Source organism: Aythya fuligula, chromosome 7 (genome assembly GCF_009819795.1).
Source record: "Aythya fuligula isolate bAytFul2 chromosome 7, bAytFul2.pri, whole genome shotgun sequence".
NCBI lineage: Eukaryota > Metazoa > Chordata > Aves > Anseriformes > Anatidae > Aythya > Aythya fuligula.
In genome coordinates this window covers 18,518,781-18,661,865 of record NC_045565.1, presented here as the reverse complement: position 1 = coordinate 18,661,865, position 143,085 = coordinate 18,518,781, and the positions used below count along the sequence as shown (strand labels likewise).

Sequence of the window (143,085 nt, the reverse complement as noted above, 5' to 3'; positions counted from 1 at the left end):
TGCCATGAAAGCCAAAGCTCCCCTGCAATGCTTTTCATGACAATAAATGTTATTTCTTTGTGATTCATCAACCTAGTGATGAGCAGTCTGAAATCAACCATGGAATGACACAAGACCAAGGGTGGGGAGAAGCTCACTTTGCAGAGTGTTTTCTTTATCTCCTCAAAGAAATTCTAGTATTCTTCTGAGAGAAGAAATCAGCAGTCTTCTAATGTGATATGGGGGACATCTGTTCTCTATGAAATACAGATGACACTTCTGATCTTATCTAGACAAGCAAAAGACTACACCTACAATAACTTTCCTCTTGTTATCCCAAGCAATAGATTTACTTCATTTGAAAAAGGAACCCTTCAGAAAACCTGTAACCCTCTATTCCTGCACTGCAGCTTAAAGCTTGTTGGGCACATTCTAGCATCAGTGTTCAAGATAGGGTTGTCAAGACAGCTCTCACTGGATTTTGGGTTGACATTGCTCCTTTATCAGATGTGCTACTGCAGTCTCCTCAATTACACAGTTGTATTACCACAGACCTGAGAAACCACACATCTCTTACAGGGTATGGGTGATGTTGACTGGGGTTGCTGAATATGGAAAAGCATTAGATATTAATGTGAAGTAATTGCTATATAGCATACGAATTTTGCATGTGTTCCAAATATAACTTAATGTTTCTCTAGCAGTACCAATAACTCCAGGAAGAATGCTTCCCAAACATCTGATTGCCTCTCACCTCCACCTGTGTTCCAAGGAGCTGGTTATTCCTCTGGGAAGGAGCTGAGAGATGGGCACACAGTTCAAGTTTTCCCTTAGTTCAATGCAAATTAGTTCATAGACTTTTTCTTGTTTTCAGGGAACTTTGTAGCTTTAGAAAATGGCAGCAATTGACCAAAGCTAGCTGCACAGTCAAGTCATAAGTGGTTTTGGAGTGCAGTTTGTGACCAAATGTGAAATAACAAGTTATTGTCCAACTTCATCTAGATACCTGAGATAAGGGAATTGGTCTTCATGGCAGCAAGCAGCTTTCTAAGCCATGAAACCCTCCTGCAAAAACTGCCTCTTACAGCTCAGGCTCTTTCACTGAATGCCACCCATCCTCCAAATGAAGCCCAGGCCTCAGTGAAGAGTGGAAAATAGCAGCGGTTTAATTAAGACAGTATCATAATGCTTATGGGCAAGAAAAGCGAATTAAGATTTCTCAGGAACTGTAATTCTGGCCTCTAGAGGCTTTCAGTTGTTTTAACATAATTTCATAGCTTAAAATATTTTAAACTAGGTTTTTTGCATATTGGTATTCACACAAGTGTGTTATCAGTAAATCTGCATTGCTAATCTTCACTTACTGCAATCAATATTCTCCTAGTAGGTGGCTTGCCTACTAACAGCAAATGTTCTTTCTTTGGCCACTTGTCTGTTTTTTCTATACCCATCTCTTGCATGCACCCTCCATACATCTTGCCTGTACTCTGAACTTGAAGCTGCCTAGAGTGATCAGAGGTAGATACAGTCAGTAAAATATTCATAGCTTTAATGCATGCAGCTAGTACAGCTCAATTCAGAGTAGGCCTGGAAAACATAACAATTCTTGGCTGACAGGTTGGTAAAAGCATGAGCAATCTGTTGAATTAAAATAAATATGGCTGCGCTCCATCCAAAACTCAAGCTTCCTCAAATCCTAAAAAGCCCACACTTCCAGGGTTCTGGATCTTCAGTAGCTATTGATTCACTCTTTCTACAAAGAATGTTGACTTTGAAGGATTTCTTTCACTTTGGAATGCAAAAATTAGCAATTCAGAAAAACTAAAATTCCCTTTCTTTGAGGTCTCATTCCAAATTCGCTTCTCATCAGAAACCCTGGGACCTCTGGTGTTTGAAACACTTCTATCCAAGTGATGCATACATTCAAGTTCTCAGTATAGAACTGATAGTGCTGGCAGTGTACTACTCCAAAGATTTTAGTAGAATTTGAACTCAACTTTTTTTGTAGTCTGAGCACCTGTGAATCCAACTACCATTGACTGAAAAGTTTACTGATAGGAATCCTGTCCTGAACTGACTGAAACAAACAGGCTGTCATCACAGAACATTGTCAGCTGCTCTGCCACCTATGGAAATGTTACAGGGGTATCAATACAGACTTCTCCACTCCTCTGCGTGAGGAGAAGAAATACAGATGGTGTGGATGGAAGTTGCCTATTTGAATATCAGTACTTCAGACTATATCTGTGGTCCTGGTATTGATGAACATCCTAACATGCTGTGGTTTCATCCAAATGATGGCTCTAGCTAGCATACCTCTGAACTGGAAGGCAGCAAGCAGCAATGTAGTGGTTACCCATTCTAGTCCCTTAAAGCATTGTTAGTACCAGTCTGAGCTTAAAGAGAGCAATACGTTCTTCAGATGGTTGTATTTTTTTTCCTTGAGATCTTATTGTTCAGTGAATAATGGTATAAATAGTGCTTCTCTTCACCTCTGAAATCTAATATTGCTGTTAAATATTGCTAGGGTTTTTTCCTCTTCTCATTCACTACAGTTTTAAGCTGAAGTGATTCCAACAAGCTCCCTATACTACCTGGTTTGAAATGAGTAACCAAAAAACAAACTTTGGTAATCTGCTTTCAGAAATAAGTGGTTTGACTACCATTTTTCTCATATTTATCCATGTTTTCCTTGTTCTCTTGCAGAATTCTTGGCCCAGAAGCCACTGTATTGCTTCAACCTGACATCCATGCAGGATTCGGAGATGATCCTTGCTGCCACATTTCACTTCTATGCTGACAAACGCCCTCGGCACCGGGAATTGTTTTGTAAGCGGTCCAAGAACTCATCCTGCCGACTCCTTCACCTGCCTCCCATCCTGCGTCTCAACCTCATTTTCCAAACCATCCCCCAGAATTCTGCCTATAGACTAGTGAAAGGGAACATCACCGTGTTTATTCAAAGGCGAGGTGCTTGGCATGCAAAGGACATTTCACACATCATAAAAGAATCGAAACAGGCTGCGGAGCTCATCCTCTGCGCTGAGCTTGATTCTGGGGAGAAGCATCAAGGCTTCCCCGAACAGGTCACCAGCCATTTGCCTTATATTCTGGTTTATGCCAATGACCTTGCAATCTCTGAACCCAACAGCGTGGCAGTCACCCTACAGCGTTATGACCCATTCCCCTCCAGTGATGGGGACCAAAATCTTTCGCCTAATGCTTCTACTGATACCCGAGTGAGAAGGGACACATACCTCTCTAGCTCTATTCAGAACAATGAGTTGCCAGAGGTAGAGTATAACAACAACAAATACAACAAACATGACATATGGGAGAATGCCTACAAGTCCTTGAAACCAAAAGGCTCACGCAAAGACCGAAGGAGAAAAGGGCAAGAAAACACAGAAACACTTGCAAAGTCTCAGGTGCTAAATTTTGATGAGAAAACAATGAAAAAGGCAAGGCGAAAACAATGGAATGAGCCACGGATTTGTTCAAGAAGATATATGAAAGTTGACTTTGCTGACATTGGCTGGAATGAATGGATCATATCTCCCAAATCATTTGATGCCTACTACTGTGCAGGGACATGTGAATTTCCAATGCCTAAGGTAGTACACCTTTTCACTCTTGTTAGCTTGCGAATAGTACTACTCTGCCTTTCCAACTACTTCATTAGCTAGATTTTTACCTTTAGACTTCTACCATCTCACCATACTTTGTTTAGATGGGAAAAATAAGCAGTATTGTTTTTAACAACTTTATAAGAAAAATGTCTCAGGTAAAATAACTTCTAGAAATTCTTATTTTATATCTTGAAACCACAACAGACTTGCACAGTTTATTAAAATACGGTTATGCACCCTAAAGAATCAAACTACTCCTGTGTGGCAGCAGAAGTAGTCAGTATTTAAACTAATAAAACAAGTTACTCTATCAGAGTATTTCTGAATTCTACTGGTAATACCTTAGGAAAAAAATGCAGACTAGTGACACATACTTTAAGAAACTGCCTGTTGCCTTGAGAATAGGAATGCTATTTACACTTACATTTGTCTCAAAGTTCTCTGGTGCTTCTTTAATTTGTCAAAGTCTTAAAATTGAGAAAACTCTGCTCAAACTAGAAAAAAGTTTCTTTTCCATATGTAGCTGAAAATGCCAAATAGCTGTCTGTAACACTCTGACTTTGGTGTTTTGAATTCCTCCTCAAGAAGCAGTGTGAAATTTCCTAATAAAGAGGCAAAGAGTTCTTGAATTCTAGTGGAATTCTGATTTGGCCTACTCCCAACTCACTTGCCCTTTGGCAAAAAGTAGAGATTTTGGCAATTCTATAAAACACAGAAGTTCTCTCATTTTACAGGGCTTTCAGATAAAGGGGGAAGGAGGTTCAAAGCACTGCATAATGTGCATGTTCAAAAACTAATAATTTTACGTTTCTACCTACAAATGGTCTGATTATTCATTTAACTGCCAATTTTGCACGTGGTCAATCTGCCCATGAATAATTGACAGTGGTTTACAACAAAGAATATCAAAGATCTGAGACAGGAATCTGCCCTACAGGGAGTCTGGTGTGTTTGCGTTGAAATCAGTAGTATGACTGCAGGAAGAGAGAATATGCAGGCTAGTTTAAGTCCAGGAACAGCAGAAATGTGGATTTCGGGGTGGGGTGCGGAAATCTGCCCAGACCCTATGTTCTTGTGTTGCTGGCCAATGCTGAACCAGGTACACAAACTCATACATGATCTGGTAAAAATTAAAGCTTGCAGAGGCTCACATACAATTTCACTTCTCTGTTGTAGTATAGGATATTATGCAGCACCATGACCATTTAACTTACCCAATGCAAAACCCAGCCTGGGAATATGGGTCCTCAGCCATAATCTGATGCATGGTTCATATGTATTAAATAAATAAATAAATAAAAAACACACCATACTAGAGCAAACTAGTATGACAGAAGATGAAACAGAACCAAAACACAATGGATATGTTTCTAGCTGGAACAGTGTAATAAGTTTATTTTGGTGACATTTAATATCAGAAACCAGTGTTTGTCCAAACCTTCTCCCTGATCTACAGTAATCAGAATACTCTATTTTTAATCCTTGTAAGAGAATCAATTTATGAGTTTCAGGTTTGAATTCCATTCTTGAACTGAAAACAAAGCTTTCCTGAAGCTAAGAAGTACTGCTTATTAAGATGTCACAGGGTGTTTTCTAATGGGCAAATTCATGATAAAGCAGACTTTAGAAGGGGTACAAACCAGGAAGAAGGTGAGCTGAAGTATTTCAGACTTGTTTTTCAACTACATCACCACCCTCCTGTTTTCTGAGGTTCAGAATTTCCCCCAGCTAGGACTGTCCTAGAGGTTAAGAAAGAGCAGAACCTAGCCTGCTTTATTTAACTTGTAGCCAGCATTTAAGTCATCAAGTGCTTGCCCAGTACCATCACTACCGGGCATTCATCTTGGTCTTTCAAGCTTTCCACTCTAGCACATCGGTACAAAAGCCAATGTGAAGCCTAACCCAAGATCACTAAGCACTTGGGCCAGATTTCCAGAAGGGCTGGAACATTTGGAGCTTGGCTGGATGTGGGATGGGTGTGCTGCTTGGCTCCACTGTAGATGTAGGGCTCAGGCAGCCAGATTTTCTACCAAGTAATAGTCCATAATAAGCAGCTTTCTCTTTAAGCATTGTTGCTCATAATGTGTACGCTTGCAGGCATTAGAAACCTAATTAGTGCTGTCGTCTTGGTAGCTTGATTTACTCAAGCTGAATTGTTCCTAACTGGTTTCAGGGGTGACAGCTGCTCTCACTAGACTTGGTCCGCATCTGTTTGTTCCCTGCAGATCCTAGAGACTGTATGGCTGGAGAAGGTCCTCGTAGGATCTTCTGCAGGTTCATTAAAAGGAGTTCTACAAGACAGCTACTGGCACTGAGGGCAGTGGTGGTTATTTGTTGCGTGCGGTCAACAAATTCTTTCACTAGCCCATTAAGATCTGTGACTTTCAAGTAACACTATAATAAAGGAGCTAGGGCTCCTTGAGGAGCTTTTTGTAAAGGTTAATGCAAGAGTTACATTCTAGAAGCTCCAGTTCTTTGAATTTCTAAACTCTGCAGTTGTTTATATACATGAAGGCTACTTCTGTCTCTCTTGCTGTCCAGATTGGCAGCCATGGCCAATGTGGATAGAAGCTTATTTCTACTTCGTGCCACAGCTGCAAGGCTAATTCGCTGCTGTTTGGTTTGGGACAGCTTTGAAATCTAAGAGAGCAAACTGTTGCTAATTAGGTAAACACATGCTAATTACAGAAGGGCTCTTTCCAAGACCAGTTACTTCTTGGGACTGTCTTGATATGGATACTGTCTTGAAACAACAAAGCAGAAAGGTGATTTCACAGTCCATCCTTGTAATGACTCAAATGATGTCACTTAAATTAAAGCTTTCAACTGCTCCTTAACTTAATCTAATTCTTTTCACTTAAAGTATCTGCTTCCATGTTGAGATTTGCAAAGTCCTTGTTTGTTGTCCCCCAGATGCCATGTACAACAAATCTGTTGAAAACTACCAAAACTGTAGGTAACAGTACTAGTTTGCAAGGGTTTATGATCTGAAAAGGCTCTGTGAGCTTGTTTGTTTATTCTAGAGCAACTTCCCTTTGTTGAGGCTGTTTCTGGAGCACTCTTTTAAACCAGAGTAATTAGTATAGGGAAAAAGTAACTAGTTCCAGGTTAGTGTATGTGAAGAGCAACAGTACTGGAACGTATTTACTTTGGAAATACAGGAGCCAATTTTCTCAGTCAGATAAGAGGTTAAGAACACAAGAGAACATCTTGCAACTGAAAAGTCTGCCCCACCTTAGCCCTTTTCCCTGCATGCCTGTCTCCAGCACTTAATAGGTGCAGCCATGGACATTTCTCTTTTTCTAAGCTATTGACTGTTGGCTGTGCCACCAGTGCCCTCCTCTGGTATTTATGAAGGCAGCATACGGAGTACAAACTCAGATACATCCTCTGCAGAAAAGCTGAAAATATGAGCACATGGCTATGTTGCGTGGCCCTGTGACTCAATCGCATATATTAAATTATTCAAGACAAATAACAGAATTGTATCAGGTTCCAAGCTGCTTTGGAAAAGCAGCTTCTCATCAGTGAAGCAATAACCATTTCCTTCTCTGTTCCAGGTTGTCCGACCATCAAACCATGCTACAATCCAGAGCATCGTAAAAGCAGTGGGAATCATTCCCGGCATCCCAGAGCCCTGCTGCGTTCCTGACAAAATGAGCTCCCTCAGTGTCCTGTTCTTAGATGAGAACAAAAACGTTGTTTTGAAGGTATATCCCAATATGTCGGTGGAAACCTGTGCCTGCCGATAAGTTCATACAAACACATCTCTAACAAGACCTACCTACCCGTCCTGCCTGACCACACTGGGAAAGTTGTGAATGGGAGATGAATCCACTTGTGTTGATGCCTACAATTCCTCTACGATCCCTGCAATTCCTCCACAAAAAGCATGCGGAGAGGTTAAAACGATACCCGTGCTCACCTGGAAGGATATGTCTTACGATTGTCATCTGTCTAGTATATTTACCTTCCAGGAGTTCAGTACTTTTGCAAGTATCTTCCTAACCCACCTAGCCAAGAAACATGGTATTTAGTGAGAAATTTAAATGTAAAGTTTTCCATAATCAATGGACTAAAATATGTTTTTATACACTATTCTTACTGAATATTTTATCTCTTCAGTTAACCAAGGAGATGGGAAGTGAATTTGCAAAGGCAGGCTTGTTTTAGAATATCACTTTTGTAAACAGATCGAAACTTTTTGCCTAAAACACTCATTCTCTTAATCTGCATATTTATAATGAAAAATGCTGTAATAAAGGGCTTAATATGTATATTTTCTTCAGGATGCAAGTATAGTGCACTGTATAAGCTTTCATATATACAGTATGATAATACAGCCATTTTTGGTTACCCTTCCCTAATATATAATTTGTTCTACGAAAGACATATATAGTATCCCACAATTTTGGTTTGCTGGATATAATTTCAGGTTGTTAAACATATGCTCTGAGTAACACCTTCTTTATAGTAATATGTTGAAATACTAAAAATAAAATAACCAAGATTTATATTTTTGTAAATTATACTTTATATCCTCTAGATTGTTACATGCTTTTAACAAAAGCTAATAAATTAAAGGTACAGTAGTATCTAAAAATAGTTGAATTGTCTTCCTATAAATCCACTCCGCTACATTCTGGTAATTAGATGGAAACATGTAAATGCACGTTAAGCTTGTCATAATGTGCTTCAACAGATTATAGCATGAATGGAATACCCTGATCATCTGCACTGACCTCCTGCACAGCACAGTTCAAAGAGTTTTGCTCAGTAGTTTCTGTACCATGTATTATGGATCTTCTGTTTTGAGCTTGGAAATACCTTTGAAAAAACTGCATAAATTTGGCTTTAACAATTTCAAGTAATGGACTATTTCTACTGGACTATGAGTAGTTGTTCCAAAAGCTAGTGCTCTTTGTCCAAATGCAGTGGCTTAATCCTAGTCTGAATTTATTAAGCTTTAGCTTCAGTTCACTGGATTTTACTGTAACCTATTTTTATTAGATCCCTTTTGTCTATTATCCAAAATACTTTCACTGTGTATTTTTAGTATATAGAGCAGGGTCGAATTACATTTTGGCTAAGATTTAAATACGTACTTTGATTTCTTATTATTCCAAGTCTCAAAACAATTTCTCATGGCTCTTTTCTGAAGTCTTTCCAGAACTTTCATTAAATTCTCTTTCCAACAGAGAACTTCAAAATGGGACACAATCTTTGGCAGTTGTTCCATTAAAAGTCTTAACAGAAATAACTGTGCTTCCCTCTAACTCCTGCATAATCCTCTGCTGATGCATCTGTCGTAGCCCCTATAACTGCAGCACTCCTCTAAGAGCTGCTGTTCCATTACTGAGCCAGTCAATTCTCTTCCTCTGCATCCCTGAGTGCCAGGATACACTGATGATGTGCTCCACTTTCACCCACCTGCTGTACGACCACCTGAGCGGAGCAGGAGCAGAACAACCTTCTGGGGTCTGTGAGGTAGTACAGAGAACGAGCTGTGGAGCCTTTCTCACTCAAGGGACAGTCCAGCCTTCTGTACCAGCTTATCTTATTAGAGCTGTATTGCTCACGGAAAGGACAAAACACACACTACCCTCAGATGAATGACCTGACCTGGAAGGCTCCTCTCCTGCTAAGGCACTAGGTAATTTCTACCATAAATATTCCATATTCATGGGGTGCAGATTCCCAGACAACAGGAGTTGTGTAAATGTGGCCCTTCCTGCTAACCTACACCAAACCAAGATTCTGCGTACATGGGAGTGTCGGCAAGGTTACTCTATCAACAGTTCTTCCCAGTTCCTCCCAACAGTTCTCATTAAGAAGTAGTTATCTCTAAGACCTTGTAGCAATTGCCCAAAGGTCATGGATCCTGCTAGGCATTTCTTCTCTAAAAGCATTACAGGGATTTACATGGGTACTACCAGGACAAACCTTTGCATACTATTGCTGTTAAAGACCTCCCTTAAAAATGTAGGGTCTTGTGTTTTTATAAATCAAGAGACACTCAACTCATGTTGACAGAGTAATGCTGATGCATAAAGAAAAATGAGAAACTTCTCAGAAATCCATCATTTGTTCCAACAGAACAGCCGTTAAGCGTAACGCTTTCCAAAGTACGTTAAGCCATTGCCATTTCTGTTCTTCATGAAGATTTATCCTTTTTTGTAGGTCATCTTGATCCCATTTAGCATCAACTGTGAACAGAATGACGTATTAGTGTAGTGTATTTATGATATGGTCTTTTGCATTTTGTTCTCCTCTGGGAATCTTTTCTGTATCTTGAGTTAGTCACTGAGTACAAATTTGCTTTCCAAGACGTGCCATGCAAGCAATTACAAAAGAGAGATACCATCCTACAATCTATTGTAAGGTCTATAGGATATAAGGTAAAACACTACTCCTACTACTCTTTAGGATACCTAGAAAACCTTGAAAGATCAAGTATGCATTTAAAAGTTTGTTGGCATAACTATGCAATTTACCACAGGCAAACCAAAATTACTATACAAACAAAACAATTCTCATATTAGTAAAATTTGTTTCATTTAGGGGAATAGTGTAACTTCGAGTAGAAACCCATGTTTTCACAAGGCATTTTCTAGTTTAGCTGTATTGGTCAATTCTCAAATGTGCCCAAGGCCTTAACCACTATTTGTATAGAAGTGGCTATTACTTTCTGTGTCTTTGGTATTAGACATCTAAACTTCCTTCAGAAAAGGAAGCTTTGCATTAAACACTTTAAATTATTTTTAAAATGGCACAAATGCAGTCAGCTGCTGTTGGAAAAAACCACCATCACTGCTCTCTTGGTTCTTCTCTTCCAACAGCCCTTTTGGTCTCTATGACCATCCTATAAACCATTCCACTCAGTGTTAAAATTTCTTGAGAAAGTTTTATTGACAAACACTTAAAATAGCAGGTCAAGATAATCCCACAATTAATCCTGACAGAATTGAGGATATAGTAATATTGCATGATTAAAGACAGATAAGCCAGGAAAACAGCTGATACTAGTCAGCGAAGTTTAAAGGACATTTTTTTCTAAACCAAAATTCATCTCATTCTTTGAGATCACAATTTAATTGTCAGAGGTAAAAGCAACAGATAGAATGCACTTAGGTTTTTGTGGACTGTTTCACTTCACTTTCACAAGGCAGCACAATTAGAAGAAACCACTGGACAATATAAATGTATTTGTTTATCAAATGAATTAACAACTGTCTCACTGCCAAACCTCAAAGAGCAGCTTTCAAAAGCAATTGTCACTGAATGAAACTGTTCATTGTAAAGTTTCTGCAAAGATGACACTTGGCCTGACACTATGTGACATCTTCGTATATGAACTGGAAGTCTTTATATGACAACATCCACAGCATCTGCATAGGAGTGTTTAGGAGAGGAGTATTTGTATAGACGTCTTGATTTAGCCACACTCTATATAATCAAAACTCATTTCAAGGTAGACAGATGCAGAACTTTGTACCTAGGCACAAGAAATGGAGGTTGTTCCTCCTGAGCAGAAGATTGCACCCTTGAAAATCATGACTTTTCAAACAGTTTTGGTGGTTGTCATGGTCTTATAGCATTATATGAGCATCCACAGTGATGCTACTACATAAAAAGAGCTACATGAAAGCCCTAAAAGATGCACAGTGGAGCAAACCCCAGAAGAAAATGAGATTTTATTTTTGCATGTGGTACTGGTGGACTAGAAAAACCATGTGTAGCCTCACATGGTTCACCTTTTCAAAAAGGCACTGAAATTCTGACACAGGGAAAACAAGAAGAGTCGGTGCATTTTTAAACACGTTCTGGAAAATATATTCTGGAACGGTTTATTTTATAAGACAGCAAACTGAGAAGTAACTTGATTACACTGTGCAAGTACTTTGATGGGGGGGAAATGCCTGCACTGTGGGGCTCCTTAAGCCAGCAGGAAAGAACGAGTGTCTAGAAGGTGAGGGCAGACACAATGAAACAATAAATGAAGTACCAGAAATTTTTTAAGTGTGAGTGATGGTCTTCTGGAAAAAAGTGCTACAAAAAACAAACAAACAAACAAACAAAAAACAACAACAACAACAACAAAAAACTCCAGTTTTTGATATCTTCAGATATTCTGGAGACCCTTGAAAAGTTATGCTTTAGCCAAACACAAGCCATCAGGCTCTTGCACACAGGTAGAAGATACCTGATACATAACAATCTTGCTAATTCAGGAGAACAGGATCAGTGCAAAGCAATCCTTTCTCACTTTCCAGGTTAGGAACATAGTTTACCAGACTGTCGGATCCCAGTTGTCAACTGAACAGATACAAAAGTGAGCATTTGAGAAGTCTGGGCTCACTTTAAACACTGTGTATGCCCTGCTACAAATCTAGAGAAGAAAGGACAAAATCTTGTCTGTATCTTTGTGATTTTTTTTTTAATGTAAGAGCTCCTAGTGCTATTCAGACTTTGTGGCACCTGTGCAGTGTGGATTAAGCTGTGCTTATTAAAAATGATGCATTAATAATATTGACAGAACATGATTAGATAATGAGATTCATTCAGATAAATAACAAGTGCCATTTTTGCTTATAAATACACTTTTTATTTTCCTCTGTATCATGAGAAATGATATCATCAAACTTGTATTTTTCTCTTGGCCACTTCTTTTCATGGGTAACATTATCTGCATAGATAATCTTCACAGAGACCTCTTACTTTCCACCTAGCCTTGAAGGCCTAGTTCTGTCTTTATTCTGAGGTCACCAAAATAATGACTGGTTGCTCTGGGACTGGAATGACCATCAAGAATCTAAGAAATATATTACGTAAGATACTATAAAAACAATAATTAATTCCCATCTACCAAAGGAATCAAACTGCAAATGGACAAGCCTGCAAACAGCACGAAGCAAACTTGACACAAAACAGATATTTCACTATGTACAAATAATAGCTCTTAGCTGATAAACGAATTAAGTTTTAAGGTTGTTTGCAATGGCATGAGATCATGTCTTGCAGAATCGCAGGTCTCCATCAAATTACTGGAGATTTTCTGATGGAAGGTTAAGGGACCATGACAGAGATTTGTGAGATGTTATTTACTAACAGCCAATAGAGTAATTTTGTTCTAGATCTCTGTTTTCTAGTCTTGATGAAAACTGTGTAATCCTCCACGTCCCTAAGAAAGCTTCTGTCTGTGTTGGAAAGGAAATGATAAAAAGAGTGTAATTAAGCAATGATGACCTTTAAGTGAAATGTGGATTCTTTACAATATACAATGTCCTTCCCAACAGCCATATGTGTTTGTCAGATGTTTACAGAATCTTCATTAACTAAGAGCTTTGCTAGATAACAGAAGCTGAAGCATGGCATCAATGACTCAGATAAGGGCAAGTGTACAACCAATCTGCTTGACAACTGACAAGAGGCTGGGGTTTGAAGCAGACTGCGAAAAGAACACAAGAAAGTTATTTGCAAAGGGCATTCCAGTTGTTTGCCTTCCATCTCCTTTCCTCTGTCTGTAATAGTACAACATTTTTAATCAGCTAAAATACCCCTGTCCTCTCGTCTCTCCATCAGAAAGTAAATATATAAGAAATGCATTATTTTGGAGTATTAGCTGCACTGTCTGTTTTCAATATCATTGCCTGTCTGACAAGAGGCAAGCCTTTGGAAAACTGGGACAAGTTATCAGCTATGGGAAAGTCTGACGCACCCTTTCACGATCCTGGGGAAGTGGAAGAGGAGACCCATTTTGACTTTAAATCTTTTCTGGAGAATATGAAGATGGATTTACTAAGAAGTTTGAATTTATCAAGGGTCCCCTCACAAGTGAAGACCAAGGAAGAACCACCACAATTCATGATTGATTTATACAACAGATATACTGCGGACAAGTCCTCCATCCCCGCATCCAACATTGTGAGGAGCTTCAGTACTGAAGGTAGGAGAAGTCCTGCATATGTGGACTAGAATTTTTGAAGAATTATATGGTTTATTTTGAATTTCTGAGGAAACTGAGTGTCCACAGATTATTTAGAAACTAAGCAGGTTAAAATTTTGGACTGTAGTCTTGCTCCATCATTTCATTCATCTTTAAAAAATACCATTACCTTAAGTTTTCTTCTTTGATGTTCTTATTGTACAATATTCTCTTCTCAAATGCATCAACTGAGTCAATGCCCTGAATACAGCATTTACATGAACCATGTTTCTCCGAGCTAGAGATTTGTCACTGAGCTTCTTTGTTAGAATACTTTTGATCATCTATAACTGAGATATCCATGCAATAAAGCTCTGGTAGCTTTTTACCTTTCTGGTAGGCTCCTGTCATCCTTAAAAACACAGTAGCCAGCTGAGAAATTTGCTATGGATCCAAGCAAGGAACAGCACTGCTCCCCACAGATTCTGGATTAGGCAGGCAGATTTACAGGGAAAGTGGAAGTCAAGCTTGTCTCAACAACAACAAAAGATCAAGATCTGTGTAAAAATAAATAGATTTTTGAAAGCTCTACATAAAGAAGTAGTAAAAAATAGTTATAAGTAAATGCAATTCTTGGGATAGAAATGAGACAGGGAGAATCTGTTTATATACAAAATAGACATATGCAGGTAACAGCACTATAGGGATCTCCAAATCCTCAAATCAGTGACCCTAGTCCTGAAATGGAAAGAAACCTTAATAGTATGACAGCTAGATTACAGCTAGACAGTATAACAGCTAGATTACAGTTCCCACATCTCACTCTCCTCTCAGACTTCTTTAGAGGGTGAACACTGAAAAAGTGTAAAAAGTAGCCAAGTGTCAAAAGTAGCCAATTAAAATTGCCCTAAAACTCAATGACGCTTGAGTAATTATCTTACATTGACCATTAAACAGACATCAGTCGGTGATCACTTTAAAACATTACCAGTATGATCTTCCAGCCAAATATCTGCCCCTCCCAAGGCAGACTGCTGGTACTGCACATACATTTGCAGGAAAAAAAAATAAAATATATATATATATCGCACAAGCACACAAGCTCAGTGAGTCCAGCCTGGAACAGACCCAGACATGAAAGGCTGTTTATCACCAAGTGCCAAATTAGACAGACCCTCAAGCTTCGATTCAGGTTTTTCAAATGCTTTTCTATTTCCCCTAACTCTCAGTAACCCAAGCTGCTTTCAAAGCTATCTGAAGACAGCTTCTTAGAAAGAAACAAGTACGTACTATACTTCACCATACTAGGGGAAAAGTTCATCCCACTGCATGATGATCAGTGGTAAATTCCCACTGTTTTTTTGAGAATCCTTTCTGTAAAAATCTCTTCAGGAAAATGCTAAATCTGGACGCTTTAGATGATTTATTTACTCATCTACTATTGACCAGCATCACCCACACCTTCTTCTAGGCAGACTCTTGATACTATCCCTCCACTCCTCCCCGTACTCACCTGACCAATCTTAGTGAAAATACCACCACCATCAGGGACCTCCATTTTGGCTTTTCACTCCCTGCTCCTGAAACCTGGCCAGAAGACAGGATTATTTTTTTATTACTAGGTAACCATGTTCTTATTTCACTCCCAAAATATATCCTGCATCTTTGAAAAGCAAGTTATTTGGACAGTCAGAAGCACTGTAACCACGTGTTTTAATTTCCTATTGCAGATGTTGTTTCTTTAGCTTCAGCAGAAGAAAATCCATTTCAGAAACACATCTTGCTCTTCAACATCTCTATTCCACGATATGAGGAAATCACCAGAGCTGAACTGAGAATTTTTATCTCCTGTCACAGGGAAGTTGGGTCTCTGTCTAGACTGGAAGGCAACATGGTCATTTATGATGTTCTAGATGGAGACCACTGGGAAAACCCAGAAAGCACAAAATCTTTCCTCGTTTCCCACAGTATCCAGGACTGTGGCTGGGAGATGTTTGAAGTATCCAGCGCTGTGAAAAGATGGGTCAGGGCAGACAAACTGAAGACTAAAAACAAGCTAGAGGTTGTTATTGAGAGTAAGGCTCTGGGTGGTTTCACTTGTGGGAAGCTGGATATCAGTGTTACTCCTGACAATAAAAATCTGCCCCTGTTAATAGTGTTCTCCAATGACCGCAGCAATGGGACAAAAGAGACCAGAGTGGAGCTCCGGGAAATGATTGTTCATGAACAAGAAAGTGTACTAAATAAATTAGGAAAGAACAACACTTCATCTGAAGAAGAAGAACCGCGAGAGGGAAAGGCTGTCACTGGACCCCGCCGGCATTCCTCCAGAAGCAAGAGAAGCATCGGAGCCAACCACTGCCGGAGAACTTCCCTCCATGTGAACTTCGAGGAGATTGGCTGGGATTCCTGGATCATCGCTCCCAAAGACTACGAGGCTTTTGAGTGCAAAGGAGGTTGCTTCTTCCCTCTGACAGATAACGTTACCCCAACAAAACACGCTATTGTCCAAACTCTGGTGCACCTCCAAAACCCGAAGAAAGCTTCTAAGGCCTGCTGTGTTCCAACCAAATTGGATTCCATCTCCATTCTCTATAAGGATGATGCTGGGGTGCCCACGTTGATATATAACTACGAAGGGATGAAAGTGGCGGAATGTGGCTGCAGGTAGTATACAAGGCAGGAGCGCTGAGAATAAGAATACACCTCCTTCTGCTCTCTGTAAATCTGTACATTAGTAATGCAAATGAAAATCCTTGCAAACAAGGTTTGGAGCACAGCATTGGGCTGGCTGTTTGGTGCCGCTTCTTTTGAAGGAAAGCTGGCATTTAAAAAATCGCAATTGCTGTAAATAGTCTGCATTATGTATCATGAATTAAAGTTTTGTGAGATTGAAAGAACCATGCATTATTTCTAACAGTGATGTAATCTGAATACCTTATTTGAACTTTTCTCTTAAATCAGTTCAGGTCACAAACCAAAGCATCTTCAAAGCAGCCTATGGGATTGAGGATGTCCTGTACATGTTTAATAGACAGAGAAATACAATTCTTTCATCCAACTCTGATATTTTCAACTTTTGTAAAACTCAGTGAACTGAATTTGGTCTTCATGGTAAAGTCAGGAGTCTGAATTCTGCAAGCCTTTTCTCATGTCAGTAATCTCAGCGGCTTTTACAGATCATTTTAAGACAAATTATTTACTCCTCTAAGTGAAGTTTTGCAATTTCCAAAGCAGACGAGACTCTCCATCTTGTTTCATTCCCAAGTTTCCTTCTGTGGGTAGCAGGTGCCTCGGTTTCATCTTTCTTATCCTCAATGTCCCTATTTTTACCCCTTTATGGCACATACTTGAATGATAAGAAGCACAGCCTTCCGCTTCTAAGACACTATTTCCTAGGAGGAACAGCAGCCCTTATCTCTGGACAAAGATAAAGAGCCACTTTGACCTACTGCATATTCTTAGTATTTCTTTGCAAGAACATGCAGTCAAACAATGTCCAGTCTTAGGAGCTGTATCCCAACAACAGTGGGGGTTGGCAGTGCTCAGCACTTGTGAAAAGAACTCATTTTTAGGGGTCTAAATAATTTTTTTGGAGTCTGCCACCAGGGTGTTTTTCTTTTTCTTTATTTTTTCTTGCGAGAAACTCTATTTTACATACAAAATTCTTTCATGCCTTAGAAATGGGATTAATTGAAAATTCCTGTCTATGTTTTGGGACACATGCTATTGCATGAGATAAATACACTATCATACAATGATCCTCCTGACTTCACTTGTATTTTCACTAAACAAGAATCCCATCTTTCCTGCATTTAAAGAAAACTTTCTTTGATTTTAGTGAAGGTTTTGCCCATGCAAGAAAATACAGTGTCTTGTGTTGTTTTCAGGTGCTAGTTTTAAGTGCTGTACAAAGCTCTCATGGGCCACCTCATTTCTACCACTCCACCTTCCACAAAAAAAAAAAAAAAAAATTAAAAAAATCTATCAGAGAACACTTTTGATTCAAACTCATACCAAACTATATGTCTGTACAAAATATTGAATATTGTCTGAACAGAAGCTTAATGTATGGAAGCAACATGATTTAAATGAATACATATGTTTTAAATTAAGGCAGCCTGTGGGCAAGACGAATTCATTCGGCACGAACAGCTCAGCTTGAAATCTAATATGCAGTTTATTTACTATTGTTAACTTAATACAGAGAAAATAGCAGGTGAGTGTGAGCAGGATGGTTGTAATTCCATCGAGAACTGATGGTTATATCACAGACCATGAGCACAAAGCACGATTCATCAGAATCCTGGGACTGATTTATAGCCTTTTTCATTAGAACTGAGCTGCAATTGGATCAGATCTGAGGTCTGGGTCCATGCAAACTCCATCCATCCATAGATGCATGTCATTAAACTCTTAGGTTTCCAGTGACATCCTCTCATTTTACCACTCCCCACTGGCTTCTGTCATCTTACAGTTGTTATGTCTTATTCCTTTCAGACCCCCCCCGTATTCTCTCCTTGTTTTTTTGATGTCTCCTAAGCTCATGAAAGTTTGTACAACTTGTCCTCTTAAAGTAAAACAAACCACCAAACAAGTATGTGGTGTGAACACATTAGAAAACTTATTCACCCATGTGTTAAGGTAATTGCAACTGTGTGCTGCTCTTAAGTCATCTAAACACAAGGTCCTTGTTATAATTCCAAGTTCACCGAACACAGGACTTCATCCATAATCAAATGAAAAAATGAAATAGTAGGGAAGAAGAAAGACCAGTCCCCACAGAGAGAAATTCTCTACAGTCAGTTTTTCTTTTTGTCACACTCAGAAGTCAAATATTAATCTTTGTTTTCCAAACTTACTTGAATAAAAAATAAACATAAAAATATCTAACGCCATTTTTTTTTGGCTCAAAATTTCAGATCCTAGCTATGCTATCAGAATTCCAGTGAAGCTCTATAGACTTTTTCCCAAAAACTGTAGTACAAGTCTCTTTTGTATTTCAACAACAACAACAACAAAAATTCCTCCTCCAGCCAGCTCTAATGATCACGTTCCCAAAGGCTTAACATTTTGGTTGGTATAGCAGTAAATTGAAACATGAATCTTTCCACAGGGTGATGATCAGGGTCAAGAAGGAATGAGAACCCAGTCGTGACTACAGATGCTACCTACAGCATGGCTGAAGTATGTGTCAAATTGATGTTTGGTTTTACATTGTAAATTTAGCAGCCCAATTTATGTAGTTTTGAACATTTGATTTTAAACAATTGCCCAAGTTCACTTTTCAGTTTCCTTGGGGTGCAAAGAATCAGTCAGGTGGCCAAAAAGCACTAGAAAATATACAGGTTACATGAGCAGGCAAAGCACCCAGCCACCTGCATCAAGCCAGGCCCCATCAGACACTGAGAAAAGCCCCCCTCGCCACCAAACAGTGGATACTGACCAGCAGCTTGCTGCTACTGAGGAGCAGGTTGGGGCTTGTGCAATGTCCAGCACACGAACAGTTAAAAACAAATCATACTTGCTTAACATAAACACGTGGCTGAAGTACCTCCTCTTATTCAGACCCATTAGCTGTGTAACAACGGCCATTTTAACATCAGAATCACCAGCTGACGGCCACAGACAACTTTAAGGCTGCACAGCAGCACTCCATTCTTAATAGATACAATGATGAGCTGGTGGAAGCTGTTCAGGAGATAAAACTGTTGCTATTTTTACACATCTTACCACATTTTCTGTGTACGCAGTAGGCAAAATATCCTCTGTGTCATGTCTCAACACGAAAGAACAGCAGATGCAATTTATCACTTAACAACAACACAGCACCAGTGATCACCAAAAGCCAAAAAGATCTCCATTTTCATGATTACCGATTAAGAGACAATAGCCTCATAGGAATCTGGAGGTTGTCAGCTGGCATCTGCTCAGATACCTTTATGCTGGAAATATCCTTGACCATACAGAAATGTTAACCCAGAACTGGCAACTCCTGAAATTCAGATTAACAGGTTTTAGACTCTCTCTCAAGGAGGCTTATAATTTCAGACACAATTGTGCTCTAACACATCTCCCAGACCACAGCTGAGTCTCCTCCAGCCTCCCTCTGTGCCTGGTCACAGTAATCACGCACACGTAGGTCCACATAGCGCACTCTAGGAGGTATTAACACCTCACTGTAGCTGCCCATATGCAGCACTGAATTGATGTTTGTTACTGCAGGGAAGACTGGAAAGGTACAGAAGGGCATACAGAACAATCTGGCAAAGACAACATGTAGTAAATGAGCAATCTGTGTGAGGAAGGTCCCATCCTCAAACACTAACAGAAGCTCTGCTTCCCCTCTAGCTGCCATCTTGGAGCTAACCACCTCCTTCTACCCATTTGAACTCCCCAACTTACCATTTGTCGTGTTTAGCACAGGGCAGGTCCTTCTTCAGTCTCTGGCGAGCAAGGTGGTGAAAGAGCTCTTCTTGCTTATCTGCAGGGCAGGAGAGTGGAGCTGGATGTGCTTGAGACGCAAATCTCCTCTGCGGCCCCGGCACTGATTGAGGCCTACAAAATGCCTTGAGCCATTTTTGTGCCCTCTTCAGCATTCCTCACGTTTTCTAATTTCTGTCCCATCCCCACATAGTCTCAGTGCCAGAGCTGTGAAGGGCCCATGTGCTGTCTCAGTGCCATCTCTGGGCTGTGAGGGGCTCACATGTTGTCTCAGTGCCATGTTTAGGCTGTGAGAGGTCCACACGCTGCCTCAGCACCAGCTCTGGGCTGCCACGGCCTTTCATTATTCCCCATGTCGTGGTGCATTAAAATCTAATGTCTTTGTGGAAGTCTGTCTCCCTTTGGGCTGGACACAGCCTTTTCTGCTATTTTCACATCTCTCAACTGCCCTGCTGCCATTTGTGCACTGACTGTTGCCACCAGGCTGCCTCAGCACCGTATCATCCTGCAAACCTGCCTCAGAGCCGTTGTGTGGCCTGTTGATGCCAAGCTGGCCCTGTTTCTCTTTTGTACCTGATCACAAACCTTATGCTGGATAGTCAGTCATAAGTCAGCTGAAAGCCTCGCAGGAGAAGGGCCTCAGTGTAGCCCTGGAAAATGGGACGCCATGAGTCTGTCCCCTCATCAGGACATAAGCTTTGGCCAGAGCCGTGCCGTGCTGCTGGTAGCACTCACACGTCCTGACACAGGCCCAGTGTACCAGAAGAGCTGAGCAAGCAATGACCTGGCGGTCTGGGGCTTGGGAACCAAAACTTCTGGTGGAGTTCTGGTGGAGTGGTGGAGAAAATACTTCTTTATGGCAAACACTATGGCTTAAGACAGCAATGGCTCATCTGCCTGGACATACCGAGCACATTCATTTTAGGCCAGTGAAGTAGACACCTGCAGCAGGGTGGCTTTCATCTGGCCTCAGAGCTGGAGAGGCATCAGCAGCACAGTCTCTAGGAATGAGTTTGGTGGAAGCTGTTTGCAGTACCTGGTAGTTAAATAAAGGCCTTACTGGAGTTCTCGCTTTTTCAAATATTAAGGATAGGAGGGCTCCTGATGATATATTTAATATTTACTACTTAGTATCAGTTAACTCTGTTTTGGTTCATCATACTGGACAAACAAATCCATTAGAAGTGTAGGATCTACAGGATACAGATAGTATAGTGCAAACACACAATACACCAGTTCTCCAAGGACTGCACATCTATTTCCTATTTTTGTTGACAAATTACTTCTCAAAAATGCAAAACTGTGTGCTTAAATTAGCTCAGGCTGGATAGCTGCAATACATTTATCTGAAACCCTCCTGAATTTTCTGCTTATCTAGAATACGGCAGTTCAGCAGAGTTGTCAATGTGAGCTTATTACAACTGTGCCATGACTCTCCACCTGTTCCTGATCATACAATGAATCCTGGCTGAAATTAGGGATGTTTCAAAATGGGAATATACATTCTCTACCCTTCCCCAATCTTTTAGTAAAAAATACAAGTTGTCTTCTCATTCTTTTATTCCTTTGCTTTTCTCTTTCTTGGACATTAAAGAGGGGAAGGGAAGGGAAGGGAAGGGAAGGGAAGGGAAGGGAAGGGAAGGGAAGGGAAGGGAAGGGAAGGGAAGGGAAGGGAAGGGAAGGGAAGGGAAGGGAAGGGAAGGGAAGGGAAGGGAAGGGAAGGGAAGGGAAGGGAAGGGAAGGGAAGGGAAGGGAAGGGAAGGGAAGGGAAGGGAAGGGAAGGGAATGGGTTGGCAGAAGAATAATATCCAACATAATTTGGATTTAAGGTATTATTGTTACAAATGTAATCATTATTAATTTTAAGAGTTATTTTCATAAAATGGAAAGTTTTCAACATTAAGAAAGAAAGAAAGAAAAGCCTTCCACCAGCTTCAATTTTAATCTCTACAGGTTTGTACAGCATAAAAGCTGCAAGACTTAGGAACAAAAACCTAACATTACTTTTTTTTAGCTTAGAAGTTATAAAAGAATCTTAGGGTGATATTATTTGTTATTTGTACTACCAAGCAACTTAGAAAGCCTTCTCAGGTACAAGGTTCTCTTTGTACCAGACATTGCAAGAACAGAAGAGAAAAGAAAGCCATAGACCATACCTATGCAATTCAGTTATGCCCGACACAGACAGCCATGAAGTAGTACTGACCCAGACTTGTACATCTATAAAAGACAGGGGAGGTTTGTCTAGAAAGACTTACCAAAGTCCTGGAAACATTAACATTCTCATTACCATAGTCCCATGATTGAGCTAATAAACCGTACCTCTCAGTATTTAGGAGCCCAATATCACCTTTAAATTAATTCTAATTCTTACATATAATTTAAAATATGTCTATATTAGGAGGCTCTATTAAAATGAAAAGTAGTTTGTGTCCAAATTTCACCATTACCCTATTGGCATAGCTTCTAGGTTCAAAAATTTATTTCTCCCAGAGAGAAAGCAGCTCTTGCTGCCACCTTCAGATGAGCTTCCTGCTACTGCAGCTTGTCAGTGACCAAATGATCTATAGTGGTCCTGTAAAGGAATGGTGAGCTGCAGATGACAAACAGGGAGTATCGGACAAGTACCAAAATATTTACTCTGTCCAGGCAGACTAATCTAAAAAAAAAAAAAAAAAAAAAAAAAAAAAAGACTTTTTTCTGAGCATGTGGGAAGTTCATAGCTACAGGAAGTCAGAAAATGAAATACTCATGGACAGATTTTAAAGGGTCATGAAAGTTTATGAGATATAAAAGCAAGAACTAGGCCTGAGCTGTTGAGTTCAGATCAAAACTAAGATCAAAATAGGAATTTGATTTGCTTTCGGTTATATTATAAATTAGACTTCATGATAGAATTACATGCTAGATACTGAGAATTCAATGAACAGAATAACATTGCACAACATATTTGATAAAAATTTAAGTTCTATGAAGGAAGAAAGGAATAAGTAAATTGTTCTTCTCCAAAGCCTGAAGTATCCACACCACATAAGGAAGGATTCTCACCTTCTAACACTATTTATGAAAAATTACAAAGGTAGAAATGAGTGATACATATCACATTGAATTCAGGGCACAAGAAATCAGAGATCACTGAAAAGATCCAGTGTGAAACTTTTCCACTGTCCTAGCTTTTAATTCATACATGTTGAGAAAGCATTTATTTTACATTTATAATGTGAAACGAGGTTTGTTTCAGTGTGCTAGAGATAAAGGGCAATAGCAAAAAACATGAGGACGAACATGTATCTGAACTTGAGGAATATATTGCAGTATGGAGTGTTTCCATATCTTGGATTTTACTGGGTGAAACTAATCATAATCTTATGCATATTTCTCAAAATCCTAGCTTTGTATAAACCTCAGCTACCTTTTCCAGTCTTCCTGATATGAAAATCTTTAGAACACAATAAAATGCACAATATATATGTGAAAAACAGAAAAGAGTTCCTGTTTTAATCTTATGATTCCACAAAAATCACAGGGAGGAAATGGTTATTTCAAGATTTTTAGCCTCTTAATATGCCTAAAGTAGAGAAGAATATTGTAAATCTGTGAAACTAATTCCTTAAATGCTAAGTAAAAAATCATATAATGAATTTAATGTAGGATATATAGAACCTATTTAGCTAGGGAAGATAACTATCTGGCACGTATCTTGATCAAAAATGATCAGTGTTTATTGCTATCTTCTTTCTGAGTATGGTTCTTACGGCTATTCATCTATGTCTGTTATATTCAGATTAAGATGAGGTGACTATTAACACCTCATATAAAACACTCATAACATTCTATGCTACCCTTTGCACAGAAGGTTGAAAATGAGATAATTTGAGTAAACCTTTGTCCTTTCAAGTTATGTCTATTCTAAAAGTAGAAAGTCACAGAGAAGAATACAGTGTAAAAGAAGGCCCTTCTAGAAAAAAAAAATAAATAAGGTTTTTGAAGATTTACTGTGATTTACTTAGCAGAATGAAGTTACATGAAATCCAGAAACTTTGAGTTTCTCCAGTTTTGATAGCAAATACTTTAAATTTTTGCACCATTAATTCATACTTGGTAAATATTTTCATATAATTATAGGTGGCCATTATGTACTATGTACTGAAGGATTGAAAAGGAAAGTACTATGTACACTCTCTAAACATGCAATGTCATTCTCTTTTTTTTGTGGGATAGAAAGTTGTATGCTCAGAGCTACTGCACAGACAGACAGAAATAGAGATCCATCTTGACATATTCTTAGGGACATGGATTATTGTACTTTTTTTCCCAATTCCTGTCACAATGGATCCATTTTGCAACCCTGCTCCTTGGCTTCTGGGCATGCCCTCCTCCAGCACCCAGTGGGAGTAAAGGAAGAAAGAAGAAAGAAGAAAAGGGGACCCACAAAACAACCCAACCCCCTAGCCCAGCAGGCAGAATCTCTCTTTCATGTTTACACATTTTTATGTCATTGTTTTAGATCTCACTTTTTTTTTTTTCTTCTTAATTGTTATGCTTTGTTCTCCATCAAAACAAAATTAGTTAATCTATATCTTCACTTTCAAGTTAATTGAAAGATGGTGGAATGCAGAAAAAAATGCTAATAGTGAATTACGGTTAAAGAGTTAAGCACTCCAACGTGAAGTGTCAGAATTAAGATCACATGTGATACAACTATGTACCACAGCTCCTAGTGGTTTTATTTTGAAAGTCCCCTGCTTTAGACAGTGTACAGAGTGCATGGTGCTTAAGAATTACGTTGGGGATTTATGAAGTACAATATCTTGCCTGTTGAACTAATTGTCTTAGCATACGCTGCAGTGTGCACAATTATTCCTGTGTTAACAGCCTTTAGAGGCACAGTCTGACATTGGAAGTAAGTGCAGCGTATGTGGTAGACATTAGTGTAGCAAGAGAGATCCCTTGCCCCCCAGACTTTACAAACTAAACAGACAGAAGAGTCTTGGATTAGAAAAGCAATAGAAATCAATTTGCCCAAAGTCGTTTCAGTAGGGTAGTGGCAGAGCTAGAAACAGAAGCCCATTTTTTGAAGCCCTGTCCACTGTATTGTCCACATGAGAAATTAATTCAGCTCTGGCAATAAATCCTTGAGCTCAAATGTCAATTTCTGGACAAAGTGTGGTTTTGCTGGAGCATTTTTATCCCAGCTACTTTTGCCCTGGAATACTGGATTATCCTTTGCGAGAAGAAAGCAAGAAGAGCAATTCAAGCTGGTGATAATGTCCTGGAGTCAGCTCTGTGGTGGGTATCACACATTGTCACAACACAGAGCAGCCAACACACACACGTATGCACACACCAGACTACAAAGATGCGACAAGTCTGAATCTCACTGTTTCACTACCAATCAGGCACGCAAAATGTTGTGGCAAACTTGGAGCTTAATTACTTATTTCTACATTACCAGCAAAAATTCCAGCTATATCCCAGTCCTCTCCTTTGACAAAGTAATTGGCTACATTTTTTAAACTAGGATTTAATTTTTGAAAATGAGAGCACAGCCTGGTTATCGCAGATACCTGTGATTATAGCATCATGTTTTATAGCTTTTGCCATAGAGCAGTCCTATCTTTAATGGACTCTTAGAACAATTTAATTGTTCCTTTTGTTGGATATATATATTTTTTAATCTTTAGTATAATGCCAACAAAGGCAGTGCACACAGATAAGGAAATCTTCATAACATTTAAATGTCATACTTTCTTATTCCTCATATATGAATATAGAATTTCCAGTCAGTTTTGACAAACACCACAGGCCTTGAAATTTTAAGTAGACTCAAAGAGGCACAACAGGCTAAACTGCTTAAACTGTTTCTCAGGTCTCCAACACTTTTATTCACCACTTTACAGATCATCTATGGTTAAGGTTTTAAATAAATAAATAAATAAATAAATATTTTTCATACCCAGAAAGTTTATATAGTGCTTGACATTTTCTGAAAACTCATTATATGGGTAGAAAAAGGTCACACGAATATGTTTAACTTTCCATCATTTGTACACTTACATACACACAGGCACAAATCAAGCATGGGATGAAATAGAACCTGCGTATATAGACTAGGCTATCCCTATACAAACATGTTAAAGGAAGGAGCTTCCCAAAATTCTTTCATTCCTACTACTAAATGACCCAGAAAGAGGACTGCACTAAACTTTGTTCATGTGAGTGGCTGATTTTTGTTTCAGGCAGGCATTGCTCAAGACACCAACAAAGTGTGCCCAGCTGGGGCAGGCCATCTCTAAACTGTCCCCTCCACATGTATTCATATGTAGCAGCAAGTGACATTTTGAAAGCAATGCAAAACCGTGCCCTTCCCACATGCCCTTGTCTATTCCTACAGCCACCTCCAGCAACCAGAATGGCTGGGGTAGCAGCTCTTTTGAGACTTAAAGCCAAGAATCTGTTCTTGTATGCCTTTGGCATGTAATACTGGAGCTCAGAGTGTTGACAATTCACATGGGTACAGCCTGCAGCTGCATCCCGCGTATTCTGATCCTCTTTCAAACTCTTAGTACAATAGGGTCTCAAATACATTGTGAGCAGAAGAAAACAACCCCCCACGTTCTATTTTAGTATGTTGAGCCTAAAGTCCATTGGCTGGGAGCTGTCATCAGACATGACCATATGTTACTCAATGGTATTACAAGTAAATCCTAATTGAGTGCAAATTATGAAGATTAAAGTCACCTCACATTTAGCTGCATTATGTTGAAGCAAATGTATTTCAAAGTCCTGTTTAAAATGCTGGCAATTCTCAGCACAGAAATTAACAGGCTGTCATTACCTTGGATTTTATGAGCTGTTCCAAATGTCTGGAGTTCCTTATTTGGAGACTTTAGTGAGAATGAAAAAACAGTTCTTTGCAGCACAGACTGGAAAACACCAAAGACAATGTATTGTCAACAACTTTTGAAAAATATTAAATATTGATACAACTAAGTCACTGAAAAAATCTTCTGGTATAAGCTTTTCATAAATAATTCTAAAAGACTGGATGACTGCTGTTCTAATTGTGGTTAAAATCAAAGTTTTGGATTTAAGCAATTCACTGTCAGGATAAGCCAGGTCCAGTTTATAACAGGCAATGCATTATTTTTTGAAAACAATTAACTGCCAGAAAAATGTTCCTTGATGACTGAAGTTTGTTGCTGTTTCATAAGAGGTCTGTAAAGTAGCAAGAAGCTGAACTTCATCTATTGGTGCACTTTGGATGATGCACTCCATTTTAATGAGATTAAAGGTTTAATGCAGATAAAAGATTTTTATCTGTTCAGTGCACCTGGAATCATCACAGGGAATTCAGTGTGATTCACAGAGGGTCAGCGGAGAGCTATGCTCATCCTGACAGATAAGAGCTTCTGACTTCTTTCCTAAATACAATTTTATTTTTTATTCCATACAAGTACAAAATGTTCAGAACACATTTTTTCCTATTTTATTCTCTGATTATGTGCAGCATATCAGCTGAGGAAATTTTTCAGCCAACTCTAGTGCTGGACATGGCTAAAGTTCTACTAGATAACTACTGCTATCCTGAAAACCTAGTGGGAATGCAAGAAGCCATCGAACAAGCCATCAAGAGTGGGGAGATCCTGGACATCTCAGATCCAAAACTGCTGGCCAGCGTCTTGACAGCTGGAGTGCAAGGTGCTCTGAATGACCCAAGACTGGTGATTTCCTACGAGCCATCACCACATGCCTCTCCTGAAAAAGAAACTGAGGCTTCCCCCACTCGTGAACAACTCCTGAGTCTTATTGAGCATGTGATTGTATATGACAAGCTGGAGGGCAATGTTGGCTACCTGAGGATTGATTATATCATAGGACAGGATGTTGTGCAGAAAGTTGGAGCTTTTCTCGTGGACAAGGTGTGGAAGACGCTAATAAATACATCTGCCCTGGTGATAGATCTTCGTCACAGTACTGGAGGACAGATCTCCGGACTTCCTTTCATCATCTCATACTTGCATGAAGCAGACAAGATGCTGCATGTTGAGACTGTATACAATCGGCACTCCAACACCACCACAGAGATATGGACATTGCCAAAAGTGTTGGGAGAGAGGTACAGCAAAGAAAAGGATGTCATTGTTTTGATCAGCCGCCACACCACAGGAGTGGCTGAAGATGTGGCTTACATCCTCAAGCACATGAACAGAGCTATCACTGTTGGGGAGAAGACAGCTGGGGGATCACTGGACATCCAGAAACTGCGTATTGGCCTATCTAATTTTTATCTAATGGTTCCTGTGTCACGGTCTGTGAGCCCCTTGAGTGGGGGTGGGCAGAGCTGGGAGGTTAATGGGGTGATGCCATGTGTGGCTACTGAGGCAGAGCAAGCCTTGCAGAAATCCTTGGACATCCTGGCAGTGCGCAGAGCAGTGCCTGGCACCCTAACCCGCCTCATAGACATATTAAAGGACTATTACAGCTTAGTGGAGCGGGTGCCAGTGCTTCTGCGGCACCTCACCACTTCTGACTTCTCTTCTGTGCAGTCAGCAGAGGACCTGGCCACCAAGCTCAACACTGAGATGCAGACCTTATCCGAGGACCCTCGCCTGTTGGTCCGAGTCATGATGCCAGGTGAAACTGCTGCCCCCCCTGCTGAGACACCAATTGCAGTGGCAGCCAACTTGCCTGACAATGAGCAACTGCTGCATGCTTTGGTGGATACTGTCTTCAAGGTGTCAGTGTTGCCAGGCAATGTGGGCTACATGCGCTTCGATGAGTTTGCTGATGCCTCTGTGCTTGCTAAACTGGGACCTTACATCGTAAAAAAAGTGTGGGAGCCCCTCCAAAATACAGAGAACCTGATTGTGGACCTACGCTACAACCCTGGAGGCCCTTCCTCCTCTGCTGTGCCTGTGCTACTTTCCTATTTCCAAGACCCTGCTGTAGGCCCTGTCCATCTCTTCACAACCTACGACAGGCGCACCAACCACACACAGGAGCACAACAGCCGGGCAGAACTGCTGGCCCAGCCCTACGGAGCTCGGCGTGGCGTCTACCTGCTCACCAGCCACCACACTGCTACAGCTGCTGAGGAGTTTGCTTACCTCATGCAGTCCCTGGGCCGCGCCACACTGATTGGGGAGATCACAGCAGGCAGCCTCTCACACACCTCTACGTTCCCTCTGCTGCAGCCTGAGCAGGGAATAACCCGTGGCCTAACTATCACAGTACCAGTTATCACCTTCATTGACAACCATGGAGAAAGCTGGATGGGCGGAGGAGTTGTGCCTGATGCCATAGTGCTGGCTGAGGACGCGCTGGAGAAGGCTGAAGAGGTGCTAGCTTTTCACAGGAAGATGGGGGTGCTTTTGGAAAGTACTGGGCAACTCCTAGAAGCTCATTATGCCATCCCAGAAGTGGCTGGGAAGGCCAGTGCTATGCTCAGCACCAAACGGGCCCAAGGAAGTTATCGATCAGCTGTAGACTTTGAGACATTGGCTTCCCAGCTTACCAGTGACTTGCAGGAGGCCTCAGGAGACCATCGGCTTCATGTTTTCCACAGCCATGTGGAACCAACACCAGAAGAACAGCTTCCCAACATGATTCCCAGCCCTGAGGAGCTCAGCTATATCATTGAGGCGCTATTCAAAATTGAGGTACTGCCAGGCAACCTGGGCTACCTTCGCTTTGATATGATGGCTGAGGCAGAAACAGTGAAGGCCATTGGGCCTCAGCTCGTGCAGATGGTGTGGAACAAACTGGTTGACACAGATGCCATGATTATTGACATGAGGTACAACACAGGTGGCTACTCCACTGCTGTCCCAATACTTTGTTCCTACTTCTTTGAGCCTGAGCCTCGGCAACACCTCTACACTGTCTTCGATCGTAGTACCTCCCGCAGCACTGAGGTATGGACTCTTCCTCAGGTGACTGGCAAGAGATATGGCTCCCTCAAGGATGTCTACATCCTCACAAGCCATATGAGTGGCTCAGCAGCTGAAGCCTTCACTCGCTCTATGAAGGATCTACACCGGGCCACAGTTATCGGTGAGCCCACAGTAGGAGGTTCCCTCTCAGTGGGCATTTATCGTGTTGGTAATAGCTCCCTGTATGCCTCCATCCCCAGCCAAGTGGTGCTCAGCCCAGTCACTGGCAAAGTGTGGAGTGTGTCTGGGGTGGAGCCACACATCACCATCCAAGCCAGTGAAGCCATGGCTGTAGCCCAGCACATTGCCAACTTGCGTGCCCAGGTGCCGCAGACACTTCAAACTGTAGGTAAACTTGTGGCAGAAAATTATGCTTTTGTGGACATTGGGGCCATTATAGCATCCAATCTCACCAAGAATATCAACAAAGGAAATTATAAAAGGATTAATTCAGAAGAGGAGTTGGCCAGGAAGGTGACTGCCAACCTGCAAGCTCTTTCTGATGATGAACACCTCAAAATACTCTACATCCCTGAACATGCCAAGGACAACATCCCAGGAATCATGCCAAAACAGGTACAGTTCTCCTGTAACCAGCTATACTGATGCCAGTTATAATGGGAGCACTGAGTCAGATATCTTACCTTGTTTCTAAACCGTATCATCAACCCATCAGGATTTACCTGTATCCATTAAAGAAGCCTGTGCCTCAGTGGGTTTTGGAGACAGAATTCTCTCTGACACTAAGGCAAACCAGGGTAGTAGCTTGTGTTAGTAGGTGGTAGTTCTGGATGCATACTTTCTGGGGACAATGGCCTTCAGGCTGTGGATCTCTTTCTGTGGCTACCACAAGAAAAGATGCTGATGCAAGGCTTCCCTGTTACAGTGAAAATATCTCATCTCCGTGATCATAGAAGAGTAGTACGGCTTTTCAAGCTGTAATAAATTAATGCAGAAACCCACTGGTTACAAACTGAGTTTGTAATCTGAGAAAAATGTGGTTGGTCCAGAGTAAATGCATAGACCTGCAAAACACACTGCCCCATACTTTGCAATGGATTTTTATATATAAGATTGCCATACCTGATTTCTAATTCTATTACACTAGAACAACAAGCAACTCCTTTTGTAGTGACAGTGGAAAGTTGTTCTGATTGTATCTCATGCTCAACATCAGACAGTTTCCCAGTGACCTAGAAATACTTTGGAAGAAGTATCTGGGTGGAAGTTAGGTGGCCCCAGGGAGAAATTGATTTTTAATAATCTACTTTTGCCTTTGCTGCATGGTTTGCATAACAGTCTGCGCTTTGTTCTGAGCCTGGCTATTTATACATTGGTCTGTCTTGGCAATCTTTCTTGTTCATTGTTGTGCTGGAGGGAGCTCCCAGGAGCACTTGTTAAAATTCCACATTCAAATTAAAAGGAGGGTTAGGATAACCTGATCCCTTTCTTGGATGGAGTTAGCTCCTTTCTGACTACTGCTCCAGCGTGGCTATCAGAGACTTTTCCCAAGGGACTCATAAAATTACTTTTTGAAGAGAATGCATTTGCCTTTGCAATGAACCAGAGTATACCAAGTGTCAGGTAACTATTAAATGTTTCCTGGGGGAGGAAATTTGCAGGCTTCCACCCTCTGAAGTCTTTGGCATGCATGAATTAAGGTGGGCAAGAGCTTTGTGGTATTATCTCCAACAATAATGTCAAGGACAAAGTCTAAGTATTTCCAGGGGAGGACATTTTTTCAATTCAAGTTTGATAACCAAGAGATGCTGGCTCCATTCATGCCTCTAAGCAAAAATAAATAAATAAATAAATAAATAAATTTTTCTTTTTTAAATTCCATTACTCTCCCCCTCCTATTAAATTATTAGCAGCATATTAGCACTGATATAAATTTCTCTTCATCCTACAAAGTGGACCTATCCTGCAACTTAGTCACCATATTTGCTGAAGGCTGTTAATGGATATTGCTGTGTATTTTTACTTATTCAGACCTTACTTACTTTATTCAGACCTTGAAAGTTGAGAACAGAATGTACAGGACAAGTCTTATTTTTTACATGGTATGAAATTCTGATCCTGATAGAGCTAATGAGCTAATGAGCAAATGTCATTATGCTAATTAATGCCACTTTTTATCTGAACTCTTTGTAAAGAAAAATTACTAGAAAATTATTATTATATATTATTATTATTATAAAATTATATTATTATCCACCAGAAAGAAATCACAGCAGTGTGAATGAAAATTAGGACTAAACTAAGATTTCTTTATGGAGGAATAATAAATAAACAGCGGAGGAAAAGCATGGGTCTCTTATGGAACTAGAATAGCTACCAAGTAGGTATGCATCCTTTCACATTGCTTGAGGAAACTGGGATGGAGAGAGACAAGAAAGTGGTGTTAAAATATTTTAAGGCAGAAGACGGTGAGTGAACTAAGACTTGACATAAAGGTTTTTCCCTGTGATAGAAGAAAATTCACCTATTCCACAGAGCATTGGGCAGCAAAAGTACTTTCATTTCCTCTTTTTTTTTTTTTTTTTTTTTCCCTACAGTGTCCCTGGTGTCCCTGTATCTTCTTGACTCGCCTTACAGGATAATTGTTTCTGCCTTGCTTTTGCAGAGCCAAGAGGAATGTTTTCTATGAATCAGTTCAGAAAATGCCCCATACCAATACTGCAGAAAGCACATGCCGTAAGATTACAGTGAAGCTTAGAACATGGCACTAAATGCATTTATAAATTCTTTTTTTTTATTATTTTTTTTTCTTTTTTTTTGGCAGTCTCAAACAGGACACGGTGGCTATTTAATCTGTACTATGCTTACACCTTAATGATCTAAGAGGTATTTTTTCTCTTGTGCTGCCAACCTTCCAAACCAACCTTTCCCTTGACAGTTGGATTTTAACACAATTAACTGAAAGCGAAGATGAGTAACTGCAGGAGGGATGGAATGGGACATAAGAGACAGACAAGTGAAATGCAGACCTTTGCATCTACTGTAGTAGAACAGCTGCTGAAGCATAATACTGGGTAGTGAATATGTCTCCTCTGTGACAGCAGCAAGGTCGATGCTAGCCGGAGCACTCTGCTGCATAAATGCCACTTTCTGAAGTCAGACTTCCCAGAGGCACATGTTGCATATACTGCTTGTGAAACAGAAAATTGCCTTTTGCTTGTAAGGCAGAATTCTGTAAACACGGTGATGAACACTTCTGTAATCCTCGCTTCTTATTCCTCTGTTTGTCTCTCTCTCCCATCACACCTTCCTTTCCATGTACTCATGAATATCTGAGTATTGTAGATTACCTGTAGAGGAATTGCTGCCTGATTTTGGCAAATATGTTATGTCAGCTTCAAGTGACAAGCCCCTCCCTGAGTGACTCTTGTGGCCCCTTGATGATGCCCAAATCTTTTTAATGTAGTCTTCACACCTAAGGGAATTTCTGTGCTAATGTTTTAGAAATGCAGATGAAATTGATGAAGAAAGTCTCCCCACTGCACTGTACCTCCCTAGTAAAAGATAAAAAGGAATCTTTTATAAGGAAAAGCTGTTCCTTCATTTGAAGAATCAATTTTCATGGATAAATAATACCTATAGCAGAGATTCTGCTGTGCTGATGGAGGTAATAGTTACAGGCATCCCCCCAGAAATGAGTATGCTTGCTTTTATGCCTCCATTAACAACTAAAACAAAATACTCAGCCTCAGAGTGTCAAGATGGGTAAACAAATTGCTACATCTGTCACTAACAGGTAGAAAAAATGTTGTGGGCCTTTCTGATGCTGATTTATAACATAACCACAGTAGTCAGCGGAACTAACTTTGACTTTTCACCTTTTGCTTGCCTCTTATATTTGTTGCAGAGAAGAAAATGGCATTTTGTTAATCAGTTTTGTTATTTTGCTAGCACCTTTCATCTTTTGACCCTGATAATGAAGCTCAATACACCTACATTTGCAGTTACAACAATCCCACCAAAGAGATCTGTTTATGCTCATTTTTTTGCCATTGCCATCAGTGTTACAGTAGATTTGCCCATTAGTTTTATGGAATTTCAATGCGCTTTAGATGAAAAATCAAAACTTATCCATGAGTCATGTTTTCCAATGTAATCTTCCAGGTTATTCCAGGCAAGAAAACAACAATGCTTTAAACTCTTGCTCATTGACTTGCAGTGAGTGTGTTTGGAGCCGTATGTCGTCAGAGCAGGCTGACAGGTCGCTGTGCAGCGCCATCTGCTGTGAGAGCTTCTCCCTCTGCCCTGAGCTCCTCAGTGTGGACTGAAAGCCTTAAATAACCTCATTTAATCCTTTCCAGAGCATTTCAGCTTTTGCTTATGGTAACCTCTCCATCCTGGCTGTCCGGGTGCAACAGAGGACAGAATAAGAATTCAAAGCTATGGTTTTGGAAAAACTGGATAAATTATCTGTGAAAAGTGGGATGAGGTTAAGTAAGAGCACAAGCAAGGTTTTTGCACAGATTCTAGAGTGGGAATAATTAGCTGCACAATGCTGGGAGGAAAATGGCTTGTTTAGAAGGAGTCCTGCACAGAAGTATATCAGTCCTTCAGAGTCCACAATGTGAGCACAAGTTCACAGAATCAAGTTGTCACAGTAAAAAATAATCATCATCAAAATGGGTTGGATAAGCAGGAAAATAATCAGTGAAATGCATGAAGTCTTCTGCTATATTCGGCTCTACAGAAGCCTCGGCTGGAATGCACTGTGCCCAATCTTGGGCAATGCTTTTTTGGAAAGTTGTGTCTCTGATGGGGAAGGCCCAGGGAAGAGGAAAATGAATAAAGAGAAGAGTTGAGTAAGAGTTATCTTGAAAAAGATTAAAGGATTTGAGTTGTTTATTCAGGAGAAAATAAAACTGAGGGGATATACGAAAACAGTCTTCAGGTACATAAGAAGCTGTTTCAAATATGAAAAGAATAATCTGTTTCCTTACCCATGTTGAATAGGCCAAGAAGTAATGCACTTAAACTGTAGAAAGTAGCAGACTTAGACTGTTTACACAAGATGTTAGGAACATCCTTATAATAGTGAGGCTAGTGACGTGCTAGACCGGATTGCCTGGAGAAGAACACGTAATCTCAATCACTGGTTGTTTTTAAGAGCAACTGAGAGGCAGCTGTCAGGGATATTGCTGGTCCTGCTCAGTCCTTTTGCTAGGGAACCTACTAAAATGGATGGTACCCTTTCAGCCTGTGGGGGCGAACAAAGATACCCATTGCTATTCTGAGAAAGAAAGGAGCAACAACCCCTACTTCCCCAAAATCTCATGGTTCTTAAACCAGCTTCCAGATTTGCAATGGCCCAGGTATGTTGGCTTATAGCATTTTAACCCGGAGGCTGACAGCACTAGCAACCTTAATGGAGAAGAGTTACAGTACAGTGGTCAGTATATAATTAGCTATGAAAATACAGTTTCCATCAAGATAAACAAAACAATTTAGGGGAGACGTGAAAGGGAAGAATAGAGGGAAGAGAGGTGCGGCTGGAAAAGTAGTTTGCCCATGGCTGGGGTATGTGTCTGTAGTAGAGCCAGTGATAAAACCCCATGCATGAGTCGCAGGGCAGCAATCTAAATCCTGTTCTGTGTCACACTGTCTGTTCCAGTTAGGCCACACACATGTGGAAGGCAATTGCAGAACAGAGCTGGAGACTCTATATAGTTAACCAAAAGAAATTCTTCTTGGCTTAAGTGGCGTTAGCTTGGAGGTCCTTTAGTCTAGCCACATTGCTTATAGTGTTCTTACTAAGGCACCTGAGGGTTTATATTTAACCATCAAGCCATTTGTAAACACTGCCTAACTGACCAGCAGGATCTTAGTCTCAGCTGCATCCTGTCCCAGCTTGTTCTTGACCTGCAAGCAGAGCCTTGCCTTTCAAAGGCGAGTACGCGGTTGGTCTCTGAAGCTAGACTCACCTCTGTAAGTACCAGCAGCACGTGGCCCATCAGCCAGTGTCATGAACCTGGGTTTTTCCAGGACCATTACCCTCTACTGTCAGTCTCAGCCTCCTCCCCTCTTTTACTTAAAATGGTTGTTGTTGTGGTGGTGGTGGTTGTTTGGTTGTTTTTGTTGTTTTGTGTTTTTTATTTTTTAAGAAAATTGCTTACTGAGTGATTCTTGTCTGACTTTCAATCAGAGCCTTTGGAATAGATGTATTTTCATACTTTCTCTTTTTTTTTTTTTTTTTTTTTTTTTTTTTTTTTTTTAGCTCATTGTGTATTCATTTTAGCCCAAGAGATGTGCTCTAAGGGAAACTTACCTTGAAATCTGTAATGAATTTGTGAGAGATAGCAACACAAGATGTGATACAGCGCATAAAAAAAAAAAAAAAAAAAAGTAGTAGAAAAAAATTACCAGGCATAGACTGAGAGGTTATTCCTAATCAACATGCTTCTGGGTGTGCATCTAGCAATTATTGTATGAGAAAGAGGAAAGAAATGTGCGTGTTTCATTAAAATATCATTGGTAAGTGGCTGAAAGTACCACATCAGTTTTATTTGTATGTTACCAATGAGTGATGAGTTTTTCTCCTGGGGGGACCAGTACCTCTGAACTAGAAATAAGCTCTGTCAGAACAACGCAGTGCATGCTGGATGTATTCTTCAAAACTGCGATTTGTTAATCAAAGTACAGCGAGCAGATCAAGTAGCATTGCTGTCACTGGGAAGTGGATTGGAAATGACAAACTCAGCAGCTTGGACTGATATGTTTACAGTCCAGATGCAGTGGTTATTTTCACAAGGTACAGTGAGAAAGAAAGTAAAGGAAAGGGCTCAGTCAAGTTTGCTCTCACCACTAGATCAACAACTACTGGCCAACAGAACTTTTGAAGTAATTCTTGAAATTCTGGCATACAGAAGGCACTGAATGATGAAGAAGCCCAGGGCAGCCAGAAGTGTGATATGGTAGCTAACATTCCCTCAGGTAAAGGGAATGTGTTTGAGCTATGTCAAGTACAGTTGCATCCACACAGCTTGGAAACCCTCTGCCTGCAGCGGCAGAGGTGCTTTTGGCACAGACCCCAGGCCAGGGCACTGCACGAAGGGCAGGAGGTTGCCTGACTTCCTTCAGTTGCAGAAGACACAGATGTCTCCCAAGTTCTGGGTCATACTGTGGATTGAGAGAGCACCTTTTAGCACATGACACACTGCAAATTCTTTGTTCTCTTCACTATTAAACCATGGATTGTCTGGGGCTGAGATATAGCAGAGGGGAATTGATTAAAAAGCAAGTATAAAATCAGTTTCACAGCAACCCTGAGGAGAAAAGCCCATGCTGCAGAAGGTCACCCTTCTAGGTCACCCCTATATCTGAAAACCTTATCTCCTTAAGCTGCAAGGTCTTCCATTTTCAGACATATGCATGCAAAACATAAGTTTGGCAAAGAGAGCAGATTCTGTCTCCAAAGCATATAGGGGTTATTAGGACAACTTTATTATTTGGCTACACATTGCTATGAAAAAAATGTCTGCTAACATCCAGATAAACAAAATGAAATTAATCACAGCTTAACACATGAAATTCTAGGCACATAGCCACCATTTAAGAGATTTAACACATGGCTACTTCATGAGTATCCCAGCACATACCCAACACAGGAGATTCCTCCTTGTCACAGGGACTGGTTCATTAACAGGGGCTGGGGCCAGCCTCACCTGTAGCCAGCAGCTGTTTGTCAGCTAAGCCCAATCAATGAGACTATAAAAGCCTCAAGTGCCTTCTTGAGAAAGGAAGCAAGCAATTTTTAGGTGGCAGATCTGGAATAATGATTTGTGCTACAGGCCTGGGCTTGTTCTTGTAGCCTTCTTAGTCTCCCTGGCACAAGGATTTCCCTTGTATATTTGAAAAATAAGCTAAGCCTTGACAAATGGGGGCCTGATCTGGATTCTGTGTATGCTGTTAAGGCATCCAATACTGGGCAAACAGTACTGGTTGGCAGCCCATGCTAACCTAAGCTTAATATGCAGAAGTCTTAATATTGTTACATTATTGTACTTCAGACTTGGTCATATTTCTCACATATGTCCCACCTGAACTAAACTTGACCCACGTAATTCCTTTTAAAACTTATGCCAAGCTATTGGTGCCAGCAAATGATTTGTTCTGTTTTTTTCCAAACTCTTTCAGATCCCTTCCCCAGAAGTATTTGAAGATCTGATTAAATTTTCATTCCACACAAACGTATTTGAAAACAACATCGGCCATCTGAGATTTGATATGTTTGGAGACTACGAACTTCTAACCCAGGTGTCTGACCTACTGGTAGAGCATGTTTGGAAGAAAATTGTTCATACAGATGCTTTAATCATAGACATGAGGTAAACCTTTGAATGGCAAATAACCAAACCTCTTTCAAAACAGCATTTTATTTGTAACAGTGAATTATCTTTACATGGCTTGCTATCCTGTTTACAGCCTAACATTGCTGGGATTAAATGAGAAAAGGAAAACAGCCAAGGAAAACAATAACAGTCGGGAAATATATCTCAAGAGAAATTGTACCATCACTTGACATGTTTAAAACTAAATAAGCAAATTTAGGGTTTACGCTGCAGGATGCAATCCTGGACGTCACATCTGTTTTCTTTTTCTGATTTCTTTCTAATCTGACTCTGCATGTGTCTTGTATTAATTATATATGTTTGTTTTAATTAAATCCTTCACTGCTGGCAGTGGTCAAGTGATTGAATGGTCCAAAAAACAGCCCATGCATAAGTCTGTGTTACAGCATCTAGTCTGCCATATCCTCAGTGCCAAATTATGCTGGGCAATCGGCCCTGTACAGAATGGTCCTTGTGCAGAGCACGAAGGTGGCTTAAAGGCACTATTGCCTCAAGATACTGTGGCATTCTTGCTGCAGCAAGCTACAGCACCATATGCCTGCTCTTAATACTGCCATCTTCCAATAGACTTGAGATGGCACCAGCACTTTCCTCTTTCTTGCCCCAGTTTTCTCTCAGATCAGAACTCAAACCAGGGCCGGGGTAACAAAGCAGCAAAGGTAACATCATGCCCTAGGTACCAAATGGTGTCATTATAGTCCTTTCCTTGGTGTTTTTTTCTTTTTTCTTAAAAAAAAAAAAAAAAGAAAAAAAAGAAAAAAAAAGAAAAAAAGAAAACAAACAAACAAACAAACAACTTTTTCTTATTTCTAGCCCTTTGAGAAAGCAGAGTTGAGAGCATTTAAAAGACTCAGTCTCTGAAGTCATGTAAAAAGAACCATAAGCATTTTATGTTTTCAAATTCTACCTAAACCAATCCAATGATTTTAAGGGGAGGCTGATAATTTCCATTTTGCATTTCCATAATGAATGATGTCTCTCACCTTATAAGTTCCCTTCCCTGGCCAATCACAAGCTTCTTATTTTTAAATATCACAGCTTAGAGAAGAGACTCATTGGTAAACTAAACCATTTCCCTAATGTCACACAAGAAGTCTGTAGTGAATGAAGAACTTGCCTCCAAGAGTTAAGCTAAAATTCTAACAATTGCTCCGTTGTTATTACTGAATAAAGTTTCTCCAGTTTCCCTGCCCTAGAGAGTCACAGGAAGAGCTCTCCAGCATTGCTCTATTTCTATTGTCTTGTCAAAATGTTTCTTGTCTTTGTCATCCACCCTGTCTCTTTCTCTTGACAAGAAGTTTGATAATCAGAGAAGCCTCTAAACTGATGTTCAATATTCACAGAGGAGGGAGATATTTGACATTTGCTTTTCCCTCAAAATCTTGTAGACTTCTTCAGCTCAAGTCTGTGTGAGACGCGCACTGTAGGGCAGGCAGCAGCTCTGCCATTTTGCTGCCTGGCTTCACACTGCCTGCATACTTTTGCCTCTCTGCTGCTCAGCCAGCTGTCCGAGATTGGCACTGCAGCATAACTGAGGCTAGATGGGGTCCCAGAAATGTACCTTAAAGACCTCCTTCCTTCCTTCCAAGTGCATGAGGAGATAATGTGTTCTAGGCTACATCTAGCAGACAAATAAATCCTCCTGGAGATGGGTGACTGCACCAAGAACACAACCAATTTCAGTGCTCATCCACCTTGCCCTGTCCGATGCCACCAACAGAGGTGGAAGGACTCAGCTTTTTTGGCAATAACTCAGCAGATCACTGCCTCTTAACCTTGTGCAGAGACAGCTGCTTTGTCCTCAGCCATGCAGCTAGCTAGCTGGCTGCTTGCCACTCTCTTCAGCTGGGATGGCAGCTGCAGGAACTGGGCTCTGCTGGCTCCAGCTGCCTCCTGGGCCGTGTAGCAGCAGCACCTCATGGCAGCACAGCGCTCCCCAGGACACACTAAAGAGGCTCATTGCAGCTCTGGGCAGTCACAGTGTGAGCCCAGCACACAGCTTCCAAATGCTGCAGAAAAATGAGGAATCTTCACTGTTTGGGACAGAGATCTCCTGGGTTGTCTAATCCTTTCCCAGAGATGAGAAGAACTTAGTTATGGACTGGACTGGACAAAACACCCCTTTCTAGTAGGTCTGTGCTGGAATGTCTGTGCCAGGCACTCCTAACATCAACAACAGGAGATCACTGCATGCTATCTCCCAATAGTCAACAAAGTGCAAATACTTCAGTGTCATATGTGCTCTATTATCAGAGAGAAGTGACAGCCAAAAAATAATTTGGTACTCTGCTGTGTGTATACATAGCAGGGGTTCTCCACTGACATTTAGGCACTTCTGTGACTTTAATCTTCAGACGTGGATATGAAATGAAATTAGAACCAAGTTTTCAAACATGATGGCTGTAAATTTAGCAGCTAAAAAAGTCTTTAGGCACAAAAACAAATGCCTGCTCTTATGAGGTACCAAATACCAGTAGTTTTTATTGCGTACAGCAGGAAATAAGAACCCATGTCAGCTGGATGTTGCTTAAACTGGGGTCTACCTTTAAATATCACTAATGACATGGGAAGTATGAGTACATATGTAACCCTAATATTCAAATATATAACAATATTCAAATCAGAAGAAGAAAAAGAATCTGATGTTTCTCTACAAATAAAAGCTTTTGTGTACTTTCTGTTATTTTTTTTTTTTCTCAGGTTGAATCAAGAGAAAAACATTCCGTTCAGAGTTCTGTTTGCTTTTGTAGCCAACTGTGGGCAATAACAGTCCCAGTCTATTAGATGGGATTTTGTTTCTCTGATAGATGTGCCAACGTTGATAGGGGAGAATGAATGTAAATGCATCAAAATGTAGCTTTAAGCCCTTTCAGCAGTGATGTTAAGAAAAAAAAAAAATTGGAAGGAAGATTTGTCATCTGCCACAAATTTTTACTTGTTTTAATAATATCTTAAATTTCTGAAAAGGTACAATATTGGAGGTGACACCACTTCAATACCAATCCTATGCTCATACTTCTTTGATGAAGGACAACATATTCTCCTGGACAAAGTTTATGACAGACCCAGTGACTCAGTAAAGGAAATATGGACCCAGCCCCAGCTCAAAGGTAAAACGACAATTTATTTTGAGAATAGTTTTTCATTTCAGAGGTTCCTCTTTGTGTATTTTAAAGTGAACCATTAGACACCATAACTCATTTGGTGAAAGCGCCTGCTGCAATTAGCTCAAGCTGTGCAGAGAATGTAAAAACAAAAATGTGCATCTCAGCCCTGTCCTTAATGCAATTTATAAATAACTCCTAGGAATGGGGTAGACTGGACACATAGGTTTGTAAACTGGTTCTCAGAAGCTTAGCTGAATAGAGTACACAGCAGTTATGACTGCTTATGGAAGTTGCTAAGATTAGAAATAAATCGCATGCTGCTTAAAACTCTGGTAACACCTCTTCCAAAACTCACTTATAGTTTTACATGTAGCACTTCACTTCCTACCTGTGCGATCTATCAGATGCTATTTCAATAAATGAAAACACCCTCAATAGCCCAGTTTGTCCAGAGAATGCAAAAGCAAAGAGAAGCACTAACTTCTGCACATCTGAGTAAGTGTGGAGCACTTGACAGTGTGTCGCTCCCCACCTTGCTGTCCATGGAAGTTGAAGAAACGCTGCTATATGCAGAAACAAAGCTCTTTGTTGCTCATAAAGTGCAGTAGGAGTACTAAACAGCCTTAAACAATGGTTTTAATTCTTTTCCCCTTTCAAGCTACTGAAAGAGGTGCCACCATGGTGTCTGCAGTTATTGGTTTGGAGCATGCTGAAAAGGTTAAACTCAGTAGCAGGCTGCAGTGTCCATCTTTTTTTTCCAGGCAGTTAGAGATGGGCTGTGTTAAGGGAGTATGATTACTATGGACACATTCCAGTTCCCATCAAAGAGAACAGGCAGACACATACTAACTTCAAAGGAGCTGGATCTGGTCCTGTATTATATATATCTACCGTGAAAAGGGTCTTCTAATGGGTATTACATCTACAGTGAAATGAGAAGACCAAAGATGGTGTGAAAATTAATTACCATGCTATTGGCCCCTCTCTTATGATTTAGTATGAGAATTAGATGTCATACTGCAACTTACTTAAAGAATGGCATTTTTGAAGCAGTTTAGATTATCTTTCAAGTTATCAGGTCCCAGTTATGACACACTGGCTTCATTTTCAAGGGAACTAAGCCCTTGAAAAGTATCCAGTGTGTTCAGATATACTGAAAATAGGGTGCAAGAAAACTCCTCCTGTCAGCTGGCTTATGTAAGAGAATGAGATAACTTGGATGTCATCCCAAAAATATGAGGGTATTTGTTGAAGGGCTTGGGACAAAGGCCATGCAACATCTTCCATTTATAGACTACAAAAAGCCTGTGGGAAACCACTATAATTATAATTTCATAATATGCCGCCTGCGTAGTCTGCAGGCCAAGCACTATGACAGCCATGTTCCTAGAGCAGGGATGAGAATGAAACTGAAGATGCTGCTGGCTGAGCTTTGAGTAACCCTGCAGGAGCAAAGGAAAAGATTGCTTTCCTTGCCTGACTATCCTACAGCTCCAGGAGCTGCTGTAGAAGTAAAAGCCACAGAGATCCAGCAGTAGTAACCATCGGCTGTTGGAACTCATATCCAGAAACTGATGGCTCAGGAGTACCGCATAGGGTGACAGTCTTTTTTACAGTACAAAGGCTGGGCTACAGAGAAAAAAGAAAAAAGGAAAAAGAAAAAAAAAAAAGTGCTCTAATAACATCATAGTTGAAAAGTATATTTTAAAATTTCTTTGGTTGTTAATAGCAAGTAAGGAAAGAAGTGTATCTTGGCTTAGTTATGGTAACGAATCTCTGAAAATGGACACATTTTGTGATGCTTTTTGTCCTTTCCGGCAGGGGAGAGGTACGGGTCTCAGAAAGGTCTGGTAATCCTCACCAGTGCTGTGACATCTGGAGCTGCTGAGGAGTTTGTATCCATAATGAAGAGGCTGGGCAGAGCTCTCATCATTGGGGAACAGACAAGTGGTGGCTCCCATTCCCCACAGACATACCAAGTAGATGATACCAATTTCTACATCATTATCCCCACCTCCAGATCAGTCATCTCTGCAGAGAGCACTTCTTGGGAAGGGAAAGGGGTGCCTCCTCACATGGAAACACCGGCTGCAACAGCACTTATCAAAGCAAAGGAGATGCTCAGTGCTCACCTGCACAGCTCTAGATAGCCCAGCAGGGGCACGTGCTCCTAGAAAAAAAGGTAGGCTGTAATTTTCAAAGAAGCCTGAGGGGACTTACAGTCTCAGGAGCTGAACCAATAACGGTTTGGGGAGCCCAGAACAGTATTTAGCCATAATTTAGGTAACTGATGCAAAAATGATACCCCCAAAATCTCACTCTGTGTGTGTGTGTGCATTTGCATGTAAGGGAATGTGCAGGGCACAGGTGTTTTTCTATGCATTATCTGTCTGGCTTGATGGGTTGTTTACTGCACAAGAGCTCAGTTCCCACAGGAGAAATTATTTTAAGGCCTTTCTGCTATACAGAATAATTCACAAGCCTCAGGAATGGTACTCTTCTGGATAGCAGAAGTGGATTTCAGTTCTTAGAATGGAGGCTTCACACCAAAGTCTCATTTTTTTGTGTTAATTTTCTAGTAACCTAGTGTCTTGGAGAAGAAAGCCACCTCCACAGACAAAAAGGAGTAGGAACTTGGGTTCAATCTCTATAGTCATCATTTCCCTGTACATAGCTCTAAGTGACTCCCTTTTCAACATGTGGCATTTTCACCCTGTTCTGAGGAATCCAACTCTTTCTCAGCATGGTTGAGATACTTGGATAATTCAGCGGGGTTTCTGGATTTCTCTCCTGGCTTGAAATGTAAATGTTAGTTGTTACACTGTCTGTCTTAGATTTAGCTCCAGATCACAGAGATTTCCTCTGGTTCCTTAGAAAATCCCAGCTCAGTATTGAAGGCATGTGGGCCACCTCAAAGCATTCATGCAAAGATAGAAAATGCACATCTGCTCCTTTGGAAAATGTGCACATTCCCATTCACACATCTTAAAGCAGAATTAACAGTAGTTGTGAGTGTCTGTTTTCCAAACTGCAAGAGCTAAGTGTCTTCTCCGTTTCATCGTTAGTTGTACCAAAAATAATCTTTCCCAGTTTGTCAGGGTTGCCCAGATTCCTGGTGCATGTCTGCTTCTCCCCTAGTATCCGGCAGAGGGATGGGAAATGAGGAGGGAAAAGGCAGTACATTGACTAACCCAGTGCTCAGATCAACACTGAGGAAAAAGAATCATGCTTTTACTAAAGCCTAAAAACAGATGGTTGTGTGCCCTACTCCAAAGACCAGAGGAAAGCAAAGAAATATCCTTTGCACCATGATAACAAGCTAGTTATTAACTGATAGTGTATTTCAGGGCAAATAACAGGGTTGATAATGTGAACTAACAGCTCATATTATTCACATGAACCTAATCAATGCCCTACATTCCTTGTCATCATTACAATTCTTTCTAACTGTATGTCTCTGTAATGATTTAAAAATACATATAATTCTAATCTAGATCTCAACATTCTTTGTCTTAGAAAAATACCACCTGTAAGGCATTAAGCTTAGGAAAATGGTCCCCCCAAATTCTGTCAGTTAGAGACAGTAGTAGTCACACGTTGCTGTTTGCTTGCTCATTTGTAAGTAACTGCCATTTTTTATGAATCATGTTTAAACATCTAGCTGCAGAGAATCTCTTTCAGTATTTACAGGAAATAATGTTAACAACAAAGTAGACTTTCCATCTTTTTTACTACTTGTTTATCTTCCCAGTTACATTTGGTGTGATCACTAACCTGGGCTCTTTTGAGTCATTTTCGTATTCTGATTTTTATGCAGTAGCCAGTTGTTGAATTTCTCAGTTTTGCAGAACCATTTAAATGGATTAAAACTCATACAGTATATTGTGTAAAGTGATATATGTATGAAGAATATTAAAGATACTTAATATGGAAAAGACTGGATTAGTCATGAATGAGTAAACAACACTGATGTATTTCTTCTAATGTCTCTTAAGTCTCTTTAATATCTAAATGATCCAAATATACTGCTTCCTTTTTCCTAAACACAATCTGTTGTGCTGTCATGTACAAACAATAGTGGTTGTCAAACCCAACATTTAAAAACTTCAGCCATCCATTCAAGGACCAAAAATTATACCAAATGGGCACAAATAATAAATAATTTCTTTGCCTGAGTAATATGATAAGTACTTATGAATAATAAATGTTTAACAGTTGGGATACAGTCAAAAAAAAAAAAAAAGAAAAAGAAAAAGAAAATGCATTTGCTGGTGAATCCATTTGATATCAATAATGCTGTAATGCTCTCTCAATAGAGAGTAATTGTTTAGAAAATTACACTGCAGTGAAAGACTAGAACATCACCAAATTACAAATGAAAATCAGTTATGGAAAATCCACGATTTGTGGTTTAAATGAGAAAGTTAGACAGATGTTGTCTTGGGGATGGACTTGGTAAATACTGAAGTGTCTTTCCAGCTCTTTATACAACAGGAAACACATTGAAACCATCACACTTATCCCTTCTGGTTCCAGAGCTGACAAGGACATTCAACAGTCTGTAGCACAATTTCCTTACCATCCAACCCAGAACAACTTTCTAATGGTTAATTCTAATAATGTTCCTTTTGAAGAAACGAAGACAGAAGTTGGTGTACCAGGCCTCCTAGCAGTATGATCCTTCTCCTTTTAGAGTTCACAGGACTCCAACCAAGAAACGGCAGCCAGCTTACTTGTGTTTTTGTTTGTTTGTTTGTTTGTTTGTTTGTTTTTGGTTTGTTTGTTTGTTTGTTTGTTTTGCTACAGAATGCTGCATTCTTGCTCTCTGGAGAGTGCTTCTAATGCAGTCTTCCTTGATCACACCACAAAAACTGCCCTAGACCAGTGATTTTCAAACTGTGGTCTGTAGGAAGCCCACAGATTCACTAAGGAATTAGTGAAAACTTACTCCTAAAAACAAGCACATGCGTACTCTTCAAAAATCTGAGTGTGGTTGTGATAAAGAAACACATTTCCATTTTTTTCCTCCAAGTATCTCTAGTCATACAAAAGACACAGATCCCTCCTGTAAAATCACAGTATTGCACTGGGACTGGATGCAGTCCTTCATGAATTCCTTAAGTCCCTTCATTTCTTCAAGAACATCTAGTGGAGTGCCTTTCTTCCAGCAGGATTTCCTTTCATGCGCACCAATTTAAATGTTCAGATTTCCAGACATTAGGAAAAAAAGCTTCCAGCATGACTCAGTTACAGGAAGTTTGTTTTTCTTTGTCTCGTTAGGCTTCCTTCTGCCTGTGCTGCCTTGGTTCACTCAGCTTTAATATGAATATTTTCATATAAAGAAATAAAATCTCCCAGAATTTTGGCTAAGTGCAAGGGTTTATGTAACCCAACTTAGATGAGACACTCAGTTAAACATGAGACACATAAAAGACATTCCCCCCGATTGCATGAGGGGCTTTGCACAAGAGCTTATTTCACACATAGGAATCAAGGTCTGATTCTGTTGGCGCTGATGCTATTTTGCTTTGCTGTCAGCACAGGTGTAGCTGGCAACAGCATGTGATACTTGACAGTAGTGTGTGCAAACAGGTCTTAGTTCACAAAACACTATAGTTGTCAGTGTAAAAAGCAACTTGTTCATTCAATCATTGTGCCATTGGCCATTTGAAAAGGGGTAAGGACAGTACACACTTCCCTGTAGTGGGATTTCTGTTTTGCAAGAGGAAACCCCCCAATCTTTACATGCTAGCATAATCCATGCTGTTCCTGCAACTGGAGGAGATAAGGACAATGTCAGAGGGAAAGCTGGTTAAAAACCTCTCCTCTTCATTTCTGTATTTTGAATCAGCTCTGACACTCTTCATAACTGTTTCTCTTGCCTTTCTATGCACAGAAGGCATTTATACAGGGTTTGCCATCACAGTATCTAAGTTGATGTGGCTGAGATATGCCCACAAAGAAACTGGGTTATAGGTCTTTTTTTGTGTGTTGTTTTGTTTGTTTTTTTCTTTCACCAAAGAAAACATCTTCATGATATAAAGGAAAGCTATCTTTCCCCATAGTCTTGCTGCTTACTTAAGCCTCACATGACGGGCAGAATGAAGTTTAATTACTAATGAGATCTCTGAGGATGTAGATCTAACACACTATTGGAAGAAATCTGGAGATTTAGCAGCTTTTTGTCAGTGGCTGGTTTTCCACACTTTCCCAGTATCACTTACACCAACACAAAATCAGTGAAACCATGTAGCCAGTTAGATACTGCTTCATTCTGATCTAAATGATAACCAAGTGTGGTGCACTGGAAAAATGGGCCCTTGGAGTGTTGAAGCGATGAACCAACATAATACAGGGAAGCATTGCGTAGCTGCTCCTGTCTTTTTCCAGAAGAAATCTGAAGCTAAGTTTCTAACATACAGCTGTTAAGACAACAGCATTTTATAGAAAGCACAGAGGAGAATATTTGGCAGTAATGGTATGAAAAATAAATAAATAAATCTTTAGTCTTATTCATACAGGGCCATACTGATCTGAATATTATTGATGTAAATCAGGAGTAGCAATGTGGAATTATTCTGGATTTGCACTGGAATAAGTGAGATCACAATCTGGCCTAAACTACTAATGGGAACTATAACCCTAACCACATATGAATGCAGTTACACCATGGAGTCCTTTATTACACTTTATGGACACTGACTTTACAGTAAACTGGCTGGCACCCAGATAAAACCAGATGGAGTGAAATTTGGCCTGTAAAACCTTGCCATAAATATATTCCTTACACAGTAAATGTTATTGGACACAAAATAGAGATGGAAAGATTAGGAGGAAACCACATCATCCCCTACTCAATGCAAGGTTGTTCCCTGTGCTGCATGTTTCAAAGCTTTTGTTCACTTTGGTTTTTAATGACTCCAATGAAAGAAGTTCCACCACTGACCTGGGAAAGCTGTGTTACAGTCCAACCAGACCTCCAGTCTCAATTTATGTCCTCTAAACTCAAAGGCATAATGTAAAGGTTTAATCACTTTATGTTGGGAAAATAAAACTGGAGTGCACAGCCAGTGACTGGCCTACAATAATAATGTTTATGCTAACAGGAAACAGCCATGTATTAATAATAAACAGCAATATACTGGTAAGAATATGGTCTCTGACTTAGAGAAATTTCCCAAGAGATGGCAATGAGGGTAATATGTTGGTCCCAATTGACAGCCTAAGACTCTAGGGCTGTCTCTTGTCACTTGTCCGATACTTGCATTATCAACCTAAGTATCATCATGGGAACTCAATAAAAAATTCTGTCCAGTGTGCTGCAGACAAACACTGGACTGTATCATCAGCATGAAGTTAAATAATAAGGAGTATATTGTAATGTCCTATACAAATCTTAGGGGTACTCTTATTTGAGAAATAGGCAGTTTTTAACAATTCTCTATCTGAAAGGGAATAACTGCAGATGAAGCTCAGAGACAGGCCACAAAAACAGGAGACAGCCTTAAAAAAATCCCATTCAAGAGAGACATAAATGCTCACTTGAATAACATGTTGTCATAAGCTATCAAGAAAAAGTCCCTAAATGGATTTAGAAAGTAATGAAGGGCTAATTAGATGAGCTGCAGTAACAACAGGCAGGGTTCTTGCTTTCCCTCCCCTCCCCTCCCCTCCCCTTCAAGCAATATAAACTGATTGAGACTGAGCAGAGCACAAACCAAAGAAGGCAATGGAAAATTGTCTCATATAGACTGGCTACAGCGAGACTTTGGCATCTTCTTTAAAATGGATGGATTGGCCAATGTAGAAAGCAAATGATAGAGATGGTCTCATCCAATGCAATTAATGCTTCTGTCATTTTCTGAAGGATGTTCCTCTTCTAGCTGTCAGCAGAACAGAGCCTCTCATCCAGACTTAAAGGGTGCAGATTCTGTCTATCAGTAGATAGCAGTAACTCAGACATCCCAGGTACTTTCTTTAGTATATCCAGAAACTGAAAACCACAAGCCAAACTCTGCCCTATCCGATCTATATGCCTACCAAAGTCACACACATTTTGCAAGCACACCTCAGGGAAGAATTTGCACTCCCTGTCTACATGATTGTGTTGACAACAGGTCACATTTTGATGCAGATCCATCTTGATTTGGTTTTGTGTAAGATATTTCAAAAGCGGCAGAGCACAGAACAGCACTCAGATGTACTGATTTACAACTCACATTCTCTTTGGCTGTGTGTTGGTCACTTTTTGACAACCACTATTTTCAGGTAGTCTTAACTTTAAGTAGTCCCTTCCAAAGCCAAGGAGACAGTGAGATGAATCTGATAAGAGAGCAAATCCAGCTAACACAAAGGAGTGAGTCCACCAAAGCTGCTAGGAAAACTAGGAAAAGTAACTTATTTTCTTTAAGCATATAAACACTTCTTTTTTTTTTTTTTTGTTTTGTTTTGTTTTTAGTGTTTAAGATTCCACATTCAGTAAAGAGTGTGTTACTTCTGTATTTACATTGTACTGCACATACACCAGCAAATCAGATACAAGCAAAGCGAACTCTATCTGCAAAATGATACCTTTGTTCCCAACTCTTTACAAATTAATACTGCATGTGCATTCATTTCACTACTTTATTTCCTCAAAAATAGATTGACAAGGGCTAGGCTGAGTTTTCAGATCTAACAACCCACTCAGACTTTTGTAAACATTTTATATTTTTTGCAAAGCATCTATTATAAATTACTGTAAACAGTGATCTCCTGTAAGAAATTAATGTAACTGCAAAAAGAAATTGATACAATTGAATAATGTTTCCCTTCTTTACCCAACCTGCCCAGTCCCTTGGTCTGCACAGCTCTAATTGTGAGAGGTCATGTGCCGGGATAAATGATGGCGTTCTCGGAAGTACTCATGACAAATTGGACATGTTAGCTTCTCCTCTCGTCTCCTCTTGCTCTGGGATTCAGTTGAGGAGTATTCTTTTTTGTGATGTGACCGCATGTGGAAGACTAAATCAGATGTCATGCGAAAGGACAGATTGCATTTGGCACACCAGTTCTGGGCAGCCACTCCAAATGAGGTGAAGGTAGGAGGAAGAAGAGTCAAGGAAGAGGAGGAGGAGGAGGAAGAAGTGGTGCTTGTGTTTTGTAACTGTCCTCCTGCTTGTTTGGGCCACAGGTCTGAGGTATATGGGAAAACATTGCTCCGAGTGATGCTAGTCTGCAGCATCTGAGCATTACACAAATCACTGACGAAGAACTTGGAATTGAGAAGAGTGCTGCAGCACATGATGTCTGTGGTGGCAATGAAGCCGGACAGCTCCCCCAGGCTCTTTGGTGACTCAGTCATGGGATGAGAAGAATTTATTGCAGCTCTTTCTGCTAGACATTTACTAGGCTTGCTGAAAGCACTCTTCTGCTCTCCTCGGGCTCTGGTGGGCCACACGAAGGAGAATGCACTGCCAGAGGAGTTCAGCAACACTTCCTTTGATACCTGCTCCTTACCAGCTGGGACCGTGTTATCCTCCTCTTCTGATTCCTTGGGTCTCTCATTCCTCATCTTCTCTTTCACCCTCCTGACCTCAGTGAAAGCACTTTGCTTCTGCTCGAAAGCATCCTTCCTAGCTGATTGCCTCCCTGAACTAGGCTTCCAGAAAGAACCTGCCAGTGAGCGCTCTCCCCCAACCTCTTCCTTGCCCCCACAGTTACGTCCCTCACTCAGGTTATTTGTTTTCTCCAACAACACTGTTTTTCTGCTCCTGTTGTTCTCAGCCTCTTCTAGTTTTGCTCTCTTTTCTCCAGTGAGACCATGGGCATCATCTTTATGAGCTGTCATTTTCACCTCCAGATCCCTTGCCAGACTGTGGAAATTTGTGGTCTGGTCCTCTAAGTTGCCTTTTTCAGTCTTGCCATCCTGGAAGTTTCTCCATAGCAGGGCACTCTTCTCTGGTCCGCATAGGAAGCGGACATGGGAGAGATACGAATGCTCACATTTAAAGACTTGGTTGCATTCTTGGCATCTCAGCTCTGCAGAAACAGACAACATATGATGAGTTTTGCAAAGTTAGAATCATGGATGGATGCAGATCCTGACCCTGCTGTTGACACAAACAAACAAAACACAAACCCAGAAACATCTCATGTCATACAAGACTATACATGGTAAAGGTAATGCCAGTGCAGAGTCAGGTCCCCTGCTGTTATGGAAAATGGTTCACTTGTATTTATCTCCATGTGCTCCTTGCAGAAATGCTCTCATTTAGACTCTCCAGCCATGTTTGTATTAGATAAAATTGCTATTTTAAAGGCATATTTTTATTTTAAAGGCATATTTCCAACGGATATTTTAAGCTTTTAGGAGTCCAAGGTAGTCAGGTGCATAGATCTCCATTGCACAGTTTAAAAACTTCAGCACTGCTCCCTAGTGCACTGTCCTCTGCTGGAAAGTAACAACTAAAGTGGTATAGAGAACTACAAATTTCTTCTCACTGGATGCCTCCAGCTCAATCCCCAAAACAGAATGTTTTCTTAGCTGTCTGCTCTTTTTTTTTTTTCTCTTTTCTTACCTGACTGTTAAAGATTTAGACTGGTTTTATTTCCTGCATTACAGGATCACCCATGCTAATGTTGCAGACTCACTTCAGTCCTCAGTGACCCCCGCAGAACCATTAGTCTGGTACTTACCATTTTGGGGACTTTGAGCTTTTATCTCATTGAAACCCAAGAGGCTGGAAAGCTCCTCATCATACCAGACAAGCAGCTCCTCATTTTTGTTGATTTTCCTGGTAGAGCGATAATATAATTGACTGTTTTCTAAGTAAGCTTCTAAGTTTTGCTCCTTGCTATTGGCAGCTGCTTGTACAAGTCTCATCCAAGGCAGCCCTGTAGGACTGTGCACAGACGTAACATCCACCTGTGAAACAGGACACAAAAAATGCAAGTTTGAAGTCCTGTGACCCCAAATAGATTTCCATGAAATTCAAGAAAAAGCCTATTTTCTGCCTCACACAGAGCCCATGCCAAAGCTGCAAGCCCAAATCACACACGGCTTCAATCAAACTCAAAGTCATGGGAGGGAGAAGGCTTCCCTCATGTGAGTGCTTAGAGCTCTGGGAGCACTGAGTGGGACCAGAAGGGGACACCGTTCTTCACATGAACCTGCTCTGGGCCAGCAGTGCCAGGGCTGCTCCCTTGGCCCATCTCCGGCCCCCTCATGGCAAGGTGCTCTCCTCTGCTGATGCTGGTTGTCTCCTGAGGCTGCGTTGGGTGTGGATCTTAGAGGTACAGATGGCGTGCTCCTCTGTAAGAAGGGGTCCCAATCCCATGGGAAAATGGGATGTGTCAGGAGAGGGGTAAATTAGGAATAATTTTGATTATTTGAGTCAACATCCCAAGGAGACAACTTCCACATTTACTGCTGGCTAAATTATGTAAATATTAGATTTTAACAAATACAGCTAGGAAGTACTTATATTATCACTTTCCTTTTTCAGAAATAAAATGACATATTCCCCTTTCTTCCTTTGATAAATAGCTTAAATTCATTTCAGGGTATACGAACAGACAAAAACCCATTTGATTAATACTTTTCATTACATTATTTCTGAGTGTAGTGAGGGGTTGATTTACTTTCAGTATGTGTGTATTCAGGAATACCAAACAGCTTAATTTGAAAATTTCACTTAGGTTGGAAGGTCAGGCACTCAAAAGTTAAAAACATAATATTAAGCCTACTGCTCAAATTAAATCTCCCTTCTGTGTACATGTTACAACATAGTCCTCAGTTGCATAAATGCCTTTCTCCACAGGACTCCTGAGTCATTTAGTCACAGGTTGACCATGCTCTGGAAATAATATAACTGTAAAACATTTGGTTTTGTCTTCCTCATTCAGTGTGTGGCTCCCATCTTATTTAATTGATTGCATTTGCTTTGAATAGGGAATGATTTATTTATTTATAGGTTTTTTCCTTGGTTTTTACCACAGCAGATCTATGTCCTCAGCAGTATTTGAAGGATGGGGAAGATTTTCATAGCTCAGAGGCTGAAACACAGGGCGATCAAGGGCAACACTTATACACATAAAAAGCCTCGACTAATTTTTGAAGCACTAAGTCATTGTTTTGAAAGGAAGAAATTTGGAAATGAAAAATGTCTAATGACAAGTATGATCCAAATTTCACCCCAAGCAATGTATAGCTCTTTGTTTTCCACTAATTGCAGGGCAGCCATTCATTGGTGTTTTGTATCAGAAACAGTATTTTGGTTTTCTTTCTCTGTGTTTAGCTCAGTTTGACGATTACCTACCATGAAAAGTATGACCACGGTAGGAGCTTGAATAAAAGAATAAAACATTAAGGGGGCATTAGTATAAGAGTTAATTATTATAAGGGAGAAAATAAATTAGCATGCCCTGTAACTGGTTCTCTCTAAACGCCGTGGTAATTAACAATGATTGAGAAATCCAAAAGTCTGACAGCAACACAAGCACACCCACCCACACACACAGTGGTTGCAACTAATAGCTTTGACAGAGGCTGTCATTTATTAGTTTCAGTGTTTCAGAAATACCAAGTACCCACCCGGAGCTCTAAGCAAAGTCAAAGGGAACACAGCTCCTCCAGGAACCAGGCCTGCAGGGAAGGAGCTGAGAGAGTTTGAAGGAGGTGGGGAGGAATACAGGGCAGAACAGAAGACCTGGGTACACTTAACTGCAAGCATGAGCCTGCTTCAGTTTTTCCACGCATGCAGAGACACTACAAGAGATGCAAGTCCACCCTCTTCCTGGGACGGAAATCCCTCATATGAATCTTTTACATTCATAAATGAGGGAGGGGCTTTACTGCACAACAGGTTCAGTCAGAGCTGTGCAATGGACATGGTCTGGCTTCCTTGACAGAGGCTGGAGAAGAAGGGTGAAGATAAGGCTGTTCCTTGGATCCAGGAGGCTAACCCCACGAGAGGCTGTAAGGCTCAGAGGAACTCAAAGGGGAAGGACAGCTTTATAAGGGGCGGGTTTGCTTTGCTGGGGTAAATGGCTGGCTGGGAAGAACCACCTGTGCCAATGGTGGCCATTGTCTTTGCCCAAGCATACAGATTGGACCAAGGAGTTCAAATTAGAGTCTCCAAGAGGATGAGAGAAAAAAAAAAAAAAAAACAGGGCTCCTTTTTGGACTAAACTTAAAAGCCAAGTCATCAATAGTCAGCACAGCAGTGGAACTTTGTATTCTTCCTGCAAAGGAGCCAGTTTTCACTAAGGTCCCTCCAGTATACAGCTCATAATTAGAAACACACTGGCTACTTCTCCCTTTTGGAGGAGCTGTTAGTTGTGCTGAACAGAACAAAAATCTACCCCCTGACATAGTCACCTCCTGCAAGATGGTGTGATCCTGTCTGACATGACTTACATTTAAATGCTGCGTTCTCCTACCTTGAATACGTAATGGATGTTCCGTCTTTCAGAACACTTGAGGGCAATAAAAGCTACAGTGTCCACTAGGGTGTTCTGGAGCATACATGGTCCAAAAACAGCTTCTTCGGGAATGTCTTGTGTGGTGTGAACAGTGGCCAATACATCCGGAAAATGGTGATGCAGAAGTTTGTTGTCATTTGTCCACAGAAATTTAGGCAAAGATGTGAGTTCCATTATAAACCTGTAAAATGAGCAAGAAATCACACTTGTAATACAGATGAAAATGGAAGGGGGCACCACTACTTACAATATAAAGGTTTCTAGGAACTAACTGGAGGTGAATTGTAAGACCATGTCAGAACATTGTTGGTTACACAGAGCTTTATTAACATCCAGTTCTGAAAGAGAAAAAAGGCTTTGCAATAAACCAAAATATTAGGTTTGTAAACAACTTAGTTACTCTTTTCTGGACTAGTGAGACCATCCAAGAGCTCAACTGTTTCTGCATTGTGTTCTCTACAGCCAGCAGTAAAAAGCCTTGGTAACCGTAAGCAAAATCTTCAGTCTGTGGAACTCAGAATATTCTTGTTCAACATATTCTCAGATAAATTTCTTGTTTAGTAGTCCTTATAAGCGCGAAGAAAAATGCAGAAAGAGAACAACAAAAAAGCAGATGCTTTACCAAATAGGTTTTGAAAAAGCTGTGCTTTTTAATTTGTAAGTGTAACATCAGTCCATGTTCTGGTTAAGCAGATACAAAACCAGGAACAGCCTGAGTCCCAAATCTATTCAGCCTGAATGCACAAAATCTTTGTACATTGACACAGGGATTATTTTCATCCTATCTCAAAATGTATGTGAGATTTTAGCTGTTAGCTGTTGTTAGGAAAATTGAATGAGGTTATGACTCTTTGCACAATGTTAGTAGAGGTTGGTATACTTAGGGACTGAATTTTCTTGCACTGAATGTAGAATATTACATTTTTCAGAGCAGAGGCAATTTCTGCATTATGAGCCTCAGTCTGAGAACCGTATACACAGCAAGGAGGCAGTTTTGAGTTATTTGTCATTCTAAGCTTCTCTAGGTTTTTAATAAAGTTATTGCCATCTCCAGCTCCCATCTGGAGGTCATGGAAAACCCTCATTTACGCCATCAAGAGATGGATCAGGTCCATTAGGCAGAGAAAATTAAAGAGAACAGCAACAAGCCCTGAAGAGTCCTTAGCCTAATAAATATTGAGATAAAAGGGCTGAAGATCCAGTCTAATCTTTCTCACTCTCTGCCAACAGAATTGATTTGTTATTCACTGACTCATGACTTAAACTGAAGTGATATAAAGCGCTCAGGAGAGTTGCACTGATTTAACCAAATCAGTTTCTAAATCAGTATAGTTAATTCAGAATAATTTCCTCTTGGTAGGCAAGTCTAAATCCCTACCCTGAAAATATTGAAATGCATGGTTTTGTATACAAAGCATTGTAAGCCTCTGAAGGAAGATGGCCTTAAAAAAAAAAGAGCAGGGGGTAAAAGGAAAAAAAAAAAAAAAAAAAAAAAAAAAAACACAAAAAAACCAAAGTTCAAGTGGCTTGCCAGATATTAATCATTAAGAGGAGGATAGAATGGGTCTCTGCTTTCTGTTACTGATGAGTTTCACTGCCTGGTTTCCCAATAATCCGGTGAAGTTACTATTGCTATGAGAACAAAATGATGTCTTGTATGTGTATATTTGTGCAATATATAGAATCTACCTAAATAAACACATAAGCACATTCATATGCACGTGTTTCCATTTAAATTATATTAATTTTTAATAAATGAAAAGTCAAGTCACGTTAAAAAAAATAATAATACATAAAAATACAAGTTTCTAACCATCAGAAGAAAGAAAAATAAATAAATCTAAAACTCCTAATCCTTTCTAACATTATTTATCCACTTATGACCTTAGAAGGCAAATCCTCTCACTAAGATTCCCCTTTCTGTGAAATTCATCTGAATGTCTCCATGTAAACCAGGAGAGCATTGTGCCTTGGCTACACTGTTGTCCCTCCAGAGGAAACAGAATCTCCTGATTCCTTTGAGGGCCCTCAAAGTTGAATTTGTGATGGGAAAGGAGTCAAAGATGCTGGATTTGAGCACATACACTTTAAGGAAGAGTATGGGTTGCTGCCTGTGTGCAGTAAATCTCTTCCCTTCGTCCAGAAATTCCAGCCAAAGCACCAATACCAAGATCTAAGAAATCCACACCCCCTTCCAGCCAGCTACTGCTGCCTGCTACCTTCCCCTATTTCAGCAGCTTTCAAAACCTCCCTCCACACACCCAAAGCTTACCAGAACCATTTCTTCAAAAACTGAAAATGTGCTATACTAAGTGCAAGTTTTATGAGTAACAGCACCACCTAGTGATTTCTGCCATAATATAACAAATCTTTTCCAAAGAAAGGGAAAAGGCAGAGGGGCCAGACAGGCTTTAGCACGGTGTCCCCACTTTAGCTTTGCTACTTGCAAGATGGATGTGAAACCACCAGCTCCCAGAGCACAAGCGCAGCACACACCTCCAACCTGGGCAGCTTTTCTGAGCTCCTTGGTGAAAGTGTCAGCAGCTCCCAGCAAGGTGTTTGCTGCTTGATGTGCTGCCCATGCTCTTGCTCCAAATCATGAGGATAGAAGGGCTTCCACACATCCAAGAAGAAGGGCAGGAATTAATTCCCTGGATGTGGGAACCTCTGCCTGTCCTTACTGTCCCACACAGCTGCTTTCAGGCTAATCCTCCCTTCTGGGAGCAAATAAATCAATATATGCACATCTTCAGTTCCATTTAATTCTCCTAGATTGATGAGATGGGGGAAATGGAACCTAATAAGGAGTATAAGATATTTTCTAACCAACACAGCTTTCCTCTTTCCAAAGTTAAGAGTCCCTTGAACTCAATATGCCATGAATGTGACTTATGAATTAGTCAAAGACTTGTGATGGACAAAAAAAAAAAATCCCCCAAGTGACAGCAATGGTCACATTCCTCTCTTGCACAGCATGGTCAACTTTGTAGAGAGTTGTGAAGAGGATGTACCGCTTATAGAGAGCAAAAAGGCTTGCTGTGTTAAGCCCTGCATCATGAGCTTTCAGCAAGGGAAGATCAATCTCTTCAAATAATTTGTCAAACACACCATCTAGTGAAACATCTCAGTATAACATGGTGTCCCCAAAAGTGACAGCAGGACAGGAGCTCTTGTATAATTCTGAATCCAGTCCTAGAGCAAATTTCACATCTTTGCCAACAGTCCTCAGAGTCTAAAGAAGGTTATAATCATTAGATACCTACAACTCGAGTCCTAATTTGAAATGAAAAAGGTACACTAGAATGACTGGCATTTTTCTTTGACAGACTGAAGTGAATTGCTCACATTCTTCAAAGGGAGCAAAGGACGGAGAAAACGATCATAACAGTGAATTCTCCAAAACTTCACCTAACTGATTTTTTATTTTTTCCTGGAATGTCATGAACTTCTGAGGCTGGTATCAGGCCTTCATTTCCTTAACTTCCTATCATTCCTACCTACACCTCTTATGTATGGTGTATTCTGCTATCCCCCCCTCTGACTGTTGTATTTGAACCTCAAAGCACTTGGATCTCTGTAGTTCCCACTGATGGATTAATTGCTTATTTTCCCAAGCTGAGCATAATTTCTGTCTTTTATCTTCATACATTCCTCAGACACCATCACCTCTGTCTCTCAATGAGCTAGGTGTCCTTCTCTTATCTCATTCCAGTACTTAAGCAGCTACAGTTGTAATCAGCTTCTTTTCAGTGACCTAGAAATGCCCATCAGTGTTTTCACATGCCATCAGGACAAGCATTACAAGTTTTCCCTGTGGTTTTATTCCTTTTATAGATTTCTTAGCTTCGTGGCTGATATCAAAACAATGATTTTTTCCAGTGGAAATGCAGGAGACAGTTGCTTATGTTACCTATTTTCATTAATCAAAAAAAAAACTGTAATGGGGAAAGGTGGTTTTGTATTCCTGTGTAGAGGGGTATTTTGCTCAGAGTGACATCTCCAGCACCTTCCTTTGATTTCAGTGTCAGAACAGTGACAGTTAGTGTCCTCCTTAAAAAGCATGTTAAATGAGTCTGATTTCCACCTGCTTTGGAGGGGATTAACCTACCTGGCAGTGCTGTGTGAAGAGAACCCCATCCTAAGACATTACGCAAAGGAGTGGGATGGTGTCAGCAAGGCAACCACCCCTCTTTTTGCTTTACTGTGCTCAACAAGAGAACTTGATGCAAATTCATTTAACGTATAGGTGAAGACATACTACACCAAAATCACACTTGTCTTATGTTACTGACTTCCACGTTTTGGCTAACATGGCTTTGAGAAGCAGTAATTATTCTGCGCTTTCATTTCACACAGCTTTGTGAGCTGTCTTGTACATTTGACTAATTCACCCCTCTTCTATTATTTGGCAAGTTTACAGAACCCTTGTCATAAGCCTCTTTGTGAAGGTCATGTCTTCAGCTCTGTATTGTGCAATGACATGCTTGCCTCAAACAGCCAATGCTATGAGTGCCATTGCCTCCTAGAGACACGTTCTCCCTCATGCAATATAACCCTGCTGTTCTCACTCATGTTCTGCATAAGCAGTTCCTATTCCTCTGGGCTCACCCACACACATGTCTCTGAAAGGGTGAAATAAACTGAATATTTATAGTGCATTAGTAGCACATTAGACTCAGATCACCTGCTAGACGATGGGTACTCTCCATATTCTATTTGTCACAGATGTGAATTCTTCATATGGATGAGTTTAGGGTCTTGATGTTTAATGGACTCTTCATCCCCTAGAGAGTATCTGATACACATATACCATGTCCCTGAGTCATGGATTTTGCATCTTTATTTCTGAGGAGTGTGACAGATCTGTCAAGTAACCAGTACCTATAGGCAGGCAACTCCCTATGGATTATGCAGTTGTGGATGTTCCATCAAAAAAAACCACAAAGTAGATGGTGCTCACAGCAATTGATCCCAGCCTCCTTGCTTCCAGAAGCAGCTCACAAATTGCTACTGAAAAGGGCTCGACCTGATGTTTTTGGGGTAATCTATATCAAATCTGTGGCCCTGCAAAGTCAACTATGAAGCTTTAGGCTGGTTTTCCTTATCTTAATCTGAAACATTTACACCCTTTTTTCCTGCCAAGTTTCACTGTGATTTAGCAGGTATTTCTAGTAATTTGAAGATACAGCTCCAATGTGTTGGCTTGCTCCTTTTATGTCTTCAGAAGACCTCTGTGAACCTGTTCTCTATTAATCCAGTTAATAGAGCCGCCTGGTTAAAGCACCATCTCCTTTCAGCTCTCCCTTACTAAGACCCATTCTAGGCATTTTCTGTGCTTCTTCAAGAAGACTCCTCACACACACACACACCCTCCCCGGAATTAGCATGCTTTGTAACAGTGTAAAACACAATTCAGCTTGTCTGTAAGTTTGGGCTTAGCAGGGAAGGGTGCAGAGGAGTTGTTAGACAGTTGTGACAACCAAGGTTGGATGAGTGCTTCACCACCTGAGTGGCATTCTTAAGTTTCTGCTCCCCACCCTCAGCTGTCTGCCTCCAACCACTGAGCTGGTGGGTAGGAGCTGTGACTGCCTGGCTGCTGGGTGGGAAGCATGAGAGTGTGTTTTTTTCAAAAACATTCACCAAAAAAACACAAAAACATTCCCAATGCTGGGGCTGTTGTCTGTATATCTATCCTAGTTGATTGTATAACAGTCTCCCATGCATATTAAGAAATAGCTCCATTGCTGAAATGTTTAGTAGCCATTTTCCATTTTCCTGAATGCTCTTCCAAGCTGGAACCTTGCAGATATCCTTTCTCTCTCCCCATTTCCTAGCACTTGCACGTCATCCCACTCGTACTAATCAGATTACAACTCATGCCTTCCTGAAAAATATTTGGGTAGCTCCCTCACCTTGTGACAAAAATACATTTCTAGGGAGGAGAAGTGAAAGAAGGTCATAGGAACAATCATGAGCTGATTTTCTACCATATGGCCTTCAGATGTCACTACAAGCTCTTCTAAGAAATGCATGGAAACATCCAAGTGCAGAAACACCAATTTAAACACAGACTCCCCTCTCCCCTATTTTCATAGGACTCATCCTGGTTCTCCTTGCCATAGTGTCAGTGTTGAACTGTGGCATCACCCTTTGCTTCTTGGTGGTCATAAAAGCACTGGTAGCCTTGCTTAATATTATCATCGACTTTGTGAGTGTAATGGAAACAACTGAACCACTTTTGCAAGTGAGGAAACTTCTCAACCAGAATTTGTTTTAGCTAGTTCTTTGCAAACATAAATGGAAGTGGATAATAAAAACTGGTTCTCTTAATTTGATAAAAATAACTCTAAATAGCTTCTTCAATTTCACCCTCACACATTCCGTTTCAACTGTGATGGAATTTGCATATAGTGATATCTCTTTCAAAACAAAACAACAACAACAACAACAAACAAAACAAACAAACAAAAAAAAACAACACAGAAGTTACTCACAAATACTACTGTAAGTATTTGACTTGGGGAAGCATCATCCCAGTCTTCCCAGACATTTTTACATCTACTCTGGCCTTTCTCCAGAGTAGGGATTAACTTGAACAGCATTTGCCATGTCAACAAGACTGAAACATAAATAAATAGAATAGAAATTAAATACTGGAACCATCATTTCCTTCACCTTTGAACTTACTCCTCTCAGCTCAAAAGTGTGACAATGTTCTCCCTGAGGCACATAACCTGGGACTCCATGCCATGGCATTCCCGTGGCTACTGCCAAAACTGCCTTTGATTTCAATTAGGGGTCTGTCGGTCTGAGGAATCCATGATCAGACATGCAGTGTCATGCACAATAAACAGATATTAAGGGAATTGAGCTGATGCAGACAGAGTGCTTCTGTCTGCAGTATTTATTATTCTCTGTTGTTATAAGGAACTAAGGGTTCTTAACACATGAAGGGAATTCCAAGGGAATTAGAGATGGAAAAGTGAGAAAATCTTCTTGGGTTTTATACATTTGCTTTCCTTCTGTGCAAAGTTTTCTTTTTCTCTTCATGCAGTGAACTGCAAAGGAGAAGAATCAAAATTGGAACTGGAGGAAACTGGCAGGAAATCAGAGAAAAGAAAGAATTCTTGTTCTGAAAGATAAAATAAGTAATTCCAAACACCCCAAGGCAAATGCTGGAACAAACTGCAACCTGCTTCTTAAATCATTTAAATTAAAAGCTGAAAAGGTCCTCTCAAAGCACAGAAGGTCTAAGGAGGCCATTTCCTTTAGCTCACTGATGCTGCAAGATAGAGTATCTGTGCTTCAGCCTGGGCCCAGGTCTGGGAACCTTTCCTTTGGGCCTGAAGTGGTTCCTTCATACCTTTGCAGCTGAAAAGCACATGTACATGGCAGAAGAAAACTGCACAAGGAGATGTGGAGAGGACAGGTGGATACAGCCATGTGCTGTGTTTCCCAGCCCAGGTGGGCTGCACAAAGTGCTGAGCTCAAGCTCAGCATCCTGTCCATCTTCTAGAAATAGCCCATGGACAGTATTCCTTGAATTCCTGAGCTCTAAGTATCCTATTTCATCCTCCCAGTTTCGCACATGGCAAATTTAGATTCCAGCAATGATTCTGCATAGAGATATAGGATCAGCTGGTTCAAAGAAGGGCCTTTACTGCCACTGTACCACTTCCAATTCATGTGTTAAGAGCAGTTCAATTAGCACTGATAAACAAAATGCTAATGATGAAACCCGTGGAGACCAGAATGTTTTTCTTACTCAGGGCTATCCTGGGCCATACTGTGAGCACCTCTTCTTGGCTCCTCTGCTCTGAGCACATACCCTGCGCTCCTGGGACAGTTCAGTCCCTGCAGCATGCCTGAGCCAGGCATCAGGGGAGAAGCAGAAGGAAATACAATTATGTGCCAGGGAGGAATTTTCTGGCTGCAGAGATAAACTGAATCAGATCAGAGCAGAATAAAATTGGGGCTGAATTAGCCCGGTGCATGAAAATGGTCTCCCCTTGGCATTTCAGCTGGCCTCAGCATCCCTTCATCATGCCTTTCTGCACAGCAGCTACAGAACTCCAGCTTGACAAGCCCTGAAAAATAAGGGGTAGAAATAGGGAAACTTCACATGCCATGAAAAGATCATAAAGCAGCTCTGAGTGAAGAGCCTGATATCTATGTTGAGCTTCCAGGTTGGCCCTTTCTTGAGTGCTGGTTCAATATGAAAGTTTTTATTGAGTCAGACACCTCCAAGTTTATGGGGTGCTCACAATTTTGCTGTTTTATTGTCATGGTATCTTCAGGGAACAGTTCTCCAAATCCTAGTATTTTAAGGCTCTGTGGTCTTCAGACTGTCTTCCATCACCTGAAATCCACAGTACATGCAATATAAACTGACAGCTCTTGATGAGCCATCATTATATCTTGGCTGGATACCCAGCCTAGTGAATCATGAAGCTGCCAAATCTTTTTATTATGAACAATCTCTCAAACTTCAGGGACAATAATGAAGAAGACAGAGCAAAAATCCCCATTTAGAAATGAGTAAATACCTAAATCTCCACATCTGCCTAAAGCAAGTATTGTGAAGTACAGGAGCCAACTGGAAGTACAGATTAAAAGATAAGATTCCATTTTTTATTCATATTATTTATTTATTTATTTATTTTCTCTGAGGACAGGGAAAGCTGAAGTGGGATCTCTCCTGAGGCATGGGAGTTGCCCCTCTGCAGAAGGGGCAGAACTTTTCTCACATGACCATGGGGATGCAATTTCCACTCTACTTGAAGCCCAGGAATTAAATGTCTGCAATTCAGTGTCAGAGCTAGTTTGGTGAGGAAATAACTGAGATTTGGACAAGTTCCAGGAGAGGCATGTATCCTAACCTAAGGGATTTTCAAATGGGAGCTCCACAGCAAACTTCCCTGTGCTCTTTAGTACTTTTCACACTGAACACCTATCTCTACTGCCACTATCCTCCAGAGCAGGAAAAGGGCAGGCAGGAGTGGAATGGACCATCCCACACAGCAGGAAAGCCTCACTAATATTGATTTGCTGGGACGTGTGATGGAATGGTATCAGCACAGCTCCAGTGGAGCCTTCCTTGATCTAGCAGACCTTGTGAATGGGAGGTGTTAAATCTGGTAGAACACGAGTGACCCCACACAGAGTCACTGAGGTCTCTGCTTCACACCTCCCAGATGCAAGAAATGAAAATAAATAAATAAATAAATAAATCTTACAAACCAACCCACAAACAAACCACAAAAACTAGCAGGGTTCTTGATATTTCAGGCTGGACAACAAGCAGTAGTAAATACCACAATGTCCTAATTAGAAAGCATGAAATATGTTGATCTTCTGCTACCCCAGGTTCAGACAAACTGCATCTAGGAGTTTAGCTCCATGATGCATAAAATGTCAATACTCCTTTCTAGTTGGGTTGGCCCCAGAGGCAGAATTATTCATTCTGTCTGGCACTGCATCTGATTTAATGGACCCTGGTGGATGGTACTGCCTTGTACAAGCCATTCACAAGTCAGAAAACCCACCTGCAGACAAAGAAGAGCTGACTGTAGCTCTGTAGTCTGCTGGCTTTTAAAGACTTAACTTCTGTGCACAGGGATCTGTACTGAAGGGCTGACTCTTCGCTAGCATACAGATCATCCATGTGGTGGGAGCATTATCCTAATCCACCACTTTTGTTCTTGAAATTTCAAGGTCTAGGACCTAAAAAATAGGGTTCCTGTGCGATACTGGGAGCACATTGTAACCCTCAAGACATGTTTGAGGATTACTGTATGATGCATGTAATGAATTAGCATGATTTCAGCCGCACAGTATATGCAGCATGCTGTATGGATATATTTCAGTTCAGAGCACACAGCATTTTGTATTCCAGATCTGAATTGTGCCAGTGGTCATCTCAGAGGCTTGGTCTTGATTCTGCCCCAGCTGCTCTGGCATTGTTCAGTGTTCAGCAATAGACATACCACCCCAAAATGTCACAGGAAATTTCAATTTTACAGGGAACAACAGGGAAGGGAGAGCAAACATGCAAAAAAGGCCTCTCATTCTTCCCCACACAAAAGGAGCATACAACAAACAAATATCTTAAAGCAGCAAAGTCATTTCATGGGAATTCCTGTTTCATGGGAAGAGAAGGCAACTGAACAAACCTTCCTCTGTCAACACACTATAAGTTACTTGCCACACATATGCATGTACCCACTTTCAGGAAAATCCTTGTCTGATTCATGTAGATAGGAAAGACCCAACCACGGAAATGTGTGCTACCACACTTGTTCTCACACAGACAGGTGCATCTCTTCCTTCACACAGGCATCCTTGCAGGCAAAACCTCCATTCCTTATCTGCAGCCAGAGGAAACTGAGAAACAAGCGGCCAAGCAGCCAACCACAACCCAGACACAATCAGACCAAATCACATGCAATCAGACTGAAACAAAATGTGTAACTTGTGAAAACAGTCGGTTTCTCTTCTCTCTTCATATATTTCAGATTCATGTTTTCTTTTTGCAAATTCAGAGAAATGACTTTATCTGATTGATGTTCAAGAAGCTTGCTTTCATTTAACACTCACGCTATTTATTTTTGATAGCTCTTGATTTTTAAAAAATGTCATATTTGTTCAAACACAATTTGTTCAAACACCTCTTTTTGACAAGAAACTAATATATTTGTGTGCACGTATATGTCTACACATAAATACACATGCATTCACAACCATATATATATTCACATACAGCTATATAATCTTTTGAAATTTAGCATATTTATCATTTATCATTTGCATATGAAGAAAAATATTTTAAAACTACTACGAGTCACTTTCACATGGTTAATACTGGAGATTACTTCAACTGTACTAAGTAACAGTCACTTACTTTAATGTTATTTGCATTAATTCTAAACTTACTACATAATGTCTACTCCACTAACAGCCAGTAACCGATCTGAATAACACTATGTAATGTGAAATTGTGGGAAATAACACAAACAACTTATTTTATACTACGGTGAAGCAAAGAAACCTTGTAATCGAAAGTGAATTTTGTAAATTAAAGCAGTTCTGATCCAAAATAATTTGTTTCCCAATTAAATACTTTGTTCTTTAGCTGGTGTTTATTAATAGCATTTTCAAGTAACATGTGCTGTAGGAAAATCATACTGATTCACTGAATTATGGACATAGAAAAAAAAAAACAACACACATATAACATGCTAGGATTTAGGCAATTAATTCTGCCAAATCTTCCGTATAATACATAATTTCTTACAAATAATTTATTGTTTTTTTGTGTGTTTTTTTTTGTTTGTTTTGTTTTTGTTTTTTTCTTATCTGGTTATCTTACATTTAAGTAATAGAAGCTAAAGTAATATTTTGACTTTACATCAATATTTCTATGGCTATAGAGCTTTTTTTATCCTATAAGATGGTATTTCTGTAGAGTTCTATATGGCAGCTCTATTTTGCTTCAAAATACTGGAGGATGCTTAAATACCGAATAAATGTGCTCTCTCAAAAAAACTACTTGTGATTTCATCTACTTTTACACATTTTAAAAAATACTAAATGTAATACCTCTGTCTTCCTATTGCCTAAATAAATTCCTCTCTCTGTAGTACCAATTGTATTTAACAAATGGTAGCAAGAGCTGTCGAGCACTAAATTCGGCATTTTCAAAAGCCACGAACAAAGAATAGCTCCTGAACAATCCTTTTTAAATTCACGAATTCAATGCATGTGTGCGACCACTTTTCATTTAAGAGCAACTCTACTGAAAATGCAAAGTTGCATAAAAATTATGTCCTCCATCAAGTTTTCATTGACATTTCCTACGACTAGTTCCTGTCTGATCACAGAATGAAGGCATGAAGAGGCTTCACACACTGGTACCGGACTTCAATCCTAAAGAAACCTTTTCATGGCAGGATTTGCAAACGTAAAGCCCAATATGACATTTCCAGGTGACAACAGCAGTTCCTAACTTACTGACCCACTCAGAAATTTCTGCAGAGGAGCGCAGATCTCGCTATACCCAATACAAATTCAGAATAACGGTGCGAGGTATTGCAAAGAAACTTCACCAATTTCTCCAAAGAGTCCAGACCCCGAACACCGATCTGCCGCGATGGGAGCCGGGCGAACGAGGGGAGCAGCAAAAAGGGCAAGGGATGCTCGAGGGGATGCTCGGCGGGAGGAACTCCTGGGGATATCTGAGGAGGGGCTGCAGCACGGCGGCTCCATCACCCTCGGTCCCATCTCCCCATCCCCATCCCCCCCGGCCCCATCTCCCCATCTCCATCACCCACAACCCCATCGCCCCCAGCCCCATCGCCCCTGGCCCACACACAGTGGATCTCTCCGGGCTCCCCCCCCACGCCCTCTCTGCTCCCCGGGGAACCCCTCTGGGGGTCTCGGACCCCCGGGGCCGCCCTCCCCGCCCCGTCCCCGCACTCCACCGCCCTTACCCGCTGCGGGAGGGCTCTGCCCGGCCGGGAGGGACGGCTCGGAGCCCCCCGCTCCGCCGGGCGCTGCCCTCGCTCTGCCGGCGGCAGCGCGGCCGGCCCCGATCCGCCCCCCCTGCGCCCCCCGCACGGCGGCTTCCTCCTCCTCCCCCTCCGCCGCTCCCCGCCCAGGATAACGCCCACCGCGGCGCCCCGACTCCCCCTTAATTCCCCTCGCCCCCCAAAAGCCTCCTCCAGGGATCCCCGACGGCCCCCGAGGGGCGCGGAGTCCCCCCGAGGCAGAGGCGGTCCCGGGAGCGGCCGCGAAGTGCAGCGGGGGGGGGGGGGTAGCTCGGGAGGTGGAGGGGATTCCCCTTGTAGCTGTACTTTAAAAAGAGGAGTTTCTTTTAAAGCTGGGGGGGGGGGGGGGGGGGGGGGAGATGGAAAAATCTTGCAAAGCTTTCCTCGGCGGCGCCTGACACCACTTTTGGTTTATTATCGTGGTGTTCGGGGAGCTGCAGGTATGGGTGAGGATGGCTAGAAATGGAAATCCCTGCTTCATAGAAAGCACTTGCAGGAAACAAAATTAGGAATTTCTTTGAGGTATGAAACGATTTATGGCACAGCTGGTATGTAAAATATAACCATCAAACGTCTTGTCATAATCAAATATTTCCTAAATCCGGACTAAGCAACATCGGTTTTGAAAGATGTCGTTCCCTATAAATGCCTTTAACGCCTGGCAGAAGATTCTTATGAGCATGTTGACAAAGGGAATAGCCCGGGTTATTTGATTAGTGTCCATGTAATCTGAATATTGGCTTGTATCGGAAAAAGAAACGTCAAGCCTTTAATGCTTTTGAAAGGGCGGGTTTTCGCTACAATTAGGGAGTAATCTCACACCGATAACGGGGCGAGGCACCTCCGGGCTCGGTACGCGCTATAACGGGGCCGGGGCCGGGGCCGGGGCCGCGCATCCCCCGGGGCCGAGCACGGGCAGCGCCGAGCCCCCCACCGGGACCTGTGTGCTGCCGGCCCCATCGCCCCCCCGGGCCGGGCCAGGAAGGCATCTCGGCACACCGGGACGGGCAATCCCCACTGCGCTTCGTGCCGCAAGCGCTCACGTTTGCGCGGCTTTTGCGCAAATAGCTACAGAAGGAGTGAGAAGGGGGTGAGCAGACGTGGCGAGACTCTCTCCCGTTCCGTACCCGGTGCCTGTCCAGCCGAATTCGTCCCGGGCCTTCCCCAGTCCGCCCCGGTGAGGACGCCAGGCTGGGAAGCCCGGCGGTGGCTCTGGGGACGGCCGCAAGCCACCCGCTGCGCCCGCGTTTGCGGGACGGCCGGGGACGGCCGGGGGCTCCCAGCATCAGTCGCGATAATCACTGGGCAGTGCCAATCGCGACCTGCCCGGGACACGGCGCCGGGACAAGGGGCCGGGGCTGCGGAGCGGCTGCGGGAAGGCGCAGGCTGCCGACGCTAGTGGGCACCGTCGGGGCGGAGCGGGAGGACGGGGGATTCCTGCTGCCCAGCAGCCGCTTGCTCATTTTTTGTGAATGTCACCAGGGAGGATGTGGGTTTCTTGGATTTCTCCATGATCTAAGTAATCGCTGGGTCCGAGCTGGCCGGCGCACAAAAAAACTTTTCAAGTGGTTAACTCGGGCCATGCGCTCGTCTTCGAACCGCGCAGGGATTTAACCGGGAGAGTGGAAAACCGGGGGGCTGCTACGGGGCAGGGGCTCGGGGCGGCGGGGGCGAGCCGCGTCCACGCGTGTCCGTGTCGTGCGTGGAGGAAAGGGACCGATGGGTGCATGGGGACACGGCCCGGGACAGAGCCCCTTGGGGCTGCAGGGAGCACCCCGTGGCCCTTGCAGCCGTGCTGTGCCTCGCCGGGGGCCGTGCGCCCCCTCGGCGCAGGCTTTGTCGCCGGGAGGAGGTGTCACTTTCTGCTCGTGGCTCCCGAACAGCGGCCGGCGCCCCCCCCCCCCCCCCCCCCATGACCGCTCGGCTCCCCAGGAGAAGCGGCCCCCAGCGAAGCGATGGGTATTTGGGGGGCGGCGTGCCAGCACCCCACGGGGGATGCGAATCGCCTCGCCCTTGAATCTTGCTCGAAAGCCTCCCCCCAAGAAAGAGGGAAACGTCTAGTCCCAAGCCCGTCATGCAAAGTGACTCCGCTCGCATCCCTCCCCGTGGCTCTTTTCATTAATTAGGAGCTGCAGCGGCTGTGGGGGAGGGAGAAGCGGCTGGCAGCCAGCAGTTATGCAAAATTTGGAGGCAGCATCCAGATGAGCTGGGGCAGCTCTTCGGGGCAGCGCTTTGTGCCCTGTGGGTGGCAGGCGGGTGGGATTCTGCTGCCCCCATCAAAAGATTTTCGTTTCAGCGTTATTCATTGCCTGCTGGACGCAGCGGGAGCAAACTCAGTTTTCTACCACAGCAACGAAGCAATTCGCCGTGACATAAGACAGGCGTGAAAACGCCGTCCTTTCGCCCCTCCCCAGGCAAGAAACTTTGCAATTACCCTCGTCCCCTGCAACCCAATTTCGCACATGTGCCCGCACCACGTACTCCCCCCCTCGCCCCTGCTTTCTCCCAGGTTTTTGCAATGATGCCCTAAAGCGACCTGGTTCCCCTCTCCCCACTACCCCTCTCCTCCCGGAGCAGCCCGGGAAGGGATGGGACGGGACGGGAGGCTCTCCTCTCCCTTCCCCCGGTCTCCCCACTCGCAGCAGCCTTTCCCCGCTCGGCATCCCGGAACAGGAAAGTCCCGCTTCAGCTTTCCCCCATAAGATCCTGTCTCCCCCCGCCGTTCCCCTCCCTCTGCCCCTTCCTGCCGCCGGCCCTCGCGTAGGGAGCCGCTCCGCGCCCTGCGGGACCGGGGCTGAGCCGCTGGGGGCAGGCGCTGGGGCATGGGGACAGGGCTCTGGGGACCCTCCGGCCGGGCTCAGCCCCCAGCCCTGAGCCAGCCCTGAGCCAGCGGGCAGGGCTGTCCGGAGCCCGCGGGGCTGAGCTGAGATCCTGAAGTCAGTGGTGGTGAGGTTGTTTTTTGTGGTTTTTCTTTTTTTCTTTTTTTTTTTTTCTCCTCCCTTGGCGCTTCCGAACATACTGTAAGGTCGGCAGCCAGAGGGAGACTGGGGGAGGAAGAAGACTTAAGGAAGGGAAAAGATGGCGAGTTGCAGGAGCGGCGTGGAGAAAGCGGCGTTTTTGTGCTGCTTCTTGCTGGCGAGCGGGAGCCTAACCTCCTGCGCCCGGCCCGAGGAGGAGGAAGAGCAAGAAGAGCAGCGCTCCTGTCACGGTGCCTTTGATCTCTACTTCATTCTGGACAAGTAAGTGACAGCCACGTTTAAAAACCTTTATTCACCCCTCACTGCCTCCTTGCATCAGCAGGGACGTTGCTTTCCCCTCTCCTCTGGTTTCTTCAGGTGCCTTCCCCACGTCTCCCCTGGTGCTGAGCACGATGCGTGGGGCAGGGGGCTCAGTTTTGCTCCCCCAAACTTGTGCGGTTCTCAAGGGCAGCATTTATGGGAGCCCTGTGCTTTATCACAGGGCTAGTCACACATGCGAACCCAGGAGATCAGGTCACCATCAGGTTGCACGGTGTGTGAGCTGTGGGTGTTGGGTTCGAGGGGACAGTGGTCAGTGCCCCCGGTACTTCTGGAGTCTGGTGCCAGGGCTTTGGCAAAGTGCTGAAATGCTGCCTGTGGCACTAAGCCATGCCAGAGCGGTCTGTGCAGAGCTACCTAAAGTTAAGATTCAAGTGCTTGTATGTAACAGTTGCCTTTTTCACATGCTTGTGGTATAGTTTTATAAAATTTGTTTCTGATCAGCTTCTTTAGAATTGCCTAAATCTATGTCTGAGTTACATCTATTGAAATATGTTGGCAAACACTTTTCTTTAATATCACGCTATTCTAATTTAGATATGGCCTGAGGGTTTGGTTAAGCTCACATTTGTAGACACGTTACAGCAAGTACCAGTGAAGTCAGTGGTAAATTAGCACACCCACAGGTGGTTCTCAGAAGGCCCACATTTGTTTTTCTTGGTGCACTGCTTTGGCTTGACAACCAAGGGTTACACTCCAGGAGTAAATTGTTGGTCTTCTGCATACAGTGAGTGTGATGGTCATCTTACCCAGTACATCCTGGATTATGTGACAGGATGTGACATGGTACTATGAAAAACGAAGCCTTTTCTTTGTGATCCTTGCACGTAAGCCAGGTACTAAGTCTGCATTGTGCTGTTTCCCGGCTGGGAGAACTGTTCAGTCCATCAGGCCTTCTGCACAGCCTGCATCAGGCAAAAAGCTGCCACCGCTCAGGAGCCAGCAAGTCCCTATGTTCCAGAAGAAGAGAAAAGCATCATTAGTAAAGATTCTGCTTTTAGAGCAAAATGGTCTGAAGAGTACCATAGACATTCTGCTTTTCTAAAAGATGTGCTAACACATTGTCTGGGGGTTTTGTTGATTATTATTATTTTTTTTTTATTACACTGAACTTGTTCCTGAAGGCCCCTTCCTGTCTGGAAGGAGCTCCGTGAGGGGCTAGCGTTAGTGCTCAAATTTGCACTCGTCACAGTTTCAAGGCACACCTGGTACTGTTATGTCCACTTCCTCTACTGAGATCCCAGTAACAGTAAATGTTGGTGATTGCAATATGGGTTCTCTGTGTAGCATGGTATGTCTTCCGAGCGATTTCCTTGTCTACAATACCATTGTGCACCCCTAGCAATCAGCACACAGCATTCCTGTGCTACTTCTCTTCTGTAAATCAGAAAGCGCTTTCCTGGAGTGGTTGCTGTTCTCAGTCACATTGTATTTGAGGAGATCAAGGCAGAGAACAAAGTGACTTGCTCAGAGTTAGGTATGTCAAGCAATAGAATGCTGGTTGTGCAATTAAGATCCCCTTTAGTGTTGTGGACCCAAAATAATGTTTTCTTTTAGCAGGCTATGGGTCTTGCTTCTTGGCCCAGGGCTGTTTCCTCTGTGCATTGCTCCATGTCAGACCAGACCTATCATGGTTGGTATAAAAGTCATGCATTTAGGTTTCAGTGGGAAAATTCTCTTTGTGTTCAGTTGTAAACTGCGTCCTCATAACCTTCAAGAGGCTGAAAGAGGATATCTTGGGTAAAAAGCTACAGTAAAAGCTATTTGAGCCTGGGTAGATTTAGAATCCATTTCCACTCCTACAGGCCAGTGGCAGAGCTGCTTCTGGCCTTGATGAGGCTGCATTACAATCCACATGGGTAATATTAGAGTGGCAGATCTCAGGAGACATAGGTCCCATGCTGCTTCCCTGCTGTAACACAATGTGTGTGGTACTCAGAGAGAGTGTACGTGCTGGCTGCTGGTGTTTAGTCACAGATATATCCAGTGACATCTGGCACGACATGAACACTTGTTGAGGCAGCAGGTGGATAGACTCTGGATCTTGGGACAATTCTTTAGAAAGGAGCTAGAGATTAGTGCTGAGAAGGGTCAGGGTATTCCTGGTAGGGAGAAGGCAGGAAGCCAGTTATAAGCAGCTGGTCAAATCTGGAGGTGTGATGGATGTGTTTTACAGCTGGATCCATGCTCATGCATATCTAGGAAGTATCCTGGCTCTAATTTCTAATGGGAGAATCCAAAGAGGAAAAACACTGGTATACTGGTAGGTATCCCCACATCTCCAGGGCCCTTTGCTGGTGCCTTGCCATTATGGAGCTAGATACATTCAGTCTTAATTAGATGTGTAACAATGGGATTGAAGCATTGACTCTGTGAAAACCCTGGGTTTTAATCCTGTGATCCTGTAGCACACTCTTTAGCTGAATGACATACCCTGTCTGTGAAGTCAGCCTGGGTGAAGCAAAATCACTTTAAATCTGCTTTGCTTCCCTGTAGAAAGATGTAATCTCTCATCTGTAGGAAGCAAACTGGAAGAAGACAGCAAACCATTCTCCTTATGCATGTAGGCACTGTGTGTTACTGCAATGACTTTATTGGGTCATGACTTTCTTTTCGTTCTGCCAGGCGAAGTCTGTGGGGAATCTAATCCTGCAGGCAAGAACCATCAGAGGGAAAAGATCATCTGCTTGTGAAGTTATCGGTATAATGTATGTGGTGCCAATTAGAAAGAGAAGCTCACTGAATTCTTACAGCTTTTCTTTTCCTGAAGTTGACTGTAGCCCTTTATGTTAACTTTATGGGATAGGCAAGATCAGAGCAGCGGAACTAAGCCTTGGATGTCCAAGAAACTGGCATAGTGAAAGGGAAAAGCAGCATGTGTGGAAGGGAGACCTGCTACTGTACTCCTTAGGGTTGTCTGACCATGTCAGAGCCCCAGTAGGTCTGTCTTGTCTCTGGGAATACTTAAATAAGCAAATCTCTTGAAGCTACAAGAACTGGACACTTGCTGGCTACAGAAGTGGCTGCCTAGAGTCTGCAAACTTGTGCTGTCTGTATGTCATACTCCGAGTTATGCAAGCTTGAGCTTATTTGTATGTGTATTGGAAGGCTTCAAAGTATTATACTGAAGCAGCAGAGATTTTTCTGTTTGTAGCCAAGTGGAGTCCTGTGCATGAGGTAAAGCAATATACCATGCTGTTGGTATACTCATTTCTCCTGTGGCATATGGTGAGATCGTGATAGAAGAAGGTGATAACAAAGACCTCATGTTCATCTTTAAACAACCATAGCTATTAAGTTAAAACAGGTAAATGGGTAGCTGAGCACTCTTCACTTGCTTTGGTTGTCGAAGTGCTTGAAGGACTTCTTTCAGACCCATCCCGAACTGCTGAGGACATGTCCTCTTAGGGCTTTAGCTGCTTGACTATTCTGGTCTTGTATTGACATCCTTGTGCTTGAGTATGTAAACACTTCCCCTTCATCCCTGCCTTGCTGTTAACATCCAGCTGTTGTTTGTAATCATATTGCAACGCACTTGCACAGCAAAAAGGATGACTGACCTCTAGTGTTTTCTAATTATAACCATGCCTGGTGGCATCATAATGATTAGTGCAACAAATATAAGTCCTGATTTTAAAAGGGTTTCCAACTCTGCCATAAATATTTGCTCTTGGCAATTCTTAATATGACAGATCTGAACTTCTGTATTTACCAAATACAAAGAAAGATCTTTGGTTATTTTTTGACTGTAGGACAGGATGGAAAATTGGGGGGGGGGAGGGGGGAGCAAGGGAGAATGTGAGATTCTAAAAAGTATTTTTTTTCCTGCTGGGATGTTTGCTAAAATTGTTTGGATTTTGAGGTAAAATGAGCTGTGCTTCCTTGAGAAAATGTTTCATTTTTCCACAGCGCAGACCATGGATGTGCAGATGTCTGAAGGCCCTGGCTGACTTTCTTTTAGAGCAGCAATTGTTTTTTTGGGGGCTGGACCAACTACCCTTTCTCATCTTCCCCCTGAACTTGTGGATAGTCCCTCTTCACAGTATTCCTGTCTCTTGGGCCCCCAACAGTCTTGCTTTTCACATCAGTTCTGCTTCTCCTGTGCTTATAGCAGCAACTTTGCTAAAGACATCAGCACAATGTAGCTGGTTGAGCCTTCTCCCTGGTAATCCGTTTTGCAGATGCCTTCCTTTACCCTTGCTAAGCCACTCTCCAGAGGTCAGCACCACTGGGTAGGGAACTGGTGCAGGAGAGCACAATCTCTGCTGATTAGATGGGAAATTAACTTCCCTGTCTCCTCTTTTTTTTTTTTTTTTTTTTTTTTTTTTTCCCCTTGGTTGTTCCCCCCCAGACACTTCACCTTGAAAAAAACAGTTGTTTTGTGGGAATTGTTGGGTGGGAAATGAGTTGATACTTCCTCAAATTTTAGGCGAGCCAGAAGGCCATCAGAACAAAAGGCATTTCAGTAGCTGCTATTCTGGACCATGTTTTTAATCACTTTAAGGCAAGTATAGTGCATTGATGATCTCCAGATTATTCCCCACCCCATATGTCTTATTTAAAGCAAACAAAGAAGAGTCCAGTAAACACGTTTTACTCCTATCCTCCCAAGAATGCACGATTTCCTTGCCAATTTTTTGAATGAATTTAGCACTCATGAAAATCATGAATTACAAGCACTGGTGAGAGCAAGTAGTTTTGGCTTTAGACTCTCACTGGAACCCTCTGCCTTTCTCCCTGCATTCACGTGGTCCCAGTCCCCCAGTGTTGGGGCAGAGCTGGCCCAGGGAGTTCCTGCAGCTCCTTTCTGCAGCATCTTGGACTGATGCAGTTCTGTGCATGGGTGCTACGCAGGGCATGAGGAGTGGAGCTAACAATGTTGTGGTCGGAAATTGGAGTGCTGGCAGAGATAGGTACCTGAACATGTGTTCTGTCACCTCACCCCATTGCTTTTGAAAAATCTCGTATTTCACTTCTAACTTCAAACACTGCTGAACTCCATTTTGGTGAGCAAGGATATCTGCCTGTTGCAGCCAGAGTTAAGTTCACTGTAAGATTTGGGACCTGAGGCAGGTAATAAACTGCATATCAAGATTGAGAGGACTCAATGTCAGAGTAGAAGTATCAGTTTTGTTCCTTAGACTTCATTGACTGCCATATATATTTAAAAATAGTTGTCTAGTGTCTGTATCTTTTCCTTTTCTGTCTGACTTCTTTTCCCCTTTATAATGTAAACTCATCATCTACATGACACCTCTCATAGTCTCCAACTGCCTGTAAGCAATATTCTTTATTGTTTTCAAAACATAGCCTGTTGGTATTTTGCCTTTGTATCTTCCTTTGTTGTGGTTATGTTGCAGCCAGTGTTGGGATTTCCTTACAACCAGGTATAATTGTATGGAATGTTCCAAAGGAAATTTTTATTCAGCTTCAGACATACCTATGTTATTGGAACCAGGCTTTATTTGTTTGCATTTTGTCTGATATTATTCTGCCAGATTTGCCTTTTGGAAGGGAAGAATTCCCTTCCCCCTGCACCAAGAAAAATTTCTTTGTTAAACCCAAGACAACGCTAATGGGTAGCAGTTATTTGACATAAAATGTGTACAGTTAACGGGGGAAAAAAAGCCATGGCAGCTTGTCATTTGCAGTCTATTTAGGCATGTAACTACATCTGATTTATTTGGGGCTTGAGCCAAGGAAGTAAACTGTAAGATTCCCCCTGACTTAGGGTTTCAGTTTGCTTGAGCTCAGTGATTGAGAATTTCATTACTTTTGTAATGAAGCTTGCAGGCCAAATGCTGACATGCAATGCAGTCTGAGTTGTTACAAGGTGTGGTAACACGAAACCTTTTCATCTCAAACAGGGAGACAATGAAGTGACTCCTCTGAGTTCTTGACAGTGCCAGAGCCTTGCTTCCCTGCTCACAGTTACTGCTTGCACCTTGTTACAAGTGCTGCAGCCTGACTGGGACTGAGGGCTCTGCTTTGCTCCCTGTGTTTTGTTCAACAGGACTGGCATGCTAAGACCAGGTCCTCCAGGTTTGGTGCTGCTCAGAGCAGCGCTGGAGCTTTCCTGGGAAGTCTGAAGTAGTTGGATGCAGTCTGAGAGGACCTTCAAATTCTACCTTGCAATGTACTTCTCAGGTGGCTGGGTGTGTCACAAGAGCTGTAATGCTGGAGGACAGGATTTGTGAATTAGACAGCCAGAGCAATGGGTGGTGTTTTGAGGGATGATTTATGTAAGTCAGGGATGTTGCTGCAGATCTTGTCAGTAGTTTTATAAGACAAAGCCATCTGTAAATTAACGGTTTTGTTCATAAAAAAACCTTTTGGATTCAAGTACTTTTGAGTCCTGTGTTTGGTGCACTGGCCTAGGACTAAGAAAAATCTGCTTCCTAGCCGCTTTTCCATATCTTTCTCCTCTCCGCTCCAGTCCCTGTCTTGTCCATTAATATTGTAAGTACTTTGCAGTGAGGACCGCTTTGGAGTGGCCAATTCTGCCAGTGTTTCTAATTGCGTTTGGAGCAGATAATATAAACTAGTTCTTCCTAGCCTGGATGAATCACCCGCTGAAGGTCCCTTCCATGCTTGCAAGAAGCATTGTTTGAGAGAGGAGGGCCCTTGTCACTTTGAATGCTCTGCTGGCTCACAAGAAGGGAGATGAGGGATGGATGAACATGCGCGTGCATGTCTGAAGCCACAACAAACTAGATGCCCCAGGGTTTGCTTTTATTGCAGAGCCATTATTAGCCATGTGCAAGAATTCTCCTGCTGTCTGCAATGTGGTTGTGGCCACAAAGAGCTCTCTCCAAATAACAACAAACTGCCTTATTTCTGAGCAAAGGGCTGTATTGAAGGCCACCATTAGCTCAAGGGGATACTTATAGGGACCAGCAAACTTGATAGCTGTTTTATTCCCCTGACACCACACTCAAACTGAACCCAGAATCAGTAATAACAGGTTTGTGGTTTGTGTTTTTTTTTTCTTTTTTCTTTTTTTTTTTTTTTTTCCCTCTGGGATCTCTGAAATAGCTGCCATCAGATAATTAGTAAGAGACAGGCAAATGTTGGGTGTGTGTGAAATGTAGGACAAGGGGCAGCTCCTCATTTTCAAGGGGTTTCCCTCTCCTGCTTGAGGCTCTGAGTCCTGCTGCCTGCTCTGTGAGTGTGGTAGTATAAACGTGGGCTGTTTGGACAATGCCTGGGTATTGGCTCTCACTATAGAGCTGCAGGTCTGAGGTGTATTGCAGCACTGTGGGCTCCTGGCAGTGAGTTTAGCTATAACTGTGGATCACGTATGTCCTGGGACAGGCACCTCAGACATGACCCCAAAGTAGTAGGGTGGAGTGTGATGGCCTGGGTGCCAAGTCGTCCTGCTTGGCTTCTCTGCCTCCAGTTTCCACTGCCTCTGGGGGCTGCTAGGACAGGAAGGGCTGACTCCAGCCCAGGTTGTGCTGTGCCATCAGCAAGGGTCAGGCATGACTCTGACACCGCTCACTGTGTTTTTTACACTGATGCAGAGCTCCGCTAAGTTGCACGGAGTCACTCCAAAGTAAGCAGGAGCAGAATCGAGGCCTGCGATCACATCACTTCCTTCCGCCCCCAGAAATACTTACCGGCCTCCTCTTTTTTTCCCCTCCCATCCAGCAGTAGCAATGTGAAATTCAGGAAAACGGCAGCAGGAGCAGCAGCTGCTCCTTTAGCGCGGGCCATGAGGCAGGGAGTGCATTCTTTCCTATGTTGTGGTTTGCTGACTCCTCTCTTTGTCTCGTGTGTAATGGGAACTAAGTTTGGGCACTGGGGAGCAAGCTCCCAGCAACTCCTGTGGGTTTTGTGCTCTGGTTGGGCCCAATTCTGATGCCAGTTCCTTAGGTATGGACCAGGGGGAATTCTGCTGGATTTGCTCCAGTCTCAGCCTAGCGAGCCAGCAGCAGAAGCAGCCCCTGATATGTTTGTTCTCTGCAGCATTCTGGCTCTCTGCAGGAGCTGTCTGTTGCTCTGTGTTTGCCTTCACCACGAGAATCGTGTAACTTCTGAGTACTGAGACCTTGTCTTCCTGCCTGGCTCTGGAGGGTGCATGAGCCACCAGTAAGCGGTGGGTCATTACCCACAGGGGTCTCTGACTGAATGCTCTGCAGGGCGTGTAGGGTTACCTGGCTGCATTGCTGCCACATGGCTTCCCCAACCTGCTGGTGAGGGTGGCCAAGCATGGGTCTTCTACCCGGTGTGCTTTCTACACCGTGCTGATCTGTGTTTGGCTGATGCTTTCCTTATTATTCATAAGTCTTCACTGCTCCCCTGAAATCTTATGGGAGTGGCCAAACAGGCCAGGCAATGAATCTGTTTGGGGTTGGTTACTGATGATGGCAGTTTGGGACAACATGCCAGCTTTGTCTGAGGCTCCTATTAGAACCAGTAGGCTGGTTAACAGGAATTACTTTTTTTTTTTTTTTTTTCCTCTCATTTATCATAGGACTAAAATGGTAAAGGCACCAAAACTGCTGTAAAAGTCAGGCTGTGAAGATGTCCAGGAATAATCTGTGGTGCAGAGAGTATGAAAGACCTCATACTTAATCTAGGATCAGGAACGGTGGAGTTGAAAATGGGTGTCTTTCAAGCATTGACCTTTGTCAGAAATGAGCTAAGAGTATGCTTGGAGGGGTTTAAGTCACAGCCTCCCACTTGCCGTGGAGAAGCAAGGCAGAAACTTCCTAGTTCCATCCAGCCACGCAGCACAGCATGTTAGTTTGTGCTGCCAGCAAAAAGGTTTTTGTGGTATTAAAGCTAAGATGCAGAAAGCAGTGAAATGTCTCGGTATTTTCCCTAATGCTGGGCTACTTCTGTTTCTGTCAGTGTTGGGAGTACTATTTGACAGTAGCGGGCAGCTTAGTATATAGCTTAGCAAAGCTATATACAGTAAAATTGCATTTTGTTGTTGGAAATTTTCATTATTCTATCACTAAAGTGGCCAATTTAGAGAGGAATTGGAGGGGCAGGGAGGGGAAATCATGTCCTTTTGTAAGCCAGGCCACCTCTGGTTCTTGAGGGCTTTGACATTACCAGCATTGGTTGTGTTTGAGCATCAGTGTCAACAGGACAACACCTGAGCTTGAAGGAGTGTGATGGAGGAAGTAGTTAAGTGCTGACCACTTCCCTGGCCCTCTTCATATAAGATTTGGAAACAGTAAAACTTTTCTTGCTAGAGCTTCTGTCTGGCTTTGACATTTCCCAGCTGACAGTCAAGAAATAAGCCATGTGTGGGTGCAGAATTCCTCCCAGTGGAGGAGGAAACCCCCTGCTGCCCTGAAGTGCCTCTGCTCAGCAGGGTTGTAGCTCTGTGACAGTATGCTTCCTGCAAGGACTAGTGCATGACAGAGGCATCCTTAGCTTTTCAGGGGTAGGTACCTATAGATTTATTACAGCCACTTCTTGTTACTCTTAACACCACTCGTGCTTTCAAAGATGGGATGTTTTGTTATATTTAAGGTTATCTGAGTGCATAGGAAGTGCATAGTATTAAGGCTATCTGTGCATTTGTACCGTGTTTGTGTTTTTCCACTATTAATGATATACAACTTTCTTAAATTTTCAGTGTCTGTTGTTTTTTTATCAAGCTGTTCTTCGCCTAAAAATTAGGTATGTAAGAGGAGAAAGAAAGAAAAAAAGAAAAAGCAATTCAGAGTTCTAAGAAGGTACTGGAAATGATGATGATTTGTTGCCATTATGAAGAGAATTAGTTGCTACTTTCTTTTTTGGATTGCATCATTACCTCTGCAGCTGGCAGTAGAAATTTGATACCTCATTCAAAATAGATCCGTGTTTTCTGAGTAGGAAGCCAGTATTCTGTATAATGAAGTAACCCTGTTGGAAACTGCAAGAATGGAACTGAAATAGGATAGCAAGCTCAGAGAGAAAATGAAGTGTCATCTCTGGGTGGGGTGGGAGGGTAACTTAAAAATAAAAGTTGGGAGCTCTAAATTCATAGATCTTGATATCCTGAACCTTGCTTAGGTTCAAGGTAAATCTGAGTTCAGCTAACTTAGAGGCTTAGTCTGGGACTTCCAGAAGAATCCTAGAGAATTATACATGTAGGTGTTGGACTGCTTCAGATCCCTTTTGAAAAAGCACTCCTTAATCCATGACTATGTGAAGTATGTACTTTTTTTTATGATAAGAAAATGGCTTGTTTGCTAGTAATGCCATCACCTTTTCTTGGCACTGTTCACAAATATGTGAATTTGGCTCATCCATTGACTGACACACAAATTGGAGACTGAGTAGTCCTTGGTTTGATCAGTTTCTGGTGCTTTGTTGCCCTCCCTTGCTGTCTGGCAATTTAATTTCTTCATTGTTTGATAACCAGTTTATTCTGTGAATGAGTCACCAGTTCTCCAGAAAAGTAGCATCAAAGCACACAGGCAGGCTCATTCAAGTTTAAATACTTCAGTGGTCCCTTGATGGTTTTTGTCCCTTTCTTTGCTCTCCTTCATCCCACTAGCACTGCTGCAAGGCATGCAGTGCCATATTGCACTACACGCATGGACTTCTCTTTGCTGGTGTATAGGGGTGTACCTGGTGTATAGGGGTGGATATAGGATTGCTTTGAAAACCCATAGCAGAACTGCAATTTTATTTCCCTTTTCTAACACACTAACTGTCATTAGACATTTGCTGTGTAAAAGGAAACCTAAGGCAAAAATTTGTTTCTTACTTCAGTAGTTACGTTTCATAAGTATTTTAGTTCTTGCGTCTAAACCTCTGTGATCCTTCAGGACATGCTGCTGCACTATTCATCTCTCTACTTGTGCCCAAGACACTTGATGCAGGCGTTCACCTTGCAAGCCAAGTGAATGAGCCATTCATTCATGAACACCACAGTCCTAGGGAGGGCTTTTCACACCATTGACTTCTCATGTTTTGTAGCCTTTCAAGTGGCTTGGAAGTGTATGCCGTAGATCCATACAGTGCAAATCAACTGCACTGTAGATATGCTGCACGCAGGGCTCTGTGGTCTGAGTCCCACAAGACTGCTAGGGTTGCTGAGAATGTAAGACCAAACTGAGAAAAGCCATGGAGTGTGAGTAATGCAGTTTATGGATCAGGAATGGGAGCAAAAACCCCTAAGTTTGTGCATATAACTTATTGCCCAAGTTTTCACAGGAAGTTTGTAGCAGGCAGGGATCGACTCTGCAGAACGCTAGTGCTGTGTGTTAGCTATTAGTACTGCCTTTCCCCCTCTGAATTACTTCAAAAGCTTTTTCTTTTGAAACAAACAGTAATTCATGGAAACATTCTCCCACGCGTTCTGGGAGGGTCAAAGACCAGTCCGGACTTTCTGTGTGGCTGCAAGAGCAGAGCTGTGCTCTAGGAAAGTAAATAATCTGTTAGCAGATAATTTAGCAATGTCAAATATTTTCTTCTAGTTCAATTCATTTTATAAATATTTTATGTAACAAATATTTAAAAAAAATATTTCTACTTGTGTTTAGGTCAGTGGGTTTTGTAATAATTGTTCTGTTACCACTTCCAGCACAACTGCTGTAGAAGCCTCACCAGAGCTAGCTGCCCCATCTCTGTGGACCTCTGTCCAGGTTGTGTCTCTAGCCACCTCCAGACTATCACAATCTTAAAATTCAGAGTGCTACAAGGAATTTCACTGTGAAATACGATGAAGGTAATCCATTATGTTTTGTATACAGATCTGGAAGTGTCAGAAATCATTGGACAGAGATTTACTCTTTTGTGGAAAGCCTGGCTGAGAAGTTCATAAGGTAAAGCTTTCTTAGATGGTATTTTAAAATTGATTACGTATATGTACACATACACATGTTCATGCATTATCTCTCATTCACTCCTTATGAAATGAAAATCTGCTGAAGTAATGTGTATGAGACGTGGATCTGGCTTGTTCTTCTGTTTCAGTCCAATGCTGCGCATGTCTTTCATCGTTTTTTCTTCACGAGGCACTACAATCATGAAATTAACAGAAAACAGGCAAGTACTTCCCAGCTTTCATCCCTCCACCCCTCCTCTCAAGTCACTCTCAATGAGTGGCCCCAAAACTAGGACGCAGAGCTCTGTGTCAGTCTTCAGTGTGGCATCAGCTCAGGTACCTGCTTGATGCCAGCAGTGATTGTACCAATGGTGCTGGAGTGTTATCTGCCAGGCTGTTGCATCCCTGCCTTTGGACAACACCTGTGCAAGAGGTGCTTTGCCACTGTGCAGCCAGGCCACAGCCTTTTTAGGAGAGTCTTAGGCCAGAGCAAAATTCTTGTTGCCACCTTCACAATCAAGCCCTCAGGCTTCTGTTGTCTAGACAGAGGTCAAACTTCTTTACTTTTCCCAGGGGGAATTTTCTATTTTCAAATAGGAAAATAGTGTTGAATGTGGTATGAAGGACATCCCTAATCCCAGCCCCTGATTTTTACCTTAATCCCACATACTCCTGTTTCCCCTGTATTTGTGGCTGTGAATCTTTAAGTAATCAGGAAAACTAGTTTTAATTTCCCTGAGTGATCCTCTTGGTTTCCAGGTGTTTGTTTGCGGAGTAGGAAGCTATGCAACAGGAGTGATGGTGTCCAAGTCACTCTTGTACCAGGAAACTGTATGAAGAAGTTTGAGCCTCTCGTCTGGGACAGGAAATTCTCATTCCCATCCTATTTTCATGTTTTCTGGCCTCTGTCTTTATAATGGAAAAGTCTTAATCCCAACTGTCCTGATGATTGATTGAATAATGAGCTTTTAGTCATCCCATTTTCATGACAGGGCCATAAGCTTTTAAATTCTCATTCCATCTGCAGTTTGTCAGTGTTCAATATCTGGCATTTGCTCTAATTCAGTCTTTTCCTGGCTGACAATATAGCAGAATGAGGGAGCAGTGTCAGCATTTCACCCTTAAAAATGTATTAACCCCAGTATTGTATCATATGCCTGGTTTTGTGCTTCTCTGGGTGCTCAGCTCATGTCACAACTGTTTTTTAATCTTAGTTTTACAAGTGTTTTAGCTGGTGTGTATGTGCTTTGTGCCATGTATTGACAGGATGTGTGATCTAGCTGGGTTACAGGAATATCTCACGGGGGGAGGGGAAAACCACCTCTTAATAAAATTCTTTTTTTTTTAATCCAAAGGGAAGCCATAAGACGAGGTCTTGAAATTCTTCAGTATGAAGTGCCTGGAGGAGACACGTTCATGCATGAAGGATTTAAAAGGGTACACACCACAACACCTCCTTTCTTTGATTTATATATGCAAACTTTGATCTCCTTTCTTCTTCTGCACTCAAGAGCTAATAATGTTCTAAAATTTGTTGCAGGCAAATGAGCAGATTTACCATGAAACCTATGGAGGTAGGCATTGCTTATCAATTGTTACATATCTGCATGGAAAAGACAGGGGTGATGGTGTTCTTTATGTGACCTGCAGTAAACCCGCTGAAAGAAGTGTTGGAGAAGGGACTGGTGTTACACAATCATTGCATTCCATTTTGACTACAGCCCTACTTTCAGATGCATGATTCATGGTTTATTAAGACCAGAGGAGACCATTATAATCCCAGATCTGACCCAGTGCAGAATACAGACCAGAACATTGCAGCCGGAGCTGCCCATACTGCATCTAGGGGACAGGAACACCTTCACCCTGCCCTGCCCTGCTCTGTCCTGATGAATCTCCCTGCCCTGATGAATTCAGCCCTGTCTGCTTCGTGCCCCCAGGTTCTCCTTCTTGTTAGCATAGGTACGAGTGTGATCAGCTGGAGATTTTTTCCATCAGTGTGAAAAAGTTAGGATTAGAATCTGAGTTTGTTATGCAATTTTTTGCTAAATTTGGAGAGGGAAATGTATTTGTGTGTGGTTTTTTTTTTTTTTTTTTTTTTTTTTTTTTTTTTTTTTTTGTGGGAGAGGGGAGAAAAAAGAAAAAAACAGGCCTAAGAAGTTGAACTGAGCACTTTCTGCCTAGTTTGCACCCTGAAATTAGTTTTTTTCCAGTTGTAGATAGATGGCCTTTTTGTAAGATTCTTAAGTGTCAATGCCTTATAATAAAATAGGGTGTGCATGTGGAGACTTGAGCAGCAACTCTTTTGTATGGCTTCTCACTTGCTTCTACCAGGCAAATCAAGAGTTTTGATGAGCTAAAGAGAACTGTTTTACCTCTTCCTAAAAGACAGAGAGTAGTTGCTTAGTTCCTAGCTAAGTTGGTTAGGAAGGAAAAAGGAGTAGATGACATCTGGATTTATAAAATAAAGTATTGGGAAAGAAACAAAAATTCAGAAGAAAACAAAGTTTAGATTCTTTATGGCCTCTTTCAAGCATCCTCAGCCAAAAAAATGATGAATATGGGAATCCAAGCTTTTTTTCCCCTCCAAAGTTGCAGGTCATTTTTAAGGTTTTATGTCTGTGTTGACATGACATGGGAAGGACTGCATGGCATAAGAAACCTGTCAAAGCTAATCAGTCTTTAGTTTCAGACAATATCAGGAAAGACACTTGAAACTGTACCAGATTATTCTGATAAAATAATAAATACTTCCCTGAAAGTAATGTGTGCACACATTAGTGAGAATTATTGAAGCAGAATGGTGTGTTGAACCATAGTTTGCATATTATTTGGGATTAAATTTTTAATATCTTGCATTTTTCCAGGTCATATTGTATTCTGTACCACGTTACATACATAGCTATCCAAAGTCTGTGCATTCTTTTCATATAAGAATAGTTGGGACATGAAATGGCTTAGCACAAGACATGTATTTTCTCCAGTGGATCTGGTCTTGCATTTTTTTTTGCTCTCAGAATTCCTATGAACTTCACCAACACTCTTCCTTGCATGAGAAGTATAGGACTGACCCTCCTATGGCAGCACCTTTTCATGCTGTGTTCAGTGGGGTTGCTGCTTTAAAACCTGATGGAGGGAAAGGTAGGGTGGTAGGAAAGCTCCTCTTGCAGAGGTCTCATATCAGCAGTCTCTGGACAATGCTCACGTAGAGAAGTATTTTCCATTTTGCCATTTCCCCACATGAAGGGTCTAGATATAGCCTTGGCCAGATACTGTGTTTTACACAGGACAAAGTTTGTGCATGGACTTTGCCAGAGCATTACTCCCCCTTAAGTGCTGCTTGTGTGTGATGAAGGTGCATGGGTTCCTGCTTGTTGCATGTTGCCATGCATCTGACCTTCAGCTGGGGTAGATCAGTGCATCTCCAATCAAGTCCATACAGATCAGGCTGAGAGTCTGGCCTTGTGGTTTTGTATTTTTGTCAGCAACGAGACATGCGTCACTTCTCTTACTTTCATTGTTCAATCTTGTGTCATCTGTATGTGCTCTAACTGTTCACTGTTGTCCATGTAGGAGTTCGGACTGCTAGTGTGATTATTGCTCTGACGGATGGAGAGTTGCAAGATGTTCAGTTTTATTATGCAGAACAAGAAGTAAGTCACCTTCATGTTTACCTAAACTAGCTCATGTGTAGGCATTTACTGTTTTGGCTCTACTGATTACATGGCTTTGCACTTACTGTCTCTTTTTCTCATGTAGGCCAACAGAGCCAGAAGCTTTGGAGCTATTGTTTATTGTGTTGGAGTGAAAGACTTCAATGAAACTCAGGTAATCCTGCTTGCTTGCTTCTTGTTTTGTTTTTGTTACACTAGTGCAGATATAACAGCATCAGTTGAAGGCATTTATTTAATTACTTGAGGCATAAATCATTTCGTGTCAGTATGATGTCTTTTAGCAAGTATGAAGGAGCCCAGTTCTATTCACTGTGATTTTATTTTCCTCATGATTTATGATTGTCTTTCTTTGCAGCTGTCAACAATTGCTGACAGCATCGATCATGTTTTTCCAGTTACGGGAGGCTTTTATGCCCTTAGAGGAACCATTGATTCAGTAAGTTGGCTATTCTGAAACCTAAAAAAAGGTACTCATTCCTGTGTTAATAAAGCATAGATAAAAAGATCACCAAAAATGCATTTATCTAAATCTTACAGATTCTCAAGAAATCTTGCATTGAGATCCTAGCAGCTGAGCCATCCAGTGTTTGTGCAGGAGGTAAGCGTCCGCAAGAATGATGTGGTAAGGCAAACCAATGACACTGATGGAATATCAATAACTACCTGATATAGTAGATCTCTGATATATTCAGAGATGAAGCCTGTGGATGTGTTAGAGAGATCCCTTAGGGCTGCAGCTGAAGCCTTGTGCATCCCTTCTGAGTGTGAGAAATTGCTGTTGTCAATACGCAGGTAGCCTCTGAATGCTGGCTTGAAGAACTCTCTGAGAGAGTACTGGGAAATTTGGAGATACTGCTCTTTAAAACATCCAACAGAAGGAGGAGACAAAAGTGATATAAAGCCAGACTGCCAGAGGCTATCTTAATGCCTAACGCAACATCTCACAAATTTCTGGAAAGATTGCGTTCCGCAGAGCTGCTAGGGCTTGTCAGCAGTTAGAACAAGATTTTGCAGAACAGTCACAGAAACTTCAGGCTTACTGAACCAGATGTAATTATCTAACTGCATAGGTCGAGATACCTGACATTCTCTAAAGTATTAGTGTTTTACTTACTTGCAGTGAAAGAACTATTAGGGTACAGGCAAATGTGAAGAATCCCAAGAGGAGCTGCTGATAATTTCGTGCCTTTTCTGTCTGGTATATTTAACTTGTATTTGTTCTGTTTACATTAGCAGCTTGCTCTTTTTTTTGCCTACTTAAGAAACTATTGCAGCAGAGAGAGAGTGACATCTTAAGTTTGCTGGACAGTATAGTTTATGGCATGGTTGTTTAGATCTGATGTTCATGTCTTGTGTTCACTTCCTCATCCACTGAAAAAAAGAGTGCATACAAATGCAGGATATAAAATAAGAGGTTCAGGATAAATCTATTAAATAGCACAAAAGAGAAATTGTTCACTCACTTCCACATGTCAATCGCAGTATGATCTTGCCCGTAGTATTTAAATTTAGAACAAATATCCTTGTATCTTTTGCACTATTTTTAAACATGTAAGTGTGGAACAGACGTTTGTCGTAAAAATCTGTGGAAAATTTCAAAAAGGAATAATTTTGCTTTTAAAATTATTCTTTGCAGACTCTGTAGAACTAATCAAAACAACTTAAAAGCTTTTTTATTTCATAGCAAAACATTTTTTTTCTTGCTGTACAACGGGCATATTTTTGCATAACAACTTATTGCAAGTTTTCTTGCTTATCAAAAATTGCTTTTAGCCAGATGAAAGTGTGACAGCTCCAGTAGTGATTTGGCATAATGTTAAGCATATCAAAACATAGAATTTGAAAACAATTTTTTCAAATTTTCAATTTGAAAATATTTTGCAAAAGTTCTTAAGTGCTTGCCTTTTCAGGAAAAGTTTGCCTTTGGTGTCCCTGCCCATGGCAGGGGTTTGGAATTAGATGATCTTTAAGGTCTTTTTCAACCCAAACTGTTCTCTGATTACATGATTTTTGGAAACGACATCTTCCAGCAAAAAGAGCGAAACTGTTTTGAAAAACGTATCAGCTCAATTCTTGACTGAACTCAATTTTTTTTTGTATTCTGTTAACTCAGCAGGATGCTTAAAATCTGGGTTTTGTTCTGTCCCCGCTGATGAAGTCATTCAGCAAAGGTGGGCTCAGGGCAAAGCATGTTACTGAATCACCAGGGCATGAAGATGTGGATCTCAGGTGCCTGAAGGTTTGCTTATAGCAGCAGAGAGCTCGAAAATAGGAGGAAGCAGCAAGGGCAGCTCTAAGTGGTGCAAGCTGTCAACACGTGGGTTAAATGGTCTTTAACACCAAGAATTGGGATTGTAATAGTTTTTACTATGGGCTCAGTCCTGCAAGCCATACCTGGAATCAACAGCAAGAGTTCTACAGCACGTGGCTGCAAATACTTGTGCTTGGCTTTATTGTTTTGAGTAATCCCATTTCCTTCAGCAGAGCCAGAGGTTCGTCTTTATAGCTGTGAGCACCATTGTCTCCTGGAAGGGATCCCCTTAGATTGAACAACTTTTTTCATGGTAGTATGAATCCAGATCCTGAGTTCAGTTCACTGGAGAGTCAGATAATAATTATTTTCTATATGTAATGTGACTTTTTAATGTTCATTATTCAAACTTCAACACAGACAAGTCCTGAGGTATCTGAAGTAATCTAAAAATTTGAAAACACATTAAATTTAGGTAATCACTAATGTAGTTTATTGGTAATATATTATAGGTAAGAAATAAGGTCACATGGTCATTAAATCCTATAGGAAAATATGTAGACTGTGCATTTAGAGCTGGCTGAAAATTGGAACACAACATTTTGTAGAAATATAAGGTTTGTCCCCGTTCTTTTAGTCAGGAATTTTATTTTAAAAAAAATATGTATAATTAAAATCTGCATTTCAAAATTTTGATCAAAAAATACTTAATTTTTTGGAAGTGACATATATTGTGACATTCTCCAGCAAAACAACTTGCTTGTTTTTAGCCTTGAAATGTGGATCTATCCGTGCATTTCTTGTGTGCATGTTATCTGAGTAAGGAGGGGAGAATCAGTCTCGATTTTATTCAATATTAGTACTTATTTCTAGAATCTGGTATGGAAGCAGACAGGCTTTGTGTTGCTCAGTGGAAGCCAGTCTGTACTGGGGATTAGAGCAGACTGACCTACTCCTCACAATTATTCTTGCAGCTCACAATGATTCTTGCAGCTCATAATTACTACAGTGCTGATTACTGGTGTTCTCAGCTTCATTTTTGATTTGCCAGAGGTTTAGTAAATTGCTGATGAAACGATTTCCATGTGGTTGAAGCTGAATTATGACAATTCCTATTGGGGCTCTGGCTCTCTGTGACAAAGCTATCCAGTGAGTCCGTTTACAAATTGATCTAGTTGCGTTATGACAGCTATCTGATGCTTAATGCTTTTTGACCCTGCAAATTTGTCATCCCCGCTGTGGAGAAAAGGAGTTGGGTCCTTTTTCTTCCCTCTGATTTAAAGTGACCAAGACGTGCAGCCTGTAAACAGGCTATCAGTGCCGCAGTGGAGGTGCCTCATATCCTGTTTGACAGCATCGTTGCTTTGATTATGCTTACGGTACATGGATGTGATTGAAAGGTTTTGTTGGATGTGGCATCCTACTGCCCACATCAACTCCCAGGTGTGGATGCAAGCCGTCAGCTTCTCATCAGAGTCACAGAAGCGAAGCCGACAGCGCAGCCAGCGCACACCAGCTCCAACCTACCATCTCGCTGCCAGCGCTGCCCGGTTATTTCAGTGCTGACCTTTTTCCCTTCGCTGTCTTGTCAAAAGCTGCAATCTACGAGCTGACAGTAACTAAGGAAGAAAAGGACGCAGCCAGAGCCAGGGCGCAAAATTAAATGGAATTAGCCATTTCAACAGACCATCACCCAGAACATGTTAATGCTCAGGAGCGTTTGAAGGGGCAGACTTCTCAACAGCAATAACCAAATCCTGTACCAGCTGTCTGCGTTTCCCTGCAAGTCTGGGATTGAAACTCAATTGTCAGCTTGTGTTGATGGGCAGGTTATTCCAAAGTCAGTTCTCACAAGTGACTGTGCAGAACGGCAGTGATGGGGAAAAGAAGGGCAGGAGGGGTAACCTGTCCTGACAAGACTAGACCTCTAGATGTAGTTTTTTTTTTACCTTTTTGTTTTTAAAGTCTTTTTTTTTTTTTTTTTTTTTTTTTATCTTTTTAAAACCACTGAAATACTTCTCAGTGAAATCTTTGTGGTTGCTCCCTTTTAAGATTTAGTATGGGGGGAGGATCTAACTGCAATTATATTTCATCAAGCTGCTTTTCTATAAAATCAAGAGACAAAAATAATTTTTAGATGGGTGTTCAGGTATTGTCAGAGCTCTGGGAAGAAGTGTTACCCATGGAGGTTGTTACTAATATTTAGTAATAAATACAAATAATAGAACTAATAATAGTTCTAAAACCTTGCTATGGAGAAGTAAAACATGCAGCAGATGCTAGTGGGGCTATACACAGGTTCAGTTCTTGTACAGACTGAAAGACTTTCACCAGGGCTTGTGCCAGATACAAAGCCTTTCCCCCTGTTTCATGGCGGGGTGAGGAGGGCAGTCCTGTTTGTCCATGTCTTACTGAACAGAGCAGCTGTTGTTGCTTGAGACCAGAGCGTGATCTGCTGGGAAGAAAAGAGGAAAGCCTGGTGCTTGTGATTACAGAAGGTATCTGCCCCCAAAGCTGTGGAGGAACCATGAGATACCATCAGCCAAGTCAGGCTTGCAGTGTTTTTGAGGCACTGGAGGTCTGTGGGATGCTTGTGGGAGCACCTTCGAGGTGAATGCTGCTCTGCAAAGCACCAATGTCACTATAATACTCTTGGCTATTGCTGCCAAGTACTGATTGTCAATGTGAATGCTTGGATTCAGACACAGGGCGGAGAACAGCTGTTGTCACGTACTTCAGACCACTCTGGAAGGGAATGCTGTATTTGGGCTATTTCTCATAATTCTTTTGTACTTTTACTTACAGAATCCTTTCAAGTTGTGGTAAGAGGCAATGGCTTTTATCATGCAAGAAATATCGACCAGGTACTCTGCAGCTTCAAGCTCAACGACAGCCTTACTATCAGTAAGTCTTCAGGCTGCGGGGTTCCAGTTCCCCACTGGCTGTCATCCCATGGGATGCAGCCTGTCTCCCATCTATATTAGGGGAGCCCTTGCAGTGGTTGTCAGGGAGATGGGTGGGGATATGCATCTAGCAGCTTGAAATTCATCCTTTTTCAGTCTTACAACCTGTGGGCATTGTGTTGTGAGGGCTTATACAGAAGATACTGCTGCACAGTGAATTCCAGGCTCGCTGTAACGATTCACGTGGGTAATACATACAGCCGTCAAGGGCTGGCTATTGGGCTTTAACAGGAAGGAAATAAAATTGCTCCTATTCCATGGATCATCTCCAGAAAAAATAAATAATGCTATCTTGATACCCTGGTGGCGTGTTCAAGCTATTTGTTCACTGACTCAGAAGATGCTTACCATAAAGCAGGGCCCTTCAGCCCTGCTCCTTTCCTCTTTGACACAAGTTACCGGTCTTATCGCAGAGAATATGTAACGTGGAAACTCCCTGTAATTGCTGTGCTCAACGGGGTCTTTTGTTTGGTTTCTCAGCAGCCAGGAAAAGGACTGAATGGCCAAAAAAGATCGAGTGTCCATTTTCTCAGCAGTCCTCTCTTCTTCGTGAGAAGCAGTGTGTGTCTGGCAGGGTGAAGCATGGCATGGGGAGGGGAGCTTGGCTCCTTCTCTCTATATGCTGCCCTTGTTGGCTGAGCACAGTAGGGGCTTTCATACTCTATTGCGGCCAGACTGGTGCCTTCCCTAGCAGTGAATTCGCTTAGAGAGGGTATACATGAATCGCTCCTTCATTTCCCATCCTTGCTGCCTACATAGAGGCTGTGTTAAATAAACTCTGGTGGTCTCACTCCCATCACATTTACAGATGCCCTTTGCTGGGGATTTGCTTCTTGTGGCTTACCAGGTAGCCAGACTCCTGGCTGTCTTGCTTGTCCCTAACCCACTGTACCTTGACTGGATTTCACACTGCAAGTGCTAGGGCTGACCTAGAAGTACAAAGGAGAAAAACTGCCCTAATTCTATATGGCCTCTATGCTGTGTTTTCCTTGGGTTAGGTCTGCAGCAGCTGATATGATAAGACACTGATCTATGTCGGCTGTGCTTTTTTCCGCCATCAGGCTGGCCCTAAAACACATCACTAATTTACCTGCTTTGGCAGGATAAGGCCATGAAAATGAGCTGTGTCTTCAGGTGTGCTTGGGATGGGAGAAACAGGAAAGAACAGCTCTAATAGCTGTTGTTGCTTGAGGTTTTTCTCATTTCTGACAGTTGTATTAATTCCTTTTCAGATGAAAAGCCAACCCTTGTTCACGATACTTATCTGCTTTGCCCTGCTCCAGTAATAGAAGATGCTGGACAGTAAGTATTGCTTTCCAGTAGGTGTCAGGAGAGAGGGGACTTTGGATGGAGATGTCATTACTGAGCCAAGGGCTCATAATTTTACCCAAAGTGCCAAGCTAAGAAGATTAATTTTTGTAATGGGATTAGGGCAATCTTGTGCATACCAAATACCCTCCTAGCATGAGCCAGCGCAGTTCTATTCAATGAAGAATAGGGCTGGTGATAAAAACTCCCACAACAGCTGTGCCACAAACCTTTTGACATCATTGGACCCATGTCATACACAGTCTCTGGAGATACAGCTGCACTAAGTCACCATAATCGTTGGTGTCAGTCCTTACTCTGTTTCTGTGGATGCTGGTGGGTGTTAGGATTGACCTTCCCACTGCAGCCTGCCCAAGAAGCTGCAGTCCAGCTAGCTGCAGCTGTTCTGTACTGCATCTCCAGAACTTGAGGGCTCTGCCTGGGAGGGACAGTCTAATAAGACATCTTGGAAGTCTCCCCCCATGAACCCAGTGCAGCTGGGAGACTATTGGCCATGAGATGACTTGGAGAAAGCTAGAGTTAATAAGAAGAGTGGGGAGGGAGGGTTTCAGATGCTGGTGGGGGAGGATTTTTGAGGATGCCTGTGTAATTTCTCCTCAGTTCCTGTTCCATTTTTTTCCAGGCCAAAAGTTAACTGAGTTCCAAGCAAACTTTTCATTTTGATTGAAAAGAGATACTTGACCTGAATTCTTTTGCTGATGTTTACGTTGCTTTCCATGTTTTGCCCCTGTTCTGCTTTGGTTAGTGTTGGTACTGTTCAGCCATTGTGATCTTGCAGACTTCAGGGAGACATGGCACAAGGCTGTAGCTTTTTCCTTGGTGATCTTCTGGGTCCTTAAATACTGTACTGGGGTCTCCCTCCCCTTCCCTATTTTTGGGTAGTGGGGGAAACATTTTTTTTCTCCTCAGACCCTTTCTCTGATATTGGAGAATGTCTAGGGCCAGATTCTGTTTCAATTTCACTGTTGTTTCAGTAATTTTTCCCCTTACCTTGTGCAGGTACTCTGACTTGACTTAGACAAGCTTTGAAAAAGAAAAAAAATACTGTCTCTTTAAGCTCCGGAAAGATTTAAAATAAAAGCAAAGTCTGGAGGTTTCCTGTGCTATCTAGGGTAGTATTGCAAATGTCTGAGACTGCTACAATTCACTGTCCTAGTGCCCTTTGCCCCAGGTGGGATGGAGACTTTTAAATAAAGAGCATATGTCCCAACTCAATTAAACCAACATAAAAAGGATGGCTCCTGGGCAAGCAGAGAGACAGAGGTAGGTGAGCACCTGAAGCCACAATAATGCCTTGACTCAGCAGGGCATGTTATCCATGCATGTTCATCAGCCAATGGCTAAAACACAGCCGGAATAAAGGGAACAATGAGTATAAAGATGACACTAAAAATAAGTGTATCTGTTTGTGCTTTAGGGTGGTTTTCCTGCAAGTCAGCATGAACAACGGGCTAACGTTCATCTCCAGCTCTGTCAGCATCACCAGCACACAGTGTGTAAGTAATTGCAATGGGGCTTGACAGAGAAACCATGAGACCTAGGAAAGAGGCAGTGGCTCTTCAGGCAAAGCCTCCTTGCAGGGAGCTCATGCTCAGTCAGCTTCAGCATCACAGTTGTTGAGTGAATCCCAGCAGTTCCTTGAAAAATAACCAGGCTAGTTAAGGCTTAATCATAATTGCTGATGGCTAGATTGTGGTATACTTATGGAGTAAACAATTACAACAAAAGTCTCCAGGCCTCTTCCTATCCCAGGAGAGAAATGTCCTTATAGATAGGATCTGGCTAGAAGGGAATCCATGAAAATGGAAGAAAGAGCATCAAGAAGCAATATGCTATTGAGCATTGGGATCACCTGTGGGGTCTGAGGTAAAATGTACAGCATTTGGAACTTTGATGGAGAAGGGCCACAGCATGGAAGATCCTCTAAACTTTCATGTTTTATTTTGTGGTTGGAGTTCACTGCATTTGTTATTAGACCTCCATAATTTACCTCTAGTTCAGGACTTGCCAAGGCTTTTTTTGTTTGTTTGTTTGTTTGTTTGCACTTTTAACAACAGGAGGTAGCTGCTTTTCTCTTGATATCATGGGGGATGAGCAGAAAGATACCAGCCTCACATCCTGTGCTGAGCTTCCTGATACAAGGCTGCTGCCCAGCTAAAGGAGCATGTCCTGCTGTGGGACAGCAATGGCTTTGCTACACATATCCTGGCTGATGTCAGGAAGACCATTTTTCCCTGGGGGAGGGTAAGGGACCAGCAGCTAGAAGTGATCATTCAGCAAAATCTGATTTTAGAATTTTAAAAAAAGCTGACTACAAGTAGATAAATGGTTTTCTTCCTTGCTATGGAGTAGAAATAAACAACAACAATAGCTAGTGCAAGCTAACAACAGTTTACTCTAGAGATTGGGCCTTGTGCTTGCAGACTAAAAGTTTGCCAAAGTACCTGGTATTAAGCACTTGGTATCGAAGCTGGGCTTTATTACTATTGTTAGTGTCAAAAGGACTTTTATAGCCTACACCAAATGCTGTCATATTGGTTTGTAATCATTGTTGGCCTTTCTGACAGCTGCAGAGTAGAAAGACAGGAATGGGAACAGCGACTTGATTTTCTGATGTTTTCAGCAATGCAGCTGGGAAATTTTACAGCATATTGCTGGAACAGCCCAGGGTGTCAGGATGCAGAGTCTAGCAGAGAGAGATGATTTTGCAGTTTTGCCTTATATATATAATTATATTTTTTTACAAACTTTCCTCCAAGTTTTCTACATTAAGGGTTTATATTTCCATAATTTACTCCCTTCTACCCCAGATACCGTGAAGCCTTTTGAGTCCGCAGTGAAACACAAGTGTTAACTGGTGCACTTAGTTACCCACATGTAATTTTTCTGATGGAGGCTGAAGTCTTAGTCCTAGCTGGGGTCCCTTCGGGCCAGAATGTGGTCAGAAGAAGCTTTCCTCTCAATAGCCATAGGATAAAGAGAGAACTCCAATCTCCAGTCCTGTCAATCTCACGTTTTTTGCCCAGCTCCTGCAGATTGAATGTGAAGGAGGCAAGGGGCCTGATTCTCATCTGGTGCAGGAAAGATATCCCAGTTGCATTCCATAAGCAGGGAGGCTGGTAGTTCACTTTCCAACTTTGTCCTAATCTCATGCCTTTCGCTCTTATTGTTTTAGAGACTCCCTCCATTTCCTTTCTTCTCCTGCTCCCTTTTCTGTGAGCGGCAGTCAGCTGGCCTGCTCAGCTCTCCTCCCCAGCTGGTGCTTCTGTCCTTTCTGTACAGTAAGTATCTTCTCCTGACTTTACTCCTAAAGCCTCTGTGCAATCCCTGTGCTCGTTTCTGTTCAGCTGCATTAAGTCTGCTATTTCCTTTTTCGAAGTCCAGCTTCATTACAATGCTTTGTATATTTGATCACTGAAAGAGGACTCTCTAGCTTCTTGCTGCCAGCAGCTCCCGAGCTGCTGCTGGCAAACGTCTTGGTGATTTATATGAGTACTTAGCATGGGAAAAGCAATGCCTGGGAACGGGACAAGGAGGCAATGTGTGTTTGGAGTAATAGTTAGCAGTGGTATGTACATGCCTGTGGCTCATGTGCTGCACTGGTGCTGTGCTTGGATTTGTTGTAAGGAGTACAGAAACGCCTCTTAAAAGTTATACTTGATTTTAATCACTCTTTTCTCAGCAAACTGGCTTCACTGGGAGTTGATATCTCCCAAGTGTCAGTTTCCCAAACGTTTTAGTGCTGTTTGGGGCCAGGGGTGTGCCAGAGGGGGATGCAGCTGAGCTGCAGCTGGGTAGTGTCTTCCAACAGAACCACTTTGGGCAGGACACCTGGCATTCCACCCTGGCTTTCTCCTGTTCCCTGACCTAACGAACGATGTGAGCTATGTAGTGTATCCCAGAACAGGTTGGTTTGTTGCATCTGAGACAAGAAGTTGCAGAGCAGTGGAGGGTTGGTTATGCAGTGCTAGAATTGTGGGATACTGGGGCCCATGCCTAAGCATGGTGTAGGAGCTGTAGATAGGTTAGTCGTGTCTTCACATGCCAGTCCTGACAGATCTAAAATTTGGCCTGAGGAAGAGCAGGTATCACCCTAGTCAGCCACTCAGAATCTCATCTAGACTTTGCAAAACTCTAATCAGCCCATACGTTCTTTTCTACCCTCAGCCTTTTTGCTGTCTGGGGGATAAGCAAATCAACTAGGAACAATGAAGGGAAGCCCTGTTGAAAGAAGGGGCTATGAGTTTGAGTTGTCCTGTCATGAGAATTCAGCAAGTAGTTTTCAGATTTAAGAAGGTAAATCTCATGGACCTTAACCTCCATGCATCTTCACTGGAACTTGCTTTCTTTCCATTAAACGTCCAACCTATCCTTGTTTCAAAGCATCTTATAGCTTTCTCTCTAGCCATCTCACATTCCCTCATCCTGATTGACAGATCTTTCTTCAAGCTTTTTTCAATTCCCAGTCCCAGGCTGTCCTCCAGTTTGCTACTGTTTTTTTTTGTTTGTTTGTTTGTTTTTGTTTTGTTTTTCTTGTTCTCTGGTATCCCAGTTGCTGGTGAAAATAAACCTCTTAAGCTCAATTTACCATTAAAGAGGTTTATTTTCACAGGTCTGGATCACCAGAGCTAATATTAACCTCATCCCAGAGCCCATTGCAGTCCAAGGAAACTGCATGTCTCACCATGCCACTGTTCATCTGCATCAAATGTTTAATTTCCAAAAAGCCATGTGGTTTATATGTTCTGCAGGGGCCAAGCAGCACATCGAAGACCTGCTTTCCTATAGTCATCAGAGCAATACTCAGTCAGCACATCTTGTCATGTTTGCACTCAGAGCAAGATTTCCACAGGAAAAGCTAGTTTCAAGTGTTAATGTTTTGTTTTGTTTGTTGTTTTTGTTTGTTTGTTTGTTTGTTTTTGTTTTTTTTTTAATTCTGGACTCTTTAGAGAAAACTTGACATCTGTTTTGAATGTAGTTCCTTAACTATTTGGCCCCAGACTCCCACCTGCAGAGTGGTAGATAGAATATAAGAAAGAGGAATGGTTAAGCTCACAGCATGTTATTAAAAAGTCAAACCAGTCCCAAGAAGCATACCAAGAACCAGCAGCATTAATGACTAGTTTGTCTAAGTCCTCAGGCTGGGGTTGTGTGCTGTTTGAGTCAAGAGGCAACAGAGGCTGGTGTGGGAGCTGTTGAAGCCGAGATAATAATAAGTTTTGCTCTGTTGTGTGATGTTGACATGTTACGTTACCTGTAAGCTCCTAGCCTCAATATTCCTGTTCTTTGCATATCAACATTGGTATATTCTGCATCTCTAGTGATGGAAGATTGCTTGAGTCTGGCCATGTAGTTTGAAATGTCCTTCTGACAGTATTAAGGGACCTGTCAGCATAGATCTGGGAATGGTTTGTGTACAATTTTAGTTCCTTTGAGTTTAGTGATCTATAGGCATACTGTAAATTTATATATAAACTGCAGATATACATACCACAAACAGGAGGTGCTTTCCCGGAGCATGACTTCAAATACACATTTGTCACACTAAATCCTGATGAGACCCTAATGATAACAATGATGTACTGCACTGCCTAAGTGAGCCCTTGTAGTAAGGGAAACCTGGCTCATTTTGCCCAATCTAATTGCATAAATTCTGGGCTCCAGCCTCATTTTTGGCTTACAGAGATAACTCAAAAGCAATCATCTTTTTTTTGCAGCTGACTGGAACCATCCTTTTCATTGCTCTGCTGATTCTCTTTCTGCTGCTGGCTCTGGCTCTTCTTTGGTGGTTCTGGCCCCTTTGCTGCACAGTGGTAAGTACAGATTTATTTATTTTTACTTGATTTCCATTTTCTTGGCTTAATGCTAAAACGATCACAATGGTTTGGACTTCTAGTTTCTTCATGTAGTAGTGGGCCAAGTAGCTTGACTCTGCAGTGTTATGGATTCTGTAATGCATTCCATTGTGCATCACAGACAAGATCTACCCTTACCTACAGTCAGAGTAATGTAGGGTGCAAATGCCCACACTGCTATTCCAAAAATAGATCAGCTGACTAGATCGCATGCATTTGGGTGAAGCGATGCCTAGATACCCTGAAAGTTACATGATGCAAGTTCTCTGCACAATTTTTGAAGTGCCTGTAAATCAGAAATGCTTTTGCATTATTTGTTAAACATGCAAGTCAGAGTTTAATGTGTGTAGAGCTGAAAGTTGTGGACATTTCACAGAGGCCAGTAAGCACCAGGCAGGGCTGGAAGCCTGGTCTCTTTACGACATGTGGTGGTCCTGGTGCTGCAGCACAAATGTTGCTATCCGTGCAAGTAACTATAGTCTGCTGTTTGTGGTGCTGTGTGCAGTGAGTAATCAGTCATTCCCTTGAGGTTTTTCACAGGAGGAACACTTGCAGGGTCAAGTGCAGTGTTTGCAGAAGAGGATACCAAATGAAATATATAGAAGTAGCCAAATAAACAGCACGTGAGAGCTTCAAGAGGCTTCAGTTCCTTTTCCTGCTGTTGCCTGAGCTTGGCCCAAGTTTCTACAGGGGTTGATGGTTCTGTAAAACAAGCTTTGACACCTGCTGCAGAAGAGTATAATGAAACTGATCTACTAATATGTACATAAGCTCTGCTATTAAACACTAGAGCTAGGCTTTTTTTTATGCATAGGAACTGCAGATTCTGAATGAGTATTTTGCACTAGCTTGGTAATCACACGACATTTTAAGGCAGAACTACCAGGATGTGGAGCTGTATTATGAGTTACTTACGAAGGCACTTCACTTACTGGATAGTTCAATCTGATGGGTTTAGCTTCTCATCTGCTGAAAAAGCAGAAAGGCTAATAAGAGAATTGAATGTGGGGGAACAGAGCAGGGCAACCCATGTATGACACAAGCATGAAAGCAGAGAGGGCGTAGCACTGGGATGGATGAGCCCTACTATTAACGCGGATTTCTCCTGTTGTTTATATATTCCAGGTGATCAAGGAGCCACCTCCACCACCACCTCCAGAGCCTGTAAGTGTGCTATTTCTGAGCTGTCACACTGTCTGCAGCCACTGTAGTGCATCGTACTGCCCAGGAGCATCAGCCCTGGAGGTGTCTTAATGACACCCTGAAGCTGAGAGAGGAAGTCTCTTGGGTCAGGGCAGTTATTTCTGCCTTCTGGCCTCTTTATATAACTACAGCAAGATTATTTTCATTCTCAGAGAAAATAGTTGCATAATTCAGAAGTCCGCAGACCCACAGGTTGTATGGTATTTTGTTCCTTTTGCTGTGCATCACACAAGTGTGTGGAGGAAAATCTTTGCTTCTTAAGCATCAAAAACATCCCTCCTCCAGTAGAGCTGCTGTTCTCAGCAGCAGTTTAGCCCCTTTGGAAGTAAAAAGCAAAGTCTGTCAGCTGAAAGAAACGACAGTGAAGACTGCATTCTTGTGGCTTTACAGGGGAGTGAGCAGGAGCCGGCCTCTGGCTGTGGTTCTGCTGCAGCCTGACCCTTGGCAGGACACTTGGCCCTTCTCTATTTATGTTGTGAGTTGTTGGAGGCTGGGCTGAACTGAGCTCTTTTTGGTATGGTAACACACAGAGGCCCTGACCTCAGCTTAGGTTTCACTCTACTGTTTTGATGGAAGTAATAGCAAGAAATAAAAGCATTTCCAGAGGAAGCTCATGCCAGCCTTTGTTCTTTTCCTAGGCACAGGCAGTTAAAGGGTGGAATATACTTGCCTAACCCACAAGAGAAGCCTACAGTTTGCTGCTAATTTGCTCTAACTTGGCATGAATATCAGGAGACAACCGCAGCTGCTGTTTTGAGGTTGCAAAAGGCCACCATTGCTGTGTCTGTGATCCTGTTGCTTGTCCTGGGCAGCAGCACCATGACAATTTAACTTAAGAATATGCACCAAAAATCATGCTTGGTATAGGAGATATTTAGTATAAATTCTTTATCAACAATAATAGCATAAGCCATAATTAATTGTCCTGTAACTGTCAGGCTTTCCAGTAATAAGGGTTGTTAGACATACAGAATTTAAATCTGTTAGATCCCATGGAAGAGATGGGGTTTCTTATGTGGTGCTCAAGTTCCCAATGAAGTGAAACAAATTAAAACTGCTGATATAGTTCACTGGTTGTTGTCTTTAATGTGACACAAAATGGGTTTGTGTGTTATACCCTTCCAAAACAACATCAAAACATGCACAAAATGACTTCCTTGTGTATTTCTGTGACTTGAGGGGGACACCCCCAAATTCCTTACCAGTAATGGAAATGTCTTGCCTGGCTATACTGAAGAATTTGTTGGAAGAACTGACACACGAGCACGAGGTATAGCTAAGAGTTCAAATGTCACTGAATGGAAATAGCTTTCTCCAAGGCATAACCTAAGAGTTAAGTATGAATAAGCAAAAATAAAGACATGCTTTTAAAAAGACATTATTGGCTTTTGGAGCCTCAATTCCTTTCACGTTGAAATAGAAACATGTAGGGCCACTTCAAGAAAATGTCACCTAATAACCTAGCAACAAATTGTCTTTCTCTAGTATTTGGATTTCACTTGATTTATTTTATTTTTTAAATTGTTATTTGAATAAAAATTCCACAGTGTTTCTAGAATCATACTTGTACTGATGAAAATTGAGTGCTATTGTATTGATGAAAATTGAGGCCAGTCCAACAGCAGCATTCACATCTATATATCAACATTAGGTGTGTTTTTTTTCTTTTTATTTTTTGAGGAACAAAAATAGTGTTGTAAGAGGCTTGCTGGGCCCCTCCCTCAATCATATGTATTCTTGGGACTGCCAGGGAAAGTGTTATGGTGTGACTTTCAGCCACCTTGATTCTGGTGTAATGACAGGGAGACTGAGAAATCCCAGTAACTTCTACAGCTCAAGATGATAGAGCTGGGGATGCGTTCCCAGGGTTGTTGAATGAGAAATATTTGCCAGCTTTCAGTTAAGCAAGAACAGAACAGTGAACCTGAAGTAAAACCTTGATTCAGAATCTCCCACGTTCCAGAAGAAGAAAATCTGCAGTCTTTAGAAATGCAGGTCAAAAACTCTGGATCTGAGCTTCCTAAAAACTTGGAGGTGCTCCAGTCTCAGTCCCAGCTCCAAACTGTACAGCTTGAGCCAGACTCTGCAAAGAATCGAGTAGCGTAGAACAACTGGTTACAGCTGCCATGAGAAAAGGGCCTGATGCACATGTTAGAAATCTCACAGTGGTAGCTTTTTCCCTGTTAGGTGACATTAAGTTCTAAAAGCACAATTAATAAATGATTTCTTTGGGTTAGCTGATTGTGGCATTTTCTGCACAGCGTAGTGGCAAGCCAGTATAATGTACAATTCATCCGCACTTTGCCATCCCTTAAAAGTCAGTTGTGATTTTGAAGCTCAATGCATATTTGACTAAATAAAAGCTGCATGAAGAGGCAAGGGGAATAGGCAGTTCTCAGTTAAATTTGCAGCTGCAGAGACAAGACACTTTTGTTTTTTGTCAGCAAGTAAGTGTAACACACAAAGCCAGATATCGAAGGATTGGACCATAGGATGTTCAGTTGTTTCCCATTTATGTGAGAACAACAGTAACATCTCCCCGTCTTTCCCACAGGAATCAGATGATGAAGATGGATTGCCAAAGAAAAAGTGGCCGACTGTGGATGCATCTTATTACGGAGGCCGAGGTGTTGGTGGAATTAAGAGGATGGAGGTATTTGGGTTTTACTTTGCTGTTATAAAAATCAACGCAAATGTGCTTAACTTTAATAATGTGTTTGTGTTTAAAAACAAAACCCACACACCTACTTCATTGGAGTAGAGGCTGAGATTTAATTAAGGCTTGTCCAACCTGATTGCACCTGACATCCAAGTATCAGACATCAATCTGGCACATTTGCATGAGTAATTAATTGAATCTAGCATTATGAGCAGGAGAAAATTTGCAGGTTAAGAAATGGGACAAACACCAAAAGAAGTTCTGAGTTACTGAATCTAACTCTTCAGTCAATGCAGTTGGCTCCAGTTCTCTTGTCTGCTGCAGAGTTATGCTGGTTTGGAATCACAGAATTGCTAAGTTTGGAAGGGACCTCTAGAGATCATCTAGTCTAAACCCCAGCTCAAGCAGGGTCACATAGAGCACGTTGCACAGGATTGCCTCCAGGCATTTTTTGAATAGCTCCAGAGAAGGAGACTCCACAATCCCTGATCCAGTGCTCTGTTACCCTAACAGTAAACAAGCTCGTCTTTTTTATATATAAGGGAAAAAAAAAAGTAGTATTTTAGGATGTTGTCTACACAGTTCCTGGCTAGAAGCAGTTGGTTTTGAGAATTATAAACAGTGACTTTTTTTTTCAGTTGAGCATTAACAAAATGAACATGCACAAATTTTTATCCTTCTGGTTGAGTAGTCCCATGGTTCCCGTGTTGCCCTTCAGAGTGGGATAACATTTCTATTTGAGCCAGACTACAAAAGCAGAATTTCAGGTTGAGATAAGTAGTGTACGGTACGTGAGGATAAAGTTACTGTCCCCTTCTGTGGCTGTGCATTTGGAAGAGATGTTTTTAGTAGTGAGCTACCCATGAGTCTGAGGGCTGCTGCTTTTAAGAAGACAGTCCAGTCCTTCTCCCTGACCCTTTTTTAGTTTTTGAACTAATCAGAATAAGGCTGTTTATAAATGACTGCCTTTCTGCAGCTAGTGCTGCTGCCTGCTTTTAGGGTGAGTCAATGGGAAGCAAATTACACCTGTGTTCTAGCAGAGCAGGGCTTTGTATTTCACTTGAAAATAAGTTAATCTGCCCTAGATGTTGCAACTTCCCACAACACCTTTAGTTGCCAGAAGGTGCAATGCTGGTAGTTCAGACTGCTTTCACGAGAAAATATTTGACTCTTAAATGCGTATCTGATTACAGTGACAATTGGGTACCTACATAAATCTGGCTTTTTACTGGATCTATTTGGACTACCTGATTTGGATTTGGATTACCTGATGGAACTAGATTAATATCTGCAAAAAGCACCTGCTTAGGGGAGGGACCACAGAAATGTCTGTACTTACAATGTGCTCTCCTGGCTTTAGGTGCGGTGGGGAGACAAAGGATCAACAGAGGAAGGAGCAAAACTGGAAAAACCCAAAAATGCTATTATTAAGCTGCCAGAGCAGGAGTATGAGCCATGGGAACCCAAGCCCAAAAAGCCCCACGTGAGAAAACCGCCTTCTCAGCGGAAGTGGTACACTCCAATCAAGGTAATGAGTCTGCTCCTTGGTTTGACAAAATCTTACGTCCTACATGCTACTACATCCTGCCTCCATAGTGCAGCCCTTCTTATGGTGGATCTGGTAGAGCTTGTATATAGAAAAGTGGCCTCAACTTTGCCCACTTGTTGGAACGTGTTGCACCAGGCCCTGTGTTGCCACAGTTTTTGGGGGTAGAGGGGTGTGTTGGAGGGCAGGAGCAGAAATCTTCCTGCTCTTAGCTCACCCCTTTTTGGAAATTCTGCGCTGACTGGGTCGCAACAGCAGATATCTCAGCTCTTCTGGGAAAGGTCCCAGCTGTATGCTCTTTCACGGCAACATACAAGGAGGATCAGATGGAGTGCCCTGTCCTTGCTTCAGCTGCAATGTGGCTAAGGCCTGGGGTTGGGATTCAGCTCTCTTCCCTTCTAGTTCAGCCACAAGATGTAGTGTTTGATTTTGGGTACGTCACTCAGTCTCTCCGTGCTTTTTCATCCTCATTTCTCCTGTGTCATTATAGTATCTGATGTCTCCCCATCCCTAATGTATGTATCCTCACACAACCCCAGAGCTGTTATCTCAGCTTACAGCTAAGGAAGCTGGAGGGCTCGTGCCGATGGAGGCAGGAACATACCACACTCATCCCAGAAACCTGTGGCCAAGTCCCAAACCAGTGCTTTGTGGGTGCAGGAATGAAGTTCCACCTTCCCCATCCTGCTGTGGCTGGTTCACAGATGGGTTTAACAGTGCTTGAATTTATTGGCTGGAAAGTACCTGTGAATTTTGATGCCTGCCTAAGTCTAGTGGCTGTTTATCTAATACAGAACACTTTCATTGTTCTGCGTATTGCTAATATAACTCCATAAAGAGGTACAGTTAGGTGCTGTTCACATTAAACTTGTCATCTTCAGTGAATTTTGAGCAGGGTGAGTGTGGCCCACTGTGTATAAGGTATGTGTTACCACATTGAGGTCTCTATTCTGGCTCTCTGGCATGCACGGGGCAAAGGCCAAGGATCAATTTTCATACAGTTTGATACAGAAAGGCTGCATCAGCTCAGCTGTAGTTTAATTTCATGATGTTATCCCAAGCTTTCTTGGTCATCTCATGTGATTTTTATTTCAGGGCAAACTTGATGCACTATGGGCTTTGGTTCGACGCGGCTATGATCAAGTCTCTCTTATGAGACCACAGCCAGGGGATAAGGTAAGGTGTCACAAACAAATTGTCATTCCATTTCCCTGTTAGGAGTATCAGTGTGCTATCCTTCTCCCTGCTTTTTTTTTTTTTGTGTATGTGAAAACTTGTCTTTTTATGTTACCCCAAGGCTAAAAATTTGTCATGAGAACCAGAGATTTCAAAATGAGCTAAAATGTTTGCAGTGGCATCTGTTTAAAAGTATTGCCCCAAAAGGTCAACAGCGATATCTCCACTGTTATGATTTGAGCAGACTGAGGTGGAAGCTGACCAGCTTTGGTAGCATCTTTCTCTCTTTCATTAATGTAAATTCTTAGCCTCGCTTTCCTGCACACATCTGTTGGAATCAAAGAAAAGGTTCTCTGGTGGACTGCTAGTTTTGTAAAACTACTACTGCATATTAAATTCAACATCATATTTCTGAAGTTTGGTAGGAAGGATAATGGCTTTTCAGATTTGATAATAAAATTGATTGCTAACGAGAAACTATGAACAGTACAGATCATGAAGAAATAACCTCTAGCAAAGTTAATGGAGAAAAAGATTTCCTTGGAACTCTGAGCAGAGATGCATCTCTTCTCCATATCTTGTATGGAGGCATAGGATATCCCCTGTCTTCGTAAAGTCAAATGCAGATCAGGAATAGATTCTTCTTGGGACAAAGCAGGGAGTTTGTGCCTCTGAGCCACACAGCTGTCTGCCTGCTGCTCCAGGGTCACTTGTGATACCAGGAGCTCTCTGCTTCCCCATGAGAGCCTGGCAAGTTACAGTTGTCTATTGTGCTGTCCTGGAGGAAAAACTCCGTAATAGTTGAGTGCTGCTGCTTTTTTTCTTTTTGCCTTCAGATTTGTCCTTCCACAGTGGAGCTTTTAAACACAAGGATCAAGCAGAGATGATAGTATCTTTCTTCTCTGCCCCATGGCCATTCTGTACTCAGAATATGTATATTTCATCACCTTTGCTTTCGGTTGAAAGGGTTATAGAGCTACAGCAGTGGGGGCCATCAGGTGCTCTCCTGGGGTGGTTGTGGTGCAGGGGGCCTTGTGCTGGGCTTGTCTGCCTGGTTGATTTTAATCTCTGAAAACAGGCTTAAAATTAGCCCTACTTTCCATCATCTTGGGCAAAGAAGTTGCAACCCTCTGGCTTTTGGCAAAATCTCATTAGGGCTTTTTTCTAGTTATTAACCAAATGTTCAGATTTGCTGTTTAAACTGCACTGTCTTCAATTTTTCTTTGGGTGTGTGAGGGCACTAAGAGAACAAACTCAGTATCCCATGCTACTTTGTAAGATGTCCTTTTAACTTGTTTCACCAAGCTGCATTTTCATGGCAGCTGTGCTCGAGACACCTTATTTACTTTTTAAGCACGATCTAGAGCTTCTGAATAGGCTCTTTAGGCCCAGCTGTATTTTGATAGCGCTAACATTGTATACTACGAATCTATCCTCTGCCTTTTACTCGCTTGGCTGTTATGTTTCTATGGGTGCAGAGCACAACAGAGCCTCTGTTAGCCTGCGTGGCTGAGAAACATGCAGGGGCTGGCTCAGAACAGGGATGCTCAGTTACTTGCTTTCCAGCTCTGCTGCAGGGAGGACGGGTGACTCAAAAGAGGCTATGTAAAGCAGAGCAAGCTGAAGGATTATTGTATCAGGGCAAACATTAGAAAATCAAACGTACATCTGGGAAATAGGGTGGAAAGAATCCTATTGAGCCAGATTTGGTGGAAGAATAGAATAATCTCTGTTCCCTGGTCTGTGAAATTAACTAAAGCTGAAGAAAATTGAATGGGAAACAAGAAAATAACTGGACATCATTCTGCTGTATAAATAAAGAGCATCACAGGCCTGTGTTTCATGGAGAAATCTAGCACAGAAGAGCAAGGCTATGGATTGTTCAGTGGACTTTTCCAATTCTTTTTGACTTTAGATTTTGGTGAGGAGGGATTGCATGAGTATATTTGAGTATATTGCATGAGTATATATGAGTATATTGCATAAGTATGCATACTCATGCATACTTACCTGTATACACACGTGCGCATCCATACATCCTGGCTAAAGGATAGGTGGAGGGCTGTAGGGAGCTGGAGGAGCCGGGCTGCCCCAAGAGCCCATGCAAGGATGTGGTCACTCCCGCCCAGATGTGCAGGAGTGAGGTGGTCAACAGGCTTTTGGTTTACTGCTGGTACTTACGGAGGCATGCATTTTCAGTGCGATGTTGTTCCTTGGTCATCCCAGGGCTGCTACCCCTCTCTTCTACCAGTGATTTGGGGCTTAGAGCACCAGTGGTCACTGCCTTACGCAACTCTTGTGGCTCAACAGAGGGGTTGACAGCTCTGAGGTGGTCAGGTGAGCTACCTGTGGCTTGGGATACTTGCTCGGGTTGCCCTTGCTACCTTGAGGGCTTCTCCCATCACTCTGTAGTGATGTCCTTCTGTATCAAGGCATAGGTTTGCCATACCCACTGGTGGGGCCCTCTAACTGAAAAGTGCAGCATCAGGTCTGAGTCGTACAGTGTGGGCAGATATAAAAGCTCTTCAGTCTTCTAGGAATACATTTAGGAATCTCCTGCTACTGAATGAGGGTTCCTTTATACATGTTCTTCAAAGCAATGCTAGCTTGGGATGCCCCCAGGCAATGGCATGTGGTGATGGTTTCTTATTTGATTTTTTTATTCTTTTTTCCACATATAATATTTGTTTTCCTTGACAAAAGGAGACTCTGGTTGCCAATGAGGAATTTACTGACGGAGCTGGAACATGGCCCTGCAGTAGCCTTGGTGCCAACACCACTGGTGGGACCAGCAGGACCAGCTGTGTTGACTGCTTCTCCTCTGCTTCCCCTGTGAAATTCAGGAGTTTGTGATCTTGCCAGCGGGCTGCTATAAAGATTAGGGTTTGGGAAATAGGCATACATGAATATCTCAAAGTATTTAATAGAAGCCCCAGCAGCTGGAGGGGCAGGGGCAGGGTTATTCAGGCAGGTTCTCAGTATTCTGTGCAAAAGGGAGCTTTTGAGCTGCTCTTCTTCAGCCTACTGGATCGAAAGTGGGTGTGTTAACAATGCCATCAAATATACATTAAGAGTTCCGATATGTACAGAGAGGAAGGTGAAATGCTTCTTTCAAATGGTCTGCTTAGCTGCTGCTTTCAGCAAATCCATTCCATTTTGCATTTCAGCACATACTGTCACAGGAAATTCTCAGCAGTTTGGTTTACCAAAAACCTCAGCTAAAAAAAGATACTGTCCCCCCTCCCCTCCCGCAAAATAGCTCTTGTTTACTTAAAGCTTTAGAAAGTGATCCTACTTTTGTCACTGAAAATTACCTGCAGCAGTGAGAGAGAGTGTAGACTGGATTTTGCTGTCACTGTTACCCTTGTATACCCATGGGACTGTACTCAGAAAAAAAGTAATGCTTTACCAGTCTAACCTTTGGTTAGCATTTGCAAAATCTATTTTTGGGGAAAGGGACTAGAAGCAGACTGTGGTACAAAAATTGGATTTTTTTTTCCTATTTATTCCCCCCAAACTGAACGTAAAAAGGCTGTGCTTCATTCAAAAATTTAACAAACTATGAGTGGCTGCTCACGCTGGAAGCCAGGACTTGTGTCCTTTCAAGTTCTACATACAGATCCACTGCATGACTTGGAGTAAGTCGTGGCAACTGGGATTTTAAACATAAGGCTTTGAAATGAGGAGATGGGTTCCTTATTCTGTGCATCCCTTTCAAAGCAATTACTCTTAAGCTGGTGTGTTTGTTAATGTTCAGAACATCTGAATATTGTCAAATTTTGAGTGATTCTTAGTAAAGCTGACAATGGATTATAAGTGCCTTAGTTTTCCCAACTGCAAAATAATCTTGAGAACACAATGTTTGCCTTCCTTACAGCTGTGAGGTTTAATTAAGTCCTGACAGGCACTTGGGACTCCTCAGACGAAAGGTGGGACACCAAGCCTATCGGTTATTAATGACTTGTCATTATTTTCTGGCTACTACCCACAGGTGGTCAGTGGTTTGAAAGCAGCCCACGGGAATGGCAGCACCCGCCTGTCACTCTACACTAGCTGCTCACTTACCAGTGCTAGTTGGAGCTCAGACTAATTACTGCTTTTCAAGCCTGGGTAATGGCCTTTAATAGGTTTCTCTGCAGATCAGAGCTGTATTGTAATTACCCAAGTAGCAATTGGCAGATCTATGGGGGTGCTGGAAAAGCAGCACTGTTCTCCTTCAGACTGTATGCTGTAGGAGATGTATGCTGTTTGAGGGTTTTTCTCCATATCTTTAACCTTCCTGGAGCCAATTATCTTCATAGATAGAAAGAGAATTCTATCTGAAGAATTCAGGAGACTGGGACATTGCCACAGTAGGGTGATCTTTGTCACTTTTGATGAAAATAACACATGTAGCCCCTACCTGACTTATTTTTCTTTTGGCAAAGGAGACCAGTATTTGTAAAGTTAATTCCTGCTATAAGAGACATGGTATGGGGGGGAAGCTCCCTGGTGCAGGGCCTGTGTCCTAATGCATGGTTCCCAGGATACGCTGAGCACTGCAGCTGGAAACATAATCAGTGACTAATGAGTTTCCTGTCCTGTAAGAAGCCCACATACTGGCACTACCTCTCACTTGTGCCAAGTTCATGTTATTTCTGTCGCAGAAGAAGGGCTTACAAATGGGCTTTTTGGTAGATGCTGCCTGTCTGCCCCCATGCAGATCAGTGGTGTGTCCAGGGCTTTGGGAGCCACAGGCACATTCTGCAGCAACCACTGAAAGAGGCTCTTCTGAAGGTTGGTGCAGATCCCAGGGCTGGTGCTACTCAGCATGGGCTGCACAGCAGAATGAAGAAGGATTGGCATTGTGATTAAGACACTGAGCTGTGTCTTCAGATACTCTGGCTTTACCTGATGTAAGTTGCTTTATGTCTGTTGTACTGTAATTCCCCACCAATAAATGAGATTAAGTTCTAGGTCAGTGAGACTGCGCCTGTCAGCATTTTGAGCGTTTCAGAGATTGGCTCTGTTAGGTAGATAGGGTGGTGATATTCTATTACTGTTAAAGCATATGTAAGTTTGATACTTTGATTTTTTTATTATTTTTTTTAAGGCAAAGGAACAGGTTCATTAGATCTGATTCTCAGTGCTTATAGGGAACATGACCCTGGGTTAAGAACCAGTGGCTTATTTCCTTGCTAACTGTGACCTTGATGTGTCTGTCGTTGGTGGATGTCATCAAGATTTTCTAGGCAGCACTGCATTGCTGCTCTAATAATACTTGGAATAGAACGTGTGAGCTGTACAGGCCTGGCTTGAATTCAGTTGAGTATTCTTGGGTTTAGGAGGAGTGCCCTTTGATCAACGCTGAACCCCATGTTGCCTTCTTTCACACTGCTGGGAAATGCATCCCTCATTGTCTTCTGAGTTGGGTAATAGTCCAGAACTTAACCTAACCAGCCTTTCTTAGCTCTCTGCTTACGTACTTCTGTTAGCTGTGAAGGAATCTGATTCCCCATGTGGAGAATGAGTAATGCCGTGACTTTAAAGATGCCTTAAAGATGTTTGAGTTCTAGAAATAAAATTGCTGTGATATATTAATACTGTTATTCATTCTAAGTTTATTATACAGAATGTTAACTAAAGATGAAAAGGTATTGCATCATTGCTGTCTACAGAGGAGCTGTAATTCTGGATGCCTCTGTTCTTGTATAATCTATTGTGGTTCATGTTGTGGTACCAGAGGACTACCCAAAATCACTGTCTGCTATTGTATGTGGGTAGCACAAAGATACTATGCGACCTGAGAGCTTATAAGCTATATTTGTTAAGTTACTTAATCTTACTTTGAACATAAACATCAGGTAAGTATCAAAATCCTCCAGACTTCTATGGCAGTTTTAGTCTCAGATAGGAAGCCAAGTTCTGTGCATTTGCAGCAAAAACTTTGGTATTTTCTACAACATTTTAAGGTCTTTCTGCTTTTTTTTTTTCACATTAAATATTTTTTTCTTCTCTGCTTTTTGGGTTATTTCTAGGGAATATAATTACATAAGTACAAACCTCAGTCTTCACTGGCTGATAACTTTCAGGAGTGGGGTTCATAGAAATTTTGAAGTGAAGCTCACAAAGTAGTGTCCCTTCTTGCAATGATAAAGACTGGGCACTCTGAGTGTTGAATTTCCTTAGGGGTCTGAGGAAAAATGAAAGTGTACCTATGTTTTATGTTTTTCTTGTTGTTGTTTTGTGCTTCTGAGGGGATAAGTCATTACCTCTGGTAAACTGGGACTAGGGTGTATAGCAAGAATTTGTGTGAGCGATGGCAATCAGTTACTTGTGGAAGAGCTTTGTCTGCTTCAAAGTGCAGAACTGGTACTTGATAGACTGATCATGCTGCATAGGGGAAGCGTGGCAGGGACAGTTTTTCATAGGGTGTTAGGTCTCTATAGTGCACTACAAATAGGAAGGAAAGTTCCATGTTGGGACTTCAGAACCTGAACTGCTTCACTGGTGTGTTCATTCCTAGAAATAAGATGTCTTTGTCCCAAGGGGCTCTTCCATCCAGCTTAACATAGGAGCTTTGAGGCAAGTAGAGGTTTTCTGTGCTTTCAAATTATGCTAATACTGATAATGAATTGTAGTAGTCATCCTAGGAGGGGAAAGTCCTTGTGAGATGAGCACAGAGGTAATGTGAAAATTGCAATTTTACCATCTACTTGTCCTAGACAGCAGCAGAGCCTCCTAAGGGCCAGTTACTCAGAGAGGGCTTGGGCATGCTAGTATTTGTTTCCAAATTTTAAACAAAGAGGCAATTTATCTTCACAGTGGGCCCAAGTTTTATGTTTTTGTCTAAGTCAAGGAAAATTAATAGCCATTTTCTCTAGAAAGCTCTCAGTCTCCAACGTTATCCTATATGCTGGGTGCATAAAGAGCCTAGTGCTCTTCCTCTCTGTATATCACAACCTAAATCTGGCTCCTGCAGAGACGATGAAACAATTCACCCTGGAAAGCACAGTGACAATTACAGTTGGAGCAAGACCACTTGTGGTCCTTTGTGGCCTCCTTTGCTCCTCCCAGCAACCCGCTGACACCTCAAGGTTAGGCCTGTCATGCCCAGCAAGTATTTGTTGCTATTGTTGCTATGCTCCAAAGCCCTCTGTGTTCTAGGTGATGTGCACATGCAACCTCCTTTTCCCTGAAAATGCTAAGGAAATGAGAAAAAATCTTTTGCAAACTAACCGCTGTTTTTTCCCTTGAACCACATTCTAGTCTGGTCAGCATTCAAGTGTGGAAATGTGTGGTGCTGTGGTTGAAACAAGGGATGTGAGTCACGAGTCCTGAACTTGTATGTACCAGTTTTTTTTCTCAAGTTTCTGCCTGACCTTGGGTAGACGATACAACCTAGCAGTGTCTCTTCTCACTTCCTCTACTTTAGGAGCTTCATCCGTAAAAGTTGGCAGCCAAGAGGAAGGCAGCAAATTGTGCATCATGAGTGCAGGTTTAGGTTTGACTTAAGCAAGATATTTCTGTCAGGTTTGGATGGGGTTTGGTTTAGCATTACTATATTTGGAAATTGGTAGCGAACATAAAGGATGACTGATGGACCATTACTTTGTTTATGCTTATTGTCATCCATTTCTATCCCTTTCACCATTTCAGCTTTTTAGGGCTCAGAATTGACAGACCTTGTTATGCTTTGCACTGAGAGCTACTTCAACCACAACCTCAGCAAGGTCCAAGACATGTGATGTTTTGTACATTTCTGCAAGATATCTTGTGACTCTGGCCCTTCTTTCAGGAGGTGTCTGTAGTCCATTGCTGCATTTTCTTGCTAAGGCAAGGCTGGAAAAAACATGCAGCTTCCTGCTGAATGGAGCATGATGCAAATTATTTAATAGTCCTGACTTCTTTACTGGGATAGGTTTTCCATGTCTAACACCTGCTGTGTTGTTCTTTCCTCCTGTTCTTAAGCTGGAAAAGTGGTAGCAGGCATGTGAGAGACGGGTTGTATGGATATGCTCATCATGAAGTTTATTTTGCTGAAGGTCCCTGATCCTAGCTTAAAAGAGCCAATTTCTCCATCTGATTCCTGTCTGATTTCTCCTGGTGTAGGTTGGAAGTAGCCCACTTCTCTTCCATGTGCTCTTGCACTGACTTTGAACTTGAGTAGATTTCTCCTAGAGGACCCCTTCCTGATTTTAAGCAATGCCCTGCACAGATTGAGCTGTGAGGTGGGAGCAGTGTCTGCAGGTGTGCATGTCATGTTGGCCTGTAAGCAGTTTTCTGCTGCTTCTTGGATCATTCTTGTGCCTTTGAATTCATCTTGTTGTAATTTTCAGTTTATTAGATGTTTACCTACAGCTATTGTAAGGCACTTGCTGTTACCATATGAGTGATTTATAGCCCACAATATAGTGATTTTCTTCCCCTCAGATAGCTCCATCATAAAAGGAGGGACCAAAAGTGATATCATTTTGCAGGTAAAGATGCCCTATAATACAGTGGATAAAGAAAGGGATGGACTAGATTCTTATTTTTTTTTAAAGCAGTGGTGAAGAATAAGTATATTGTCATTGTTGGACTCCACTTCTTTAAAATCTTTTAAAATCCTTTTCCATTCAGTCAACCCCACTTTCTCTTACCTGTAAATAGTTTTGGACTGACACCACTTTAGGTAACAATTCTGAGCTGCCAAATATATCACCATAAAAGTCACTGACAGGAGAGGACCTGTCAAACTAGAGGATGTATACAGAGCCAAACTCTCATACAAACAGATATTTTATGGTAATTATATTGTTTTGATTTGAGGTCTAATAACCAAAAATGGCTACATACAAAAAATAATTACATGTTAGTTATTGGTGTTTAATCTGTTAACAACAACGTCATTTAAGAATTAAAATTTAATCACCATTAATTATAACTAGAAATTAAATATAAATTACATATTTATTCAACTGAAAGCATGACCAACCACCAAACTGCTGATACAGGAATCCCTGACAATTCTGATACTTTATTTTTCAACTCAAAAGCAGTATCTCAGTCCCAAATATAAGACGGGTAGTTAGTAAAAGTTATTGGACTGTGTCTGAAAACAGGGCAGGGTTGGGTTTTATGTGACAAACTGTTTCAGTGGCTCACTAATTTCTAGCCTGTGTGCTGCAGGGTAATCAGTGCAATTCCCAGGAAATCCGTGAAGGTTTTAATGAGCCATGACATGTTCAGCACGCAGTCAGCATGAAGCAGTGCAGTGCAAAGAAGCTTTTGGCAAAGGCTGCTTCACGTAGATCCTGGCTGCTGAGGAGCCAGCTGCTAATCCTGATACTTGCCCAGCGGACTTGAGTAGTGGGAGCTCTGTACCTCCTTGGTTAGGCTCTTTGTATTAAAATAAATAAATAAATAAATTACTATCTATAATCTGCCTCATTCACAAATAGATCTAGTAGAACAGCTTTCAGTACTGTTGCTGGTTAGGATATTCAGTGTAGGTATTTCTACTAAAAAGTCTTTATTCTTTTAATCACTGCCCTCTAATGTCTCCAAAATTAAACTTTCTTTTGCAGAAGTCATTGATCTTAAAAGTGTATACCCCATCAGTTTCTGGGTGCTTGGGTCAAAACCTTTACTTAGCTAAAGTGATTGTGACTCTTTGTAGATGCTAGCACTTCAACGTATTCCTTTGCCTTATGGTTTGAAGTTTTAGCATTCCTTTTACTTTTACTGTGCTTTCCTCTCCTGAGTTTTTAGCTCACATAGAAACTTGGATCTGTTCTGTTGAGTTTTAGAACTCCACTTTTGCAATGAACTATTGATATTTAGAAAGTAAAGCTAAATGCTAATGAAATAAACACTAATGAAAAAGTCATTATATATATATATTAATTTTCATGGTCCCATATTTTGGACCACTTTGTGAGGATCTCTAAACTTGCGTTTTAGAGCAATTAAGCTTTGCAGGCATGTTCTATTTAATTCATTCTAAACCATAAAGGCAAGTATCATATTAATCCAAAATAAAGACTAAGATGTTTCAGTAAATATTTAATTGAAGCCAATTCTTCCGCAGTCATATACCCCCTCAGCTAGTCAAAATTGTGGCACTGAGAGTCCATAAGCAAAAATGAGGGTGAATGGAAACCCAAGTTAAGTTTATAATGGGAAGGATATCTTTTATTAGGTCAACTAATACAGCTAGAAAGAGGAAACAGGCTGACCTTAGTGTGTACAAACATTCCATCGTGCACAGATAAAAGTGGATTTGATTTTTTTGCTAAATATCAATGTGTTTATTGTAATAGACGGAGAAAAGTGACAGTTGCTGGCAGATGGGGTGGATTTTTGAAACACTTTTTTCTGAAATGCTCTTATTATCATGGGTGAAGAGACTTGCCTATGACACTGAATTGCCTGGGTCCTTTTCACAGAATTGTTCCTTTCTATCAGAACCTTGCTGAGTAGTAGCTAAAAATTTTGAGGGGAACAAGCACTGAGGAGTGATATACTGAGCACTATGATGAAACTAGTCCAGAAACAAGATGCAGTGGCTTTCAAGAGGTTCCTCCCTTCCTCCCCCCAAACCACACACAAAAACACTTCCTAGGTGGTCGAGGAGGCATTGCCTAGAAGTACAAAGTGCCTGAATTGCACATGTGATTGTTACACTGGGATAAAAGCTGGAGCTGGGACAAGGGCAGATCCCGCTGCTTCAGTATTTGTACTTTTTGAAAAGCCAATTTGGCAAGCAGCGTAACAAGAGCCTAACAAGTGGATGGACATATGGGGAGGCAAAATAATTGTGCATTAGGAAGACTGTGCAGATGTGAGCTGAAGCAAGGGCGTAACTCCATATGGCGCATTGTTGACCTTCGGTTGGTGCCTGAATGACAGTAACGCCGTGCGGGTCGCAGCATCTGAGGGTTGCTGTCCTGGGAGTGGGGCTGAAACCAGACAGAACTGGATTTACGCAGATCATCTGCTTCGTAGACAACAAAGCAGCTACTCACAGCTGTTGTGCCTGCGATCACCATCATATTACTGCACCTTGCAACTCAGAACCCCTTCCCTAAAGTACTTGGTGTATACAATGCTCCTAGAAAAAAGATGCTTCTCCTTCCTTCTGTGCAAGGAGAGCAGAGGTACAGGATACTTTTGGATTAAAGTCTTAGTATTTCTGTGGTTTAAGAGACTTCAAATGCATTTGAAGAGGAAATTACTTAATCCTTTCAGACACAGTGTTAAAAATCTTGTGGTTACTTTAAGAAAGAGCTTATTTGAGAAACAGTCACAATTTTTTTGAAGCTAATCCCAGAGGGGTGTGCCTGCTAGGCAGAATTGCTGTGGCATTTTGTTTTTAGGATAGTATGATGAGTGCAGGGCTTAATTCTTCAATGCTGAAATCCTTTGAAATATACCAGAGAAGTTCAAACTGGCTTACGATTTATTGTCACTTGTTCTTCCCTTTCCCTTTTGGCTGTTAATCCTAACCCTAGCTAAAAGTTTGGCCTCAATTTATCAATGGCTGCTTGAAGTACTCAGGAAGATTTGCTCCAGTGTTCACTAGAAGTCTTTGATGTATGAGATTGTAGGGTAACGCTGGTAATCTTTTGTGAGGAAGTGTCACAATACATACATCGATCATCCGAGCCTCTGTCTGTCAGACTCTCCCAACCCAACCGTATTTTTCATGACACAATGCGGCGCATGGCCTTTAAATTACCCATCTGTCTGACAAATCAGTGAGTGTGGCAGAAACTGGCAGCAGTTTGACGTCGCCTATCACTTTAACTGAAGTGAAAGTAATGCAAACAGATTTATGGGATCCCCTTTGATTATAGACTATGAATATATTTGGAATTGATGTCTGGGGGAAAGACAACAGAGAGGCTGGAAAGGCTTGTAGGCAAAAGCACTAGTGCTGGGTTTGCAGCTTTGCATTTTTTTCTGGGAGATTGTTCTATTTTTTCTTGTATTTTTTTCTCCTCCCTCTATGTTGCATCTCATCTGAATATCTTTTTTTTTTTTTTTTTCTCCTGAATTGATTATTTGGCTGTTTTAAATTCATAAAGTTACAAATATCAAGACTGAATTTCCTTAAATGTTTTTGCAGTAGAGCTATTGAGTTTATCTGTAGTATTCATTGCCTAGCAGTAAATAGTACTGAATTCCAAAGTATGCTTTGGGTACAGCAGAGCACAGCAGAAGACAAATGACAGTTGGAGGCTGACAAGGATGGTCACTCACGGCAGTGCTGGGAAGGACTTGAGTTCTGTGACAGTGGAGCAAAGCACTGACTTGTGGTGTCTTTTGATCCAATGGTTTATCTCTGCAGAAGTCACTAAGACCTGGGCTTTTGCCCACTGAGGTCTCCTTGCATCTGGCCCCAGTACAGTGTTGCCTTGAGCCAGGTTCATACGCGAAGTCTGCTGTAACAAGCCTCCTTTTTCAGAAAGAGGATTTTATCCTATTTATTGAGGCTGTTGCTTAAGTGTAGTGGTGAATTTGTGATGGTGAAAACTGGGGCTGAGAGCTACTGAGTACATCTCATGTACAGGCAACAACATGTCCATTCAAATAACTCTTGGCTGCAGCTGAGCTCTTGAAGCCCTGAGCCATCCAATCCAACTAAGTGGTAGGGTGGTACCATTTGGGCGTTATTACATTTGTTGAATCATTTTCTAGGCTCTCTGGAGCTTGCACAAGGTTCTCTGGATGCATAGCAGAAACATGTCTGTTTGCCGTTCTTCAGAAAGTCATAAAATAAAGTGATTCCCTTCTTATTAAAAGAATAGTTTCATGAACCAAAATACAGGCATTGCAAGTCACTTAACAGATGGTTGTGGTTAAGCTGTGATGGCTTCTGCCTGAATTCTGGTGGAAGCTGTGATTCAGAAACTCAGGCAGTTCCCTAAACACCTTCAGTGTTTGTTTGTGCAAAGCAGCACTGTACCAGCAGCGATCTGTCCCTGGTATGGGATCTTATATCCCCATTGTCACAGCCATGTAACTACAGGGATCACAGTCTACAGCTGTATAGCCCTGAAGGAAGCTTTTATGAATCTGGAATCCTTCTCCTGATTTTCGCTTGAGAGGTGTTGGTATAACCTAGAGCTGAATTTGGTTTGTTGATTCCAGCATGCAGCCTAAACCTCTCGCCAGTGTTATGGCTTCGCAGGCCTTTCAAAACAATGGAGGGAAAGGTGCCTTCAGCAACATGCTTTCTAAACACACCAAACAGGTGTTTTACTTTTCCCCACCCAGTGTTTGTGCTGGAAAGAGAAAAACAGGTAACATTCCTCTCTATGCTAAACTGCAGAGGGCATCTGCATTAGGATGATTACTGTAAGAAACAAAACAGGCCTGCTGCACAAAGGAAAAAGTGCTGGCAAATGGAGTTCATCACCAATGAGGTGGGTATTTTCCTGCCTATGGTTACTTGTATGGAAACCAAGTCCCAGTTGCAATGAGGAAAATAAGTCTGTGTGCACTTTTTGATAAGTGCATAGGAGCTGTGAATGACCCTGTTCTCTATCTGAAGTGTTTATGAAGTGCTGCTGTGTTAAAATTCAGGGGCTGAGACTGGTGGGATTAGTTCACCAGGCATTTGAAGGCTCCTGTAAATGGGCAGTTGGCAGTGCCACTCGTGCATTTTCAGTCTTTACCTCCAGCCTTTGCATGTGATGATGAAAGGCCCTTCTGGCTTCCAGGTGCAGGCTGCTGCTGAGGTTGCAGCAGAGAGGTTGTTACCAAAGCGTCTCCTCCCACCTCTCCAGGTGAGGAGATGGGTACGGAGATGCCAAGAATTGTAACTCTGCACCCAAGTTTGTGTCTGCATGATTTCATGAGGCTTTCGCAGCAATAGTGGACTCCTTTGTAACAAAACATGGTGGTCAATGGGAGAAGCAAGTAAAGCAGACAGCAGAGGTCCTGGTTCCTGAATGAGATTGTCCTGTAGATTTTGAAATGCCTCTGGCTGCTCCTCACAGGAAAGGCTTGGTGGTCTTTGGGGTCTGTCTGTATCTCTTCCTGTCTGGAACTTGGTTAGTGGGAACCTGTATAGAGCTTTGTTTTGGTTTAAGGAAATCCAGGTGTAGCTGTGTGTAGCCCATAGTTGTGAGTAAGATATCCTCAGCATTTGCTATTTTATTTTTATTTTTTCCCCAAACTTCATCTACTCCTGCTCCAAGATCCACAATTCTCCACCTGGTCTTGCCTGCCTGTATCCCACATCCATGCTGAAAATACACCCACTGGAGCTCCCTCTGCATAAATCCCACACCTCATAGGTTTTTATGAGGATGACAGAGAAGCCCCAGCTACATTTGGAGCAGAGAAGACAGACGTACTATCCCAGCAGTGTTGGAAACATGGACACCAGCTAGGCTAGCATCACTGTGAAAAGGAAAGCTACAGATAGTGCCTTTGCTAATGTTGTTTGGTATAATCCTGTTTTTCCCAATGAGTTTGGTTTTTTTTCCAGCACAGCTGTGTCAGGAATGGATCTCACCAAGGCAGGCAGGACTTCGTGGTGGATCTGTGGCTTGAGCCAGGTTCTGCATGGCTCTCATAGCAAAGAAGAGGGTGCATGTGAGCAAAGTCACACTGGGCTTCCTTTTGAGTTAAACCAGTCCTAGGCTGTTCTCCATAGGCAGGAGCTCTGAAACCCAAGGAAAAACATTGGACTCTAGTACTGACCTTTAGTGCAGTCTTGTCTCAATGTCATGTCTAGGATCCAGTGAATGACATTGGATGAAGACCTCTAATTGCAGCCTGGCCCCTCTGCTTACAACACTCTTGGCTAGTTGCTGATAAGTCAAAACATGTGCTTGTTATGAATAATGAATTTTTCTTTTACCTCCAGGGAAGATGCATGAACTTCACTCGGGTGAAGTCAGATGGGACCTCTGCCCCTTACAGCCCACCGCCAAAGCTGCCACGACGTGACGATGTTCCTCTCAACTATGCTCCAAGGAGCCCTTCTCCTCCCGTGTCTCTGCAGCCCCCTTCCAGGCAGCCGCCTCCTGGACCACCCCCGTCTCGAGCCCCTCCTGGACCTCCTCCTTCACGGCCACCTCCGCAGCCCATGGCTTAGTACAGCAAAATCCTGATCGACAAAATATGTCTCTTTGCTGAATGCGGCATATTTATTGAGTATTGGTTTACAGTTAAAGATATCAGATTTTGTTGCTGGTCAGCAAAAAAAAAAAAAAGAAAAAAATAGAAAAAAATTGCCAAGTGTCAATTTTAGTGTATGAATATATTTATACCACACGTGCTGAGTAAACATTCAGTGGATAGATTCAGAGCTATGGGGTACAGAAACAAACCAAAATGATCATCTAGATACAGTAGCAGCTTTTATATGTATACGTTTGAAGATCTATTTACACATGACATTTGTCTGACTTGGTATGTTAGATCATACGTTAATAACTTTAGCTGGATACACGTGCATCTGTTTTGATAGCTGCCACCTGCAAGTTGGTTAAACATAGTTCTCTGAAGAATTTGCTTTTTGTTTCCCAAACAGTACTGCATCCAGATGTTAAAATGGAACAATAATTGCAAAGATAATTTCTGCCTTTAGTTCTGCAGGTGGAATTTCCATGAAATTTTTATAAGGAGGTTATAACAATAATAAGGTAAGATAAGACTATGTGCCAGTAATCTCACATATAAGAGGGGTGTCTTTCTCTGGAAAAATCAGTTTTGAGCCTGCCATTTCTAGGTATGTTTAGATTTGGTTGCATGGGGTAGTCACTGAAGGCCAGATTTTGGTTCCAGAAGTCCGAACCTAGGTTCAGCTTCATCCAAGTTCAGAAGAATTTTGAAACGTGTTTTGGATAGGTGTTTTGTTTTCATTTGCAGAAAACACACTCCAAAATGGAACAAAAACGTGAAATTTGAGCATGAATGCTACCATATGCAAACAGAATGTCATATAAATCAGGAGGGACTGATTCCATTGCTGGTTAATCACTAAAAATTTTCCTCTCGGGCTTAGTGCCAGGCAGGACTGGATCCTCTTGTGATTCAGGCGTAAATAAATCCCCCTATAAGTAGCTTTCTTTAGATGGCCCAGATCCCAATAACATGTAGCCCTTGCAGGCTACCTGTGGTTGCAATAGGCACAGTGTGGTTTGTTGGTGCTAGCTTTTTTCCCCTCTCTTCTATAAAGTTTGACTGGAGGATTTCCCAGGTCTTGACTGCTTGCCCTCAATTCTACGTGTCATCAGAAAAGTGATGGGGCACCTACACAGAGGTGGGAGTTTGACGCGGGACTGTGGGACAGCCCATGCCTAGTTTGTGTTGTGGCATCTGTGTGGGTTGTGCCCAGATCATTCCCTAGTAATCAAAGTAACACCTGAGCTTGCTTTTCTCCACCAGTACCTATCATATGGTATTGGAGAGGGTGTCTGCAAATCCCTGTGCTGGTTAGCTTAGTCATTAGCTGTGTAGTTAGGATGTTTGTAGAAATAATGTGTATGTTGCACTATGGCTCAGCATATACCTATCTCTCCATCTGTGTGTAGGTGTGGGTGTGTAGCACATCATATGAGTTATTGGCATATAGATCCAAGATAAAACATTAACTGTATCATGTAACTATTCCATATGTAAGGGCCTCTTCATGCAGTTTTTACAGGCATATAACATTGCACTGGTGTGCATAGGAACCAGGCTTACTATTTCCAGTGGAAGTCCCACTTGCAGAACACCATACCAAGCTCTCATCAGTCTGTGCTGATCACTGTGACATGCTGTGTGTATGCAGCTGAGGCTGTCAAAGTTAAACTCAGAAGAACCACAGAGCCTCTTTTCTCCTCTTGCACTGCTCTGCTCTCTTGAGTTACGCTCTTACCTCATGTATATTGGTGCAGGTAATGGAATCACACTCATGGGTGCCAGCTGGCCTTGGAACTGCTCCTAATTTAGGCCTGAGCCAGCAAAGCACTTCTGCATGCATTAATATGTCCTGCAGGTCAAGAGGAACATCCTTATGCACAAGTATTTTGCTGACCTGTGACTTCATAATCAGAAAGGAGAACTGGGATGTACTCTGCTCTCCTCATGTTTTTAGCCACTTGAAGAGGGTCTGCATAATTTGATCTCTAAGAATGGGTTTCTGTTTGGAGGAGAACTGTGTGTATGTATGTATGTGTCTGTGTGTGTGGGAAGTGTGTAGGTTTTTAATGTTTGGTTTCTCTTCCTTTACAAAAAGTTGCTCAGAGAGCAGCACTCCTATGAATGGAAAGGCGTTCTGTAGCCAGTGCAACACAGTCATCGCTTACTTATCTCCATTTCTTTCAGCTGAAAGGTGAATCTAAATGCGTCCAATTTTCTACTGCAGTTCTGGTGAAGCTCCACTTTTGACACCAGTGGAAGCAACTGGATGACTCCAGTGAGAGGGTGGGAACCTGGATATGGGGGAAGGTGCTTTTACAAGCAGAGATCACTGGTTAATGTTATTTTTGTCCTACGGAAGCCTATGTGAAGTAAACTTGCTGGATCTAAGATGTGTTGTAATGTGTACATACAGTTGAACCTGGTAGTGCCTCACATCAGCCACAAATATGGTTTAGATGGACGATGGACAATAAGCCACAAATGCTATTCAAGAATTGAAATGGCAGAGGGTAATTAAATATAATAAAAAAATCCCCCTGCTAGGGCAAAACAGCCTGTGAGGGTTATCTGCTTGTGGGATTGGAGCAGGCCTCTGCTCTGTAGATGCTAAGTCTCTTACCAACAAGTGGTGATGGGATTGTAATAATGGTGGATCTCACAAATTATGTGATACTAAAAGGGAAAATTTGCTTACTGATTTAGTATCTGCTAATCAAGTTGAACTAATGTGTCAGGAGTAAAGTTCAGCTAATGAAAAAGCCTGTGAGACAGATTCTTTGTTCTCTTGCTCCTGTATAGATCTTGAAGGGGGATCAGAGTTGTTGCAGACTTTCATCGATGTTAAAGTAGAATTTAACTCGCTTTCAGTGAAAATGCAGGTGTTGGCTTAGGGAGGACTCTCTGCAATCAAACTTCCAACACACCTGTCACTTGTAGTTCTGGAAAATATTCTCCTTTGCTACAAATAGGAAGCCTTGCAGATATAAATTACTTATAATTTCTGCATAATGTACAAGTGAAGCAAGAATAGGAGTGATCTGGTGATTCCAGGTGATCAGATCTATGTATGATAAAGCAGAAAGCACCAAGAAATTGAAAATTAGGTTTAGCATAAATGGAGTTCCCAGCATCTTCACTATATTAAAATTTAAGCGTGTGGTGGATAACTCAAAGTTTTTGGTACCCCCCACCAGCTTCTATGATGGCAGCACTGCAGGTTTAGGTGATAGTTTGCTGGTAATGTGGGAAGAAAAGAAAGTGAATCTGGCTGAATTACCTTTGAAATGTAAATACCGCACTGGCTACATTAAGGCCTTTTGGTTTTGTAGAAATGTGCCTGGTTACAATGATCTCAGGCACTATAACAATGCAGTAAGAGAAAACAGTTGCTATTTCAGATTCTCGAGCTTGATCCTTACCTGGTGTATGGTGTCCTTACCTATGTAAATTAACATAGGCCAACTGAAGTCAAGGCAGTAATATTGGTGTGTATCAGCTGAGAGCTGGCTCAAAATAAGAGAAAGAAAAAAAATCCTTCTAACTGGCTTAAGATTTAACTATGTTTGTTTTGATATGCATGTATATCATTTTTGATTACAGTACTTACACTGCTAAGAAATGTTCTCATGTGGGATGATTCCCCTGTGTTTTCCAGCTCATAGCATCATTTGAAACTTAACAAAAAGTGAGCATCTAATGCTTCCTCTCATCCAAGAGAAAAATGTGGATTTGAGGGACCTTTGGCTCACACTTAGCACAGATGTGAAATGACACAAGGTGCAAAGCAGTGGGGAGGGTAACCCCAAGTGTTTAAAGCTGATACAGAACCACATTGATCAAAGCATATTTATGGCCATCTTTTAACCTCAGTGCATGCATTGCCATCTGTGGGAGTAGCCTGCAGAGCAGACAGTCCTAAATGTAAAAAGGAAAAAGAAAGGAAAATAATCTGCTCCTCATCTGAATGAGTGAGCATAACAATGAATGATATTTCATGAACTGTAGCAGTTCAAATGCATGTGCACCTGGTGCTCCTAATGCTTTTTACTCCTGTTGGTCTTTAGACAACGTGATCAATAATATGCTTTCTCTTTAATCGTTTGCTAGTTTTTATTGTTGTTATTTTGTTTTGTTTTGTTTTTTTAAAAAAAAAAAAACATTTCACTGAAAAAAACAGCCCTACTTCTGTAAATATAGTTTAATTTGGAAGAGACAGCACACTTCTGGATGTTACTGCTGGACAGTTATTTATTAAAATGGGCTTAAGGTGAATAAATACAGGTGGCTCAGGATACATGCATGCAAGTGTGATAATGCAGTATAGCATTTTCAGTTCTCGGTAGTTTCGGGAAAGGGGAATTTTAGGGTCATCCTAGTATGTTTAGAAGTTTGTTACTGATCTGATACTTTTGATACTGCAATAGATTCCTAACATTTAACACTGCTTGAAGAGATGTGTAGGTTATGATAGATTTTTCATTTTGGGGGGAGGGAATAGTGAAGGAGAAAGGTTTTTGTTTTTAAGGGAAAAACTAAACTCTGCTAAGAGTTTACTGTACTAAACTCTTAAAAAAAAAAAAAAAAAAAAAAAAAAAAGTGTGTTTTCAGAAACAGTGGGGATGGGGGCTGACAGACAGCCAGGGAACAGAGATGAGGGACAGAGAAACCAGTTTGATTTTTGATGGACAAAGAAGTTATAAATGGGGGTGTGTGTGGGGGGTGGTATTGATACATGTGGTACCAATTTCTGTAACTGACATGCTGCTTCCATGTTATAATCATATAACCTTTATGCATTTTATGCGCCTGCTCCATTTTTCTGAGAAAACCTTGCAAATGTAATGCCTGCATGCAGATGTGGGAGATGTAGCCAACGTCTTGTAATCCAACATAATGTAGTCTTAATGGATTCAGAATCAACAATAAAAGTGCTTACTGGTTAAACACTACAGTGAATTTCATTGTAAGGGTCATCTTAAGAAGGGATAAGCTTGTCTGTACTTGGGTTTCTAATCAGCTCAACCCTCTAACAGTCAGGAGGAGTATGTGGGGTTGGGCTGCCAGAATTCCCATCCCAAGTTGCTATTTAGTCATTATATGACTAGAGACAAGGGTACATTCAGTGCTTCAGTTTCCTGAGAATTGAAATCCTTGTCTCATTCACTTGTTTTACACCTTTTTTTCTGAGGTAGGGTAGAAATGATGAGTAACTTCCACTGAAGTTGGTACTTGAACATTGATTGACACAGGGAGTAGGATGTGAGCTTATTGCTGCTATCTAACGAGAAGTCTAGTGCATAGAAACAGGAACATAAAGCCAAGCAAAATAAGATGCTAGAGCTCAAGTCTTTGGCAAACAGCAAATTCTATAGCAAATCCTACACCTGTGAAAACACTGGAGACACCAGCATCTGGCCATGGTTGGTTTTTATCTGTACTTGAGCACAATTACTGATTTCTAGAAGCCTTGCCTGAAGAATGCAGGACTTGATCCTAAACTCCCTTCTCCTTCACTGTCTCTGAAGCTAATTTTTTCTTCTCTCGCTGCTGCTAAGGCTTCCTCTATATCTCTCCAAGCCTCATTGAGGATTTAGAGGTTGGGGGGCTGGGGGAAACATGAGCCAGGCAAGGAGGTCAGCAGGGGTTATCCACAAAAATCTCTAACCTAAGTAGGCTACAATTATGGGAAACCAAGGATGCTGCAAAGCTGCTGAGCTGTGCTATGTGCATAGTTTGCACAGTATGGCAGACACAGTCTTGTGTGCAATGGGAAATGAAGTTGATCCTTGCACACACGCAGCCCCCTGAGCCCTTGCCATCGCTACCTGGGTTACACAACATGACAGGGTGATGCCAAGGACATCTGTGACTTATCTGTGACTTCCTTCTCAGCTGGAGTTGGGCAAAGGCTTCTCTAGCTTCATTGTTAGCAGAGATTGTGTGTGGGGGGGGTAATTGTGCTCTGTCTATGCCATCCGCCTGTGAAAGCAGTGTGTGTCTGGCAGCCAGCTGAGTACAAAATGCTCACTGGGCCAATCTGGGCTCTTATCCCCATCCTTACCAAGGAGCTATAATGGGAGGGGTCAGTTAAGCCCAGCTTCATAGCACAGTAAAGCCTCACCTGGAAAAACTCTGGGCACTGCTTTCTGGGGGCCTGATTGCTGTGTGAACTCTGACAAAGCTGGGGGGAGCTGCATGGTGACTGAACCAGGTGCCCCCATGCCTGTGGGAACTGAAATCCTTTGCCTAGAGCTGTGCACCTCCTCATGGCATCGGGGTGTCTGACAAAGCCCAGCTTGCCCTCGCTCTGCTCCCCAAGCTGACAGAATGGTTTTGTGGCCTTCACTCTTTTTTGTTCCTCCATCTGGTTCTTACGGGAAAGGGAGGCTAGGGCTCTCAAAAGAGATCACACAAATAAAAGCTGGAGACGAGGCTCTGGGCATTTTTATTCTGCGTTAACAAAAACCCAACACTGGCTGCAGCTGTGGTTGGTTAGGTTTCTGCATGTCTGAGACAACAGAATTCAGATTTGACCTGAACTTCCCCACAGTGTGGGCTAAGTCTAAGGCTTTGGTTACAGGCTTGTCTATAAATAATCTCTAATGCTGATTTAGCACCTTTCACCAAACATACTTCACAGTCTCAGGAGTGGCATTTACATGTGAACATACACCAACATGTGGCTGCGTGGAAGTCAGCAGCAAGAATTTTACTGGCTTCAGCATTTGAGCAAGTAACTGAAAAATACCCATTCTCCCCATGCTCCCATTCCTAAAGAAACCACAGGCAGAGTATGTTGCCCATACTGAAAATTTTCTGATCTTTACTGTATGAATGTGCTTTGGGCTTGGGGTAAGAGTAATCCCAAGCTTCATCGGTTTCTGCAACTAAGTTGCCCCCTCCCCTCACACTGAGGAACCCCGTGTCACTGCAAGGCAGGGTATGCTGGAAGTCTCCTAGCTAAGTTCTACTCTGATTTCTGACAGCAGCTCAGGAGAACCAGTAAGACCCCAAAGATGAAACAAAAGAGCTAAAAGCCCTGAAAGCAAGGGAACAATGTGGCATCCTGCTGCAAGGTTTTGCCTGTGACATTGATTGAAAAATGTTTCCTGTTAAACTTTCCAAGATGCAGCATTAGCATGCATGTATAAATACTTCATTAAAAGTGTTTATATAAACCTATCTGTGTCTTTGCCACCAAGTTCAACAGTGAGCTCTTCCCACACCAGTTTGTTATTGCCATGTAGAAGCTGAGTTGCCCTTTGTCCATGCTAGTGTTCTCCTGCATTCTGCTGAACCTCAGGGACATGATTCTTGGGAGCAGACTTTTAGCAATATCCTAGGTCTCATGACCCAGAGCACACAGCACTGGAGGTGTACACTTTTCCCTCTGAGGGCAAAGGGGTTTGGATTTATAGCCTGAGTCTTCACAGAGGTCACAGACGAACACAGCATTCAAGACATCCACTTGTAGTAAACACACATGCATTTGATAGGCTACTAAATAAAGCTACCCTTTCTTTAGAGATCATGGCTCGTGCACCGTTCAGGTAAAATATTAAGTGCACTGAAGTGTTTTCTATGCTCCATTATTTCAGTATGTAAGAAGATGCTTTGAGCTGAAAACATGAGTCTTAAGATTCCTCTACGTCATCAAAGGCATATTTGGCTAACCAAAACCAATGGGAAAATGTGGTAAGCATCTGTGGCAGCTCAACCTCCTCAAAAACACAAGTGTGACTGCTTTGTGCCTCTGTTTCCTTGTATACGAGAAATACCTCATGCAAAAGTGAACCTGACCAGAGGTAGGAGTTAGTGATGGTCAGCTTTAGAGGTCTTTTCTATTCTTTACTGAATTTCTGCTCCACCTGTTGGGCCTGCTGCCAGCTGGGAAATGCTGCAATGTCCTCAGCAGAAAGATGCTTTCAGAAGATAGTTAATAAACCGTGAAAGCCATTGCCATCATGACAGTAGACTTGGGTCTATTGTGGGTCACTGGGAGCCTCCCTCTCCAGAAATGCTTACAGCCCATGTCTGAGACATTGTGAATGACAGCCATCCAGCAGGACAATCACAGAGTCAGGTCCGTCTCCTCCTGAGCTAGCAGGTGTCTTGCAGCACTCATCCTTTTCTAGGGAACAAGTGAGTGGGGAGAACTGACAGTTCCCTGCAGGCTCTGGAGCTTCCCAGCCTTCTGTCTGTTTTTGCCAGCTCTAATGGTTTTTGCATTGCTGAAGTGACCCACAGGTCAAAATAGCAAATAGTTCATTTTCCTCCCTAGCACAGGAGCAAAGGAACAGGTCTTCATCTAACCCATCTAGACCCACCAACACCACGGGAAGAACAGGTGGGATGTTTCATGGGTGGCCTCAGTGCCTCTGGCAGGGTCTCCTGAAAGGTATATCTGGAGGGTAGGTTTCCTACATCATCTAGGAATCCCGTCCTCTTTTTCCTGAGCTGTGTACGTGTGGGGGTTGTCTGCTCCCCAACAGCCTGATCTGCAGCCTGCTGGTGCCAAGGGTGGCTCTGAGGAGCTGACTGAGCACCCCTGGGTTCACCAGCTCTGCAGTGTCATTCTTGTGGGGTGGCAAAGCCAGCATCAAGTCTTTCCTGCTTTCCTGTAATGCTACCACAGGAGAAGTAGGCTTTGGCTGTTTCTCTGCCCTCCATTTTGTGCTTCAGTTTCCCTTGCTGGAAGGACAGAGCCCAGCTATGGCTGGTTGAACTGTGCATCTCAGCACTCCTTCTCTGACAGTTTCTGCAGCTATAGCCATGGTGGCTGTGTCCAAATTCAGCAGCTGCCTGCTTTCCTCTCTGGGTCTCTTAGCAGCTCCCCCCTTTGCATGGGGATGCTCCGGGACAGGCTCCCCACACTGGCCATGTGGAAGGCTCAGTCTGGACTGTCAGGGTTTTGGTTGGTTGTGAACAGCCTCAATCAACAGCAGGAAACAAGCGTAAAAATAGCCTGTCGGTGTGCTTGCAGCCAAGCCAAGTGTGTGATGTCTCTCTGCCAGGATCTGGCCCTGGCAGCCCCTCTCCCAACCATCTCTTGGAGAGCTACACAGGGCAGACAAGCTGCAGAGAAGCACTTGCACCCTGCAAGACTGCTGCTGGCCAGGCAGTGCACTGAGGGCAAATGTCAGCCCCAGGAGCCTGCTGGCTCACTCTCAGAGGGAGATGGTTGAAGCTGCCCTGGAAGTGATGCTCTGAGCAGAGCCCTACCAATCTGCAGGATGGAGTAAAGGCTGCTACCAACCCCATCTTGCTGTACCCATACCACCACAGTTTGGCATCCCCCAGCGCCCCACCGAGGTCTCTGGCTGTCCCCACACCTTCCCCGCCCCTCTGCTGAGGGAGAGCCCCCCAGGGCCTCCTCCTGCCCCGAGGGACCGGTCCCCCTGCTCCTTCTCACCCGCCTGCGGTTGGCCCCGGCCAGGCTGCCGCTGGAGGGCAGGGCTGGACAGCCGATGGCCCGCGGTGGAGCAGCCTGCTGGGAGCTCCCAGAGCAGTGCAGGAAGTCAGCGTGGCTTTTAAAGAAAATAATAATAATAACAATGTGTTTTAAGCTGGTTTTGCTCTGGAACCCCTGGTTAAACCTGCAGTTCCAGCTCCTGTACCGCCCACAAGGCGACGGTGCTCTCTGTGCCTGACCTGCCAAGGAGCAGCAACTCCCTGGCTGTAAAACCCGTGGCCACACTGCTGCCACCCTGGCTGTAAAACTCGTGGCCACACTCCTGCCAGCTGCTGGCCCTCCTTACCCTCACCACCCACCACCAGCATGGCCCTTGAGCTGTCCCCAGCCACCACGAGCATGAGGCCCACGCCACATGCTGGGATGGGGTTTGCATGGGCACCAAGCAGGAGCAGCCTGCTGCTGGAAGTATGTGCTCCCTGTGGTAGGTCAGGTCACACACACAGCATGAGAGAGCTGCCTTTTGACAGCAACATAAACTGGAAATGAGAGTTGTAAAAGTCTCCTGGGATAAGAGTTTTTGTTTGTTTCCTGGTTACCATCAATTTGTGATGCAATGCCGGACTTCTGTTGCTTGCATAGGAATTGCCTAAGAGTCTGCTGAGATTCACAAAGGCTATGACCAGAACGAGACATGGCTGACCCAACAAAAGCAATCCTCAAGACACCACACAGCTTTGGCAGCAATGTGGTACTTTCCCTAGTACCCAGCATAGAAGAAGATGACTGTCTAAGCCTATCAGCTAACAGCATCTACTGTTATTTATCCTGCACCAAAGTAGATCTCTGCAATAGAAAAGGTCTCATGGCTAAGAGTTCCACTGAGGTGCAGTTCTTGGACCTGGGAACTGTTCAGCATTTCTGGGGTGTTCAATAGCAGGACTGCAGCTAGGTAACTGCAGCCTGGTATTGCCACTGCTCAGCGCTGTTTCCATTGTAGGCTGGAGAAAACTTGGGGCGAACCTTGGTGCTGCCATCTTTCCTCCCTGCAGCACTCACAGACCTCTGCCACTACTGGTACCTCCTCACCTCCTTCCCAAGTCCTTGCCATGGTCAGATTGTCTTTCCTGGCTATTCCCTTTGCCTTCCTCAGTGCTGCTCCTTTCTCAGCCATACTTCTGCCCTTTGCAGCTTCCATGCAGAGCCAAGCTGATAATGCAGCAGCACTGTGCTTTCTGCAGTGCACTTTTTATATAGCCATATTCACTGGTGAGCTGTGACCTGCTTGCTCTATCACTGTCAAAGAGACACAAATCAGCCCTGAAATGTGTGCTGACTAAAATCCTCCAGGCAGAAGAACCCTGACCATCAGTGTACTTCTGTTCTTGCATCTAACTGAGCTGGTTCATGAGCTGCTGCTAATTCAATGTCTGAAACATCCAGCCCTCATTTATCACTTTTGTGACAAAAATTAGTGCTGAAAATAACTCACAGTTTGGGGCACAATGTAGTCTGTTGAGGCACAGATGATACATCCCACCATCCCACAACTGAGATGCTGTGGCACTGTGAGCCTAACTCTTGGGAGAACGAACTTATTTTGATTTCTTGATCTCTCCATGATTCTAAACACATCCTCTCTGGTTTGATCCCCATGGCCTCTAATTATCTCAGTATTACAGAGGGGCTGGTCTCATTCCACACTAAGGATGAACCACCTATATTTGGCAGAGCTCTCTAAGGAAACAATAGAACATTTGGAAGATTTTCAACTAGCACAGCTAGACCACAGCCCTCAGCTTAAGGAGAGCTGGCTGTTTTAGCAGCACTGCTGCTATTTTTAGTGCCTTTGATACAAAAGTCTTTTCCATTATAAACTTACTTGCCCTGTTTTCAGTTCTTGTTACTACAAAACCAATTTGTGAAATATGTTGGTTTTCCCATACAAAGTAACAGCCTTTGTGTAAGCTCACAATAAAATGAGAAAACAAACAACCCCCACCTCACACACACTTCTAGTTGTGTGTTCTTCAGTTCGTCCCAGAAACTGGCATCTGGGTGAGAGGGCAGATGTATGTGCCCATATTGTGAGATCTGGCTCAGTGACCTGTCTATACATTGAATGACAAATTCAGACAGGCAGAACCATTTACAAAAGTTTAGCTTCCTTATTTACTTTTGTTCATGTAAAGGGTTCCCAGTAGTCTGCTTAGATGGTGAAGATCACAGGTACTTGAGTAGAGTCTGAAGACCACTTCTCTGGGAAAGGAAAGTAATACTTTATGTCTCCTTGCCTCTGTTTTTCTTTGTCAAGATTTTGAGACACAAGTGCCTTTGCTGTCTCTACCAAGACACCTGAATGTAAACAAACAGAAGTCAGGATACCAATCACAATGTCACCAGTGTAACTGGCATCATGGACATGCTGACTTCAGCAGTGTCAAAATTCTGCCACAGTGGGAGGGGGACCAAAGTTAAGTCTGGCTCAGCACTCATACCAATCACTGGCAGAGCTCCCACTGGTTTTATAGGTGACAAAGGAACACAGAGAAACATCTGCACCTGATGGAAAAGGGTTGTTTTTTGTTTTGTTTTGTTTTGTTTTGTTTTGTGTGTGTGTGTGTATTGATCTATAACTGTTTCTTCTATCATGATATAATAGTGCCCTAATTAGAAGTAGAACCTCAGAAGTATATAGATATAAGTATGTAGTATATAAGTATATAGTATATAAGATATAAGTATATAGTATATAAGAACATTAGAAGTATAATAATTCCATTAGAGTTAGTAGAACAGTCTGTTTGCTCATAGGCTCTCTGCTTCTATACACTCACCAGGGTCATGGTCTGAAGTGTACTGGCTTTGGGCCTTTGGCATAGGCACAGTACTGCTTGGAGTATTGCAGTGTTCAGAGACTGTGCTACCAAGCAATTGCAAGCCAAGCTACTAGCCTAGCTGACCCACTAGCATCTCACGGAGTCTGCTCCAGGATGCTGTCCTCAGTGTTGCCAGATCTAGGCTGGAATACAGCCACTTTGAAGCTGAAGGAAAATCTAGCTGTAGAGGAGGATGTGAAAAAGTAGTATTATGTCTAATTTTACCAACAAACCAGAAGTGACACTGTGTTCTCTTGTTTTCAAATTTAACCTCCCTTAACATAGATCACTCCAATCACTCCACAATGCTTGAACTCTGTGGCTCTTGAGCCATCCAGATGCAGCTGCTACTGATGGGAAGGCACCACATCATCAGCATCAGAGTGAGCCTGATGTGGGGCTGCTGGCTCAATCCCTGCTGCAGAGTGAAGCACGTCAGCAGGGGCATGGCAGGTGGCGTCAAGGGGTTATCCTTAGGCAGCTCTGTGTACATCCTTCTCCATTGCAGGGCTGATTCAAACAGCAGGTCTGTCTTTAATTGTGTACAGGCCCCTGTACTTGTTCCATCAAGGACTCTGTAAAAAAATAATCCCTGTAGAGGTGACTGGGGATGTGCACAAAATATTTCACACACAAGCACCCGATGCATCCTGAATGCTGCCTCACACCCACTGCTGGCATTTGAACTCCTGGCATCTGTCATGTCCCCTTCAGACCCAAATGAGCTGCCTTTGCCCGTTTTGATTCTGAGAGTGCTTTCTTTGTTGGCCTTTGGGGTTAAACATGAGCAGCAGTTGCCTGTTTTGTGTGGGGAATGGTTGTTAGGGCAACTGGGAAGAATTCCTTGGCACCAGCACTAGTGCAAGAAAGGAATGAGCAGAAAAATGCTCAGCCAGAGTCAGAGCAGAGCCAAAGCAAGCCAAGCTCTGCTCTGTTTGTGTCAGTGCCTCACCCTGGCTGTCCTACCAGTAGCCAAGGGGCCCTGTGTGGCAAAGGTGAAGCTGACACACCCTTTGCTAACCTGCAAACAGCTCTGTGCACTGTCCCCTGTGGCACTGGCTGCCCCAGTGACCCTGGGGCTCGTCCTCCTGGTGCAGACACAATCAGGTCCTGAGATTTTACACTGTTGCTGCTTGAACATCCCCTGAAACATATAGGCATGGGTTTTCTCTTATGATACTTGGCACAAAGCTGCTTGTGGTAATAAAGGAAACTTGGAAAATGAAGCTGAGCTAGTGAATTTCAAATGGAAATAATCCTATTTTGGGATCATTTTCACTTTGAAAGATGGTTCAAAGTCACAGGAGGAAAGGGCAGGGTGAGCAGTGAGCTGCCAGGTATGTGAGTATAATTTTTTTAGACTTTAGTGATTTTATTTTTGTATTGCAGATACTCTTCTTTTGAAAACTACTGCCTTTCCCATCTGCTCGTTTACCCCAGCTCACACCTCTTTCATAAACAGACAATAACTTTTTGCTTGGATTGGCCTGCTAGCAAATTTACACAGCCTTCCCGTATAATGATCTGATTTCAGGTGATAGTGAGCTGGTTAGTAGATGAAAGGGCATTTGCTCTTAACCCTGATGGTAGTCAGCTGATAGTATCTATTTAAATAGCAATACACAGAAGGGGAAAAAAAGAATGGAGTAGTAGAATCAAGACTTAGTGCTTGATTTGTGGAGTTGTTTGCACATTGATTTAAAATCTGCAGGATGAGACAGGTTATGTTTGTACAGTGAGGGAGTGTAACCTGGTCTGCAAACATGGCAGCTGTTAGGGCAAGAGACTGATGTAAGTCACTGGAAGGTAGGGCAAAGTGTTGTCAGTAATGGGTCTGGAGCTAGAAGACTAAAAAGTGAGGGGGTAATGACCTGTTCTGGAAAGCATAGGACTGGAAGAGATATTAAGAGATATTTGCTGAAATTAGTCCTCATCAGAGCTGTGATTCTATACAGTGTTACTTAAAAACTGGGCTGGAAAATGTTGTTTATCTTCTTTCTTTGCAGCAGAATACTTCTCTCCTGCTTGGTCTGAGGGGTGTTCTCTATCTTCCTCAAATTTTCGTAGTAAAATATTTCATGATTATGAAATTATTGGTTTGAATCAAGTATCAATGTGTTTTTGGTCTGCTGTTTCCAGAATGATTAAGCTCCTGGCTTAAAATATATATATATATATATATATATATATATTTGGGGGTGAAATTCCCAATAGGCTGTTCTGTTCTTGTCATGCTGCAGAAAGTTCTAGTAGCAGTGAAAAGCCATTGGGTAAGTAAAATTGCTGGACAGTTGAAGACCTGTTTTGCATGAGCTCTCATGTTCCAAAGCAGTCAGCTCCTGGCCTCAAACTTTCCAGGCACAGGGCCAGACTTTACTAACCTACAAATAGGGAAGGGGAGAAAAGGGCTGCACTCTAAAAGTCTTCTGCTACCCTCCATCTATGTTAGAGCATCCTTTAAGCTTTTGTCCAACCTAAAACAGAGCAGTCAGATCTTACTGGGTGGTACATTCTTGAAGCAATGTAAGTAATGAACCTTTTGAAGGCTATCAGCACTCTTTATTTTTTTTTTTAATACTTCAGGTCTTTTATGGGCTTGAACAAGGTTGAGCAAAATCCAGTCCTGCTCATGAATTCTTCTATAGCATTCCTTACACTGGCTTGGTATGTACTGAGGTAGCTCCAATGTCCCCAGTTCAAGCTTGGAAAGTCCCAAGTGCGGTGTCAAGAAAAAGCTAAGTGCAGAGCACCTTCTTCGTTACGTCTAGCTGAAAATGGGTTTGGCTTGAGTGGCCTAAAGACACACAAACCAAACCTAGTTATGGTGCTTGTGCTGCTTCTTCTGGAGGTTTCTGACCGCTTTTGGTGGCTGATAGCCGTGCCAACAGCTGACTTGGCCAGGCACACTGGCAGAAGCAGGGACTTGCTGAAAGCTTGGAGGTGTTCAGGGCTGAGGCTTGAGAGACCTTCACTGTGGAGACACTTTGTGGATGTCTGTACCCACAATATGACTGACCCACCACTCAGATGACACTCTTGCAGATGGCTTAGAGATGACTGTTTTGTGGTGGTACCACAGTGCAAACAAGCAGGATCATGAGGTCAAATTTTAACCACCTTAATGTATTGCTGGGCAGTGTTCTTCTGACAGTATTTCTAGTGAATTTGGAGTTCACTTTATCAGGGATGCAGAAATGACTTCTCTGTGTGTGTGTGAGACAGTGAGGCTTGGGGGAACCTGTGTATTGTCTTCTACCCCTTTTGGGAATTTTGCACGATCCTGTGGATAATCACTGCACTATGTGAGGTTCTACTGCTGCTGTAAAAGGTGTGTGTGTGTTCCTGGTACATAACAGTAAAGTACATGAACCACAGACAAGTTCACTCACATGCACAACATGTATGGTATGGGAGGGCCAAGATGTGTAGATGAGTATGTAAACCTAAGCTGTTCAAAACAAAAACTCTGCCCAAGCAAAAAGGGCATTGGACTGCAGTGTGTGCCTCCTGCTGTGCTGGCCTGAGAGCATTGACTGCTCTCATGTGCATGAAGCTTGTGCAGCGCTGCTCTGAGCCTTACTGCGTTGAAGCTGCATTCATCATGAACTGAGACAATACTGCAATAGAGTTCAACTCACAGCTGACAAAGTGATCAATTCTTACAGGATAAACCACAATGAATGAAGAGCAGGAATCAGTTCAGAGCAATAGCACCATACCTGAAGAGGGATTGCTCAGGGTTCAGTTTCTCCAGACCTTACCTAGCCCATTCATATTGATTTCTTAAAATCTGGCCACTGTTCCTCTGCGTTAAATTCTAATTCCCCTGTTAAAATCCCTTCTAATGTCCCTTTACAGCCTTTTTAGTTTGTGCTGGCAAAAATGACTGGTTGGATGTTTTCCCATTTTCTCTCTGGTTTGGTCTCTGCTCCCCTCTGTGACTTTCTGTCTAGAAGGGTTTCTTTGTCCATGGAGTCCTCAAGAAAGCTGACCTTCATGGCAAGCTGACCTAATTAAATCCCAACACAGGGAAAAGGCATATGTAAGCAGCCAGGCACAGCCCTGAGATCCAGCAAAAGCAAATCTATCCTGCTCTGACCACCCTTCCTGTGAAGGAGGGGGAATGAAGGACCACTCATGAACCCTCCTTGCTGTGTGCTGTTGATGACCCTGCCTCTTAAACATGACTGGAAACCAAGCTGGTGTGGACCCTAGTTGCACACTTTCTACGCCAAGGACAGTGCCTCCTCCTCCATGACTTGCCCTCCCTGTGTGATGGATGGGTTTGAGGCAGGAGGAGCTGGCAGAGCTCGTTCCAGTGGGAATAACCAGAGCAGCTTCCCAGGCCATGGGGACCCAGCTGGGTTAAGTGAAATAACAGCATGTGGGAAGGACGTAAGAGACCCATGGTTTGGTGTTTACCCAGGGTCCTGTGTGGGCTTGTAAATGTGAGAGGGGACAGAGTTCCTCTATAGCAAGGGTTAAGATATAGCTGATGGGAATGCTTCCATCAGGGCAGCTTTCCATTTAAAAACAAATAAATAATAAGGGTGTGATGGGTTCTGACAAAAGTCTAGACAGGAAAATATTGCTACGGCCGTAAGATATTTCAGCTGGTTTCACAGAAACACTTCTCTAAATTTAAGTATTAATAGCCTTTTGGCTCCTACTATGAACACAAAAAAGAAAAAATATTCACGTTGCACTAAGCGTTAACGTGTAATAGCAAGCCTTACGGTAACCTTGCTGGAACTGACATTGCTGAGAGCAGTTAGCCTGAAATGTGCTGGTTCTGTGTTAGCCTAGAGATGCTTCTTGCTCATGCTGTGTGAGTCCAGGTTACATGACAGGGAGAGACCTCCTGAGTCAGTATACAGTCTGCTGCTGTACTGAGCTTTGCTATGACATGTAGGGCATGTTTGGGTGTTGACTTAGTGTTTTTTTAATAGTTTTTTTTGAAAGAAGGGATGTAGGTGAGCATTTGTTAAGTTTTGAGAGTCCTGTTTTGCTGTCATCCAGATTGGTAGAAATAGAAAGAGTCCTTAATAACGTGAGAGTGGTTTATTTCATTGTAGCAGAACTCACTGGGTCTTAGTGGAGTTTAATGCCAAGAAACTACCTGGCTTTAATTTGCATGTCATGTCAGTGCCAGAGGCTAAAATGTTAGCGGGTTAGGGTGTGGGGGAGAAGCAGTGGAAAAATTACAATGAGCATTAGTCAACTGAGGTTGAATGTAGGGCTCCTCACAGGGGAAGCCTGGTTTATTAAGCAACTCGATCTCTCCCTATGAGATCATACATGCAAAACAGGTTAAGCAGTGTCTGCGGGCGTTGCCCCATGGAATTTGTAGATAAGGATGGGTTATACCTGCCAGTTCTCAGCACAGAGTCCAGTTACATTCTGCTGCTTCCAGAGGGAATAAGCCTCCTGAGGAACACAGTTATTCTAATTTTCTTGTGGTAAGTCTATTGAAAAAAATAATTATATATATATATATATATTCCTCTTTTTTCCCCCCACCCTCTTCAAATCTCAGATTCCCTAACTGTGAGGTGTGATGCGTGTGGTTTTCTTCATCAACAGGCCCAGGTATCACTACTGACACTGCAATGGCATGGTGGAAGGCTTGGGTAAGTAGAGGAAATAGTGAAGTGAAACACCTTGACTTCTTTGGCAATATAATAAGTTAACTTGCTAGCTCTATCAGGCACTGTGTGGGAATGAAATGTTTCCCTTTAAAGATCATCCAAACTTGTTTACCGATTTTCTGACTATAAAATAGTTTTCAGCACTTCCATAACCTTAATTAAAGAAGGTGTTAATATGCATGCTGGCTTCAAGAAGACCAGACTCTCCCTGCCCCTTCAGTTGAGTGGTGCAGAGGGATAATTATGTGTACATGGGGATATGGTACCGGGGATCAGCAAAGCTGCACAGCAGAGGTCTGCATTAGGTATGAACGCTGCAGTCTCCTTGTCCCTTCCTTCACCTCTGGCAGTGGGTTCAGGGCACTGGCCTGTCCCCAGCGTGCTGGCAGGCTGTGGTCATGGAGGGAGGTATAGTTTGTCAAGCTACAGTGTCTTTCTTTTCTGGGTTTTGAATATTGCTGCAACGCTGTGGACTTGGACGCCCTGCCTGTCTGCTACAAGCCAGAAATGCTGTTTGTTCTCTTTTAAACTCTTGTGGCTTTGGGAGTTGTGGGGTGCCCTGAAGCAGCCTCCACATACAGTTCAGTGGCAGCTCTCCCATTAGCTTTTATGGAAGGCTAGGTTTCCCCAGGGACTTTATCTCTAGATATCTACAAGCTAAGGCCTAGAAGATAGCTGCTGGAGAATGGCATGTGTTGGAGTACTGGTGGAAAAGTCTCTCCCTGCCCGGTCACCACTCTTTTGGAAGTTAGTATAGTAAAATGGATTTTTTTTTTCCAAAGCTTGGAGGAACTCTCACTTTAATTTTTCCCTTTATGTTGATCTGTTGCCTCCACCCTCCAAGCTGGAAATCATTTAGAAACGTAGTGAGAAAAGGAGGAAAAGTCATTGAAAGCTCTAGAGGACTCTTATCTGTTGGTGTTGTAGGGGTGGAGGTATGAAGACAGGCAGGCAGTGGAGGAGTAGCTAAAAACAAATTGTTTTTCAAAATCCTCCATAAAAATACAACTCAAATGCAAACTATGAAAAATATGAAACACTCTCAGAAATTTTCCACTGAAAAACAATAACCCCACCTGTAACCCACATTTCAGGATTTTGATGAACTACTCCTTAGGTTAGAAAACACTTTGATAGGATATATATTTTGATACATTTTAAATCCCCTTACCCTTAATTTATAAGTAGAATGCTTTTCACATCATCAGCTGCAGGGTACACGGATTACATTGCTTTTGCACTAGTTATTCATCTTACCAGGAGATTTGCATGGATGCTTTGAGTAGTTTCAGTTAGGTAATTATAGCATCAATTCATCTGGAAAACAAGACCAAACTGAATAGTGTTTCTCTGGAAACTGACTGTGATTGTACCTGTGCTGGAACACAGAGAATCAAGCCTATGAGTGAGTCATGAGTAAGCTACTTGAAAGAGGATGGTCCGTGTTTCTTGGAATTAATACCAAAAAGGGCCATTGTTTGATTTGTTACTGCTGCCTCCAAATGAAAGCTGAGCACTGCCTCTTACCCTGAGTCACCAGGCATAGATCCAGAGCATTTCTTTCACATGAGCCTTTGAGTGCAGCTAGAGAGGACTGTCCATCTATTTCAGAGCAAAATCAGACAGATAAGTGTATCTTGCTTTCTGGGGAAGTTTTGCTGGTACTGGCTGACTTCACAGGGGAGCAGAAAAGGAGTGTTTGCTCTGATCCTGCCCAACAGCCTGGCCAGGCCTCCTGTTCCAGGCTGATGGCAAGCCTTTGGGGGTGGCTCTGCAGTGACAGCTTCACCACAGCCTTAAACTTGCTGCTCAGTAATCACTGGGACGTAATCGAAGTTGCATCTAGTGAGAAGTTTCCCATTGATTCAGTCCCTTCCTCAGCTGCTCTCCCTACCTGGAGCAGGGTGTGGTGGCACAGGATTCTGTTGCTGTACTGGCTGTGAAGCAAACTTCAGCAAACACGAGTTCTTCCAGATCTTGCTGTCTGCTGAACATACAGCTTCTGTTGAAGCTCATCATTTTTTGGTTGTTTGATACTGTTCCCAGAGCTTGGCTGGCATGAAAACACCTGCCAGCTATGTCTCCCAGTAGAGCACTGGACAAGAACACCTGAACGAGCTTGCCCTGAGCCAGCCTGAGTATCTGTGCAGCATGGCATGGCTATGCCTCAGCTGTGGTGCTGGGCTAGGCCTAGTGTTTCTTGGCTGTGTGCTCAGGAGCATGACATTAATCTTCCAGACTCTTACTTAAAAATAAAAAATGCCAGCAATGCAGGTCCTGCAGGGAATTTCCACAAACCTTTCTACCTGGCAAAGATTGCTTGAAGGTTAGCTCTGGGAAGGATTTTTCTCTGGGGAGGGCATGAATGACCTGAGACGGCGCAATGAGAAGGGGGGGAAGATCCCTCTGTCACAAAGGAAAGAGGAGCAAAAGGAATTTACACCAGAGCAGGAGGCTGCTGGGTGGCACTTGGAGGTCTATATTATGCAAGTCATATGGGACAGCATTAGTGATTACTTATGCTCCATAAGCTCTGGATTGAAGGTGTTTTTTACCTGACTGTGAGGCCACCCCCTTAGAAAAAATCCATCAAGTCATGCTGATATCATTAGTTTGATATTAATCATATCCCTACAAGTCCATTTATGAGAATACAGCAGTTTCCTGGGAAAGCTTAAATCTCTCTGCTGCTAAGGAAAAGAAAATTGCAGTTATTGGAATAAAGTGGTGATGACTCTTTATGACTAACCATTCACAGACTTCCCTGTTGATAGGACATTATTGTTGGAAATGTCAGCGTGTTCAAGCCAATTCCCTTGCCTAACAGCTTTGGTTAAGCAGAAGCTCTTAAGCCTGTGTTCTGGTTGATGTCCTTACTATCTTAGGGTGACTGGAGTAAATCCCAGTGCGTCTTTCTGCCCTATTACTCTGATGCTGGCTGTGCCTTACGGGTCTGACTGGAGAATTGCTGTGTAGTTGGCTCTCAGCTCAGAGAAGAACATTGTAACTGCACTTCTCCAAATGGATCTGTTCCTTCAAAGTAGCCTCTTGGCCCAAATCCTTCCCAAGGAGGTGCTTCCTTATGTGAAACTAGTTGTACTTGAGTGAAGCAGCAGCAGAATAAAGCTGCTAACTAGAAACATGGTTTGTGAGAGCATATGTATTCCATGAAACTGAAATGCTATGTATAAAACCACTCTGTACCAAAGCACTGGAAACTGTGGCACTTAATAGCAGTATGATATGACAGCATACGTGCTCTTAAGCATTGTAGAAAGGCTTGAATGGGAAAGTCCAGGCTACTCAGCTTTTTCTGCCAGACCACCTGCACCTAATGACTTCTGCAACAGTGCTTGACCTCGTTTTTCTGCCTGGACCCAGAGGCTGGCACAGGCAAGTGGAGGGAAAAAAACTTGTGTTGTCTTCTGAGCTTTGCTCTGAAGAATGCCTTGAGCCAATCCCTCAACTTTTCTGTCTTCCACATGTGTAAGCAGTGGATAATATTAATTTACTTTCCAAAATACCCTTTCTTGAGCTGACAAAATGCAGGAATGAAGTGTTGTATTTTTTCTTATTTTTCAGAGTGAAGCAGAGGGTGTGTCTGTGACAGGTGCTTTAAACTTTGACCCTGTACCTGATGCTCAAACTCTGTACAAGGCCATGAAGGGGCTTGGTGAGTTGACTCCATCCATATGTGTAAATTCTATGTTGCATTTATAGTTGCTCAGTTAAAAGCCATTCCTGAAGAAAATTGCAGCTAGAGATGGTTTTTTATTTATTTTAATGTGGATAATTCAAAATCCACATTTCTGCAAGACGTAATTGAATTTCTACATCATGAAGGCAATAAACTAGGGGAGGTTGTCTCATTACTTGAATTGCGATTATTATTATTATTCTGTGCACTGTGTTTATGGCTTTTTGTTGCTCTCCATAGGGACTGATGAACAAGCTATAATTGATGTCCTAACTAAGAGGAGCAATATGCAGCGTCAACTGATTGCCAAATCCTTCAAAGGACAGTTTGGAAAGGTTCTTCCAAAACAAAGCCATATTCAGTCACTGTTTCACTGCGTGTGGGATGTAGTTAATGGGTGTACAGTTCATCCTGCAAGCATGGTGTAAACAATATGCAGGTCTTTTGCAAACAGACAGGTTAATATTTGATAATAAGGCCTGGGGTGAATATGGGAAATTAATTTGTGGTGGGATAAACTGGTTTTCGTCTAGTGATTGTAATTTTCTTTCTAAAAGGCATTTTGACCAGAAATACTTTTTAAAAATCCATTTTGTCTTAAAGTGTAATTCCTTATTGTTTTTGAAGCTATAACAAAGTTATACTTTTCTAAGTAGCCTTTTGAGTAAATTATTGGGCTGGTGTGGGGCTCTTCTAAGTGATAAAGTTCAATTTAAATACTTATTTCATTACATTTATTTGGAAATTCTAAAAATGAAAACAAACTGCAATTGTTGACAATCATGTTTTTATGTGGCTATCTTTCTGTCTTTGATAAAATCTTACTCTCATTAGAAACACTTGTGCTGCAAACTCTTCCACCAGCCCAATGGTGTAGCCAGATGTGTGAGAGTAGCATCTAAAAGTGTGGGGGAAGGAAAGTTATTAGCAATGAGCAATATAGGCTCTTGGGTCAATATAGAAACAGGAAATCTTCAAAAAACCCTGATGGAACAGGAACTGCCTTGAAAGAACCTAAGAAAGGGAAGCAAATGTGTATGGGACAATGAATAGAATGGTTTCATTCCATATACCCACTGAAACAGGGCAAGGCATACCCTAAAAAAGCTATATGATAATGAGAGGAAGGTTTGAAGCCTGTCTTTAAACAGACTGCATGCCTGATTCTGCAGAAGTCCTATGTGTGTGTGCATGTGTAGGCTTTGGATGTTGGTTGTAT

The 143,085-nt window shown here is 42.4% G+C and overlaps 6 protein-coding genes across 10 annotated transcripts in view; 5 read left to right on the top strand and 1 right to left on the bottom strand.

Moving 5' to 3' along the window:
* Positions 1-8,058, top strand: part of GDF10 (growth differentiation factor 10) — a 9,640-nt gene extending 1,582 nt beyond the window's left edge. The window contains exons 2-3 of the mRNA XM_032191177.1: positions 2,686-3,593; positions 7,169-8,058. Coding sequence (XP_032047068.1) covers positions 2,686-3,593; positions 7,169-7,360 — 1,100 coding nt within the window. The 3' untranslated portion in view covers positions 7,361-8,058. The remainder of the gene's footprint in view (positions 1-2,685; positions 3,594-7,168) is intronic.
* A 5,150-nt stretch (positions 8,059-13,208) lies between these two features.
* On the top strand, positions 13,209-16,204 carry GDF2 (growth differentiation factor 2). Its single transcript, XM_032191795.1, has 2 exons — positions 13,209-13,554; positions 15,264-16,204. Exons 1-2 carry the CDS (start codon positions 13,209-13,211, stop codon positions 16,202-16,204), a joined length of 1,287 nt encoding a protein of 428 aa, XP_032047686.1.
* An 11,236-nt stretch (positions 16,205-27,440) lies between these two features.
* On the top strand, positions 27,441-43,535 carry RBP3 (retinol binding protein 3). Its single transcript, XM_032191176.1, has 4 exons — positions 27,441-30,488; positions 38,064-38,254; positions 41,246-41,388; positions 43,207-43,535. Exons 1-4 carry the CDS (start codon positions 27,441-27,443, stop codon positions 43,533-43,535), a joined length of 3,711 nt encoding a protein of 1,236 aa, XP_032047067.1.
* Positions 43,536-49,836: 6,301 nt separating this feature from the next.
* On the bottom strand, positions 49,837-67,441 carry ZNF488 (zinc finger protein 488). Of its 3 annotated transcripts, none has more exons than XM_032191290.1 (4): positions 67,338-67,441; positions 54,808-55,030; positions 52,063-52,291; positions 49,837-51,405 (listed from the first exon to the last, which is right to left on the bottom strand). In XM_032191290.1, exons 2-4 carry the CDS (start codon positions 55,021-55,023, stop codon positions 50,237-50,239), a joined length of 1,614 nt encoding a protein of 537 aa, XP_032047181.1. In that variant the 5' UTR covers positions 55,024-55,030; positions 67,338-67,441; the 3' UTR covers positions 49,837-50,236. The 3 variants fall into 3 exon arrangements, with proteins under 3 accessions (XP_032047181.1, XP_032047182.1, XP_032047183.1); XM_032191291.1 differs by lacking the exon at positions 67,338-67,441 and adding an exon at positions 66,954-66,994; XM_032191292.1 differs by lacking the exon at positions 67,338-67,441 and adding an exon at positions 61,344-61,446.
* A 2,933-nt stretch (positions 67,442-70,374) lies between these two features.
* On the top strand, positions 70,375-124,810 carry ANTXRL (ANTXR like). Of its 2 annotated transcripts, none has more exons than XM_032190996.1 (18): positions 70,375-70,633; positions 82,393-82,464; positions 82,616-82,687; positions 83,822-83,903; positions 84,007-84,040; positions 86,040-86,119; positions 86,226-86,294; positions 86,496-86,576; positions 86,678-86,738; positions 91,197-91,295; positions 92,587-92,656; positions 94,101-94,179; positions 98,401-98,496; positions 99,664-99,702; positions 102,296-102,394; positions 103,761-103,928; positions 105,042-105,122; positions 119,965-124,810. In XM_032190996.1, exons 1-18 carry the CDS (start codon positions 70,473-70,475, stop codon positions 120,193-120,195), a joined length of 1,674 nt encoding a protein of 557 aa, XP_032046887.1. In that variant the 5' UTR covers positions 70,375-70,472; the 3' UTR covers positions 120,196-124,810. The 2 variants fall into 2 exon arrangements, with proteins under 2 accessions (XP_032046887.1, XP_032046888.1); XM_032190997.1 differs by lacking the exon at positions 70,375-70,633 and adding an exon at positions 80,026-80,090.
* Positions 124,811-138,130: 13,320 nt separating this feature from the next.
* Positions 138,131-143,085, top strand: part of LOC116491477 (annexin A8-like) — a 12,559-nt gene continuing 7,604 nt past the window's right edge. For both annotated transcript variants that reach the window (XM_032191461.1, XM_032191460.1), the window contains exons 1-3: positions 138,131-138,151; positions 141,752-141,842; positions 142,107-142,201. In XM_032191461.1, the coding sequence (XP_032047352.1) occupies positions 138,131-138,151; positions 141,752-141,842; positions 142,107-142,201 (207 nt within the window). The remainder of the gene's footprint in view (positions 138,152-141,751; positions 141,843-142,106; positions 142,202-143,085) is intronic.

Excerpts from the sequence above, each read along its gene's own strand:
- ANTXRL (XM_032190996.1), top strand. The coding sequence starts at position 70,473 with ATGGCGAGTTGCAGGAGCGGCGTGGAGAAAGCGGCGTTTTTGTGCTGC. Across the intron at positions 86,295-86,495 it reads AAGACTTCAATGAAACTCAG|CTGTCAACAATTGCTGACAG; the intron begins GTAATCCTGCTT and ends CTTTCTTTGCAG. Across the intron at positions 98,497-99,663 it reads GGCCCCTTTGCTGCACAGTG|GTGATCAAGGAGCCACCTCC; the intron begins GTAAGTACAGAT and ends TATATATTCCAG.
- ZNF488 (XM_032191290.1), bottom strand. The coding sequence starts at position 55,023 with ATGGAACTCACATCTTTGCCTAAATTTCTGTGGACAAATGACAACAAA. Across the intron at positions 52,292-54,807 it reads ACATCCATTACGTATTCAAG|GTGGATGTTACGTCTGTGCA; the intron begins GTAGGAGAACGC and ends CCTGTTTCACAG. Across the intron at positions 51,406-52,062 it reads AGCTCAAAGTCCCCAAAATG|AGCTGAGATGCCAAGAATGC; the intron begins GTAAGTACCAGA and ends CTGTTTCTGCAG.
- GDF2 (XM_032191795.1), top strand. The coding sequence starts at position 13,209 with ATGCATTATTTTGGAGTATTAGCTGCACTGTCTGTTTTCAATATCATT. Across the intron at positions 13,555-15,263 it reads GAGGAGCTTCAGTACTGAAG|ATGTTGTTTCTTTAGCTTCA; the intron begins GTAGGAGAAGTC and ends TTCCTATTGCAG.
- RBP3 (XM_032191176.1), top strand. The coding sequence starts at position 27,441 with ATGTTCAGAACACATTTTTTCCTATTTTATTCTCTGATTATGTGCAGC. Across the intron at positions 30,489-38,063 it reads CAGGAATCATGCCAAAACAG|ATCCCTTCCCCAGAAGTATT; the intron begins GTACAGTTCTCC and ends AAACTCTTTCAG. Across the intron at positions 41,389-43,206 it reads GACCCAGCCCCAGCTCAAAG|GGGAGAGGTACGGGTCTCAG; the intron begins GTAAAACGACAA and ends CCTTTCCGGCAG.